This window comes from Kogia breviceps, chromosome 14 (assembly GCF_026419965.1).
Source record: "Kogia breviceps isolate mKogBre1 chromosome 14, mKogBre1 haplotype 1, whole genome shotgun sequence".
In the NCBI taxonomy this organism is placed as follows: Eukaryota; Metazoa; Chordata; class Mammalia; order Artiodactyla; family Physeteridae; genus Kogia; species Kogia breviceps.
The window spans coordinates 87,369,930-87,494,542 of NC_081323.1; the positions used below are offsets into that span (position 1 = coordinate 87,369,930).

A 124,613-nucleotide genomic window follows, 5' to 3' on the forward strand; every position below is an offset into this window, starting at 1 on the left:
CGCCGCCCCGGCCGCCACTGAGACCTGCGTGCCCTGCTCCGCCGCTCGTTCCCCTCGGCTCCGGCTATTTTCGTGGCTTTCTTTCCTTCTCACTCCTCCCTCGCCCCCTCCCCCCCCGCCCCGCAGAGCTCCAGCTTCCAAAAGAGGGCAGCCTAGAAACCAGCGCAGGAGGCTCCAGGAAGGGCAACTTGAAACTGCCCTCAAGAGGCTGAACTTTTTTCCTCAAATTTATACTGGAATTAAATTAGACGCCCCCAGTTCGCTCTCCAAGCCTACCCCCCTTCTTTTTCTAAAAGTGGAGAAAAGAAAATAGAACGAATGGGCGCTAACTAGCTCATTTTTCCCCCCTCCAGAAAAGTTGCCTTAAAAATGGATTGAAAAAAAAAAAAGAACAAACGATGCGAAAACGCTGAGTCCGCAGCGCAGGGCGAAAGAGCGGGCTTCTCTAGTTTTAATTAAAATCTAATCACCGCGGTTGCTCTCTGAGGCAGGATCGGCAAGGATTTCTGCCCCTCCAAACTTCCTTTTGAGGGTACGTAATGCCTAGTCGGGCACGGGTCCCTGCGGGCCCGCGGGCCCCTAGGGCTGCCCCTCCGACCGCGTCCGCACTCCTCGTGCCCGCAGCCAAGTAGGTTGCCGCGGGCAGCTCCTGGCTACTCAACCCAGAAAGGATTTTGCTGAAAGCGCAAAATAAAAGTACAAAGTCTGGGGGATTGGGGCTCCCCTCCCCCTCCGGCTGCCGCGGCCAGCCAAGCACTTTTTGGGCTTGGCTGCTGCTTCCTCTGAGCTCAACAGATTTTTTTTTCCCCCCGGTCTCGCCCTCCCTGGAGGGGGCACGGCGGATGGAAGGCGAGAGAGGCCCCCAGCCAAGAGGTTTTTAATATTACACTTTAATAGGTTTCAGAAGGCCCCGTGGAGAAATGCTAATAGGCTGAAATGTCAGAATTGAGAGGGAGTCAGTTCGCGCTCAGCCGATCTAATCCTTTTTTCTGCTCTGATTTTTTTTTTGGGGGGGGGGAGAAAGGGAGGGGAGCGCCCACGCAAAGAGAGCCTTTGGGGAGGGGCGCGGTGCAAAGCGCCGCAGCCCCAGCCGGGGCCGAGCGGGGGGCGCGCCCTGGCCCGCGTTTCTATAGGAACCCCTTTTAGGAGATTAGAGACTCACCCGCTGCCCGCCGCCGCGGCCTCTCCAAAATATTAATCAGTAACCATCTGACACCGCGTTTCAGGGAGGAACCCGTAGACCAGGGCTAGGAAAACCGCCTTCTCGCCTCCCCATCCCACCCAACCGCGCAGTTCGGGGAGGGAATGAATCGCTGCTTTGTTTTAAAGTGGGGTGGGGGGAGGAGGGAAAAAGCAGCCCTTGTCCGTTTTGGCGTCTCCACCGCGCGTTGTAGAAGGCGCGCCCCAGGGGAGGTGGGGAGCCGGGGGCCCGGACCCGGGGTGCAGCCCTCCGGGCCTCTGGCTCTTCCCGGCTCGCTCGGCTTGTCACCTCCTCCTGCGAGCAGGAAGCTGACAGGCGGCCCATTAAACCGCGCCTTGCAAAGCCCTGGATTGCGGCGACAACCATCTTCCTCTATTTTGATCACTCAGCCCAGACGCTGGGGGAGGGGGGAGGAAAAAGGAGGAGGAGGAAGGGGGGGGTCCGAGCTGGTGGAGGGGGAGGGCTGCCTAGAAACGGCCCGGAAAAATTCTCACCACCAGTTTTGATCATTCAGCCCCACCGAGGGGAGCCTGGAAACTGCTGGAGCCCCTTGGTCCGTAATTGGTTTTATAGGGATGGCTGCGGGCCAAGGTGTTTACATGCGCGTGATTGGCGGCGCGCGCGGCCAATGGGTGGCGGCCGGGGGCAGGCCTGGGGGGGAGGCGGGCACCCGGGAACAATGCGTGTTTCTTCGCCGGAGAGTGTTCCCCTCCCCCAGCCTCCCCTTTCCCGCCCCCCCGCGTTTTTTTTTTTTTTTTTTTTTTTTTTTTTTTTTTTAGATCCAGCGAGAGGAACTTGAAAGGGGGGTTGTGTAATGTACCTTTTCCAATCCCGGGCTGTATATGGAGATTTGGGATTCTTTAAACCGGCGCTACCTGGATTTTATTAAAAAGCGGGGAGCTCGGCGGGAGGAAAGCTGGCTTTTCCGGGGGCTGCGGGAGCCCGGCCGCGGGAGGGCGGAGGAGTTGGCGCGCCGAGCGCTCGGCCCGGGGAGCGGTTTTCTACCAAAAAAAGGAAAGGCGGGCAAAAAGTGTGAGGCGGCTGCGGGTGGCGAAGGGGAGCAGCGGCCGCGGGATGGCGGGCAGCACGGGCGCCTAGCCGCGCCGGGAGCCGGGGCCGCCACCGGAGTCGCCGTCGCCTGGAGCCGGGAGCCCTGCCGCGCCAGGTACGCCGCCGGGCCACCCGCCTGCCCCTGGCCGGGCGCGATGGTCTCCAAACTTCTCCAGATGGCCCCCCACCCCAGCCTCCCCCCTCGGGGTGCGCCGGGGATACCCGCAACTCTCCAGCTCCCGAGGACAGAATCGGGGGACCAGGGCCGGCGTGGTGGGGTGCCCCGGGAGGGGTGGGGGCAAGTCCCTGCGCCCCGGGCGCCCACCTGAGCCCCCAGCCCTGCTCTAGCCCGCCCAACCGGGCTGAGGGGCGTCGGTTCCCTTCTCGGTTCCCGTCAGGCGGTGGGGGAGCCAGGGACGCCTAGACGTTTTCGATTATAGGCTGTTTTTAATTAAAAGCCGGAATTCAGCCATTTTAACTGCATTTAAGAGGGGGAGAAAAGTAGGGAGAACGCAGCAGAGCCCGCAGATGGCCGAGCCAGCTTCTCTACCAGAGCAAGGGTGTTTTGGGGGGCTTCACCCCGACTTCCCCAAAGTGGGGCGCTGGGGCATGACCCGAAGCGCTGGCTTTTAAAAGAAAGCTACACAAAGAATATTTTTTAAAAAAAATCACGGAAAGCTCATCGCCTGATATGTATCTTCGGATGTGGCGATCTTAGATTTTTCTAAAGTAAACGCGGATCTGGTAACCAGAGCCTGATGGGAGGCAGCGAAGGAGGGAGGGGGTGTTTGTAACCAAAACCGGGTTAAAATAAGCATCCTTAGCAAAGTTGGGGAGGGAATCTGGAGGACGCCGGGGGGTTGCGGCTGAGAGGATCTGCAGCTCCGGGGCCTGGCCGCCGGTCGCGGGGCGCAGGGCGGGCACCCGGGAGCCGGTGGCTTTGGCTTGATCGGTGGCTCTAGGAGCGCCCGGGCCTCTTGGAATCAGGAATCCGAGTTGCTGAGGGCAGACGGAGAGCGAGGGCAGGGTTGGCTCCCAGACCGCCTCCCGCCCCCCACGGGAATCGGCAAATCTTTTAAATAAACAGCTTTAAACTGGAACTACAGGGGGATTTGCCCAACGCTGGGGGAGGCGCCCCTCGGTCGGCCCGCGACGCGAAGGTTTTCTTTGTAGGTTATTTTTGGGGTTGGGGGCAAGCTAGGGTAGGAGCGAGACCCTTGAGTCCCTCCCTTCCCCTCTGACGCCCCCCAAATTCCCCGCGCCAGGCCACGTCCTCGGGCCGCAGGATTCCCAGGCCAGGGCGTTGGAAAATGAAACCAAAGCTTGTTTTGAAGGATTCTTTCCAGTCCTCGGGCGAGAATGCCACGTCTCGGCTCTTCGGACTTAGGCTCTGCGACTCACAGTGGCCCGAGGGGGGTGGCAAGAGGGGGCGATGAGTCTCTTTAAAAATAATAAACCCGCTTAGCACCCTCTTTCATGAAAAAACTACTAATTCCGCGGCTCGGGGCGAGCTCACGGGAACCAAACTCAGAAAAGGGAGACAAGGGCTCCCAAAGGTTAAGTATTAAACTTTCCAGATCAGATAGTTACATAGTGTTTAGGGAGACATTTCGAACTGCTCATGGAAAGGTTTCACTGTTTGAAACCCCAGAGCATGTGACGCCCAGGAATCCAACACACTTCGGAGGTTTGTATTGACGCGCTCGGGGCGCGGCCGAGGGGCCTTCCCCAGTTTCGGGAGCACCCGTGAGCTGCCGAGGCAGAGTCTGGGCTGGGGCGTAGCGCGCCACCGGCCACCTTTTGAGCCGTTGCCCGTGAGCCCGATGCCGCCGAAGGAAGGAGCATGGAATTTAACTTTTTATGGGAAAGGGGCTACTCCCGATTTCATTTCTGGCCACCACATCGGCAGCCCCCGACCCCGAACGGCATAGACGACTTTCTGAACTTGTTTCTTTTTTCCCCTCCTTTTTCTTTTTTCCCCTTCTGTTTCTTCCGCGGCCCGTCTCCTCTCCCCGCCAAGACGCCTTGTGCGCCGCCTCGCGCAGCTCCGCCTGGCCACCCGGAGGGTCCCCACCACCGGCCGTCTGTGCACCTCGGGTCGCAGGCCCGCCGCCGAGCGCAAGCCCCGCTGGGCGCCGCCGCCATGCACGCCGCGGAGCCCCCGCCGCCCGAGGACTCTGGGACTACGTCGAGGCCGAACTTTTAGGTCCCACTGAACTAGGCCCGCGGGCCGGGTGGGGGGCTGGCCGCGGCACTCCCGCGGAGGATGGATGGCCGAGACTTCGGGCCCCCGCGGTCTGTGCACGGCCCCCCGCCGCCGCTGCTGTCCGGCCTGGCCATGGACAGTCACCGCGTGGGCGCCGCCACGGCCGGACGCCTGCCCGCTTCAGGCTTGCCCGGCGCGCTGCCGCCCGGGAAGTACATGGCCGGCCTCAACCTCCACCCGCACCCGGGTAAGTGCCTTGCGCGGTGCCCGCCCCCTGTAGTCTCCTCGGGATCCTGGGACGGAGGCCCGGGGAAAGTGGTAGGTCCGTCCCCCCCCGCCCCCCACCCCCCGGCGTTCGCAACGGGGGTTCGGCCCCTCCTTCTCCCTCGGCCGGTCCACTGGGTGCCCACGGGTTGCGGGCAGGCTGTTTCCGGGTCGGGGAGACTCCTGGGCCCGGGGCAGAGGCCAGTCTGGAGGCCCCGGTGGAGAGGGGCGCGCGACTCAGCTGCCTTCCCCGGCGCGTCGGGCCCTCCCAAGGCGCTCGAGCCTGCCGAAACCGGAGCCACCAGGGGCGATTCCAAACCCCGGGCTCCTGCAACTCGAGCCTAGCCTGGAGTTTTCAAAATCTGGGCGAGAAAAGAAGAGACCAGCTCCATACCCTTTGAGATATCTGCTCCCAGAGCCGGAATAGTTTTCGTGGCAAATGTCCTTTCAGGCGCCGTGGGCCCGGGTTCGGTCCTTAGCTTCTCGACTCTCGTGCGAGGTCTCCAGCCAGCCCCGGCGCCTGAGGGTGCGGACGGACGAAGATCCCAGCCCTGGGAACGCGGCCTCCGGCGGGCGGGCGGCGGCCCTTGGGAGATCCCTCATCCCACCCCCCACCCCCCCGGGAAGGAGGGCAGCAACCCCGGCGCCGGGGACCCCTTGTTTCCCTGCGGGAAGGCAAGGATGCAGACCCTGCGCAGTCGCCATCCCGAAGCTAGGAGAAGGAAGTGGCGCAGGAGCGGATCCGCGGGTTACGGTCGGCGGAGGGAAAACGCCGTGGCTCTGACGTGGAAGCGCGGGCGGAGGTGGCCGAGAAGGCCCGGTGGCTTCTGCCATTTCCCGAGAGGGGCTGCCCAGGCTCGGTGGGGGCCACACTGGAGAGGGAGAAGCTTGCCCCACGCGGGCCTCGGCCGCTGCAGTCCGGCGGGGTGGGAAGGGAGACGCGGGGACCTCCAGGCTTGCCTTCGGCCGCCGCGGAAAACCCGGTTCCTCCTCCCCCGGCTGCCTCCAGCTTCGTGCCTGGCGTCCCACGCTTCAACTTTAAAAAAATCCACCTCTGCCACAACAAAGCGTAGTCTAGGATTCCTGTGATTTCTGGGGGAGCTGCCGACGCTCCCTTGGCCTTGGGGTCTTGGAGGGGACGCCTCTGGGCCGCAGCAGCCGCCGCCCTGGCCCTGCCGCACCGACCCAGCCCGCTCCGCAGCAGTCGCCGTTTTTGCCTCTCTCTTTGATTTTTCTCTTCGAACTTTTCAGGAACCAGAGTCCCAGGGCTCGGCGGGACAAAGGGCCTTTGTGAGGCGCCAGGCGGGGGAGGGGCACGCACGGGGGGCGGGGGGGCCGGGAGCGCGAAGATCCCCGCCTGCTGGGGGGGGGGGCCCGAGGACCGGGTCGTGGCCTTGGGGTGCGCGTGTCCCCCAGGAGCTCTGCCCGGCCGGCCACGCTGAGGGCTAGGGTTTTCTCCCAAGTGGTGCGCTTCCGGTGAGGGAGGGGTGCCGGAGACCCTAGAGGAAGGGCTGGGGGGCGGCCCTGGGGTACAAAGGGCCGCTCGGGCTGTTTGTTCCCTTTTGCGCGCGTCCAGAGCCCGCGGTAATTTTTGTGCTTGCGCTCTTAAGGTCGCTTGGCCCGGCCCGGGGAGGTGGCAGGGTTCTGTGGCCTAGACGTGAGCCCCCAGTCATGCTGGCTGGCAGGGCCTTCACTCGCCTTCCGAGAGTCTGGGAGAGGGCGCCGCGGAATCCCGGTCTCCAATCTGGCTGGGGCCTGGCCGCGGCCAAGTGTTCTAATGAGAAGCAGCCGGGAAAACAGCCGCCACTCAAGGGGGCCAGGGCCGCGCCGAGCCCAACCGCAGCAACCAGGCCACCTAATGCCCATTCGGTGGGTGGGGAGGCTGAGGCACGGGGGGAAGGGACTCGGTGGAGGATAAGGCAGGACGAGGAAGTCCAGCGCGAGGTGGCCGCCGAGGCCCGTGCCGGCACTTTGTGAGTTAGGACCCGCCTGGGTTCTGCGTGCTCGGCGGCTGAGGTCATGGAGGAAAGAGCAGCCGGGCGCGGGAAGCGCCGCCACTCGGGCCGGTGCTCGCTCACCCAGCAGGGAAGGGTGGGGGGCTGGCGCTGCCTCTTGCTCCCCGCCGGTCGAGTGGCCGCGCTGAGACCTAGGGACCCCCAGACCCTGGGCCAACGCCCAGACCCAGCCCGGTGCTAATCCCATTAGCCAGGCGGTGGGGAACTGCTCCCCATTCACTGCTTGGGGCGGGGCGGGATTACACATTTCTCAACCCAGCACCCGACCCCGCCTTTCTTGCGGGGTGCAGGTGCTAAATTTTCCGCTTCCAATGCGCATCACCTCCTTGGCTGTCAGCTCCCTAAGTCTCGCCAACGGTATCAGCCGCATCTTTATTTGTTTATGTACGTACTGGGAAGCCTGGAGAAGCTGAGCTATTTGCCTCAGGTCACGCAGGCAGAGACGCCCGAGTTATCTCTGGACTCCAGTGGGGGCGGGAACTCCGGGCGAATCCAGCTTTCCAAGGCAGAGGAAGCTGCCCCGGGAGGGCTCACAGCTGGAAGGGACCCTGGCTGGGGTGGGGGGGTGGCTAGGACCCTATTCAAGCAGGTATTGACAGGGGGGTTGGGAGACAGCTTTCTGCATCGTGGATCTGGGTGGAGAGGGATGGTTCCTTCCTCTGCAGAAGAGGAGGTGAAATCAAGAATAAATGGGGTTTGGGATAGAGGGTCCCGGCTACCTTTCCAGTAATCTTGAGTACTGATAGGTATGTGAGCCCTAAAATGTTCACAGCAGTGTGTGAAATGGGCAAGTAAGTGACAAACACCTGGTCGGTCTGCTCCTTCTCCTCTCGGGTTGGGAGGCCTGGACTCAGTTGTCCCCACCATTGCAATTAAAGAGCTATTAGCAGGATTTTGTGCTTGGATGTTTATTCTCCCTGACCCCACACCCTGGGCTGGCCCCTGGAGGATATGTGAATGGGGGGTGGGAACCCAGGATCAGGATGGGGAGGCCCTGCACTTTGGACCGGCCAGTGGACAATAGCCGGTTGTGGGCCTTCTTCAGGGTCTGATCAGCTCTATCTCTGGAATCCGGTCAGCCTACTGAGATTGATTTAAGAAGATTAATCAGTGGGACTGGCTGGTAGAGTGATGTGATCCCCAAGATAAGGGAGATTTGCTGGGTGCATCCTTGTCTTGGGCAGAGGCATAGGGGAGGCCTGGGGAACGTTCTAGAATCTGGAAGGGCCTCCACAGCCCTCTGGCTCTCTGAGCCTCCTGGTTCTTTAGCTCTCAGCCTCAGCGCTGTCTTCTTTCCTCACTTGTTCATTTACTCAGCAAAGGATTTCCAAGTGCCTCCCGTGTGCCAGGCACTGCTCTGGCCCTGGGAATCGGGCGGCGACCAAACACAGAAATCTTTGCCGTCATTGGAGCTCCCATCTTAGTGTGTGGGGGCCAGGCAGTAAACATAAGTCAGTGAAGGAAGTCATTTTAAAAAGAGAGATAGACTGAAGGAAAGAAAATATCGAGGGACTCTTTTGGCCGGAGTGGTGAGGGGCTGTGAGCCCTGAGAATGGCCAGAGCTGTGGGGAGAGGGGGAGGAGGGGGAGGAGGGAGGAGGGGGAGGGGAAGAGGGGAGGGGGGAGGGGGAGGGGGGAGGGGGAGGGGGGAGGAGGGGAGGGGGGAGGAGGGAGGAGGGAGGTGGGTAGTGTGGGACTCTGCAGGTCCCTGAAGGCCAGTAATGAGGTCTTGGAATTTCAAACTGTGAGGAATGAGAAGGTAGGGTTTTAAATGGAGGGAGTGACTCAAATTGAGGGACATTTTACAGAACTAGTCTGGACTCTTAAAAAATGTCAGTGGCATGCAAGACGAAGGCTGAGAACTGTTCCTGGTTGAAGGAGACGGAAAAAACTGACAGCAAAAGGCCACATATAGCCCTCGATTGGATCTTGGATCAGGGAAGAAATTGCTCTAAAGAACGTCACTGGGGCAATTGACAGAATTGGAATATGGACTGTAGATTCGCAGATAGCATCAAGTGAATATCCGGTTTCACGAAGTTGATCACTGTACTGTGATTACGTAAGAGAACGTCCTTGCTCTTCGGAAGTAAGAACACTGAAGTGTTCCGGGGTAGGGGACTTGATGAATGCAGCTCCTCTCAGGAATGGCTCAGGAGAAGAAAAATTATCTAAAATTTTTAGACGTGGGAGACAACGATAAATCAAATGACTTCAAATAAATCAACTTCTCACCCTTTCACACGTAGGGTGAGAAAACAGTTCACAGTTGCCGAACCCGGGGAAGGTCATATGGCAGTTGGACTATTTGCTAGTTGTACTGTTTCAGACTTTGAGTTTGAAATGATTTCCAAATGGGCATTTAACAAAAGTAATCTGGATTGCTGGAGATCGGTAGGCGGGAGAGAAGCAGGGAACTTGTCCGTGGTGAGGAGGCCGTCGAGGGAGGTGATAGGGACCAGGGAGGGAGGCTGGAGGTGGCCAGGGTTTCGTGTCTTGTGGAGGTGGGGCTGCTGGGATGGATGTGGAGGGGCAGATGAGGAGGACAACAACTGGATCTTTGGTCAGTGCTACTTCTGGAGGAATGGGGAGGAACAGGTTGACCATTCTTCATTTGAATGTGGCCAGGTTGGGGTTGCTCTTGGCTCCTGGCCTGGACCAGTCTGCAGTCTGATCTCACGGGACTGCCACCTGGTCACTTGGAGCCCTGTCTTTGGTCATGTGGGGTCCTGTCTTTCACCCAGAATCTACCCCCATCATGAACCTCACCTGTCCTTTACTTCGCAGCCCAGCTTTTGAGGACACGTATGGGAGCTGCTCAGGACAGGTCTGGGGCCTCCCCCGGGGCAGTGGGGACCCCTGGCCAGTGTCCAGTCTTGGCCCACAGGGCTAGAGTCCTCGCCACACCAGCTGCCCGTAGAGGCCTGGCATCTCACTTTGGAGGAAGTCAAGGCCACTTGGTCGGAATCACAAAAACAAACCATCTTTGCAGGCCGTGAATGCATTCATCATCTGCATCCCAGGTTCTTTTATGAGCTAATGAAAGTGGTGGACCCTCAGCCCAGAATAAAAAACCTGCTTCATACACTCTCAGTAATAATTTTGCATGTTCTGGGCCTTATGCACTAGCTTAGGTTCATCTTGCAATCTCCAGATAACTGCAGAGGGCAGGAGGGCCTTGGGGCTGAGGTCGGATTTCTGCAGTTTAGATCTTGCTCCTCCACTTACTGGGTGAGGACTCCAAGCCTAGCTTTTCTTACCTATGAAATGGCTCCATTAGTGGTACTGAAGTGCCTAGCACACAAATAGCCCTGCGCAAAAGTTACAGTAAAAGTGATTGCTGTAATTAAAATTGTCCTTAACCAGTGACTCACGAATCCCTGGCTCTAGTCTGGTCCTCTCTGAGGACCTGAAATTGTGTATGTACGTAGCCCCTTTGTATGGTCCACAGGCTCTTCGGACTCCAGGGTGCCAACTGGAACCCATTATTTTTATTATTCTTTTTTGGTGTAATGGATGCTCTGTAAAACGCTTCAGTCTCGAGTGGGCAGTACTTGCAGTTTTACAAAATGGACATACCGATGTCACCACCAGCCAGCTCAGGATCACCAGGCGGCTCAAGATCAGGACATTTCCCGCATCCAGAAGGTTCCCTCCTGGTCAGGTCACTATGCACCCCACACCCAACTTCATTCTTACTTCTGTCACCTTAGATTAGTTTTGCCTGTATTGGAACTTTCTGTAAATGGAATCCTGCAGCACGTCCTTTTTGATTTTTAGCTGTTTTCACTCACACCAGTGTGTAAGATTCATCTGTATCTGAGGTGTGAAGCAGTAACTCGTTCCTGGTTGCTGTATAGTGTTCCACCTCGTGAATACAGCGCAGTTCACATCGCTCTTGTCTGTTGATGGACATCTAGGTTGTTTCCAGTGTTTGCTATGAACAGTGTTGGTATGATCGTGCCCTTTTGGTGCACATAGGTACACATCTCTTTGGCTGTGTATATAGCATCCAGGACTGGAATCGGTGGGTCGCAGAGCATGTGTACATTCAGCTTTTGTAGCTGTGAGCCTTCCGGTGGTTGCACTATTGTGCAGTCCGTTCCCTGTCTTCCCAGCGCGTGATCTTGTCAGTTGCTTTAAATTCTATTCATTCTGGTGAGTAAGTAGTAGTACCTAATTGAGCGTGCATCCCCCCCCACCCCCACCCGCTCCGCACCCAGCGGCATACGGGATCTTAGTTCCCCAACCAGGGATGGAACCCGTACCCCCTGCACTGGAAGCTCAGATTCTTAACCACTGGACTGCCAGGGGAGTTCCTGTGTCTGCATCTTAAATACTTTTTTTCCCTCATTTTTTAAGCTTTCTTGAGCAATACTTTGCCTCCTGTAAAATTCACCTAGTGAGAGTATACACTTCTGTTTTATGCGGAGTATAAACTTTAAAGTTAGGTGTCGTTTAAAAAGTCAGATGGTGTGAGAAGGATTATAAAGATAACCAGCAGTCCCTTGCCTCCTGTCTCCCCATTCCTGATGCCCCCCTTTAAATTCTCTTGGCTGTTTTTCTTTATTGGCCTTTTCATCCATATTTTTCTGTAATCCCCTGCTTCTACTGCTAGTTATTTTTTAGATTTTGAGGTTCTTTATTGACTTCTGTAGAAGATGAGGATTTTGCATAGACTGTCCAAGTCTCTATCCTGACTCTCCCATTTATTAGTGTGAGACCGTAGGCAAGTTTCTTTACCTCTCCTACCTTGGTTTTCTCATCTGTAAAATGGGGATAATAATAGTATCTACTTCATGAGATTGTTACGAGGATTAAATCATTAAGACGTGTAAAGCATTTAGTATCTGGACATATAATTTAGTATCTGGAAAATAATAAGCACTTAGTAAATGTTGATTTTCGTTGTCACCTCACGGCCCCCTCCGCCCCCATTCCTCCTTCCTCTCTCCTCTCTATATTTGTGAAATACAGTTTTGTTTCGTTGTTGTTTCGTTTTTTGTTTTGGCTGTGCCACGCAGCCTGTGGGATCCTAGTTCCCCCACCAGGGATTGAACCTGGGCCCTCCTGGACCCTCGGCAGTGAAAGCACAGAGTCCCAGCCACTGGACCGCCAGGGAATGCCCGAAATACAATTTTGTTTAAATCAGTTTTATTATTATGGCTTTGGATTTGTTAAGGTTTGTATTTGAGCCAAGTGATATAATAAAATTCATTTCTTTATTTCCTTGAGTTATTAATTGCCTCTTTTCCCCCCCATATGCAAGGATTTCTTAGAATCTCTGTCTTTTTTTTTTTTTTAACATTTTTATTTGAGTGTAACTGTTTTACAATAGTGTGTTAGTTTCTCCTTTACTCTGTCTTCTTATATCTTGGTATAGTTTTCATTTGGTTAGATCTGTTGGATGAGCTGCCTCTTTCTTTTCTTGGAGATCTCCTTTCTGCAGTTTTTCTTCTTCCTGCTCTAGTCTGGTTTGCCTGGTGCCTGGGCCTGTTCAGACTCTCTGTCCCTCTGTGCTGTGTTGCATCTCCTGTTTCCTGATTCTCATTCCTTCCTCTTTCCTGCTTTCCTTGTTTTGGTGGAGCATATCTTGCAGTAGCATTCTGTGATAGGATACATAGAAGGCAATTTTTTTGGAGGCCTCGTATATCTGAAAATGCCTTTATTCCACCTTCACGCTGACGGGCATCTTGGAAATAATTTGAGGGAACTGCAACATCGCCTTCTAAATTCCAGTGCAGCTTTTCTTTCTTTCTTTTTTTTTTTAAAAAAAATTATTTATTTATTTTTGGCTGTGTTGGGTCTTCATTTCTGTGCGAGGGCTTTCTCCAGTTGTGGCGAGCGGGGGCCACTCTTCATCGCGGCGTGCGGGCCTCTCACTGTCACGGCCTCTCCCGTTGTGGAGCACAGGCTCCAGACGCGCAGGCTCTGTAGTTGTGGCGCACAGGCGTAGTTGCTCCGCGGCATGTGGGATCTTCTCAGACCAGGGCTCAAACCCGTGTCCCCTGCGTTGGCACGCAGATTCTTAACCACTGTGCCACCAGGGAAGCCCTCCGGTGCAGCTTTTGAGGGTGTGATGTTATTTTGATTCTTGATCTTTGTACGTGAACTTTTTTTTTTTTTTTGCGGTACGCGGGCTTCTCACTGTTGTGGCCTCTCCCGTTGCGGAGCACAGGCTCCGGACGCGCAGGCTCAGCGGCCACGGCTCACGGGCCCAGCCACTCTGCGGCACGTGGGATCCTCCCGGACCGGGGCACGAACCCGTGTCCCCTGCATCGGCAGGTGGACTCTCAACCACTGCGCCACCAGGGAAGCCCTGTACGTGAACTTTTTGTCTTCCCTTTTACAAACGCCTAAAATCTTTTAGAACCACGTAATAGTTATAGAGCATTGGCTCTGAAATTCTTACACATGCTCTTCCACTTGCCACATGGCCCTGGACATGTTACCTAACTCTGTAAGCTTCAGTTTTTTCTTTTGTAAAACGAGTAACAGTGCTTACCTTTTACATTTTAAATGAAGACTTTTTGAATTACTATTAATTTTATTGGTATTTTATGATTTGCTTCTCACCATTTTTGCCATTCTTTCTAGTACCTCTATTAGATAGTGGATCTCCTAGAACGATCACCTACTTTTCTTCTATTTTCTTTATTACTCTTCTCCATCTCTTTGTTTCTTCTGCTTTCTAGATGGTCTCAATTGTGTCTTCTAATTGTGCAGTTTGATTTTTTAATTAAGTTGTCATATTTTTAATATCTAGAAGCTCTGTCTTATAATCCGGACGCTCCTCTTTTTAAAAAAATATTTGTTTATTTTTATTTTTGGCTGCGTTGGGTCTTTGTTGCTGCCCGTGGGCTTTTCTCTAGTTGTGGCGAGCGGGGGCTACTCTTTATTGCGGTGTGCGGGCTTCTCATTGCGGTGGCTTCTCTTGTCGCGGAGCATGGGCTCTAGGCGCGCGGGCTTCAGTAGTTGTGGCTCGCGGGCTCTAGAGCGCAGGCTCAGTAATTGTGGCGCGTGGGCTTAGTTGCTCTGCGGCATGTGGGATCTTCCTGGACTAGGACCAGGGATTGAACCCGTGTTCCCTTCATTGGCAGGTGGATTATTAACCACTGCACCACTAGGAAAGTCCTTTGATTTTTTTCAATCGCATCCTGTTCTTGTTTCATGGATACATTAGTTCTCATCACTTATAGGATATTAATTATATTTTTTTCTGGAGTTTTCTTCTCTCAGGCATGGTCTCTGTTCCTCTGGGTCATTTTTGTTCATTTGTCTTTCACATTGGAGACTCTGCAGGTGTCTGGTGGCTGGTTCTCTGATGTCTCTTCATATATAAGAAAGAGGCACTAACAAGCTGATGGGACTGGGATCCAAGGTGGGGACTGTTGACCATTGTGGAAGTTTCTGACAGTGTCTGTAGGTCTTCCTTTCTGTCTCCCTCAGTCTCCCAGGCTGGAGTCCTGTTAACAGCCTCCAGGGAGTTTAAACTTGGCCGCCCCTCTTCCAAGAGCTGAGTGTACCTTTTAAGGATGAGGATTTGTACTCAGATCCCATTTTCACTTTGGTCTCCACACCAGCCCTGAGAATCCAGCCCAGGACCCTCAAGGGTTCCATTCATGTGCAGTAACGTTTCCTTTTAAAACCGTGTTACTGCCATTTTTGTGAGCCTTCTGGCATCTGGGGAAGGATTCTTTTCTTTTCTTTCTTTTTTTGGCACGCGGGATCTCAGTTCCCCAAGCAGGGATTGAACCGGTACCCGCTGCAGTGGATGCGTGGAGTCTAAACCACTGGACCGCCAGGGATGTCCTCTGGGAAATGATTTGTCCTGCTAGATCTCAGTGCCCTGGGATCCGGCCGCCTCTCCTCCGCTGGCCGATGTGCCGGAGAGACCTGGTTCCTCTCTGTCTCCGCCTTCCCCACTAGGACGCTGCCCTGTTTTTGGCCCATATAGTTCCTAGAAGGCCCTCCCTCCATCCCTACCTCTACTTCCTCTAGGCCAGGACCTCCTTCGGGGGAAGAGAAATCAATGGGGAAATCCTCTGTAATTGCTTTAGAATTGAGAAAGTCTGGAGCCCTGGGGCGAGGCCGGGGTGGATGCATTTGCATATCATTGGCAAGGCTGAGGCCTTGACCGCTCTGGGCTGCCTTGGGATCCCCTTTACTTAGATTTGAGCACCTACTTTGTGGGCTGGGTGTCTGGTGGGAGCAAGGCAAAGTCCTAGCCTGCTGGGGGCCCAGATTCTGGGCTGGGAGAGGGGCTGGAGTTAAACCCAGATCGCCCTTCTCTTGCTGTGACCTCTGCTGGGGAGGAGCTGGGAGGTCTGGGCGGCTAAAAGGTGCCTGCTGGGATCCGACCGTCTTGGGGTGAGGGCTGGCTCCAGCGGGAGGGGAGGGAGGCTGGAGGTAACACTTAGCAGGAGCAATAAAGCCCCTCCGGCCAGCCCTCGGGCCCAGCTGGACCCCTCCCCTCCTGAGTGGGCGGGGCAGGTCAATCTGGCCTGGTGGCTTCTGAGCCTCTGCTTAGCTCAGAGGAAGAACCTCTGCAGCTCAAGAGTCTCAGTCACGTGTACCGCACGGATGGGAGCTTGGGGACGTTGGCAGTGGCCACAGGTCCTGTGGCCCAGTCACAGCACCAAGAATGTGCAAGGTAAGCCCCCCACCCTCTAGCTCTGTCCCTCAGCCTTGCTGGTCTGTCTTGTGTCACCTTCCTTGGGGAGAGGGGAGTGCCACGAAGCGGAGGACGCAGGCAGGGCCCCAGTCACAGTTTCTTTCCTTTCTTGTCTGTCCTTCGTTTTACTTTATTTTTTAAAGGTGAGAGCTTTATTTTATTTTATTATTATTTATTTATTATTATATATGTTATATAATATATTTAGATGTATATTATTATTTTATTTATTACTTTTATTTTATTATTTTTTTTGTTGGCCACACCGTGCAGCTTTGCGGGATCTCAATTCCCCCGTCAGGGACTGAACCTGGGTCACGGCAGTGAAAGCCCGGAATCCTACCCACTAGACCACCAGGGAACTCCCGATTTTACTTTAGAGGAAAGTAAGGCTCAGAGAGGTTGTGTCACCTCCCCGAGGTCACACAGCCAGGAAGTGTGGGATCTAGGGGCCAGCCAGACCTGAGCTCTCTGGCGAGAAAGCCAGGGCCTGGGGAGAGATGGGGTATGAATAAGAATTTTTCTTTCTCTTTCCCTTTTCCTTTCTGGGCTCATTTTAATTTATTTACTTGTTTTTTTTGGTTTTGCAAATTTTGTCAATGTGAGAGTTCCATGGAAATTACTCGTGCTTGTGTTCAGATTGGCCTCCCTCTGCGCTCAGTTTTTTAAAGGATATTTTTTATTGGGGCTTAAAGGACACACAGAAATAAGGAGACATCGTAAACGTAGAGTTTGGTTATTTTTTTCACAAACGGAATCAACCAGCTTAAGAAGGAAACCCAGGTGCCCTGTTCTGTCTCCCGGTCCCAAGGTGACCTTCACGTTCGTGGAAGCATATAGTGTGTTCTCTTGGGTGTGAGGTTGTGAGTTTTATCTTGCCCCGGTCGCTGTAGTGCCTTCTTGCTGAAGGGGTTGCCTCCTGTGAGAATGTCGCAATTTGTTTATCCAGCTCTTGTTGGAAATTTGGGTTATTTTCCAGTTTTGGCGATTACTGGTGAGAAGATCTTTGAATTCCAATTTGCGATCTTTCTACACAGACCTGCGAGGGCACTGCTGGATCAGAAAGGTTTCTAGATTCTGCCAAACTCTTTGAGAATGGTTGTACTAATTTATCTTCCCTCTGGTCGTGTATTAATATTGTCCATTTTCCCTTTTTGATACGTTAACCCTTCTGGTGGGTGTGCAGAAGTTTTCATTCACATTTCCTCCATGGTTTATGAGGCTGAGTACCTTGTTATGGATTTACTGGACACTTGGGTGTCCTTATTTGCCACTCTCCTGTCGAATCGTGCCCATTTTTACATTGTGGTGTCTGCCTTTTGCTTGTTGATTCTCAGGCGTTCTTTATATATTTTGGATACAAGCCCTTCAGTGGGGCACAGATCTTTTTCCACGAGGTCGCTCACATTTTCATTCTCCTAATGGTGTCATGTGATGATGAATAGACATTCCTAATTTTCATGTACTTCAGTATGTCAGCCTTATCTTTATGGTCAGTGCTTTTTAATGTGGTCTTTAAGAAAGCTTTGGTTGCCCTTGGGTCACGAAGGAATTTTCCAGTGTTTTCTTCTAGAAGCTTTTGCCTATCTGCAGTGCACCTGGAAGGGATTTTTATGTACGGTGTGAAGTAGGGGGTCAAGATTCTTGGCTTTTCCCATATGGGTGTCCAAGCGGACCAGCAGTGTTTATTGAAAAGACCATCCTTCTTCTACCCTGTGCAGTGGTGGGCCCGTTTCTGAACCGTCCTGTCCCCATAGGCCTTTTCATGTACCCATGTGCCGATATCACACCAGCTGCATTATTGGTATTTGATAGCCTAAGTCTTGCCACGTTATTCTTTATCTTGAAGGTTTCCCTGGCTATTCTTGATTTTCTGTGTTTCTATATAACTTTTTCGTTTAACTAGTACAATACATATAAGTTTGCCATTGTAACCATTTTTACATGTACGGTTCAGTGGCATAAAGTACATTCACATTATCAGTCAAGTCACCACCATTAACAGTCACCACCATCATCTCCAGAACATTTCCATCCTCTGAATTGAAACTCTGTCCCCATGAAGCACTAACCTCCATCCCCCTCCCCCAGCCCCTGGCCCCCACCCTCTACTTCCTGCCTCTATGAACCTGGCTCCTCCAGGGACCTCCTAGAAGTGCCGTCATAACAATATTTGACCTGTGTCTGGCTTATTTTGCTTAGCATCCTGTCTTCAAGGTCCATCCATGTTGGGTCAGGGGTCAGAACGTCCTTTTTTTTTTTTTTGGGGGGGGGGGGCGGGGTACGCAGGCCTCTCCCGTTGGGAAGCACAGGCTCCGGACGCGCAGCCTCAGCGGCCATGGCTCACGGGCCCAGCTGCTCCGCGGCACGTGGGATCCTCCCGGACCGGGGCACGAACCCGCGTCCCCCGCATCGGCAGGCGGACTCTCAACCACTGCGCCACCAGGGAAGCCCAGAACGTCCTTTCTTTTTAAGGGCTGAATGATATTTCATAGTATAGAGATAGACCACGTTTTGTTTATCCAATGGACCCTTGGGTTGCTTCCATCTTTGCGCCGTTGTGAATGGGAATAATGGGAATAACGCTGCTATGAACGCGGGTGTGCAAAAATCTCTTCAGTTTTTCGCCCCACTTTCAACTCCTATGTGACTTTCAGAGACAGTTTGTCAGTTTTCACAGCCCCTCCCCCTCCCCCCACCTTTGCCCCTACTGGGGTTTGGATTGGGATTGCATTAAATCTCTAGATCAGTTTGGCTACCCCCAGAAGTGTGTCTGGGCTTTGCTAGCCTGCTGATTTGCTTTCCAAAAGCTGGGGTTGGGATGGCCCTGTCGTCACCCTGCTCCCCGCCCCCGCCCCCACCCCGGCGCCGCAATCAAACTAAAAATATGCTGATTTGATAGATGAAAATGATGTCATACTAACTTCTTCCTGAATTCGGCCATTATTTACTGTTCTTCATTTGTGAATTGCTTGGGATTCTTATTGAACGATAAGGCTCTTTCTTTATGAGACGGGGTATTAACCGCTGCGCTGGCTTAGATATTACAGAAATCTTGGGATGAATGGGAGTCTGAAGGCCATTTCATCCAGAGGGTCCCCGGACTATTTTCAGCGGCTGTCATAGAAACGGCTAAGTCACATGTCTGTGCTCTGGGCTAGAATGGGCTCTTTTTTTGGGTGATAACCCTGATCTGATCATGCTGATGAGATGCTCTGATAGCTTTTGGTGACATCTTTAGGGATGCAGTTCCTTTGCGAGGCCAAAACGTTTTAAAATAGGAAGGAAAAGCACATTTGTTTCTTGTTTGGTTGTGGAGGGGGGTCTTTGGGAGTGAGGAGATGAAAACAGGGTCTTGAGTCCGGGTGCTGTGGCTGAGTGGAAAAGTGTAGATTTTGGAGTCAGAGCCTCAGTTTCCTCATCTGTAAAAGGGACAAGAATCTCTCCCTCCCAGAGTTGATGGTGGGGCGGGTAGTTTGGGGGGAGGGTGGCATGGGGGTGGTTGGATTAGAGACAGAATGAAGTGAAGCCTTGAAGCCCTTCGCTGGCTGTGAAGTTGGGCCCGGGAAAGGCTCCTCTTCGTCCTTCATCCGGTTCTAACTGGCCGTGACCTTGCCCATCCCTCCTACCCATAAATATTAATCGGGCACCTACTGTGCACAGTGTAGGTACACAGGGGGGCACTGGGGATGGTGTCAGCCTACATGGTAATGCAGGGCTCTGCAAACTGCCTCCGAATCTGGCCCATCTCCTGTGTTTTTGTAAATAAGGTTTCACTGGGACAAAGCCCAGTAGTTTTAAGTATTGTGAGGCAGGCAGAATAGGCCTGCAACGCCTCAAGTATTTATTATCCGGCCCTTTCAAGAAAAAGCTTGCCTACTCCTGTTCCGGTGGGTGGAGAGGGACAAAAAGCAAGGAACTACAATAAAGAAGGAGCTAATGTGTATATGGTCTGATAAGTGGTGATAAGCACGGTGGAAAAAAGTCAGGAAAGGGGGTGGGGGTGGGGCAGGTTGCAGTTTATGGGGCCCTGGTGAAGGCAGGAAGGCCACATTCGTGTCCCCCCCCCCCCCCCCCCCCCCCCCCCGTCACCTGGGCTGCAAGAGAAGGGAGTGAGGTATGATACAGACGGGAGTATACAGATAACTTGCAGTATCTGGAGGGAGGAATGGATTCCAGGCTGAGGTGCAAAGGCCCTGGGGTGCAGCCCGTGGGGCTGTGCTGTCCCATATTCCCGCCCAGCCCCGCCGGAGCCTGTGATAAAGTCCTATGAGTCCTTCATTGTTTACCAGACCTTTGTACCCACCGTGATCTCATCCAAGTCCCCCTCCCCGCTCCCACCAGAGAGGACTTCAGGTACCTATTATATAGTCAGTTTCTAGAAGGAGCCCAGTGACTCCATCCATTACAGAGGCAAGGTTCCACCGACCGGCTAAGGTGGCCTCACCGTTGCCCTCTCTAGGGACCAGCAGGTGAGCGTAGTGCAGCCCCCTGTGGGGTTCCTCCGGATGGGCCTCATTCCCCAGCCCCCAGCACCTGAGAGCCCTGCCTGAGCAGTGAGGGGAGGAAGGAAGGAAGCAAACACCTTCTCAGGATTCGAGTTCTGCCTCCTGGTGACCTTGGCCAGCCTTGGAGTCGGCAAAGCCCTGAAGTCCTTGCTGTGTTCTCAGTGTGGATGGAGGAGGTGGCGATGGCTGAGAACAGGCTGGCCTTCACCCCCAAACTCATGGCTCTCTGCTGTGTTCCCGAGATGCAGTGCGTGGGGTGGGAGGGGCTGGGAGGTTGGCGGGTCCCAGCTTGGGAGGGCCTGTTAGCTCAGTCCTGGAGGGGGCACAGGCGGGGTGGGGGGTGCCAAGGCTGGGTGGAGTGGGGGGGTCCGTGCCCAGCTCCCTGATGCTTATATTCCCAGAGGGACCTGGACCTCTCTCCCGGGCATTGGCAGGGGCACGGGAACGTTGCCCCATAACCAGGCCTCGGGACCTCCTTTCTCACCCCGGGGGCATCCTTCCTTCCTCTCTCACTGGGACGGGAGACGGGGAACACCATTTTCCAAGCACCTCCGAGGGCCAGGCCCTGTGTTGAGGGGGTTCCCTCGCTCAGGGTCCCAGGGACAGTGGCCGCTCTGGAGCCGAGGGCCTGGCGTGGTGGGACTCCTGAGCTGAGGCCTTGCTGCACCGTGTGCTTGTAGCACCAGCTGAGCGACTTGGTTGCCCCGGCCCGGTGATGCCAGGCAGTCTCCCTGAGCCTCAGTTTCTTAGTCTCTAAAATGGGGGTAACAAGATTCCTGCACTCCCAGGGCTGTGGGAGGGTGAGCCGGGACCGGGAAGGTGCCAGCCCAGAAACCTCTGGGCCCTGGGGCGCCCTGGGCAGCGAGGTCAGGGAGATGCAGTGTTGGATTCAGAGGCAGAGAGAGGAGCTTACACGTGTTTTGTATTTTTTTTTTTTTTTTTCAAATCGAGGTGAACTTCACGTAACGCGCAATGACTTATTTGAAAGCGCGCTTTTCCGTGGTAGGTATAGTGCATTCGTCGTGGGCACCCATCAGCTCTCTCTAGTTTCAGAATTAGAAGTTTTATTTTAAGGAAGGACAGATGGAAGTTGGGTAGAGGTGAGAGTCCCACTTGGACCGTGACCTTGAGCCGTTGCTGGGCTTCTTCAAACCCCAGGTTGTGTAGCTATAAGGAACGAGGCCCTGCGTGGAAGCATTTCACAAACGTGAGTTCACTTAATCTGTGCGTCCACCTGGAGGGGAGAGATTCCTGTTATCCCGCTTCCCTCCGCCTGGGGAAGTGAAGTAACTCAGAGTCACAGAGCCGTGGGCGTTGGGGCCAGGGTTTGTTTTCCACTGTCCCCTGCGCCCCCCCCCGCCCCCCCGTCGCGCCTCTGTCCATGGTGGGGGCCTGGCCTGTCAGAGGTCCCATCCCTGCCCTGCTCCGGTTGACAGCAGGGAGGAGCCTTCCATCCAGACTGTGGCTAAATTAAGTCTAAATTAATTAAAATTTAATAGAATTGAAGATGCAGTTCCTCAGTCTCACCAGCCCCACGTTTCAAGCGCCCAGTAGCCACAAGTGGGCAGTGGCTCCTGGAGTGTCCAGCGAAGAATCTAGAACAGGTGTCATTGATTCACCAGGTCTTGGTCTGTCCGGGATGGCAGGCAGGCCGGTGGGAACGCTCTCCCGCGGGGTATCCCGGTGGCCCTCGAGTGGCCACCCTGTAGGAGGGGTGTGGGCTGCACGGCTGGGCTCCGGGTCGGCCCTGGCTCTGCCCCTGGGCCAGGGCTGTGTGGCTTTGGGATTGTCCTCTGTGCCCCATGAAAGGCCTGTGGGAAGGCTCCAGGGGCGTCTCCATGTGAAGCCCGGTGTCTGCTGAAGCTGGGTTAGGTCCCCCTTTCTAATTATGAACAGTGGTACTTTTATTACGGCTTCCCTGTGTGTTCTAAGCTTGGACAGTCGTGGAGTGAGATGCTCGCGTGGGTGGGCAGGTGGCACGGAGGCCTCTGGTCACCAGGGGGCAGCCTGGGACCGGGGAATGGGGGGCCAGGCCTTGACCTCAGCCCGTGATGAGAGGGATGGAGACCCCTCCCACCCCAGGCTGTGCTGGAGGATTTCCAGCCAAGTCTAGGGAAAGGCGGTGGGCTCTGGCTTGACCGTCACTGCTTCCCAGAGCTCGGAGGCCGCCCTCCTCTGGGAACCCAGGAGGCCACCGCTGTGTCCCCGGGGGTGGGTGTGAGGAGTGGAGGATGTTTGCCTAGACTCTGAGGCGAGCTCCAGGTCCTCCGGGGGGTGGCTGTGGGGCTGTGGAGCTCAGAAGGTAGTCCGGAGACGCCGGTGGGGCCGGCTTGTCACCCTAGGGGGACCGGGCAGGACAGCCGGAGTGGTACATGCGGCCTCCGGCGTCAGGAGCTGTGCTTTGCCTTCACTCCTAATCCTAACATGTGTCCATCTGCTTTTGCCCTGAGAGGATCAGACACGGTGCAGTTACTTAGGCCACGAGTTGATGCCTGCTGTGTGCCAGGCCCTGGGCACCGCGGGGGACGCCCGACTCCGCTCCTGGGGGACACAGCTCTCCAGTTCCACGTCGTCCTGGGCCGAGGGCTTCTCGGAGGCCCAGGGACGGCCCCGAGGGGGGAGTGAGTGGAGGGGCAGGTGGAGGGGAGTCCCAGCGACTCCCTGGGGACTTGGGAGATGGATAAACTCGGGGGTTTATCTCATGTATCTGAGCCCTGCCCCCCCGCTGCTTCAGGAGCACCATTAGGGGTGGGGGCGGGGACAGCGAAGTTGTGCAAATAAACGCCACCGTCCCGGGCCTGGCGGTGAGGGGGGCTGGCGTGCCCGTTTAACGGAGCTGCACGCCGCTGCTCTCGGAGGGCCCAGGCCTGCCCGCCGGGCCCGGGGGCGGGGGGGGCGGTGGTTCGGGCACCGTTGAGCCCCGTGGCAGGAGCTGTTGGTGGCATCCGGGCCTGGCGTGCCGCTGGGCGGGTTTCACAAGCCCGGGCAGGGGCAGGCGCAGGGCAGGAAGAGCTGATGTAAGCCCTTGCGCAAGCCCCTTGGCCGCCGCTTCCGGAGCCGGCCCGCCCGCAGAGGAGGAAGCCTGGGGCCTGGCGGCCCGGAGGCCCCGCTGCCCGGGCTGGGGCTGCACGGGCGCACCGACCGGCCACCATGGCCCTGGGTCCCGAGGGTTTGGCGCTGGAGTCCGGTGAGGGGGCTGCTGGGGATGGGGTGGGGCGCCTGGACGCGGGGTGGTGGGGATGCCACGTGGTGCCAGGCGTCCTCCCATCGCTCCGCCTGACTCCGGCCCCCGCTCTGGGCGACGGGGAGGAGGAGGCCCTGCCCCTTGTGAGCGTCCTGAAGGGCCTGGGACGTTTGGGCCTCCTGCGCCCCCGGGGAGGTGGGGAGGGCGGGTCTGTAGGCCCTGCGTGGAGGCCTGTGGGGACTCAGAGGCTGTGGATGGGCGTCTGCGAGCCCCCTGAGGGCCGGGCTGGGGCCCCCTGGGCACCCGAGTCACACATTGTCCGTGACCCCCTGCAGCCGCTTCACTCTGGGCCGCTGCAAACAGTGCCCGCATCACAGGGGCTTGGAGAGGTTACCTGAGGGGCACTCGGGGAGCTCTTAACCTCGGTGGCCAGAGCTGGTTCTCGGTACCTTTCAGTGAACGGGCGCTGCTGCTGTTTATTCGTATCATTATTGTTAAGTGCGGGCTTCTTCCTTCATTACAGTTCTCAAGGGAGGCATTATTATGCCCATTTTGCTGACGAGCAAACAGAGGCCAGGGAAGGGAAGCCCCTGCCCAGGTCTCGTAGGCCTCTCCGGCCGGTGAGCTGGGGCGGCCTGCCAGCGTCCTGCCCTGAAGGGCGTGCACGTGGAGCTTAGGGTCAGCACCCCTGGACGGCAGGAGGCGGGATGCAGCCCTGCGGTGGAGGCCTGGCCAAGTGGGGCGTGGCGGGGGTGGGTGCGGCTTCCACCCAGGCCCTAGCTGGTTGTCCTTAATGGCATCCGTAGGCCCCCACGCCCCCTCGGGAGGGACCCCAGTAGGAGGAGCTCTGCTCTCTGAAGGGACAGGCCTCCCTTCTCCACTGCTCTCATTCATTCCCTGATTCACTTGCTAATTCCCTATAGTTCTGGGACAGGCTGCTGGGCTGCATTCAGAGCCCCTGGTCACAGGTTGTAGGATCAGGCACTTCCCATCTCTGAGCCTCAGCTTCCTCATCTGTTAAATGGGCACACGGTTCCTCCCGCACAGGGTTGGCTGAGGGGTTGGTCCGGGCCTGACCAGGGCTGCCTTGGGGTCCTTGGAGGCCATTCTCCAGCTCTCTGGTGTCCTCCCTGGTCCAGGAGCTCAGGACCTGAGCCCCCTTCCCCCTTGTCACTGTGGCCTCCGGAGGTCCCTGCCCCGCACTGAGCCTCAGCTTTCGGGTGCAGATGGGGAGAACCACGCCCCCTCTGGTCTGGGGATGGTAACGCCCTTCTGCCGAGAGTGTCGGGTGCCCTGGAGGCACCTGGGGGCTCACTGGGCAGTTTTCTCAAGCCCTGAGTCCGGCTGAGTTGACCCAGGGTCGTCCTGAGTCCAAGGGGCTGGGCTGGGGCGGGGCGGAGGAGGTTTGTTTGGTCTCCCTGCCAGTGTCAGCTTCGAGAAGCAGGGAGAGGCGGGGATCTCGGGGCGGTGGGCTGGGCGGCGGTGGCCTGGTGGCTGCCTGACAGCCCCCCTTCTTTCTGCAGGCGAGGCCTTCTTGGGCAGCTTTGTGGCCAGCGGGATGGGGCCCTCGGCCTCATCCCATGGGAGCCCGGTGCCCCTGCCCTCTGACCTCTCCTTCCGCTCCCCCACCCCCAGCAACCTGCCCATGGTGCAGCTGTGGGCCGCCCACGCCCACGAAGGTAAGGAGCCAGCCAGGCGGGCGGGCCGAGGGCGCTGGGCCGCTGTCCCCAGCACTTCTCAAGTCTGCCCCCTCCCCTCTTGTCTCCATGGTCACTCCTCCATGCTGTGGCCTGTGGGGCCCAGCCCTGGTCATCCAGCCTCCCTGCTGTGCTTCAGATGCTCAGTGCTCCCTCTTGGCGCTGTCCCAGGGCCTTTACACGTGCTGTTCCCTCCGCTTGCAGCCCCGCCCCCCGCAGCTCACTGGCTATCTCCTGCTCCTCCTCCAGGGCTTGGCTCAGAACCCCCCGCCCGCCACCCCGCCACCCCGGTTCCACCTCCCAATTTTTTTTTTTTTGCGGTACGCGGGCCTCTCACGGCTGTGGCCTCTCCCGTTGCGGAGCACAGTCTCCGGACGCGCAGGCGCAGCGGCCACAGCTCACGGGCCCAGCCGCTCCGCGGCACGTGGGATCCTCCCGGACCGGGGCACGAACCCGTGTCCCCTGCATCGGCAGGCGGACTCCCAACTACTGTGCCACCAGGGAAGCCCCCACCTCCCACTTGCGATGACGCATTCATCTGTGTGTTTTTTTGTGAGATACCTGTCTCCCCACCAGTGAGCTCTGAGGGCAGGGCCTAGTTTGTTCTGCTGCCCGCCGTCTCCTCAGTGCACAGTCAGCTCGTCAGTATCTCTCATCGCGGCAGCAGTGGGACCAGGTGCCGCTGGGCTCTCTTGTCACTGTTCTGTGGTGATGCCCCTAAATGTGGGGGTGGGGGTGGGTTCTGCCGGCTTGGCTTCCTGCCAGCCCAGAGCAGATCCTGGGCCTCCGTGGAGCCTCAGTTTCCCCTCTGTTAGTGAAGGAATGGGCCTGGGGGACTCTTGAGTTCCTCCTCCACCTTGGGCTCCGGTGGATTTTAGATGCTGGGTGCTAGCTTGCTCCTGCTGCCTCCTGGGTGTCCTGGGGGCTCCCGGGTCGGGCGCCTGTTGCAGGTTCAGGCTTTCCTGGGCCTTTCGCCGCCCACTGTCTCCCCACTTGCTTCTCTGTGCCAGTTGTCACCGAGTGCTTCCGTCCTCGTCCTGACTCGTGTGTGCCCCGCACGGAGGGGGCGATCCTGCCTCTAGGTCTGGGATGGTGGGCAGTCCTTCCGGGCTGGGGTCCCATCTGAGCCTCCCATTTCCAGCAGCCCAGAGCGGGGGGCGGTTGGAGGGGCCTGAAGGGCAGAGGCTGCCTCCGGTGCCCGTGTGCCATCAGCCTGACTCCCTTTTCTCCTTTGCCAGCAAATACTGGTAATAATAGTGATGAGAGCAAACAATGCAGTGTTCTTCATGTGCACAAAGAACTGCATGCTTGAACTCACTGTATCCGCAGAACAAGCCGTGGGTAGGGACGATTATGCCCATTTTACAGATGAGAAAGCAGCGGGAACCAGTGCCTACCTAGGAGTGTTGTTTCAGTGATGAAGTGAGATAACGTGTATCAGGTGTTCCTTATCGTTTTGTGATTGTTGTTAATGTCATTGGAAGGTGGGGCTGTGGGTGAAGATGTGCACCTAGTGTGGCCGGGGACAGGTCCTGCATCTCTGGCCTCAGAGGGAGTGACTGGGGGGCATGGGGGACCCAAGTTCCTCAGGGATCACCAGTGGGTCTGAGGTCCTGTAGGACCCACCGCCCAGGCGGAGAGGCAGGATCCTCCTCCATTGCCCCAGCACCTGCTCACCTGTCTGGCCTTCTGGGCCCTGCTGAACGGCTCTTGGGCCTCCATTCCTTGTGTATTCTTTTAGGCCTCTTGTTTCTTTCTCCATGGCCTCCGTTTCCTGTCTTCTGCACCCTGTAAGGCCCTGGTTCTGGGGCATCACTGGTGGGGTGGAGGGGGTTGTGGGAGGTTAGGAGGACCCCTGGCAGGAGGAATTCTTTCCTAGAAGCACCTGCCTGGGAGACCCAGCAGCTGGAGATGCTGGGTAGGCTGAAGTTCAGAGAAGGCAAGCGACCTGCTTGGCGTCACACAGCAGAGAAGTTAAGCCAGTAAACCACTCAGCTGGGTCCATGTTGGGCTGAGGTTAAGAGTTCTGGTGACCTCAGTTCAAAGCTAGGCTCCTCTGCTGGGGGACCTCGGGCAAGTGGGCCTCCCTGAGCTTCAGTTTTCTCATCTGTAAATGGGGATATTGAGTGTATTTGCCTCACAGGTTTTTTCCCTTTGAAATTTAAATGAGAATAACAAAGGCAAAGCAGTTGAAAGCGTTTGGTCTGTGATTAGAACCGCCATCTATCTTCATCATCCTCGTTGCCCTGCACTGTGTCCAATTTGATTCTCTTCCTGGGGGATTCGAGAGGCCTAGCCCCTGGGGGCTGCCTGGGACTGGAGTGCCAGGATTGGGAGGGGGCAATCCTTGCTGTGGGAGCTGGTGGTAAACCTCAGGGCTCCCAGCACCAGGGGGCTGACAGCCAAGACACGCTATTTCCAAGAAGCAGAGAGGGTGGAAGGAAGCCCCGGTGGGAGGCGTGAGGTGTCCCAGCTGGCTTCTTTTCTCTCTTGCAGGCTTCTCCCACCTGCCCAGCGGGCTGTACCCGTCCTACCTCCACATGAACCACCTGGAGCCCCCCAGCAGCGGGAGCCCCCTCCTCAGCCAGCTGGGCCAGCCCAGCATTTTCGATACCCAGAAAGGTCAGAGGACAGGAGTGGGGAGACTGGGGGGAGCTGCGGAATGAGGTCGGGAGGGACCACTACCCAGTACTCCAGGCAGCAGCATCCCAGCTGTGTTTCCCAAGACCCCAGCCCCCAAGGGCCCCCACCCATAGCCTTCTGGAGCCTCCTAGTTCTCCTGCCCTCATCTAATCCTGTTGGGCCCTCTGGGCAGCTCTTAATTCTGGCCTCTCCCCCTTTCACAGATGAGAAAACTGAGGCTCAGAAAGGTTAGTAGGTGGCCAAGGCGGGGTTTCAGCTTGTTTTTTTCCATTTCCAGAGCCTGCCCTCTCCCGGGCTGCGCTGTGCGTGGCTCTCCTCCTTGCCCTGGGGTCTAGGGCACCCTTTGGGGCCTCCCTTCCCTCTCCCCGGGCAGAGGGGGTACTCGCTCACGGCTGCGCTCTTTCTTCTCCGCAGACGGCTTCTACCTGCCCACCCCTGGAGCTCCGGGTGCCCTGCACTCTCATGCGCCCCCCTCTAGGACCCCGGGCGGCCACTCGTCGGGAGCCTCGACCAAAGGCTCTTCTCGGGAAGGTCCAGCCAAGGAGCGGATGGGCCGCGGCGGGGAGCCGCCCCCACTGTTCGGCAAGAAGGACCCACGGGCCCGCGAAGAGGCAGCGGGGCCCCGCGGCGTGGTGGACCTGACCCAAGAGGCGCGGGCGGAGGGCCGCCAGGACCGCGGGCCCCCGCGCCTCCCGGAGCGCCTGTCGCCCTTCCTGGCCGAGCCCGGGCCCCCGCGGGCACCGGGCACGGCCACCAGCGAGTCCAAGGGCAAGAACCCGCCGCCGCTGCCACCACCGGCGCTGAGCCTCTGCAATGGCGCGGGGGACGCGGGGCTCCCCGCACTGGTGGCCGAGGCGGCCCGCGGCTCCAAGGAGACTGCGCGCCAGGACGAGAGCGCACGGCTGCGGCGTGCAGAGGCCCTGCTGCCGGGGCCTTGCCCCTGCCCCTCGCCGCTCCCGCCGCCGCCCGTGAGCAAGGGCCCGCCTGCGCCCCCCGCCGCCTCCGGGGCCTTCGCCGCGCCGCAGCCTGCCGCCGCCGGCGTCTACACCATCTTCCCCGTGGCGGCCGCGCGCGAGGCGGGCCGCGAGCACCGGGTGGTGGCGCCCACCTTCGTGCCTTCCGTGGAGGCCTTTGACGAGCGCCCGGGGCCCATCCAGATCGCGTCGCAGGCGCGTGACGCCCGGGCCCGGGAGCGCGAGGCGGGCAGGCCCGGCGTCCTGCAGGCCCCGCCCGGGTCTCCGCGGCCGCCCCTGGACCGACCCGAGAGCCTCCGCGAGAAGAGCTCCGTGATCCGCTCGCTCAAGCGGCCGCCGCCCGCCGAGGCCCCACCGGCGCGGGCCGCGCGCTCCTCCCCGGACCCCCGGGCCTACCTCCCCGCCAAGGAGCTGCTCAAGCCCGAGGCCGAGCCCCGGCCGTGCGAGCGCGCCCCGCGCGTTCCCGCTGTCGCCTCCGCCTCCCAGCAGGCCGCCAAGCTTTTCGGCCTAGAGCCAGGGCGGCCGCCCCCGCCCGCCGGCCCTGAGCACAAATGGAAACCCTTCGAGCTGGGCAACTTCGCCACGACGCAGATGGCCGTGCTGGCCGCGCAGCATCACCACGCCAGCCGTGCCGAGGAGGAGGCCGCCGCTGCCGCCGCCTCCAAGAAGGCCTACCTGGACCCCGGGGGCGCGTTGCCCCGCGCCGGGGCCACCTGCGCCAGGCCGGGCGCCGACCTGCACGCCGCGGCCCACGGGCCGGGAGAGGCTTCGGCCATGCAGAGCCTCATCAAATACAGCGGCAGCTTCGCGCGCGAGGCCGTGGCCGTGCGCCCCGGCGGCTGCGGGAAGAAGAGCCCCTTCGGAGGCCTGGGCACCATGAAGCCCGAGCCCGCTCCCACGGCTGCCCCTCGCGCTCAGGCCCGCCTCCCGCACCCCGCGGGCCCTGCAGCCGCTGGGGGCCGGCAGCTGAAGCGGGACCCGGAGAGGCCCGAGAGCGCCAAGGCCTTCGGACGCGAGGGCTCCGGTGCCCAGGGTGAGGCAGAGGTGCGACACCCACCCGTGGGCATTGCGGTGGCCGTGGCCCGGCAGAAGGACAGTGGCAGTGGCCGGCTGGTGCCTGGGCTGGCCGACCAGGAGCGTTCCCTGTCTCTGAGCAACGTCAAAGGTGGGTCCCGGGCCCCACCCCCACCCCCACCCCCACCCCCACCCCCACCCCTACCCTTCACCTCCCCACCTTTGCTCTCTGCTTCCACCTGCCTCCTTTTCTTCTGCCCTCCTCTCCCACTTTCCTGGTACTGTTTGTCCTTCATCCCACTTGTGGGCTGTGGCTGCTATTTAAAGTTTATTGCTTTTTTTGTTACACACATAGAAAAATGTGTAAAATGCAGGAGAGGAGAAAGAAGAAAAGGGACCATTAGATTTTTTCCACCACCCTGGATACTTGGAGCTCTTTCCGCAGATTCATTTTCCTGTTTGATCTGCAGAGCCTCTAGTGCACCGTGATCTTGGGCCTTGTGTTTTGCCCTTGTGTGTGGGCTCTTGCTTTTGCCAACTCTTTATAAGTGTCATTTTTAATGGTCTTTGGTGTGCTGTCCAGAGCATATGCACCAGTTCAGTTAGCCGTTCCCTTGTGGCATTTTACTTTTCCCTTCTCTGATGTTTTTGTGTTTAGGAAGTTACTTTGAATATTTTTGCGCCGTTGCACCTCACTGATACTTTGAGTCATTTTCTAAGAATAGATTCCTACGAATAAATTAGCTTTAAGCTTTCAATTCCAAGTCCTTGAGGGAGGAAACCGTGCCTTACTTAACGTAGTTCAGTGTTCCCAGTACCTAGCGCTGGGTCTGGCACATAGTAGGTGTTTGATGAATGAGTGACTGAGTGTGACAGATGGAAACGAGGGCCCCGGCGTTCCTGTGGTCTCGACATTGAATGCCTTTGTGACTTCTTAGGTAGTTAGACAGTTTATATGCTTGTTTGCAGTTTGTTGTTTTTTTAGACTCCTCAGAATTGTGTCTTAGTGTTACTAAAAAAAAAACCCCAAACAATCGTTGTTAAGTTCAGTAGGGAGGAATGGTGTGTTTCTTTTATCTATTAGTAAAGTTGAATATCTTTCCAGAACTCGGTTGATCGGTTACATTTCCGTTTGTCCCTTACGAATTTTGCCATTGGACTCCTTCCTGAGATTTTGGAGAGTTGCTATTTGCGGCATTTTGGTTGGAACTCTGGACTTGGGCTGCCCAGAGAGAGCCCAGTATTGAGCCAAGGGCCTCACCTGTGGGTCAGGCGCTGAGGCTGCCCTGCTGCTGCAGGCCGTGGTCAGTGTGTTGAGGTGTGGGGTGTTGGCAGGCTGAGGGTAAGGGCCCCGGAAGGAAGGCTGTGTCCCGCTTCCCCTAGCTCATGTGACTTTTTAACAGTCCGCCTGGGTTTCCTCTGAGTCTCTGTCCCCGCCCCCAGTTCGCTCCCAGACTCACCAGCTGCAAGCTCAGGCTTGGCTCACGTCGCGGCCCCTGTGCGACTGGCTTCCCTGCGACTCCTAGATTTTCCAAGATACACAGGCATCTTGGGTGCACGTCCCCTGTGTCCCCGTCCCTCCCTGAGCCTGGCCCTCCTGTGCTCGCCTGCACTGACTCCTGCCTGGGCTTCAGCCTCCGTCCACAGTGAGCGGCCAGTGCTGTGTCCTGTCACAGCTGTTTCCTAGACTCGTAGCCTCAGCCCTGCTCTCCCAGAGGAGCCTGGTAAGGCTCAAGGCTGCCCTGGGTCTCGCCCGGTCACTGACCATCTGAATGTACCACAGCTGCAGAGGGGTTTTATCCAGCCAGAAGGCTCAGAGCAAGTGATGTCTTAGGGAATGTTTGTTGAACTGAGCCCATTGTTCTGTGTGGAGCCCCCCTGGAGCCAGGGAGGCCTGTCCTCTGACCCCAGGGGCTCCCATGAGGCCCTGCCTTAGTCTGAGATTCAAAGTCTGGGCATTGGCCCTTGGCTTGGAGGTGGCCGGCTGGGTGGTGGAGAAGCCCGCTCACTAGGTGGGCAAAAGATCTTTTGGGGTCCTTTTTTTAGAAGAATGCTCGTGTGACATGATATGGCACCCCAGTTAGGACTCGTGGTCCCCAGAGCTCATCGTGGTGCCCAGAGTACCTGGCCGTGCCCAAGGGACCTGTGGCCATGGGGCTGTGAGTGTGTGTGAGCGTGTATGTGTGTGCAAGTGTCTGGGCGGCGGGGGAGGGGAGAGAGAGGGGGGATGGGACAGTTTGGGATGAGACCTTCAGGGATTATTGGGCTGAGACTGCGTTTCTGTTTGCTGGTGACCATCGGAGAGTGAGTGAAGTCTTACTCTCCTTAAAAAAAAAAAAAAATGCCTGTAAGAAGGGGAGATTTTTTCCCAGTCTGGACCACCTTGGGGGAGGGGAGGAGTTGGCGTTTCCCGCTGAATGGCCGTCGTCAGCCCGGGGCTCCTGGGTCTTCTGTGAGTTTATATCCAGGCTCTGCCTTTTGCAGCTGCGTGACCTTGAACCTGAGGCCTAAGTCCTCTGGGCCCTGGTGTCCCATTTACTACGTGGCGCTAGGGAGGGCCTCCTCGTTCCCTGATGCCAGGTGGGCTGACGGCGCTCGAAGTAGGGGCTTCATAGACAGGCCTTCCTTTTCTCTGTTCACATTCAGGGCCTTAAGGGCTCAGAGCTTCTGCCACGAACCCGAGATCCTTTTATGGGAAACGCCCCGAGGGCTCACCCAGGGTCTGGTCTGGCTACAGGGGTCTTGCACCCTGAGATGGAGGACGGGCCTATGTACACCTGTGAACCCCGGACGGCAGTGCCCACGCCCGAGAGGCCAGCAGACCAGCACCTTCCCCGCCGTTTAGCAGGGGGCCGCGTGCAGACAGCCCCACGCAGCCCCGGCCGCCAGCTCCTCCTGGTGGGTCTGTTATTCTCCCAGCTTCACAGATGGGAGAGCAGGGCCTGTGGAGGTGAGGTGACTCGCCCTGGGTCACCCAGCTAGAAGAGGCGGGCTGAACTTGAACCCTTAAGCCCAGACCTGTGCCTCCCATCTCTCTGTCTTGCCCGTTATCACCTCTACGGTGGAGTCGAATTGGGGACCAAATCTGGGGGGCCGTGGTGGTACCCCCACCCCGCCCTGCCGCCCATCCCACGGGGCAGAGCTGGGGTTGCATCGGGTGTAAGCGGTGGTATTGACCCCGGACCCCGGAAGACACAGAATTGGCTGGAGTTGGTAGTTGCCGCCATCTCTGCAGAAATGCTCGGATGGAGTCTGGGAGGGAGTTGCCATGGGAACTGGGCCTTAGCCTGAGCCTCTGCCGTGACGGCCGGATTACAGCATGTGACCCACGGAGGGGCTGTCAGTGCTGGGGCCATGGGCCACAGGGCAGGGGCTGCAGACAGGTGGTGGCAGTAGTGCTGCTTTCACCGGTGCCCACCCTGTGCAGGCTCTGTGTGTGCACCCTAGTGGTCAGGAAGACCCGCTCAGACCGCCATGCTAGCCTGATGCCTCCTTGTCAGTCAGTGGTGTGACCTGGGTAGCTTACCTTCCTGTGCCTCAGTTTCCTCGTCTGGGATGGGATGAGGGCTGGAACCCCCCTCCTGGGTTGATGACCACTGAATGAGTGTGTGCATGGAGAGGGCCCAGGGCCCTGCTGGGCACAGAGTCGGCTTTGAAATGTTGGACGTCTCCAGAGCTCATGCCTCGAGGGCTGGGGTGAAGGGGTCCTGGGTGTGTGGAACCTCGGAGCAGCTGACCCTCTGCCCCACACGCCTCCCTGCTGGAGGAGCTGGTCCCTTGCCATCCTGGAGCTCAGCACAGAGAGGTGATGGGCCCTCTGGTTCGCTTGTCCACAGGTGGCTGGAGGGAGGTTGGTTTTCAAAGCCTTAGTCAGATCATGTCTCATCCCTGCTCAGAGCTTCCTCTGGCTTCTCCTTTTACCTTGAACAGAGTCTCAACCACATTCCCTTCCACAGCCTGTACCCCACTCCTCACCTGCACCCTCTCTTCCTTACTACTCTCTTCAGCCACCATGGCCCCCTTGATGTTCTTCGGCACGTTCCTGCCTCAGGGCCTTTGCACCTGCCGTTTGTTCTCTCTGCATAGCTCACCGTTCCTCTAGCTATCCTGATGAGTTCATTCATTCACTTCCCACGTATTTGCCGAGCAGCTTCCTCTGTGTCAGGCATTGTGCAGGAGAGAGATAGACAGCCAGGAGGATGACTGCTCAAACCAGAGCAGTGCACAGTCTGAGGAGGAGACAGACGGTGAACAACCAACAAGCAAAACGGCTGTGTGTTGTGCTCAGTGCTGTGAGGGAGACAGATAAGGGGGCATGATAGAGGAGAGGTGGTCTGGGAGGGCTTCCTGGAGGAGGTAGCGTATGAGCTGAGCACTTACTGGGGAGGCTGAGTAGTACAGAGGACGGGCACTCTGGGTGGAGGGAACAGCGTGTGTGGCCCTGAGTGTGACTGGAGGGCAGAGAGGCTGGGGGTACACTGGAGGGGACAGCTGGGCAGCATGAGTCAGCCCCAGGGGCTTGGTTCCATGGGGCTGGCCCTCCGTAGGAGGGACAGGTGTGAGCAGGGATTAGAGGGAGCATGTTGGCGCAGGAGGACGAGGGTGGTGCCCCGGGGCGAGGTGGTGGAGGGCATGTCACGTTTCTCTGGAGATCAACTGCATTTGGAGGGAGCGGTCTGGGGCTCTGGCCTGAGTGACCCTGGGGGTGGTGGGTGCCCCCAGGTGGGCGGGCCTGCGTACAGGTTTCTGGTGCAGGTGGCACCTAGGGTGGGAAGCCCCTGAGGGCCTGCGTGGTGACAGCCAGGGCAGTGGAGAGGCATCAGGCCTGAGGACAGAGGTCTTGGGGGCGGGCCACACTGCAGGCATCCGTCCCTTCTGGGGACACCAGGAGCTCTGGGCCAAAGCCTGTCTGCCACCCCAGCGTGGCCAGTGGGCGGGAGGGTCTTTGGGGTTTCTGTGGGCCCGGGAGGCCATCCCCGCGGACGGCCTCAGACACATGCTCTGGTCTCCCAGTCCAGCTGAAGGACTCTGGATGGCCCTGCCTGAAAGCCCGGGGTGGGAGGGGGGCCCCCAAGCAGGGCCTCTTCCAGGCCTTCACGGAGGGGGCGGGCGGGCTCAGGGTCCCCTTGGATTTGGGAGCCACGTTGACACTGGAGGCCGGGACACCCTCACTGGGTCTCACCCCGCGTTGGCGCGGGCTTGATCTGCCACCTCCCGCCTCTCCCGTTTCCGCACCTCCTGCCGTGTGCTGGGGACAGTCGTGGGGACCGGGCGTTGGCTCCAGAAGAGTCAGCTGGGGGCCTGCATGGGGTGACTTAGCGGGTGGCCTGGGACGCATCCGTGTGAGCCGTGGGGGCCAGGTCAGCAAGAAGACTCCTTCGCCCACCCCCACTCCCGCCCTGCTGGTGCCGCAACTCGCTGGCTTTTCTCTGCTTAACCGCACATGCTGCTTCCTCGTTGCTCCAGTGGCTTCTGGAACTTGCAGACCCGCCCCCGGTGGCCCCTGGCCCATCTCCAGCTGCCTCTCGGGATGCGACCCTCCCTGATTCTAGGCTGCCTGCCCCCCCCCTTTTGCGTGGTCCATCGGCCACGTGGGCTTGCGTGGCTGCCTTCCCCGTGGGCTTCTCCTCTTTGTTCCGGGGCGGTGGGTTTCCACCTTCCTGAAGGGGGGGAGGGAAGGAGAAGCCCCTGCATCCCTGAGCCTCTCCTGGGGGCCCTGTTCTTCGGGAGCTCCTGGTATTGGGGTTGCAGGAGGGGAGAGACGATGTGGAGATGCCCGACGGCCGCGTTCCAAGTTGGGTCCCCGCCCACGAAGACCATGAATGTGGGGATGGCTGGGGAGCCCCGGTGAGGTGGCCCCGGACCTTGTCTCCAGCAGGGTAATAACCGAAAAGGTCCGGGGCCCTGGGGGCGGCTTCCTCCCCGGGTGTACCTCCCAACACCTGGGTGGGAGGACACCAGTCTAGCATGACTGACCCTAGAGAAGGAGTTCATCCAGCCTCAGTGGTTTCTCTTTCGAGAAAAGTCTCAGCTGCTGGTGATAGCGCCCGCCTCCTGGGCCCTAGCCGGCCCGGGGCGGCCACACGCGCCCCGACTTCTGTCGTGTGGTGTAGAAGACGTCCAGGAAGAATGTCTGGGGCAGGTGGGGCGAGGAGGGCTGGACCCTGGGTGCCCTCCCCGAGCTCCTGCCCCTGCAGAACTGGCTGGGACTTGAGGACCTGCCTTCTCTGCTCCGGGGAAGGCGGGGAGCTCGTGGAAGGCGCAGCTGGACCAGCCACGGGTCGGGGGACGTCCTGTGGGCACCAGGGCAAGGGTGGGTGAGCCGGATGGCAGCCCCCATATCCTCCACTCGCCCCCACACACGTAGCGTTCTCTGGTTTCACTTTTCCGTCTTGATTTTGAAAAGATCAGCCACAGGTCTACAGCACACAGAACCCCGATGGGGCCTCGGGGGGAGGCTGATTTCCCGTGACCCGGGCCTTGCTGTGCTTCTGAGTAGCGACCGCTTTTTGGGGTTGTGGTTTCCCCTCCATGCTGACCCATCCCCAGAACCTGCCTTTCCGGTGATAAAGTAGTAAAACCGTGTCGGCGAATGCCACTCGGTTCATACTGTGTGGTTACTCGATCCGCGTTACGATGTTTCACTGCAACATCCCGGTTAGCCGCGCGAGTTGCAGGTGGGCTCTTTGAGGGGCGATGGAGGGGCGTTGCTGGGCACGGAGGGCGTCCGGCCAGGGTGAGGGAGGTGCTCAGATGCCGAGGGCTTGTTGGGGCCTCACTTGCTGCCTGTCTCCCCGACCCAGGGCACAGCCGAGCCGACGAGGACTGTGGAGATGAACGGGCCAGGCACCGAGAGGAGCGGCTGCTTGGGTCGCGGCTGGACCGGGACCAGGAGAAGCTGCTCAGGTGAGGGCCTGGGGCAGCCCGGGAGGGCCTGGGAGCCCCAGGGCAAGGCTGGGTGACCCTGCATGGCTGCGGGGTGGTCCCGAGGGTGTGGGACACCCTCCCAAGGAAGGCCCCGGGGGCCCTTTGCCGAGCCCCAGCTGGCTCTTCTGTCCACCGGGGGCAGAGTCGGCTCAGCAGCAGCAGCCTGGTGTCCCCTGGTGACTTGGGGCGGCACCCCTTCTCTCCCACCCGTCCCTGGGGCCGTCCGGCCTGTCCCTGACGCCCCTGTTCGCTTGCAGAGAAAGTAAGGAGCTGGCTGACCTGGCTCGCCTGCACCCCACCAGCTGTGCTGCTAACGGCCTGAACCCCAACCTCATGGTGACCGGGGGCCCGGCACTGGCAGGTTCCGGTCGCTGGTCCGCTGACCCTGCGACCCACCTGGCCACGCACCCCTGGCTGCCCCGCTCGGGCAGCACGTCCATGTGGCTCGCTGGACACGCCTACGGTGAGCGGGAGGGCGGCGGTGGGCCAGGATGGGGAGGCCTGGCGTGTGGCTTCTGGAGCGCGGCGCTGGTGGCTGGTGCGGGACCGGCACCCCTCCTCTCGTCCCTGTAGTTCAGCTCCCTCGCTGCCCAAGCAGGGCCATTTTTAACGGCACCAGCGTTGTGGGGCCCTTGGCCGAGCCTGTTCGTGGGCAGCGCCCAGAGTGGGTGGCTGGGCGCGTGTTCACAGCCCGTACCCGCGGCTTCCTGCTTGGCGGCCCAGCAGGTGGAGGATGGGGGCGTAGGCTGGGCCTGGGTCCCCAGCACTGACTCAGGCGCGGGTCTCTCCTAGGCTTGGGCCCCCCTTCTCTGCACCAGGGCATGGCGCCTGCCTTTCCACCCGGCCTGGGGGGCTCCCTGCCGTCGGCCTACCAGTTCGTCAGGGACCCCCAGTCGGGCCAGCTGGTGGTCATTCCCAGTGATCACTTGCCTCACTTTGGTAAGTGGCGGCCCCGTGGCTGGGGGCAGGGGCTGTGGTGGCTTTCTACAGTGAGACTGTCCCAGACGCTGTGGGAGGAGGACTGTTCTATGGCAGGGGCTGTCCACCCAGCAGAATAGGGTGGGTGTGTCATAAAGCCACAGGGGTCCTTGTTTTGATGAGTTCCTACCCAGAAAGCCCACGTGGAGAACCAAAGCAGGGCTGCCCTGGTGGGAGGCCTGGACCCTCTGCCTCGGTGCCCCCACCCCTCAGGAATCCACTTTGCGGACCACTGGGCATAGTAGGAGAAGGTGTGGAGTCCCCACGTCGGCCCCGGGCCTGGGATGTGGCTGCCCATGGCAGAGGGAGGAGGACAGGCTTCTCCGTCCCCAGGAAGCAGCTGGAGGCCCAGCTGAGCCCAGCTCTGCCTCAGCTTACCCATCTGTAAAATGGGGTGATGGGCACCAGGCGGTAGGTGCAGCCTCACTGTCTTCTTGCCCCCAGCGGAGCTGATGGAGCGGGCCGCGGTGCCCCCCCTTTGGCCGGCCCTGTACCCGCCAGGCCGCAGCTCCCTGCACCACGCCCAGCAGCTGCAGCTCTTCTCCCAGCAGCACTTCCTGCGGCAGCAGGAATTCCTGTACCTGCAGCAGCAGGCGGCCCAGGCCCTGGAACTGCAGAGGAGCGCCCAGCTGGTGGTGAGTTGGGGTGGGCGTGGTCACAGGAGGGCCATGGGGGCTCTGGAGACCCTTGCCGGAGCTTCTCTGTTGTTGGCGAGGCAGGGGGGTCAACCAGCAGAAAGTCCAGTTCTGGACTGTGAGTCAGAAAAAATGAGAGAGGCTGGAGGTCAGGGGGGCCTCCTGGAGGAGGTGGCGTCTGCCCAGAGACCTGAAGGAAGTTAGTTGTGGAGGAGCCCTCTGGGCAGAGGGGATGGTGTGAGCAAGGCTGAGAGGTGGACAGAGCCTGGCAGGCGGCGGGTGCAGGTAGCAATGGGGAAACCAAGGCGGGAGAGGTGGCCCTGTGGACTGGAGATGTTTGCATGGGAACTGAAGGGATTCCCGTGGGCTCCCGCTGTTTCCTGAGCCCTGCCTGGCCTGGCTGGGCGCCTGACGGCCCTGAGCTCCCCTCTCGGGCCGGGGCTGGCCTCCACCCACGTTGCCTGATCCCGTAAGATGGGCGACACTTGGTGTCGCCACCGTGTGTGGGTGGACCTCCTAAAGCCCACAGCCCTCCTGCCTCCTTGAGGGTGTTCCTGGACATTTGTCTTCTTCTTGGCCTTGCCCCTCCTTTCTTGTGCAGCAGCTGCTCTGGAGGAGTCAGTCGAGGTGACACAGGCAGCAAATGGGGCCCTGGGCTTGAACCTTAGTTCTGCCACACCTGGCTGTGTGCCCTCGGGCAAGTGAATTCACCTCTCTGGGTTTCAAGTATCCCCCTGTGGAAATGGAGTTGCTAGTGATTTCTGTGTCATCGGGTGATTCAGTGAGATTTAACCCTCGTGACAGTGGCTGGGGCATATGGAGCCTTTCCTCCCCGTGCGATTGTGCGCTGACCGCCTGGCCCCCGGTGAGCCCGGGCTCTTGGTGAGCCAGCCCCCTGCCGTTGCCTCAAGCCACCAAAGACCGGGAAAGGCTCCCCCGGCCCACCTTTTGAGGTGTTTTGAGACCCAGATGTGATAAGGCAGGAGAGTGCCTGCAGGTAGTGAGTTCTCCGTGCAGGTAGCTATCCGAGTGTCATGAAAGAGCCTCACACCTCCACCGGCCCCCCTCGCCCTGACCGTGAGGGTCCCAGAGGGGCCTGGGTCTAGACCGGAGGGCCACCCTAGCCCCATCTGCTGGAATTCTACAAGGAACGCTGTGCTTGTTATGCATACTGTGGCGGAATGTCAGTCTCCGGCTGGCTGGGGGTATGGGCGGCCTGCAGCCCCAGATCCTGCCTGAGGTTGTCTGTGGGTGGCGGGGACCCCCGGGGACAGGGCAGGTGGTGGGTGATGGGTCCTGCCGCTCTGACCCTGCCTGCCGGCCCCCTCCCCAGCAGGAGCGGCTGAAGGCCCAGGAGCAGCGGGCGGAGATGGAGGAGAAGGTGAGCAAGCGGAGCCTGGACGCCGCGGGCAAGGGTGGCCTGGGCGCCTCGGGCCCCGGGCTGCTGCCTCGGAAGCCCCCTGGCCTGGCCGCTGGCCCTGCGGGCACCTACGGCAAGGCCATGAGTCCACCACCGTCTCCCCGCGCTTCCCCTGTGGCTGCCCTGAAGGCCAAGGTCATCCAGAAGCTGGAGGATGTGTCCAAGCCGTCCACCTACGCCTACCCCGCCACACCCAGCGCCCACCCCACTAGCCCGCCGCCCGCCTCCCCGCCGCCCGCCCCTGGCATCACCCGCAAGGAGGAGGCCCCCGAGAACGTCGTCGAGAAGAAGGACTTAGAATTGGAGAAGGGAGCCCCCAGCCCTTTCCAGGCCTTGTTCCCAGGTAGGAGCTGGTGAAACAGATCCCCGTGCGGTCGTTCACTCTTTCACTCCTTCCACCTGTCAGTCCTTCTCTCTGTGTTGAGTACCTCCCGTGTACCTGGCTCACCGCTGGGCTCTGGAATGAATGCCCGAGGACACAGCTGGCCGCCGTCCCTCTCTAGCTTCCCTCAGTGGTAGGGGCAGGGGAAATGGGTGTAATGTTAGAAGTAGGTTCTAAGTTCAGAAGGACCTGTCTGAGCGTTAAACAAAGTAAGACCTGTAGGATATTTAGCACCATAGCTGGCCCACGGTGGGTGCTACGTTGTTGAGCTGACGATAAAACTGTATTCCGAGTAGTACTTGCGCTGTATGCACGCACGCGCCCTCTTCCCGTGTCCTCTGTTGGTCGGGACATGCAGCAGGTGGCCTTGAAGGGGCCTGAGGCCTGTGTTCCTCTTCCCGTGGGAGGACCTGAGTTCGAATTCCAAAGTTCCGATTTCTGCCACCGGAATGCCGCGTGCGATCTCGGGCGGGTGGCTGCCCCTCTCTGGGGAGATTCGATGTCTTGCTAATCAAGTCAAGTGTGGAGCACACGCCTGGCCCCGGGGCAGGGTGAGGGTGCTGCATGTGTCTGTCTCCCCCGGTTTGGTTCATACTGAGCCCCTGCTGCCTGCCCCGCTCTGGGCCGGGCCTGGGACACGACAGACAGTCAGCTGCCCACCAAGCTGCTCTCGGGGAGATTACACTCAAGGGTGGGAGTTCAGAGTAAAACAGCGAGGGAGGGGAGCCAGCACTGTATTACTATTAGTTTTTTTTTTTTTTTTTTTTTTTTTTTTTTTGCGGTACGCGGGCCTCTCACTGTTGCGGCCCCTCCCGCTGCGGAGCACAGGCTCCGGACGCGCAGGCTCAGCGGCCACGGCTCACGGGCCCAGCCGCTCCGCGGCATGTGGGATCCCCCCGGACCGGGGCACGAACCCGCGTCCCCTGCGTCGGCAGGCGGACTCTCAACCACTGCGCCACCGCGGAAGCCCTTACTATTAGTTTTTGAGCAACTTGGACGCCCCAACTCTGCTTTAATGGCGTGGGGCGGGTGGGTTCTCGTGGGACGGAGGGCAAAGTCGGCACCGGCTGGCTGGGGACCATTTGGGGTCTTACTGAACACGTGCTGCTTCTGGCCCAGCCCTGTGCTGGGTGCTGAGGCCGGAGGGACCAGAGAAAGAGCCTCTGAGACCCTGAAGGCCCTCGGGGACAGTATGGTGGCCGGTTTTTCTCTCTGTGGCCCCGACATGCAGAAAGGCCCCGGGGTTCCTCACATGCCGTCTGGAAGGGATCCCAGCCCCGCAGGCCGGCCCAGCGGAGAGGGTGGCTGGTGGGTGGGTGTTGATGGGGACACATGGGGGTGTCGGACATGGCAGGAGAAGGGGCCCCCTGCTGACCCTTGGTGTCCTCGGCAGATATCCCACCCAGGTACCCGTTTCAAGCCCTGCCACCACACTATGGGAGGCCCTACCCGTTCCTGCTGCAGCCCACGGCGGCTGCCGACGCCGACGGCCTGGCCCCCGACGTGCCGCTCCCGGCCGATGGGCCCGAGCGCCTGGCGCTCTCGCCTGAGGACAAGCCCATCCGCCTGTCCCCGTCGAAGATCCCAGAGCCGCTGCGGGAGGTCGCGGACGAAGAACCGCTGGCGGAGCGGGAGGTGAAGGCGGAGGTGGAGGACGTGGACGAAGGCCCCGCAGAGCTGCCCTCCCTCGAGTCGCCGCTGACGCCGCCCCCCGAGGAAGCCCTGGCGGCCCCGAGCCCGGCGGGCGTCTGCGCAAGTGGCCTGCTGGAGGCCCAGGCCCAGGCGCTGAGTGCCGGCGGACAGGGGCCCGCGGAGCCCTCCGGGTGCCCGGACTTCGCCGAGGGGGCCGAGGCGCGGGTTGATTCACCGGGCCGGACAGAGTCCTGCGCGGCCGCCCCGGACCTGGGGGCGCGACCGACGCCTGAGCCGCTGGTCAAGGCTAAGGAGGAGCCAGTGGAGGTGCCCGTGGACGTGCCCATGGCAGAGGCGGTTCCCGAGGAAGATCTGGCCCAGGCGGCCCCGAGCGAGCCCCGGCCCAGCCTGGAACTGCCGGACTGTGACGTGCCCCCCGCGGAGGGACAGTGCCTGAGTCTGGAGGCCCCGGAGGCCGCCCCTGTGCCCGGCAGCGCCTGCTTCCTGGAGGAAGCGGGCTCCGATCCGTTCCCGCCCAGCCTGGAGGACCCACTGGCTGGCATGAACGCCCTAGCGGCCGCAGCAGAGCTGCCCCAGGCCAGGCCTCTGCCCTCCCCGGGCACTGGAGCCCCAGCCCTGGAGAGGCTGGAGGCCGTGCAGAGCCTTGTCCTGGAGCCGAGCTTCCTGCACGGCATCACCTTGCTGAGCGAGATCGCCGAGCTGGAGCTCGAGAAGAGGAGCCAGGAGGTGGCAGGTGAGTCATGTCGGGTGGTGGGCCTCGGTGGCTTGCTTTTTCCCTTTTTATTTATCTATCTTTAGGCCGCGTGGCTTGCGGGATCTCGGTTCCCCAACCAGGGATTGAACCTGTGCCCCGGCAGTGAAAGCCTGGAATCCTAACCGCTAGGCCGCCAGGGAACTCCTGCCTTTCCCCCTTTTAAGGAAAATTTTTTTAAATGGGATTTTAAAAATTTCAAAATCTCCAGGATGTGGTTTATTCCTGTGCACTTTTAAAAAACTGTGGTGAAATATACATGTTGTAAACTTTTATCATCTTAACTGTTTTTAAGCGTGCAGGGCGGAGGTGTTACCTACACTCCCATTGTTGTGCAGCCAGTCTTTGCGTTTCTTAGTGGTGAAATTTCTGCTTGTTCTCTCAGTGGCGAGTTTTCTAGTAGCAGGATGCTTTGGGTTGTGAGGGACCAAGACTTTTGTTTTAACTGGTTAGAAAAAGTCAGGGGAAATTTATTGGCTTGTGGAACCGAAGTATGTCAGTAATTAGGTGATGTTTCAGGTATGGCTGGATCCAGGTGCTCAGACCAAGGAGTTTCTTTTCCCTCTTCCCTGTCTCCCTCCACCCCCCTTGTTTCACTTCTTTCTGTTGGCTTCATTCAAGGTGGGCCCACTGTCCTTATGGTGGGCACTGATACTTTCTCCCAAGCCCACGGGCCTGCTCAGCCCAGCAGAAACACAAAAGAGGCCACCTCTTTCCATGTAGCTCTGGCAAAGATGCTGTGATGCACTCTCAATGAGTGGCTGACTGGGGTTCATGCTTTTTGCAGAAGCGCAGACCCTGTGGCCCAGGAGGTGGGATGGACCGGGCTGATCATGTCCAGCCCTCGATGGGGGGGCAGCCACTTCCAGGGTGTAGGGAGGGGCGGTCCTCAGAGGGAACGGAGTGCTTTCAGCAGAAGGGGCCGTGAATTCTGTGCTGGCACAAAACCACTGACGTTCGACACAGAAATTGAGGTGCTCCGAGACGTGTGTGAAGAGGCTGCAGGTCAGGCACAGCCTTGCAAGCCCACGCTCGGGCTCGAAGCGGCACGGAGGAGGGGCCCAGGCCCGGCTGTGGAGGAAATAATAGTGCCAGACGTTTCCGTGTATTTCCTCTAGAGTTTCTTCTACACAGACACACAGTTCCAAAATCAAGGTCATTTTGTAAACAGTGCTCTGTAACTGCCTTTTTCACTTAGTATATGCTTTATTAATCATTTCTCAAAGCTGTGTGTTCTTAAAAAATTTTTTTTAGGGATTACACAGTTTTCTGCCTGGTGGAGGCCCCAGCCTTCAGTGACCCAATCCTCGATTGTCAGGCATTTTCATTTGCCTTCTTTTTTATTCCTGCCCTCCCTCCCCCTCCCTCCCTCTCTCTCTCTCTTCCTTCCTTCCTACCTTCTTCCCTCCCTCCCTCCCTTCCCCTCCCTCCTTCCCTTCCTTCCCCTCCCCCTCCTTCCCTCCCTCCCTCCTTTCCTTCTGTCTTAGCTGCTGTAAATGATGTGATGACTACTCTTGAAGAAAAATCCTTGTCCACACCTCTGTTTTCCCAGGGATTTGTTCCCATGGGTGGAATTGCTGGGTCAGAACCAGGCCCTATTTTCAAGGCTCTTTCATTGTCATGGTCAAATGCCCCATTCCAGGAAGCTTGGACGAGTGACACCCACCCCGCCTCAGGCGTCTGTTGTTTTGTTGTTGTTGTTCTAAAGTTCATTGTTTCTTTTCTCTCATTTAAATAGTTTGGTACAAAAAAATTTTTTTTTCCCCAGAAGAAAATGAAAACCCTCTTGATCCTACCAACTGGTGGGTTTTCAGTGGGGACCACAGAGGGCCAGGGGCATCTGGAAAGGAGGGGGCTAAGGATGGGTCACCCGGTTTGGGGGTCTCTGCACACTCTTGCCCCCTTTCACACTCCTCCCTCGTCCACCTACTCATTCAGCTCCTACTGTGTACCCGGCACCGTCTTGGTGCCGGGGGCCAGCGGTGAACCAGGCCATCTGTGTGCAGCCTTCAGCACTGTCAGGTGGTAAAAGGCCGGGAAGGGGACAGGGCAGGGGTGGGACGGGTGGTCTCCTACAGCGCATGGCCAGGGAAGCCCCTGTTGACGGGTGGGGGAAGGAAGATTCTTCTAGGGAAAACCATGCCAGGCCTAAGGAACAGCAAGTGCAAAGGCCCTGAGGTGACTGTGTGTGTCACGTTAGAACAAAGGCAAGGAGGCCAGGGGCGGGAGCGGAGCCGGAAGGGGAGAGTGGTGGCGAGGAGGTCCGTGGGATAACTTGGGTGAGGGGTGGCCCCAGGGAGGTCTTTCACTCAGCGTGAAATGAGAGGCCATGAGAGGCCGTAGGAAGGTGGTTTTGAGTTGAGCTGATAAGATCAGAGTTACATGCGGTTCCTTTGTGGGCTGTGTGGAGGGCTGAGGTAGGGGTGAGGGCGGAGGCGGGGAGACCCAGGCGGAGGCTCCCGTCTCCATCCAGGCCCAGGGTGGCGAGGGGCGCACAGGAGGAGCAGGTGGCTTCTGGGTGGAAGCTAAGGTGCGGCCAGCAGGCTTTGCCGGTGGACTGAGCGTGGGTGTGAAAGGACGACGCCAAGGGTTGTGGCCTGAGCCACTGGAAGACGAGAATTCCAGTTTCTGAGCTGGGCAGGTGGGGCGGGGGGAGCCTGTGTGGGGGTAGCCCAGCAGCTGGTGTGGACACGGACGTTTGAGGGGGATACGTCTGGGCTGCCCTCAGCGCTCTGCAGTGGAGTCTGCGGCCCCAGGGCTGGGGGCAGCGTCAGGGCGGGAACGTGCCCTTGGAGGCAACGGTGTGCAGGGGTGTGTGCACCACAGGGGCGAGGGGGGCCCCGGTGGCCTTCTCCCCTCGACGGTCGCCGACGGGCGCTGAGCATCAGTCCCCTGCACGTCCTGTACAGAGCTGGGCCGTGAGTGGTCCTGGTTCGTACAGCAGGCCCAAGGCTCCCGGGCCCGTTAGCGTTTTTCCCACAGCCCGTGTTGCTTCCTGGAGCCACCGGCCCTCCCGCCCGGCCCCTCCTGCTGCCCACAGCTGCCCCGGTGAGCGAACCTGGGCGTCCCCGGGCCTGCTGGCCGTCCTTCCCGCCCTGCGGCGCCGTAGCCTCTGTGACTGACGCCTGGTCCCATGGGGGTTCCAGTGCGCGTCGGGCCCCTGTTCCGGGTCACCTCCACAATTGGTAAAGCCACAAGGTCGGTGTATTAGTCAGCTCGGGCTGCTGTACCAAATACTACAGATGGGGTGGGGTGGATTAGGGCGGGGGTCGGGGGGGCGGGTTTCATGGTTCTGGAGGCTGGAAGTTCTAGATCAAGGTGTCAGCAGGGCTGGGTTGGTTCCTTCTGAGGCCTCTCTCCTTGTTGGCTTGTGGATGGCCGTCCTCTCCCTGTGTCCTCCCATGGTCTTCCTCTGTGTGTCTCTGTATCCAAATGTCCCCTTTTTATAAGGACACAGTCACGTTGGGTTAGGGCCCACCCTAAAAGACCTCACTTTAACTTGATTCCGTCTTTAAAGACGTTACGTTCTGGGGTATCGGGGTTAGGATTTAAACACGTGGATCTGGGGGCACACAGTTCAACCCACAGCTGCTGCCCTGGGCCGTCAGTCCTGGGGGGCCCCTGCAAAGCTGGTGTGTCGGAGGGTGAAGGAGGTGACGGAGTCGCTCTTTGGTCCCCCCCCCAGCAACTACGAGATCCTACAGCTCGGAGGACCTTGAAGGGGTTCTCTGCTTTGTGGCCTCAATGTCCGTAAAAACAGAAAAGCAAAACCAGTGACTCTGAACTGGCCACCGGTGACACTTGGTTGTGACAGCTTGAGGGGAGTACTACTGACATCTAGTGGGTAAAGGTGAGGGACGCTGCTAACGGCTGCCGCCGCCGCCCAGGACAGCCGCCCACAGCAGAGAACAGTCATGGACTTGTGAACGGCCCCAGCGTTCAGAAGCCCTGATCCGGGCAGTGCAGTTGTTAATTGCATTGTCAGTTTTAGGGAACCATGCAAGCTGGTAGTAAGGAATACAGTGTTTCCTTCCAGCACACGTAGGACATTCACAAAAATGGATCATGTGTTAGATCACAAAGAAAACGTCAACTGGAAAATGAAAACTCATGTTACTTTAGTAGAAACATTGTGGAGAAATAGGCTCTCAGGTACCATTGTTGAGATCCTGATCTGGTTCAGTCTCTTTGAAGGGCATTTGGAATATTTGTCAGAGATCAACACATATACCTTGATCACGTTCATTGCACAGGCAGCACATTTCCTAACATGGTGCCTGCCCGTTCACTACAAAAAAAATCAGGAGTCACCTAAATGCCATCAGTGGGGGATCATTTCGATAAATTAAAACTCATCAATACAAGAGAATTCTAGCCTGCTGTTGCTACCTTTGGCCATATGAAATTGCTGATATTCTAGTGTTTTCGACAGAAATGGCACTTTCTGTAAGGCTCAAGCTATAATGCGAACACGTTTGTATTTTTGTGCTAATGTGAAAAGACTTTAAGTAGAAAAAAGAGTGTGATGGTATTTATTGATTGATGCCCTTTTTATATTTATAAAGGATGCCTGTGTGTTACGTATGTTTGAACATGTATAAAAGTTTCTGGAACCACCTGCCCAGACACTGTCAGCAGAGGCACCTGCAGGGAGGGACCTGTGTTTTGGGGAGGAGAAAGGCTTTTGCTTCGTCACACCCCCTGCTTGGTTTGTGTTTTTTATCATGTGCACATGTTACTTTTACAGTTTACAAAACTTATTGTGGGGCTCTCTTGTTCTTTATTCCTTTTTTTTTTTTTTTCCCTTGCTGCGTTGGGTCTTCGTGTTGCGCGCGGGCTTTCTCTGGTCGCGGCGAGCGGGGGCTGGTCTTCATTGTGGTGCGCCGGCTTCTCATTGCGGTGGCTTCTCTCGTTGTGGAGCACAGGCTCTAGCACACAAGCTTCAGTAGTTGTGGCACACAGGCTTCAGTAGTTGCGGCTCGCAGGCTCTAGAGCGCAGGCTCAGTAGCTGTGGCGCACGGGCTTAGTTGCTCTGCGGCACGTGGGGTCTTCCCGGACCAGGGCTCGAACCCTTGTGCCCTGCATTGGCAGACGGATTCTTAACCACTGCGCCACCAGGGAAGTCCCGGGGCTCTTTTTTTCTGATCATGCAAACCATGCATATTCCTCGCGGAAGATTTTAAGGGCAGATAAGCAAAAAGAGAAGCGCAGCTGTAGAGAACAGCTCTGCCGGCCTTTGTTGACTCTCTGTGAGTCTGTGTACAGGTGTGTTGTGAAGAACAGGACGGCACTGTGTGTCCCACACTCTTCCCTGTTCTCACTCAGCGCCCACTTCCGGTGTCTGGGAAAGGCTGCGGGCCGTTGGCATCCTGGCCTCAGGCCATCCATGAGCCTGCTCTGGGCCTCGTCCTCTTCCCGCTGGGGGCCCGAGGGGTGGGCTGTGGCGCCTGTGAGTCCGGCCCCCGGGGGCTCAGGCTCACGTCTCTCCTCCCGCAGGTGTAGAGCGGGGCCCAGCGGCGCGGCCCTCGCTGGAGAGCCTGCTGGCAGCCAGCAGCCACATGCTGAAGGAGGTGTTGGACGGCCCCTTCGTGGACCCGCTGAAGAACCTGCGGCTTCCACGGGAGCTGAACCCCAACAAGAAGTACAGCTGGATGCAGAAGAAGGATGAGCGGGTGAGGTGTCCCGGGCCAGACCTGGGGGGCTGGGGGGCCGGCGCGGGGTGCCCCCAGAGAGGCCACCTCGCCTGGGCCTTGGCCGGCTTTGCGTTCGGAAGGGCCTGTTCCGCACCCAGCTTCCGCCACCAGTTTGCTGGGTGGTCCTGGGCAAGTTGTCTCCTCTTCCTGGGTCTCGGTTTATCACGTAATCACGTGTCAAGAGTGCATCCCGTGGGTGACAGCCTGAGGGCTCAGGGAGAGCAGCCGTGGCTGCGCCTCTGCTGCGCGTGGGCCTTGGGCAGGCGGCTCCGTCTCCCTGTGCCCGCGACAGATGCTCCAACAGCCAGCCCGGCCTGAGCGGTCCTTATGGGCCAATTCGGCCTGGACACAGCCCCGCGAACTTGGCTTTTCGGTCCTTGGCGTGCAGACGGGCAGTCCGTTTTGCTCAAGGCCACAGCTCGTGAGGGGGAGAAACTGGGTGTGACCCGGGCCCCTGGTCTCCGCTGTGAGGTCCCGCACCCCGGCCGAGGGCGGCGTCCTCACCCACCCCCTCCCCGCAGATGTACGCCATGAAGTCCTCCCTGGAGAGCATGGACGCCATGGAGCTGGACTTCCGGATGCGGCTGGCGGAGGTGCAGCGCCAGTACAAGGAGAAGCAGCGCGAGCTGGTGAAGCTGCAGAGGCGCCGCGATTCCGAGTGAGTGTGCCCCGCCGGCCCGCGGCCTGGGCTCTGTAGGCGCCGCGCTCAGGAGGACGGCCGAGGCAGGCCGCCAGGTGTGCGTGGCCCCGAGTGACGTGTGCGCGCCGTGCGTCCCTTCTCCGCGCCCCGCCACCCCCCGGGTGCACAGCCAAGCGTGTGATTCTCTTTAAGGGACAGGCGCGAGGAACCCCATAGAAGCTTGGCACGCAGAGGCCCTGGCAGGCCGCGGAAACGGACCCACGCCCTGAGCGCCCTGTCGCCCCCCCGCAAGAGAGGGAAGAGCCGCATCCGTAGCGGAAAGTAAGGCTGGCCCCTCGGTGGGTCGGGGACTGGCACAGAGCTCGGAGGGGAGGATCCCGGGCCTGCGCGGGGCCTGTGTGGGCGCCGGGGACCTCGCGTCCCTCAGGCTCTGGCCCGCCCGGATCGGCGGCTCGTGGGCAGCATGGCACGCTGCCCCGGGCAGGCCAGGAGGGCGAGCGTGGAATGGACAGGCAGACCCACCCCAGCCAGCGTGTCGAGTGTCACCCAAGCGTTGGGCCCGTCTTCCCGCCGCCCCTGCTGCCTCCGTGGCCAGGGGCTGACCCCCGAGCTGCTCTTTGCGGAGGGCCGCGCTGTGCTCCTGCTTGGTTCCCTCTGTGGCGGCCAGCCTCACTCCCGTTCTCCTGGCTCGTCGGGCCCGAGCCTGCTCCCCGGGACCGGGGCCGCCACCTCCGTGCACTCTGGGGACAGGCTCCTTGGGGGCAGCAGGAGACACGTGCGGCTGGAACGAGAGCTCTCCCTCCAGGCCGGGTGTGGATGGGAATGGTGCTGCGGTCCTCCCAGGGCGTCTGGGGGTAGCACAAGCTGGACGGGAAGGCGCTGGAGGGCACCTCTGCCTGGGACAGCAGGGCAGGCGGACACCAGGGCTTGGTTGAGGAAGCAGAGGGGGGCCACGGGGTACCTTCAAAGGCATTAGGAGAGGCAGTGGGGCGGCCACAGCTCTTCTCAGGAGAAGACAGCCCCAGGGGCCCCCTCGTCTTGCATTTAACCTTCTTGGGTGTTCCTGACTGATGAGAGGATGGAGAGAGGGAGAAATACCCTGTCACCAGCCACACAGGGAGAGCAGGCGGGGAGAGCAGCTCCTAGGGAAGAGAGCAGAGGCGGGGGCTGCTAGCACGCAGAGCCGCTGGTTACGAGCGTGGACCCCGGGAGTGGATGCACCTCCTGCTCAAGTCCCAGGTCTGCCTCTTATTGTGACCTTGGGCCAGGTGTTAGCTTTTCTAGATGAGTTCCTTCATCTATAAAAAGCGGTATATAGAACAAAGCATTGTTTTGTGGTTAAAGTATAAAGCACAGACATGGAACAAGACACGTAGTACCAAGTAAAAATTATTATTATTACCTGTGAGGGTTTAGCTTAAAGCAGGCAAAAGAGGCTTTCGAACCAGGACCGTGGCCCAACTGCTTATGCTCCTAGGGGTACAGGAGACCAGCCAGCGGCTCTTCCTTCATAGAAGCTCTTGACTTTCATCCCCCTCCCATCCTGGTGGATTTCCGTGGCATTCCCGATCCTTGTTCTTGGCATGTTTTGGTGCCGAGGTATCTGACGGTATAAAGATGTGTGTATGAGTGTGTATGTGAAAGGAGCACGAGAAGGAGGCCAGCAGAGGAGGACACACTGCTTTCAAGAAGTTCTTCTTTTCTCCCCACTAAACTCTCCTTCTGCCTCCTCCACAAGTATCCCAGAATCCCGGCACCGTAGCGCTAGATGCTCCGTCTCCCCAGACGCGTCACTCTGTCATCACGGTCTGTGCGTTGACATCCAGAGCCCAGCCTTCAGGGCCTCGGGGGCGCACCCCCAGCCCGTGGGTGCTGCCTGGCCAGGGCGCTGACCGGTGGTGCATCTGGGTTTCAGGCTGAGCGGCAAGCCCCTGCTGGCCTCGGGCGACTATGAGCTGGGAGCAGGGACGAGGAAGAGGCCCAAGGGGCCTGAGGAGGAGCACGATGCCCTTGGCGGGACCGCGAAAGCCAGGGGGAGGAGCCAGCCTTGGGACGAGCACGAAGCCTCTTCAGACTTCATGAGTCAGGTCAGTGGCCCCGCCCCGTCTTCCAGGTGTGCTGCTGGCTGGGGGCGGAAGGTCTGGAGGGGGTGCCGGAGTTCACGCTCCCTTTGCAGGCCTGCTGCAGGCCCTGCTGCTGCACGGAAACTGTGGAGGTGGCTGCCTTGGCGCCAGAGTGACTCTCCTCCAATGTTCCTCATTGTGCAGAAGGGGGAAAGTGAGGCTCAGGGGAGGTCAGAGACCACCAGAGTAACGCAGCCTCAGGGGGAGCTCTGTGTGTGCCACGTCCTGTGTGTGTGCTCCGTGACCCGGTGCTGAAGCCGAGAAGAGAGACTGTAAGCTCTTAACCAAGTAATGCAATTACTCTGTTGTTTCACAGTGTAAGAGTTTAATGAGCAGCTTCACCACTCTGTAGTTCGAGGAAACAAGGGCTTGATACCATTGTAATTTCCTCTGTGAACTGTCCTGAGGTCAGGGGGTGAGAGCCAACACCTTGATTTTTCTTCTTTCTGCAGAGCATTGAAATCATCCACTTAAGGCCCTCATTGCTAAATGCTTATGTACCTTTTCATCCCTCCCAGTAAAAGCCCTGTGGGAGGGGCTGTTTTGGTAGACTCGGCAGTCAGAGGGAAGGACTCAACATGGGGGAGATTGGGTCCAGGCGGAGGGGAGAGAGCCAGTTTGTACGTCAGGATCCTCTATACTCTCGAATTGTGAAGGACACTTTCGAGGTTTAATTGACACTATCCCAACTTTTCTCTCCTTATGAATTGTTACCTGATTAAAGAAAATAGCGATAAAGTGTTCAAACGAGGGCCATTGAAACGGCAGGTTTAAACAACAAAGGACGACAGCAAGCAGGAATTAATCTGTGAAATCTCTAATCGTTCTTTCTGCTTCCGGCGTCCAGGGCACACTCAAGGCGTTTTCTCGGCAGCTTTAGCCCATTTAGCTGGATGGGCTGATTCAGGCTGTGCTGTGTGGCCGCCTTCATCACCTGCTTTAGGCGATTGAGATAAGCAGATCAGCTGTGCTGTGATCTGGGTTTTCCATCTTGGGTTCATCCCTCCTCCCTTAATCCAGCCGCCTTCTCCCACACTGTGGCAGCAGTGCTTGCTTCGAGCGCTTCCCCTAGGAGGCACCAGGTAGCGCCGTGGAGAGCCAGTGGCAATGCCAGTGTCACTGATCACTGTAACCACAGTGACGGCTATTTAATAAGTGCTTCATGTGCCTTTTCTCAGTTCGTCTTCAGAACAACCCACTGATGCCTGTGCGTAATTACCCCCATTTTACAGAGTAGAGGAACTGAGGCTAAGAGGAGTTAAGCGACTTGCCAGAAGCCACAGAGGCAGGGAGAAGGAGCTGGGGTTCGTCAGAGCTCGTGCATGGAGACCCAGTGTTTGGTCAAACGTCTTAACCTGTGACTTCGCAACTTCCCTTTCCAGCTAAAGATTAAGAAGAAGAAGATGGCCAGCGACCAGGAGCAGTTGGCAAGCAAGCTGGACAAAGCCCTCTCCCTCACAAAGCAGGACAAGTTGAAGTCGCCCTTCAAGTTCTCGGACACTTCTGGGGGGAAATCAAAGACGAGTGGGGTCTGCGGCAGGTACTTGACGCCCTACGACAGCCTGCTGGGCAAGGACAGAAAGGCGCTGGCCAAAGGCCTCAGTCTGTCTCTGAAAGCCTCCCGAGAAGGTAAACACAAAAGGGTCGCCAAAGCCAGGAAGATGGAGGTGGGGTTCAAGGCCAGAGGCCAGCCCAAGTCGGCCCACTCCCCGTTCGCCTCGGAAGTGAGCAGCTACTCCTACAGTAAGTAGCGGGCCGCGCTGCCTCAGGGCCGCTTTTTCTCTCCTTCCTCCTCTTTCCTCCTCCTCTTTCAGCCTCGAAAGGTCTCTCTTCCGCCTCTCTCGGCCTCGAAAGCGTGAAGGTCTCTTTTCCGCCTCTGTGTGGGCCCCGCCCAGGCCAGAAGCGGAAGTGCCTGTGATTGGCGGGCGCCTCGCTAAGCGGCCACCTATGATTGGTGGGTGCTCGTGATTGGCGGGTGGGTGGGAGCGGAAAGCCCTCCCCCCAACCTTTTCGGTGCCCGGAAGCCGACGGTGTGGAGGCCGTGCACCACAGCGTTGGCGGCTTCTCGGCCTAAAGCGGCCGGTCGTGAGAACCGTAGAGATGACCTGGACTCCGCGGCTTGCAGTCGGCTGTACTCGGCCCCGGTATTAGAACAGCGTCTATGGAGCCGGTATTAGAACAGCGTCTATGGAGCGCACGCTAGGGCTGTCTGGGGGGCGGTATTTCCCTTTGTCTTTGCGACAGTCCTCCAAGTGGTTAACCCGTGGTGTTCCCGAGGATAGATCCTGAGGTCGGGCCGGGGTCAGGCCCAGCCTCTCCGCCGCAACTGCGCAAGTCGTCGTGCCATGATGGGCGCGGCCTGTGCGCTGCCCGCAGAGCAGCCGCCGGCTCCAGGCGGCTTTTGGGCCCTTGAAACGTCACAGCTGGTGGGACTGAGAGACTTGAGCTTTAACCGGAGCCTGTGGCGTTGGAGCTGCTTCTCTGGCAACTCCGGGAGCGTGGTTTTCCGGAGCCGGGCAGCCTTGCCCCGCACGCGAACCCTGACGCCCCGCCGGCTCTCTGTGGCCTCGTGGCCAGAGCCCGCCGTCTAGCATGTAATAGGTGCTCAGTAAGTATTTGTGGGCGGAATGCCACCCAGGATGGGTGGGTGTCGGTACCGTGCCCACTGCAGCAAGGCCGGGGAGGGGCTTCTTGCCTCCTGGCCCCTGTCAGCGGGTTTGGTTCTGAGGCGAGCCCAGGCCGTGAGCCGGGTGGCAGGCTTTTTCATTGTTGACTGCGTGCACCTGGGCCTTTGGCTGGCTCTGCCGAGTTCACGGGGTCGGGGGTGTTGAACATGAAGTGTAAAAAATGGACCCCTTTAAGGTTACAATGAAGGAAGTCTTTTTGGATTTGGAGTTCAGATATAGAGGGCTGTCGGCAGCCCTAGGTGAGCCCACATGGGAGAGAAGGGCTGGACCTGGCACCTGGCATGAGGTGAAGCTGCTGCTGGGGGACTCTTTGGTTTATTTTTAAGGCTCGTGGATTTGATGGCCCCGGGTCTCCGGGGTTGATGCTCAGATAGGCGTTGGGGCAAGCAGCTCCTTTTGTGCCTTAGGTACTGAGGGCGTGTTCGATTGCCGAAGCTTCCCGGCCCTCGGGTTTGGATGGGTGTGAGCCAAGCAGCATGGCCCAGGCCCCTGGCCACTGTGGACCAGTTTTAGGGACTTGCAGCCCTGAGGAGGAGGGAAGGGCTTTCCTCTGTTCTTTTGGAATACTGAAGAGAATGGGGGAGGACTGCTGCTCCTTTGATCTTTCAGGGGACAGCGGGTCTCTGGAAGAATCCGCCACTCCTCCCCACTCATAGGTGGATGTGGCGGGGTACAGGCTAGAGGCCAGAGAGAAGCGGAGGGCTCTGAGCTGCTGAGTGTCCTGCGGCCGATGTGCGCATGCGTGCACGGCAGCGTTCCAAGTGCTCGTCCACCTGTTAGGCCTTTGTCTAAAACTGCACTGTCCCCGTGAGAGAAATGGGTTATCGTTCCCACAGGGAGGTCGGAAGACCTGTTTCCAGTTAGCTGACGGCTATGATATGCAGCTGGCTGTGGAGAGAGCGTGTGTCTCTTTTTTACGTTGGTTTTTCTGCTGTTCGCGGTGGCTGTGAGAGTGCACGCACGGTCGTGAAGAGGTCGGGGTGTTTCCAGCAGAGAGGTGCTGCGCCTGCAGGAGGTGGGAAGAGAGCACGTTCCTCTCTTGCTTTTCCACGTTGGGTTGTAGGGGTTGGGTGGCATGCTTGGTGGGTTCTGGGGAGAAGCCAAGCTGGTCGTCCTCACGCTCGGTCGTATCCAGCCTGGGTTGTGACCTCAGGAAGGACGGGATGGAGTACACGGGCAGGAGAGCTGCGGGCAGGGGACAGGGCGGAGGCTCGTCTGTGTCCTCCCTCCTTCTAGAGTGGAAAGCACAGACATGGAGGAGACAGCCAGAGGAGCCCTGTCCTCGAACACGCACACACCCACCCACCCACACCACACCCACACTCACACACCACCCACACCACAGACACACACACCGCACACAGCACGCACACATGCCTAGCGCGCGCGCACGCACACACACCCCACGCAATTTTTCTTGGACTGGGCGAGAGCTGGTGTGCCAGAGCTGTAGCTGCGTCCATTAACGTTGCCCATGTTTGGGGTGGATTTTACCAGATCCAGGGACCACAGTCTTTGACTGCAGAGCCTTTCCATCTGACGAAATCTTGCTTAACAGCTTCACATGTAAAACGGATCAAAGTGGTATATGTCCGGGGTGGGATCGGTAGGGGCCAGAGCTGTGCCCATTTGACAGCCCCCCTCCCCACAGCTGGGTGATCTCTCAGGAAAGCCTCACCCGTATAGTAAGGTTGGAGACTTGTGGGAAGCGGCAGCACTGTACTGGCTCTGTGATAGGGAAAGGGTGGGGGGGCAGCAGCCCGGATGTCATTGCAATATCATTTGCCTGTTTCTTCGGCGTAACTGTGAAAGCCGCCGTCCTGACATTGCTGAGCAGGGGGCTGGGAACGGGTGTGCGCGATCGCCGTCGTGAGCCTGCGCCCGCTGGCCTGCACATCACTGGGAGCTGGTGTTTGGGGAAAGAATGGCTCTAACTGAGCCCTTCCCCGCCGAGGCCTCGTCCCTCCCCACAAGGGGCCTCTGGGCTGGCTGCAGTCCCATGGGGTAGACAGGACTTGGCGGTGATCTCTGTGCCCGGGGCAGAGACCTTCCTGAGAGTGGCCGTGTGTGTGGTGGGGGGTGCTGGCCACAGCCGGCCTAGAAGGAGCCTGGGTCCAAACCCACGGAAGACGCCTGCAGCTCAGAGGCCTCGCGGGTGAGAGGTGAGGCCCAGGTCGGGAGGAGAGCTCCAGGCTGCGGGACTCGGCTGGTTCCACGGCCGGTAGGCATCTGGACCTCTCTGTCTGGCGAGTAGGAGAGATTGTTCTCAAAAGCGCTGAGAATAACGGAAGAAAGACACCAGTCCCCTCCCTCCCCCCGGCGCTCTGTGACTTATCTTTATTAAAAACTACTTTGACTGCAGATACGGACTCAGAGGAAGAGGAGGGATTCCTGAAGGACGAGTGGGCTGCCCAGGGCCCCTCCAGCTCCAAACTGGCATCTTCCATCCTGTGCGGCGCGGTGGCGAAGAGCGGCAAGCCGGCCGGCGGCCCCGAGCTGACCAGGAGGGGCCTGGCGGCCGCCCGGACTCTCAAGCCCAAGCCGGCCGCCGGCAGGAAGCAGCCGTTTTGTTTGCTGCTTCAAGAGGTCGAGGCCCGTTCCTCCTTCAGCGATTCCTCGGAGGACTCGTTTGACCAAGGTTACTAGCTCCAAACACACAATACCTCCCGTGTTTCCTAGCGAGAGAGTGAGTGCGAGAGCGAGCGCGAGCGAGGCGGGGAGGGCGGCCGCGGCGCCGCCGGGATGGCCGGCCAGGGCGGCCGTCTGGTTCTTGGCAGCGTAGCCTGCCGTATCAGCCCGAGTCCTTTTATTTTTGTTTTTCTTTGTACCTGTATCATTGTGATAAGACCATTGGCTGGCTCTTTTTGAGCTTTTATATGGACTGTTTTTAGTCTTCCTCTCTGGTCCCCTCCCCTCGCCTCCCCTGCCCCCTGGACCGCAGGCCTGGGTGGGTCCTCCCGGAGGGGCCCATGGAGGCCTCCCTCCCCGGGGACATTTTGTAAATGGAATTCTGTCGTGTGGGCGTGTGACTTGATGTTTGTACCGCGATTTTGGTAATACCGAGCTTTATTAAACATATCGAGTTCATTTTTAACTAAACCCGTGTGCCTTGTCTCTCTTGCTGTGTCCTGACTAGACCGTTAGGTTGCCGCTTCCCTCATTTTGTTCCTCCTGCCCCCTCACCCCTCCCCACCCCTGCCCCAGAAGGGGTAGATGGGGTAATGCAGTCTGTGCTCTCTCTATTATTCAAATATCCCTGGTAGCTATTGGCATGCCTTTCATTTTTCAGGTTTAAAGTCAACTGCTTTCACCTCCAGCTTCATCCTTTTTTTTTTTAAGCTGCTTGTTTGTCTTTTGTTTTCTTAAAGCTCTATTCTTACGCAACAGTGGTTAAAAAATATTTGCCAAACACTCGTTTTCTAACGCATGTTTCTGTTTCGAAGGGCATGTAGGCAGTGCAGGGTCAAGACCACTTGCTGTCCCTGAGTTTTGTTGTGAAATTCAAAAGGCTTCATTGCCGTGTTGGGGGGCAAAGGCTCATCTGCTGTCAAACTCACGAAGAGAGGGGGTTGGCCTCAGGGACCTCTGTGAGCGCCCTGGCTCTGATTTCCCTAAGGTCAGAATTCAACTTCTGGGGTTAGAAGTGTCTCAGTCTTCCAGGACCTCCAGTCACAGATGTCCTGGGGCGGGGGGCGGTGATGCTTAAGCACTTCTCGCCCTGCTTTTGGATTTGCTTCAGGGTGGACGGACCCCCTTTAGGGATCCCAGAGCCTGGGTAGCAGCACCTGGGGGTCAGAGCCTAGACCCTGACGCTCTGGCTGGGATACATTTTGGGTGGCCTGGAGGCGACGTGGACGGCGGCCGGGCGCTCCCGGGGCTCTCGTTCTCCGGCGCTGCTGCCGTGGTGCCTGAGCACGTACAACCCGGGCCACTAGCGCTCCAGCCAGCCTCGTCTTCCGAGGCCTCCCCCAACCTGGGCCTCTGTGGACCAGACTAGCTAGTTCGCCATTCCCCTCTCCCTGTCTTCTGGGCTGGCCCCTATGCCTCCTCCCCCCTGTTAAAGCCAGAGTTCCAGCTTCCAAGTTTTGGAGCTCTCGTGCTCCAGCCCAGACCCCATAGAGAAGCAGGCAGCCCCGCAGATCTCGTAGTGTGGGGCCCTTTGCCCAGAATCGACAGAGGCAGCCAGGGTCCCGCAAACCAGGGCCAGACACAGCAGCGGACGGAGCCCAGATAAGGGGAAGTGCAGGGGGCAAGGGGAGGGGGTCCCCACTGCACCCAGACCGCTGGTCAGGTCTTGAAAGGGATATTTGGGTAATAGGGCCTTACTGACATCTGGTACTAAAACACCTAATTGGCTTGGCTTTTCTAGTGTGTCTGCTTTCTCCCCCAGCAGCTTGACCATACCTTCACCCTTGACCCCTACCCATGATGCTTTGAATGTCTGTTTTGGTCTCTTGCATTTGCTCTCACGCTGCACTCTGGACGCAAAGCGAAGGCTGGGAGTAGGGCAGACGGCGCAGCGGGTCACTGAGCTTGGGTCCGAGCCTGGCTCGTTGCTCCGTAGGTAGGCAAAACCCTTTTCTTTGTGTCCCCTCTGCTCCCCCCCTCCTCGGGGTTTGCCCCCATCGGCTATGGCAGCAGCGGATCGCTTTGGCATTTATGGATCGGGTTTTGGAAAACCAAACCGAGTGACAACAGCCAACCCCACATACTGAGCCAAGAGTTTTTTCTATGAAAAAGAGTTTTTCTGCATTTCCGCGGGTTTCTTTGTTGGGACTTTTTCTCTCCCTGCCCTTGGCAAACTCTGTCGCCTCAGGTGTGGACACCTCCAGAAAGGCTTTCCTGGTCCTGAGACCCCCTCCGCTGCCCCTACCCCTCGGACCCTGGCCTGAGCAGACCAGCCACCGTCGGAGGCGGCCCTGGCGGGCTGTCAGGCTCTCGGGAGCAGGGGGCGGGGAGGGCCTCAGGAGACCACAATTATCCACATCAGCATTTTGTGGAAAGCACACCTGTTTTCGGCCCTCTGTTTTCCAACCATTCTTCCATCTCAGGGTGCTGGGTTGGGGGCTGCTGCTGGCTTTCTGGGGTCCGATGTGGACATTCCAGACCTCCAGAAACCCAGAGCCAGCCCAACCTCGCCGGCAGAGAAAGCTGGGCAGGAGAGAGTTCTGGAGTCTCCACACCTGAGCAGCCCCGGGAAGGCCACCTCTAGAAGGGAAAGCTGGCCCCGTGTCCAACCCCATGCCCCACCCCAGCCAGCCCCCCACCCACCCCCCCGCTCAGCTCAGCCAGCCCCGGGGGGGGCCTGCCTGAGGTGGGGGACCCGGGCGCCGCCTGCAGTCTGCCTACACTTAGCCTGCTTTGCCGCTGTGGCCCACTGGGCGGAGACAGAGCCATGTGACGTCCGCAATGTGAATGGATCGCAAGTGTGCACTGCCTGCCTGCCGCCTGCCCGCCCCGCTGGCCTCCATCCTGCTGCATCCATCGCTCTGGGAGCCGGGTCTCCGTCTTCTCACTCCTCTTAACAAACCTCCTCTCTCTCTGCCTCCTTCCTCTCTCGACTCCCTTTGGGCATTCCTTGAGCTCTTGTCTGCTTCCCTCACTGAGGCCTCCCTCGGATGAATGGGCAGACCGAACCCTGTCCTCCCGGGCACCCCTGGGGCCGCTGCTCTCGGCCGCTAGCTGCCCTCCAGCAGCCAGGCGTCTTGGGGCGTTGTTGGCAGGAGAACGTGGAGTTGGCCATCGTCCAGGGCCTGTCCACCTCTGGGCCCGGACTCCCTGCCCCCGTACTATATGGAGAGATGACGGCTCATTTCCCTCCAGCCTCTTCTTGCTGGAGGGTTGTTTCCAGCCTGGCCTGGCCCAGCTCTGGGCCAGCAGCCCCAGAGCCACTTTCACACTCCCAGCGCCCTGGGCAGACAGGCACCCTGCCGCCCTTGTGGGGTTAGCTGGGCTGTGTCCCTGGAAAAAGGCAGGAAGCAAGCCTGTACCTCCAGGAGGTCTCTCTTTTTGGTGAGGGCTGAGTTCACAGGCAGGGAGCGTCATCCTCCTTGCTGTGGCCACCGGGCCCACGGCTTGCCCCTCCTTTGTCCCGATGGCCCGAGCTGGGCTCAGGACTGCAGGTCCTTGGGCGGTAGGACCAGTTTCTGGGGAGAAGCGTGTCTCTCCTCAACCAGGGAGACAGCCTGGGGCTTCCTTAGTTTCTTTCCACTAGACTGTGGGCGATGAGCCCGCCCGCCCTGGGTTCGAATCCTGCTCTGCTGCCCGAGCCCCTGACCGTCCCGAGCCTCGGCCTCCTGGAGCCAAGTGGACCCGCCCCCTGCCCCCTTCGTTCTCCTGTGGGTCAACGCCTGTGGCTCCCTGGCTTGCGATGGGATGAGATTGTCACAGATAAGAAACTAGCTCAGAGAGGGCCGGGGATTTGCCACAGGCTTCCCGGTGTGGGCGTGTTGCTGGGAGTCAACTTCGGACCCCAGGGCCTGCTCAGGGTTTCCGCCACGGGAGCCCCCCAACCCCAAGAAGAGACCAAACTCCACCTTCTCCTGTTGCCAGCCGCCAGGCCTTCCGCCGGTGAAACTGCCCCCAGGTGCCTGTGTCCAGAGCCTCAGCCTGAGCCCCCAGGGCCCACCCTCCCCTCTCGGCCCTGCCTTCGCCTCTTTCCTCCTCTCCCCTCCTGCCCCCTTCCCCAGCCTTCATGTTGTGCGTCGGGGCGTGTGTGTGCGCGTGCGTGCGCGTGAGACCGTGGAGAGCGCTGTCTCCAGTCCTTGTCCGTGTGTCCGTCCCCCTCCCTGCAGCACGGGTGCATGTTGGTGCTCCCCTTGCAGAAACACACTCGACTCCCAAAGCCGATGCCCACCTCTGGGCTGTCCAGGATGCCCAGGTCTTGGGCTCGCTTTGATGGGGGCACCGGGCCATCGGGGGGACTTGTGGGCTGGCGAGGAGCGAGGAGCTGGGCTGGAGCCGAGGCCCGCCTTGCTGGCGCTCCAGCCGCGGGGGGGGGGCAGTGGGGGGTGGTGCAGGCTCAGACCAGGGCTCTGACTCGCTCCCTGTTTTCTGCACGCCAGATGAGAGCTCCGAGGAGGAGGAGGACGAGGAGGACGAGGAGGACGAGCTGGACGAGGAGGAGGAGGAGGCCGCCGGAGGCTATAGGCTGGGGGCCCGGGAGCGGGCCCTGTCGCCAGGCCTGGAGGAGAGCGGGCTGGGCCTGCTGGCCCGCTTTGCAGCCAGCGCCCTCCCCAGCCCCACCGTGGGCCCGTCCCTGTCCGTGGTGCAGCTGGAGGCCAAGCAGAAGGCCCGCAAGAAGGAGGAGAGGCAGAGCCTGATGGGTAAGTCCCAGCGGACGGGCTGCAGGGAGTTGGGTACCGCCGCCCCGTCCTACAGATGAGGCATCCGAGGCTCAGAGAAGCTGGGAGCCCTGCCTCCTGGGCCAGCCGTGTCCTTAGCAGAGGGCGCTGGTTATGGCGGCTGCGGCCTGCCACTCCCTGTGAGGGGTCTCCCAAACTGTGCAGTGGCCTTCACCGCTGATGCTGCCGGCGCACAGCACTTGATGCCCTCACTCCCGGTGCCTGATGTCAGGCAGCTCAGGGAAGCAGAGGCCTCGGATCTGCAGCCCGCGGGGCTATGGGATCCCACAGGAGGCCCCTGATCCGGCCTGGCGGGTCAGGGAGGCCCCTTCAGGTCGGCGACACTCTGGTTGAGCCATGACAGAGAAGGGAGGTGGGAGGTGGCTAAGCATACGTAGAAGAAATCAACGTGCAGGTGGAAGGAACAGGCCGTGCAGCCTTTTGGAAGAAGGGGAAGCTCTTTACACTTGGGGCAGTAGAGGGGTTGCACTCAGTGAGATGCACTGGCCCAGACGGGGCAGGCCTCCTGGGGCCTGGGGTCGCAGCCTGGAGGAGGTCATCAGTGCCGGGCGGCGGGGGGCAGGTGCTGGGTCGCGGTGAGCCAGGCTTACCTTCCCACTGCCTGGATGGGCAGACAGCGGCAGCCGGCACTAACGCTCGGGCAGGGGGCTCAGCCTTGTCCTGGCCCCACCTCCTCTTTCTGCATCTCCAGTCATACCCTTGCCTTCTCGGGACAGACAGACGTCTTGGGACTCTCTCCTGGGCCCCCTCCCATTCTCACGGGGCCAACTCTCCCAACTCGGACCCAACCCACCTTCACCTGGGGTTGGTGTTTGCGACTGAGACGGTCCTGCGTGTGTTCAGGCGGAGAGCTCGCCTGGCCTCAGTGGGGTCAGGTCCTGGGCCTGGCTGCTCCGGCCTCCTTGCCCTTTTCTGAGCCTCAGCGGTATACGTGAGGCCCTCCTGGCAGGGGCTGGGGCCAGGAAAATGGGCACTGGGCGCTACCCTGCTGCCCCCCAGGCCTCCCCCAGCAGCCCTGGCTTCATGCACAACACAGGCTCCAGGACCAAAGCCCATTCCCAGTGGCCTGCACCGCCTCCCGAGACCCCATCTCTGGGGTGATCTCACTGTCTCCCCGACGTCCACACCAGGCTCCAGACCCTGCCCTGCCTCCTTCCTCTCTCTTCTCTCTCTCTTATCTCCATGTTCTGCCATTGTCCCCTGGGGGCTTCGGGCCTGGCTCCATCCCGGCCTACCCCTCCTGGGTGTTCTCTACACAGAAGCAGCTGCAGGGCTTTTCCTCAGAGCTCACACTTGAGCAGGCCGCTTCTCTGGGTCGCATCTCTGACTGGCTCCCATTGCCCTCTGGACAGATTGCACCTGTCTGACCCTCCACCCTCAGACTGGCTGCTCAGACAGCATCATCCTGTCCACAGCCTCCACCCCGCCCGTTTGCACCAGCCGGCCCAGAGCCTTCAGGCCTCTGCACTTGCCCCAAACATCCGTTTCATCCAAATTGTCAAACGTATTGGTAGAGAGTTCAGAATTTCCCCTTTTAATACTTTCAGTGTTCTAAGGGTCTGTGGTGATGTTTCCTTTTTCATTGCTGATACAGATAATTTGTTTCTCCTCTCTTTATTTCTTGATCAGTGTGGCTAGAAGTTATTGATTTCAGCTCTTCGTTATTTCCTTCTTTCCTTCCTTTTTCTTTGGGTATAATTTACAACCGCTTCCCATTTCTTCTATTTATTTATTTTTAAAATTTAAAATTTATTTTTGGCTGTGTTGGGTCTTCATTGCTGCGCTCGGGCTTTCTCTGTTCGCGGCGAGCAGGGGCTACCTTTGTTGCGGTGCACGGGCTTCTCATTGTGGTGGCTTCTTATTGCGGAGCTCGGGCTCTAGGCGTGTGGGCTTCAGTAGTTACATCATGCAGGCTCAGTACTTGCGGCACACAGGCCCTAGAGCGTGCGGGCTTCAGTAGTTGCAGCATGCGGGCTCAGTAGTTGGCTCAGGCTCTAGGTGTGTGGGCTTCAGTAGTTGCATCATGCGGGCTCAGTACTTGTGGCACACAGGCCCTAGAGTTTGCAGGCTTCAGTAGTTGCAGCATGCGGGCTCAGTAGTTGCTGCACACAGGCTCTAGGGCACGTGGGCTTCAGTAGTTGTGGTGCACGGGCTTAGTTGCTCCGTGGCATGTGGGATCTTCCCGGCCCAGGGATCAAACCCGTGTCCCCTGCATTGTCAGGTGAATTCTTAACCACCGTGCCACCAGGGAAGTCCCTGTTTCACTTTCTTGATAATGTTGTTTAAAACAAAAAATCTTAATTTCAATGAAATCCAATTCATCTATTTCTTCTGATGTCACTTGTACTTCTGGTGTTATATGTCAGAAAGTATTGCCTGATTCAAGGTCACAAAGATTTAGTCCTGTCTTCCCCTAAGAGTTTTATAGTTTGAGAGTTACATTTAGGTCTGTGGTCCATTTTGAGTTATTTTTGTGTGCGAGTGATATAGGGGTTTTTTTGCATGTGGAGATCCATTTGCCTCAGTATCATGTGTTGAAAAGTCTGTTCTTTCCTCATCAGATGCTCCTGGCGCCCCTGTCAAAAATCAGTTGAACAGTTGAAAATAAATATGAAGGATTATTTCTGGACATTCAGTTCTATTCCACTGATCTATGTGTCCTTATGCCAGTACCACATTATCTTGATTACTGTGGGAATTATTGTAGGAAGCTTTGATACTGGGAAGTATGAGTCCTCCATTTTTGTTGTTCTAGTTCAGGATTGGTGCTTCAGAGTCCCTTGCATTTCCATATGGATTTTAGGATCAGTTTATCTATTTCTGCAAAAAAGCCATCTGGGATTCTGATAAGAATTGTGCTGAATTAGTAGATAATACTAGGGAGTATTGACTTCTCAACGATATAAGTTTTTCAGTCCATGAACATGGAATGTCTTTCCATTTATTTGGGTCTTTAATTTCTTTCAGCAATGTTTTGTAGTTTTCATTGTATGGGTCTTGCATTTGTCTTGTTAAATTTATTTTTCAGTGATTATTCTTTTTGATGCTTTTATAAATGAAATTTTTTTCATTTTTGGAGTATTCGTTGCTAATGTATAGAAATATAATTGATTTTTGTAAATTAATCTTGTGTCTTGCAACTTTGCTAACCTCATTTATTCTAAAAGCTTATTAGTAGATTCCTTAGGATTTTCTGTATACAGCAGGGGTCCCCAACCCTCAGGCCGTGGACCGATACTGGTCTGCAACCTGTTAGGAACTGGGCCGCACAGCAGGAGGTGAGTGGTGGGCGAGTGAGTGAACGAAGCTTCATCTGCCGCTCCCCATCTCTCCCCATGGCTCGCATTACCGGCTGAATCATCCCTCCCTCCGATCCGTGGAAAAATTGTCTTCCATGAAACCAGTCCCTGGTGCCAAAAAGGTTGGGGACCGCTGATATACAAGATCATGTCATCTACAAATACAGATAGTTTTATGTCTTCCTTTCCAGTGTGTATTCCTTTTATTTTTCTTGCCTAATTGCTCTGGCTAGAATCTCCCATGCAGTATTGAATAGAAGTGGTGAGAATAGTATCTTTGTCTTGTTTGGTTCTTTTTCCTGCCCTCTAGATATCTTAGGGAGAAAGCACTCATTCTTTTACCATTAAGTATGATGTTGTGGGTTTTTTCATAGATGTCCTTTGTCAGGTTGAGGAAGTTTCTTTCTATTTCTTATTTGTTGAGTGATTTTATCATGAAAGGGTGTTAGATTTTTCAGTCACTTTTTTTGTGTCTGTTGTTGTGTTCATGTGATTTTTATCCTTTATCCTATTAATATGGTGTATTACATTGATTTTTTTAAAAAAAAGAACATCAAACCAACCTTACATTCCTGGGATATATCCCACTTGATCATTGTGTATAATCTTTTTTATGTTTCTGGATTATGTTCACATTTGTTTATGTCCTCTTGATGGATTGACTATTTCATCATTTTAAAATGTCCTTCTTTGTCTCTAGATTTTTATCTTAAAATTTGTTTTCTCCGATAAAAGTACAGACATACCTCAGATAATTGTGGGTTTAGACCAACATAATAAAGCCAACATCACAATAAAGCACAAGTCACACAAATGTTTTAGTTTCCCAGTACGTATCAAAGTTACATTTACACTATACTGTAGTCTTAAGGGTGCAGTAGCATTATGTTTTAAAAAAAAAGGTACATGCCTTAATTAAAAAATACTTTATTGCTAAAAATTGCTAACCATCATCTGAGCCTTCAGTGAGTCTTAGTAGTGACACCAAAGGTAACTGATGACAGATATAACATAACAAATATAATAATAATGAAAAAGTTTGAAATATTGTGAGAATTACCAAAATGTGACACGGAGATATGAAGTGAACAAACACTGTCGGAAAAATGGCGCCGATAGACTTGCCCGATGGCAGAGTTGCCACAAATCTTGAATTTGTAAAAAGATGCAGTATCTGCAAAGCGCAGTAAAGTGAGGTATGTCTGTATAGCCACTACAGCTCTTCCTTGGTTTCTATTCATATCGTATGTCTTTTTTTAATCCCTTGACTTTGCATCTGTTTGTGTCTTTACTCTTTTCTTTTTTTTCTTTTTCTTTTTTTTTTTTTTTTTTTTTGTGGTACGTGGGCCTCTCACTGTTGTGGCCTCTCCCGTTGTGGAGCACAGGCTCCGGATGCGCAGGCTCAGCGGCCATGGCTCAGGGGCCCAGCCGCTCCGCGGCATGTGGGATCCTCCCGGACCGGGGCACGAACCCGCGTCCCCTGCATCAGCAGGCGGACTCCCAACCACTGCGCCACCAGGGAAGCCCCATTATTTTTTGTCTATTTTTTTGGGTCTGTTTTTTGGTTCCTTTTTTCTCTTTTACTGCCTGTTTTTTTTGGGAGGAGGCATTTGCACAGGACGCTGGCTGGGAGTCAAGGACGCAGGTTCTACTCCCTGCTCCGTCCTGTCCCGCAGCGAGGCCACGGCAGATCCTTCCCTCTCTCCGGGCCTCATGCTTGCCGCCACTGCAGGACCCTGACAGAGCCCGCTTCCTCTGTGCCAGGCACCGTTCGTGGTGCCCCGTGGGTCTCATAAATATTTATCTTCTGACGCGATCTTACCCTTGAGGCTCCACCCTCCCCTCTTCCAAGCGAGTGTCCACTCTTGGCCACTCCTGGTCACTGCTCTGTGCACACTGTCCTGTACTGGCTCCCTCTGCAGGTACCTGCAGTGTTCCGTGTGCACCTAGGTTTTCTGCAGGGGCCTGTCATCAGCTGGGGTCTCATTCTGTCATACCCACAAGCAGGACTGGCAAAGCCGGTGGTGTTTTGTGACCTGCACCCTAATTAGCCACGAAAGCCCCCATCTGCCTCCCCCCGCAGCTCTGTCAACAAAAGATTAATTAACAGCATCATTAAGCTTTGCAAATGCGCCCTCCTCCTGGCTCCACCCGTGACACTGCGGCTGCATCTGTTGGGGTGATGGGGCTGGGCGTCCCACAGGAGCCTTTGTGGCCAGGCTGCTGGCTGCTCAAGGCTCCAGAGGCCTGGGGTCCAGCCCTGGCTTCCCAGCTCACGGCTCTGGGACCCACGGCAAGTCCGTTGCTGGGGTGGCCAGGCCAGGGCTGTCATGGACATCTCATCCCCGGGGTCTGCCTGGAGGAGGCAGGCCCTCCTCATTCTCCCCACAGGGAGAAGCACCATTAACCCCCCGTTCAGACTCTTTCCCTGGCCACCAGCTCTGGGCCAGGCTCTGAGCTGTACAATGTTGTGGGCTCCAGGAGAACTCGGGGATCTATTGCTGGGGGCAGAGCAGGACGAGATAGACAAACACAGACGGGACCTCTGCAGTGTGCTGTGTGCGTGTGGTGATGGAGGGATGGCCAGAGGACTCCCCAGGACGCAGAGTGGGTCTTCTCAGAGAGGAGGCTGCAGCTGTCCAGGTAGAGGTCAGGGGAGAGATGGTGCTCTGGGCAGAGGGCCAGCAGGAGGAAAGACCTGGGGGTTTAAAAGGACAGAGGACAGCGGATCCTGGTGAGAGGCTGTGTGCATTCGGGGAGCCCAGGAGCTGGGCCCGAGGCTCAGGGCTGCCCTGCAGCAGAGGAGAGTGGGCCCCCTGGCTGTGGGAAGGGGCAGCTCCGGGGATGAGGGCAGGGGCTGGGCCCCAGGGCTGTGTGGGTTCTGGGGAAGCCTGTCCTCTAGAAAGGGGACTGTGTGCCAGGGACCTGCCAGCTCTGAGAAGCGGCACCAGGAGGCAGAGCGGAGGCCCCTCTGGGCTCGGGGATTTTGTGCGGGCTTTCCCACCTTCCTCCCTTAGAGCTACTGCCCCTGCAGGTGTGGGCCCTCCCTGGCTCACCTGCCCTGGCTTCTGGTGCCTCCTGTGGAGGCACAGGAGGAGCGGGGAAGCTCACACATGCCCGGGCAGGAATCTCCACGTTCCCAGACGGTGCTCGTGGGGTGAGGGGTCCGGAGCAGAGTCTGGGCAGCCGGGGGCGGTTTGGGACGGCAGGGGCCAGCAGGGCCTGCCGCTCACAAGCGTGCAGCTGGAAGCCCTCCTCCTCTGGGCCTCAGGTTCCTTCCCCGAGACGAGTTGAAGCCTCCCACGGTGACGCGGTCCCCTGCAGGAGGGCTGGGCTATGGCCTTTCTCCTGGTGGCCACGGCGGCTGGGTGGGTGGGTGGGAAGTGGGGGCCCGGGAGTCCCCGTCCACAGCCCCTCCCTCGCCCACATGCAGGCACTGAGTTCGAGTACACCGACTCGGAGAGCGAGGTCAAGGTGCGGAAGCGGTCGCCTGCCGGGCTGCTGCGGCCCAAGAAGGGGCTGGGGGAGCCAAGTCCTGCCCTGGCTGCGCCTGGCATCCGGGGCCCCGGCAGCCCCGACAAGGCCAAGCTGGCGGCCGAGAAGGGGCGCAAAGCCCGCAAGCCGCGGGGCCCCAAGGAGCCTGGCCTGGAGGCGGGGCCCGAGGCCAGCGACGACGACCTGTGGACGCGGCGGCGCAGCGAGCGCATCTTCTTGCACGACGCCTCGGCCGCGCCTGCGCCCAGCAGCGTTGCGCCCGCTGCCGCCAAGCCTGGCCGCTGCGGCAAGGCCGGCCCGCCCAGCCCGCGCAAGGACGCCGGCCGCGCGAAGGACAGGAAGGACCCCAGGAAGGTAGGGCCCGGCGCGGGGCAGGGGCCCTTGGACCCCCTGTCTCGGAGTAGAGTTCTCAGACCTGGGCGAGGCGCAGAGACCCCAAAGGGCAGTGGTGACCCTGAAACGCAGTCACCCACCTACCGACGACCTCTGGGATGGGCACTCCTCCCGGTGCCCCTTGATGAGCGTCTTTGATAAGGATGCCCGGCAGCCGGGCTGGCAAGTGCTGTCGTGGGAGCTGATGAGCTCAGGTGATAGTTCAAGGTCTCTGCTCTAACTGTCATGTGCTACATGACAGCGATTGCTGTTGGTGACAAAGTCTTGGCTCTCACAGCCACAGGAAAACCTCATTTCTTGAGAGGTTAGGGAAAATAGAGATGGGATTTCTTTTTCCCCATCCAAGGTTCAGAGGTCCCTGAATTCTCTCCACAGACACCGCAGGTTGAGAACACCTGCTTTTCAAGAACTCAGTGATGATTAGACCTGTTACCCTTCTTCTTCTTCTTTTTTTTTTTAAAGACCTGTTACCCTTCTTGCACTGGCTGCTAGGAAGCTCACGGCCAGTAGTTTGCTCTTAGGTGGTCGCATTCAGACCTAATGGCCAGCTTGCGACAGTGGCCTCTGACTCAGGCCTCTCTACTCCACGTCCCTGATGGAAGGCAAACCCTCAAATAGCAGTGTCATTCTAGACAAAGCCACGAAAAGGGACCAGGCTCCGCATCCGTTTCCTGATAATGGGTGGCAGTGAGGAAGGGGCTGCATTTCAGTGTCATCCAGGGGGATCTCTTGTTTTGTTTTCTCACGGCTGAAGCCATCTCAGGTTTTTCTGATCCTTGGAGAGAAGGCGCTCCAATAATACATAATGATGCTGAGTACACGGGGTGACCCATGGTAGGGCCAGGCGTGTTCTAGCCACTTCGCCACGTATACTTTACGTGTCGGTAAAGGGAAATGTGTTGCCTCTGCTCACAGCACATCTGACACTAACTCCCCGGGGTTGGTGCAGACCCCACGGTGAGGGGCTCAGTCCCACAGGACTGCCCCCACCCCCTCCCCACTCCAGATGGCAGTCGCAAGTCCCAGGCTGTCACCTGTGCTTTTTGAGCAACCAGCTATAAATCATGGATTTTCACGACCCCTCTCCTCTGGTCGGTAATTCACCAGAGTGACAGACCTCGGGAAAACACTTTACTTACTGTTACGGTTTACTGTAAAGGATGCAACTCAGGAAGAGCCAGGTGGAGGAGATGCACAGAGCAAGGTGGGTGGGGAGGGGTGCAGCGCTCCCGTGCCCTCGCCGGGCACAGCGCCCTCCTCAGCGCGTTCACGTTCACCAGCGCTTGAGCGCTCTGAGCCCCGTTGTTGAGGGGTTTTTATGGAGGCTTCATCACGGAGGCGTGAGTGATTAGTAACTCAGCCTCCAGCCCCACTCCCCTCCCTGGAGGGTGCGGGCGGGGCTGAAAGTTTCCAGCTTTTAGTTGTGGCTCGTCTTTCTGGTGACCAGGCCCCATCCTGAAGCCATATCGGGGCTCACCAAGAGTCACCTTATTAGAACAAAAGGCGCTCGCTCCTATGACCCAGGAAATTCAAAGCGTTTTAGGAGCTCTGTGTCAGGAACAGGGGCAGGGGCCGAATATATATTTCTTTTGATGTCACAGATGACCGCTTACAAAGCCACATGAGGTGGGTTACTTACTCATATTAACTGCACCTTACAGCTGGTCCTGGAACCTGCCCAGTTAGCCCAGCAGCTAATGATCATCAGAGCTGAGCTTTCAACACTGGGGCTCTAGCGCCAGAGCCTGGGCCTTAATCACAGGGCAAACCTGCCTCTTTGGGCCTTTCCTAAGATGGCACCTTCTGTTGGGGAGAGGGACCAGGGGCTCGGGACCTGATCCCAGCCTTCTGATGACACAGAGACTGGAACAGAACAGATTAATTGTCAGCCAAAGGAGAAGTCAGACACCAAGGAAATCACTCCAGGAACAACCAGTGTTCATAGTTTTGTGAGATACACTTTTGGATCCTGCTTTTTACACTTGGCGTTAGATCTTGTGCATTCCCATGTGGCATGAGCTTTTAGTTTACTTTTTTTAAAAATCACTGTCTCTAAATGGCTGAATAACATTCCACCATCTCGCTGTCCTGTGGTTTTCAACGTCTCCCGCCATCAACCGTGCTAGTAGCCATTGGTGATTTGGTTGATGATGATATTTTGCCATCGTAATTACCACAGCAATGAACATCTCTGTTCTGTGTACAGACCTTGTCAGTTTTGGAGGGTTTTTTTTATTTAAAAAAAAAAAAAAAAAAAAGCTTCCCAGAAATGGGCTTTCTGGTCAATGGGAAGGAAAAAGTTATCAGTTTTATCTGATTGTAACAGTAATTTGCATGATAAAAGGAAGAAAATGAAATTCCATACAGAGATAACTTTTTTTTTTTTGCTGTTAATTTCCCTTGCCCCCACTATGTGTACAGCTGCAAAGATGTGCCCCATAAGACAAGCTGTCTATTTAATAACAGAAGTCAGGGGAAGAGGAGACATAACCACATGACAAACAGTCCTTCAACCCCCAAGATGCATTCTGATTTCAGAAATGTGCACAGGATTAAAACATGCACCAGAAACGAGAAAATATAATGTGTGTGTGTATATAAAAAATACATATTTCTCCCCCCACATAGAGGTTAAAATGAATACCTTTTATCGCTCTGACATTTCCCACTTTTCTCCTTTGAATGCTGTTGGGTTTGGATTTCACTCGTCCGATGTGGAAGCTGTGACTTCTGCTGTTGTCTTGGTAACATTCGCCCAGCCTTTCCTTTTTCCTGTGTCTTAATTTTCCATCCCCCCCGTGGCCCCACGACTTGGTCGTTGGTGGTTCAGCACGCCGCTTTTAAAAAGGCATAAAGTGACCCCTGCCCCCACCGCCCGTCACCTTTGTAGGCTGAACCTGCTGCTTATACAAAGTATCATCACTTCCATTTCCTGGGCTGTCACCTCTTCCTCAGAACAGGACCCTCAGCCGCTGTGATAGAAGCGTGTAACTGTATCTACAGACGCACCAGGTTGCTGGATATCTAGGTTGTTTCCACTCTTTGGCTCCGAGAAGTGGAGCCACGCACAGTCCCCGTATGCTGGCCCAGTTTCCGCTCTCCCAGCGTGGGGAGCGTCCCTGAGCCACCCTGGGGGCTTTGGGCTGGTGGGGATGTGGCACCCCGCACTTCCGGAGCAAGAGGAGAGTTAACACAGGCCTCCGGAAGCAGTCGGGCAGTTGGGGGTACGGTTCTAAATGTTCCTTCCGGGAATACACCTGTAGAACTAATTGGTAGTGTCGTTTTTCGCGGCACCATCCAGCAGAGGAAGAAACAGAGGTGGGTGGTCGGATGAATCTCGGGCTCCCCCATCAAGGTACCTCGGGCAGCTGTTCAGAATAAAAAGTGAGGCCACCACCTCTGTGTCTACCAGACATACTTGGGGGAAAAAGTTGCAAAGCAGAATTTTTGGTAAATTCCCATCTCTGTTTTAAAAAAAAGTACTGTGTACGCACAGATGTGTCTGCATAGCCCGCATGTTTACATGGTTATGTGTGCTTGCAGAAAGTTCTGGAAGGACACACCATGCTGTTATCAGTCCCTCTAGTTACCTCTGTGGTTGGTGGGATCGTTGGAGAGGAACTCATGTATATATACTTCGGTGCTGTCTTTTTTTTTTTTTTTTTTTTTACAGCAAGTAATATATAGTAGTAATAAAACAGATTGAAACCAGAAATACTTGCCAGTAGAGGGAGGGTGTTTTGTCCACTCTCTGGACGGTGAGTGGCGGGGCCCGGGCCCTCTCTGCCCTCTGACGGCCACTCTGTCGCTTCATCCTCAGAAGAAGAAGGGGAAGGAGGCCGGATCAGGAGCCTCGCTGCCCCCTCCCCGTGTTCCTGCCCTGCCCCCCGAGGCCCGGGCCCCTCACACCAGCTCTCCAGCCGCCGCCAAGAGGAACAAGGCCAAAGCCAAAGGGAAGGAGGTGAAGAAGGAGGTGAGGTTTCCCACAGGGCCCCAGGCTTGGGTGAATTGCGTTGCTTGGTTGACAGACGGCGGCGGCCCTGGGTGTGCCCCACCCCCGTGCCCCCAGATCCCTCGTGTGGCTGGAGGCGCTGCCTCAGCCCATTTCATCCTCCCTCTGGCCTGGGGGGTGAGCCCAGCTGGGACCCCAGTCCCGCATGTGGCAGACTCCACCGTGGCCTGACCGTGACCCCGAGATTCCAGGGAGGGTCCTAGCCGGGCAGGACTGGGATACCGTGTCCTAAGCCGTTGGTCTTTCTTGCTCTGTCCCCAGAACCGGGGGAAGGGGGGAGCCGTGAGCAAGCTGATGGAGAGCATGGCTGCCGAGGAGGACTTTGAGCCCAACCAGGACTCGAGCTTCTCTGAGGATGAGCACCTCCCACGAGGCGGGGCTGTGGAGAGGCCACTAACCCCCGGTGAGCGCCCGCGGTGCTGCGTTGGCCTGGGCCTGGAGTGTGGGGGTGCAGGAGGTTCTCCTGGGGTGGTTACTAGGGTCTGAGCTAGCATGGGGAGGGGCAGGGAATGGGCAGCTGGGAGGGAGATGGGGTGGGTTTGAGTGCGTTATGGGCCGTGTGAGCAGACGAGGGGAAGGGAAGGGGTGTGGATGGGCATTGGCAGGTGGTGGGGGAGAAGCTGTCATCGAGACGGGTCTCAGAGGGGAGCAACTGGGCTTTGCTGGCTGGAGTCTGGGATGCTCGGAGGACATCCCAGGAAGGTGACACCCAGTGGGCACTTGGACCTGGGGGTCTGGAGCTTGAGGTTGAGGACATGAATTAGGTGGGGGTGGGGATGGATCGAGAGGAGGAGCAGGGCCAGCCCTGAGGAGCTTTGTCACCTGCTTGGGAGTGTATCTGTCAGCTATTGCTGTGTAACAACCAAGCGCTCTGACTGAACGGAGGGTGGCAATAAGTTGTCAGCAGGACAGTAGGGTGACCTTAGCTGGGCTTGCTCCCATGATAACGGGATGGCTAGGGGTCCACTGATGCAGAGACAGCTCTGCCCCACCTGGAACGCTGGGCTGGTCAGGGTGTGTTCTTCTCATGGCCGTGCTGCCAGAGGCTCGAGAGGGAGAGTGGGAACCAGTGAGGCCTCCCGAGACCTTGCTTGGTTCAGATTCAAGCACTTCTACCCTCGTCCATTGGCCAGAACAGGTCACGTGGCCACGCCCAAGGTCAAGAGGTGGGAAGTCCACTCCACCCATGGTGAAGCCGTGGCAGGGGGGGTGCAGGTGGGGACCAAGAAGTGGGCCCGTCATTCCGTCCACCCCAGCGAGCCATCTGGGTTTCTCTGTGTGAGGTGATGGCAGGGAGGGCCCAGGTTCAAGGTCCTGTAGAGAAGAAGAGCAGGCCCAGGAGGCTGAAGCAGCGTGGTCGGGCCGGAGGGGGAGAACTGACGAGAGTGTGGGGTGGGGGTCCCAGGAGGGGACGTGGCCGGGGCGGTGATGGGGAGTGGCAGCCTCGGGCGGAGGCCTGGTCGGGGCCGACAGCCCAGCTGTGGGGAATTGTGTCCCCCGGAACAGATAGCATTCCAGGTGGAGGAGGAGCTGATGGAAGAGTCCCAGGGCTGTGGAGGAGGGGGCAGCGATGGGGTCTGATGACAGCGCCTCATGCTGGGGCTCAGAGAGGGCTGGTCTTCAGATGAGGGTGGGGCAGCACCTGCGGGGCGTCACCCCGGTTCCTACCTGCCTGGGATCTTTGCAGACGCGCCGGGAGGGGAGGGGCCGTGCACACCCGGCGCGCGCGCACCGCCCCGCACGAGGCGCATCTGCAGACACACAGCTGCGCACGCAGATGCACGTGTGCCCGCGGGCACCCCGGGCCTTCCGCTCTGAGAGGGGTGACGGGGCGGCAGGTGGGCCGGGGGGGGGCGCAGGGCACAGGGGACAGGACGGAGGGTCTCGCGGTGGGCCGCCAAGCCTGCCCCATGCCCGCCTCACCCGAGCCCGCCCCCGCAGCCCCTCGCTCCTGCGTCATCGACAAGGACGAGCTGAAGGACGGCCTGCGCGTGCTCATCCCCATGGACGACAAGCTGCTGTACGCGGGGCACGTGCAGACGGTGCACTCGCCGGACATGTGAGTGGGGGGGGCGCCAGGCGGGGCCGCTCCGCTCGGAGCCGGAGAGCCCCGCGCGGCCCTGCATCCAGAGCCTTGCTGGGCCTCTGTGGGCGCGTTGCTTCGCCTCTCTGAGCTGTGGCTTCCCCGCATAGGACCTGGGGGGCGTGGGCGGGCCCCAGGTGGGGCTCAGCGGGAAGGAGCAGGAGAGGGCGTGCTAGGCCCTCCTGGATCTGTGACCCCTGGTTGTGCAGACGAGCAAACAAGGGCCCGGAGGGGACAGACCTGCCGCGAGTTGGTGCGGGAGGCGGAGCTGCCGCGGGTGGGGCTGGGAGTCGGGGGCGTGGCGGCTCACTGGGGACCTCACACCTCTCCCGCCCTGGCCTCGCAGATACCGTGTGGTGGTGGAGGGCGAACGCGGGAACCGGCCCCACATCTACTGTCTGGAGCAGCTGCTGCAGGAGGCGGTGAGGCGGGGAAGCGGGTCGCGGGGGGCGGGCGCGGGGCTGCTCCTGCTCTCCGCCCGCACTCAGCCCTTTGCCTTCCCAGATCATCGACGTGAGGCCGGCCTCCACTCGCTTCTTGCCGCAAGGGACCAGGATCGCAGCCTACTGGAGCCAGCAGTACCGCTGCCTCTACCCGGGCACCGTGGTCCGAGGTGAGACCCTCCCCGGCACCCGTTTCCCACCATGTCGGCATGGATCCATTTGGTTCCTGAAACCCAAGTCAGACGGGCTTAAGCACAGAGTTTTATCGGCTCATCTGAGTGAAGACTTAACGGGGCTTTCGGGGTGGTTGGACCCAGTCGCTGTTGCGCGGCGTCGTTGGGACTCAGGCTCCCAGTGTCCGTCAGCCATGCTCTCAGCTGTGCTGTCATCACACCCCGCTCCTGGGGACTCTCTCTCACCTTCTGAACAAATCCTGTCGTCAGAGAACCTCCCACTTTTCCCATCTGGGTCCTACGATGGAGTCCCACTGAACTGGCTTGGGTCACGTGGATTTCACGTGGGTCACGGGTCTTGGGCTTGTCCTTGCTAACGAATGAGGCAGCTTCCTGACTTTTGCCTGTGGGCTGAGAAGGGAAGGCCGCTTCCCCAGGAAAGTTGATGTTGTTAGCAGAATAAGAGATTGGAAGCTGGGCAGACAAAATAACAGGTAGCCCAGAAGATGTGGGTGTGGATGCCAGACAGCCAAAGCCGGCAGGTAGTGAGACAGTGCACACTTAGCTGCTGCAGACCCAGCACATCGGGAGCCGGGGATCTGGGTGTGTGTTACGGCCCAAAGCCAAAACCAGATGCCAAAGGCGGTCCACCTCTTGGCCACCTAACATCATCCGTACATGCCCGGCAGATGGGAATGGGGATGCTGGGCAGGAAGTTCTCTTACAAGGGGAAAAGTTCATCTCCGTTTAGCTCTCCTGGGGCTCTCTGGCCCCCTTAGCCTTGTGGGCTGACGGCTTTCTAGGCCTGCCTCACGGGTGTCACTGCTGGGATTTCCCCTTGCCATCATTCTGAGAATGCCATTTCTCTCTCTCCTGTGCTGCATCCCATGTCTTTCTCTTCCTTGTCTCTTTCCCTCCTTGTGGCAGAGGACCGTTCCGTAGCTTTCTGAGAAAAAGGGTCCATGGGAGGTAAATTCCTCAAGTACACGTGTGCCCAAGATCTCCTTATCCTATCCTGTTCTTTAGAGATAGTTGAGCTGGGTATAAATTCTACATTGGAAATAATCTTCCTTCACCTTTTTGAAGTCACTATTCCATCCAGATTCTGATGTCAGAGGCATTCAACACCAGGGTTATTCCCAAATCTTCATAGGAGACCCACTTTTCTCTCTCTGGAAACTCAGAATCTTCTCATTATTCCTAGATCTGGAATTTCATGTGGTCTCTCTCTCTCTCTCTCTCTCTCTCTCTCTCTCTGTGTGTGTGTGTGTGTGTGTGTGTGTGTTGCTGGGTATTTGGGGGAAGGAGGCTTTGATTCGGAAGCAGATTTCCTTTGTTCCTAGAAATTTTTCTCATATTACTTCTTGGAGAGTTTCCTTCCCTCATTTACTCTCTTTTTCCTGGAACTCACACTCACCTGGTGACCCTCAAGACTAGGATCTTTTTTCCCATTTTTGTCCATTTTTAAAATCTTTTTGTTCTACTTTCTGGAAGATTTCCTCACCTCTGCCTTCTGGGCCTTCTATTCTATTGAATTTTTGATATTTCTGCTGTTGTTTTATAGTATTCCTAAGAGTTTTTTCTTATTGTCTAAATATATATTTTTTTAAATTAAATAACGTCTTTTTGTTTTCATGGATTCCTTTTTTTTCCGGGGACATATTGTTTCCATTTTAGGTTTCTTCAGCTCCTTTCCTTCTGCCTTTCCCTTCCTCTCCCTGTGGGCTCTGTGTCTGTACCTCTCTGTTCTGTGCTGTCCTCTGTTGGAGGCTGTTCTTTCATCACTGGTGATCCTCAGCAAGCGGATTGGAAGCTGTGTGTGGGCAGGGCCTCCTGATGGTTGGGGGAGGGATGTTTTGTTTAGGGACACCGAGTACCAGCACCTGTGGCTCTTCGCCCATCAGATAGCCCAGGGCTCTGGGCTCAGCATCCAGCACTTGCCCCAGCCCCATCCTTCATTGATCTGGGGAGGGTCTCGGGATGAGTGGACACGGCCGCGCGCTCGGCTGCACTGGGAGCCGGTGCTCCTGGGACCGCTCAAGTCCACCCAGTGTTCGGACTTCCCCGTCACCCTGGTTGGTGTGGCACCTACCACCCTCCTTTGCTGTGCCCGGTGTCCAGGCGTAAAGCTCGCAGCCCCTGCTGCCGCGGCACCCCCGAGTCTGTCCAGTGGTGGGGCCCCTGCATCCCTGCCTGCAGAGGCGCTTGGTACTCAGGAGAGGGGGTCCTGGGGCTCCCCTGTGAAAGCCGGGTTCCTTCTCGTTGGTGCCGCCTCCTTCCGGGCCCCTGACCGAGCAGAGCCCAGAGTGAAGGCAGTTCCGCTTGGCCACATGGGTGTTGTCTCCGGAAACCCTGGCTCTCTCACCGCCACTGTCCCCTCGCCCGCTCCCTGTCCTTCACAGTCCCGTCCTTGCTGTCCCTTCGTTGATCTGGGGAGGGTCTCGGGATGAGTGGACACGGCCGCGGGCTCGGCCCGACCGGGAGCCTGTGCTCCCGGGACCGCCTGGCCCTGAAGCCCACGTCCTGCCCACTGCGTACCCGCCCTCGTGCATCCTGCTGCCGGGGCTGCTTCCTGGCTGGTCTCTGCTCCCCTCCGGCCCCCTGACCCCGCCCCTCCTCCCACAGGCTTGCTGGGCCTCGAGGACGACGGGGATCTGATCACCGTGGAGTTCGACGACGGAGACACGGGCAGGATCCCCCTCTCACACATCCGCCTCCTGCCCCCCGACTACAAGATCCAGTGTGAGTGGTGGTCCTGCCGCCCGGCGGGGGCCCACCCCCTCCAGGCTGGCTCTGGGCTCTGTGTGCTGTTGGGCCCATTTGCACCCACAGGGGGTGGAAACGGCAGAAAGTGTGGGTGGTGGGGGCTCCCAGAATGGTCTCGGGAGGGGGAATCCCAGGCCTCCCGAGATCTGCACCCGGAGACTCGTGAGACCAGCCCCAGGCCGGGCGGTCAGGCCAGGGAGGGATCGGTAACTGTCGTGGACGGTTCCACGCTCTGTGTCCGCGTTAGCGTTCAGTTCTCGTCCAGTCCTGTGTGTCTGGAAATACCATCCCCTTTGGCCAATACGAACCTCGGGTTTAAGAGGTGAAATGACTTATCCAGAGTCCCTCGACTGGTCAGAGGCAGAGCTGGGACTCAGACCCAGGACTGCCTGACCTCCAGGGGTCCAGTGCTTTCGTGAACCCTCCAAATGGATCATTAAAGCCACAGGGTCAGCCCCACGCTGGTCATTTATTCGAGGAGCCCCCGTCGCACGCATGTGCGAACACCCAAGCTGTGTCCCTGCAGACGGGCCTCCCACCCGGCCGCGCGGCCTGGGGGGGCCGGCGGAGTGGGGTCGGCCACGCGGTGTCGTCTGGCCCCTCCCCACGACACGTGACACACTCCCGTGGCCCGGAGAGCGGAGACCCGGGCCTGAGCCACTGTCTGTCCTGCCCCACAGGTGCTGAGCCATCCCCTGCCCTCCTGGTGCCGAGCGCCAAGCGCCGCAGCCGGAAGACCAGCAAAGACACCGGGGAGAGCAAAGACGGGGCGGCGCAAGGGTCCGAGGAGCCCGGCGCCAAGGCCCGGGGGCGCGGGCGGAAGCCCAGCACCAAAGCCCGGAGCGGTACGTTGGCCGCGCCCGGGCCGCCGAGACCTGGCGTCTGCTGCTCACGCAGGGTCTCTGCACGGACACCACCCCCCACCTGTGCGGGCGCTGGGCGCTGCGGGGCTGTTTGGACCCTGTGACAGATTAGGAAACTGAGGCTCAGGGAGGCGTGTTGACCTGTCAGAGGCAGAGCTGAGATCCAGCCAGCTGTGTTCCCTCCAGAGTCCAGAGCAAAGCGCTTTGAGCTAAGAGCCCGGGCTCCCGAGCGCCACTCTGGGGCCACCACAGGTGGACAACTAAGGCGCGAGAGCCGCTTGTCCCGAGGCCCCGAGAGGCTGCTGCCCCAGCCCCGCTCAGGACCCAGCAGAGCCGGGACGGGGACGGGCTCGCTGGCTCATGACGTCCTGGCCTCACTGGGCTTTTTCCTTCTCTCTTCTAGACAGAGCTGCTGTCCTGGAGGAGGGGGGCTCGACAGATGAGGTCCCCAGTACCCCGCTGGCCCTGGAGCCCATCAGCACCCCGGGTTCCAAGAAGAGCCCCCCGGAATCCGTGGACAAGCGGGCCAAGGCCCCCAAGGCTCGCCCAGCTCCCCAACAGCCCAGCCCGGCGCCGTCCGCCTTCACCAGCTGCCCGGCCGCCGAGCCCTTCGGGGAGCTGCCGGCGCCCCCCGCCACGGCCCTGGCCGCCATGCCCATCACCATGCCCGCCACCCGGCCGAAGCCCAAGAAGGCCCGGGCTGCCGAGGAGCCAGCCACCAAGGGCGCCCGGAGGCCCGGGGAGGAGGCCGAGCTGCTCGTCAAGCTGGACCGTGAGGGCGTGACGTCGCCCAAAAGCAAGAAGGCCAAAGAGGCCCTGCTTCTGCGGGAGGACCCTGGGGCGGGGGGCTGGCAGGAGCCCAAGGGCCTGCTGGGCCTGGGCAGCTACCCCCCGGGGGCCGGCGGCAGCGAGCCCAAGGCGGCCCGGCCCAAGGCCGGGGATGGCGACCTGGCCCAGGAGCCTGGGGCCGCGCTCACGTTCGAGGACTCGGGGAGCCCCAAGAGCCCGGACAAGGGCCAGGCCGAGCAGGACGGGGCCGAGGAGTCGGAGAGCGGCGGCGGCAGCAGCGGCGGCAGCAGCAGCGACAGCGGCAGCAGCAGTTCTGAGACGGAGGGAGAGGAGGACGGCCAGGGCGGCGGCGGCCGGAACTGCAGCGCCTCCAGCTCGAGGGCGTCCTCGTCGTCCTCATCCTCGTCCTCGTCGTCCTCGTCGTCCTCGTCATCCTCGTCGTCCTCGTCCTCGTCGTCCTCGTCATCCTCCTCGTCCTCCTCGTCGTCCTCATCCTCGTCCTCGTCGTCCTCGTCCTCATCCTCGTCCTCGTCCTCCTCGTCCTCCTCGTCCTCCTCCTCCACCACGGACGATTCTTCCTGCAGCTCAGACGACGAGGCCGCCCCTGCCCCGGCAGCCGGGCCCTCTGCCCCGCCGGCCCTCGCCAGCAAGGCGCCCAAGCAGGCGGGCAAGGCCCGCTCCTCGGCCCACTCTCCAGGCAAGAAGGCGCCGGCGCCCGCGCCCCAGGCCCCCCCGCCGCAGCCCCCGCAGCCCGCGCAGCCCAAGGCCCAGGCCGGGGCCAAGAGCCGGCCCAAGAAGAGGGAGGGCGTCCACCTCCCCACCACCAAGGAGCTGGCCAAGCGGCAGCGCCTGCCGTCTGTGGAGAACCGGCCCAAGATCGCCGCCTTCCTGCCCGCCCGGCAGCTCTGGAAGTGGTTCGGGAAGCCCACCCAGGTACCTGGAGGCGGGGTCGTCCCCACGTGTCTTTCCCTGGCCTCCCGGCGGCCCCACGGTGAAGGGTCAGGGTGATGGGTGTGGAGTCCTGCCCCTCACACAGCAGCACTGCCCTCTGGTCCCCGGGACCCAGACCCAGCTTCTGCAGGACCCTCTGACCGTGCAGGCCTTTAGCTGCCCTGCCACAGGGTCTCTCAGAACCGCGCCGCCACACAGCCTGATTTTCTTTGCCTTTGCTTCATTTTCCGCTGAAAACGAATGGCTCAAGGCTTCTGGTTGGCTAATTAGCAGTCGCAGCCAAAGGCACTTCTTTCCCTCTCTTGGCCGGGCTGGGTCACTGCCTGCCCCTGAGCTAATAATCAGTGTGGCCCGCACGGCAGAACGTTCTGGTTGACTGGGTCTGAGTCACGTGGCCACCCCAGTAGTAGGTGGGTGTTTGTTCTCCAGAAGGAGCCCTCCCGGCACCCCTGTGCCTTGGGCACACGCAGATGCACGTGTGCACACACACACATGCATGCACGTACACGTGCACGTATCTGCATGCATACACGCCCATACGAGAAGCTTCTGTGTGCAGAAGGGGAACAGCCTGGAGGCCACCAGTCCATCCCATGCCCGTGGGCAGGAAGAGCCAGGCTCCTTGTCCACGGGTGCAGCCCGTCGGGTTTCCCCACGGCGTCTGCCGCCCTGGTCCAGGGTCCTCCGAGGCCACCCAGAGCCGGGCCCGGAGGAGGCGCGCGGCTGGGTCTGGACCTTTTTAATGCTGGTACCGCCAGGCAGGTTTTAGGGGTTAGGGGCTGACAGCAATGAGCTCGCGGGGCCTCTGGCAGTGTACCGCTTAAGAAGCTTCTGGCTTGTTTGCATTGTATCAGTTCCCTGGCTGCGTCAGCAAGGCCGGAGAAGTTGGAGGACGTCCTGAATCAAGACTAGCTTTGGGGGTTTCTGCCTTAGCAGCCTTTTAGGGCTCCTCACTGTGCCACCCGGGGTCGGTTGGATCCCCGGGGGTGGGTGGGTGGACAACTCCGCCTGCCCCAGGCTGCACCCTCAAAGGCTCCTTAGAGTACGGTAGGGAACTCCCCCCTTGGTCAGGCAAGGGCTGCAGAGTGGGAAGTTGGGGAAGGTCCTCCCCCAACCCCCGCAGCTCCTGCCCTCCTTCTGGTTTCCCTGCCTTTGCGGCACCACCTTGAGTCTGGGGCAGATGATCTGCTGCTCTGACCCTGCAAGGCGTGAGTTGTCAGACTTTACTCGTGTCGTCCCCCCCCCCCCCCCCGATTGCTGGTTCCAGGCTGAAAGAGCCTCTCTCAGCAAGGCCACCACTTGAGACAGCAAACTTGAGTGTGTAGATTCTTGTAGAATCTTTCCTGACGAGCCACACTCAGACATTCCAGACCAGCCCCTCTGGAGCTCTGATCCCGGCAGGCACTTTATCCAGGGCCATACGAGGACAGGTATGTCCTCGCTGTCCTGCCCCGATGGTGATTGGCCAGTTCCTTATCTTAGCATCTTCCATTTGCACGTTCCAGCGTCAGTGTTACTGGGGGCACTAGCTGCTGCAGAGGTCAGAGCACAGGGCCAAACTCATTTAATAGAAAAGTCTAGGGCGTCCGGCTTCAGGTACAGCTGGATCCAGGGGCCTGAGGGCTGTCTTCAGACCCACTCTCGGGCCCGTGCTCCAGGCTTGAGTTTCTCCTTCCCTCCTCTGTACTGGTCTCCTTCTCCAGCAGCCTCTCTCCTGTTGGCAACAGGCAGCCCCAGCAGCTTTCAGCTGACCTTCTACCAGCTCAGAAGTGACAGTAGGAAGGAGGTGTCTTTTTTAGGGTTCAAGCTAAAGTTGGTGGCGCGTCTTTGGCTTAGGTCCCGAGTGCACCCTTGAGCCAATCACAATGGCCAGGAGAAGGATGGGATGTTTAGATTGGCCAGACCAAGTCCTGTGCTGGCCACAGGGGCGGGATCAGCCCCACTGGAGACTCCGTGGACCAAGGGGGATCTGTGAGGAGAGTAGCCGTGGATGCCTAAGAACATACCTGCTGTCAAAGATGCATTGGTTTAGAGATCTTAGCCGCCGTTCCTGTCACTTTGAATCAGTTAGTACCATGCCTTGAGCTGAAAATAATTTGAGCAGTTTACAGAACACGTAAGAAACGTGGACATTAAAAAGTCTGCCACAGAATTCCCTGGCCGTCCAGTGGTTAGGACTCCATGCTTCCACTGCAGGGGGCACGGGTTCGATCCCTGCTGGGGGAACTAAGATCCCACTTGCTGCGATGCGGCCAAAAAAGAAGTCTCACCAGGGATCCAGTGAATTAAAAGTAGCAAAGGGAGAGCTGGATAAGGTAGGAAATTAGCATGTGGGTTTTTCTTGTTTAGACAAAAGAACGCTTTGGCGCCGCCTAGTGGCCAGTCCGAGAAGGGAAACGAGTTTTACAGGTTAGTCGAGGAGAAGGCGCGCTGGCTCCACTGGAGGGCAGAGCAGAGCTTTGCGTAGGCCTGGCTTCTCGGTGTTTGCCTGGGGACAGTGACTGGTCCCAGAGCTGCCTGGCGGTGGGTTTTGGATTCTGATGGCTGGTCTCTTCCCTCCTTGGAGGCTGCCCATCTGTGTGTCCCAGCGCCAGCCCAGGCGGGGGCACTGAGGCGGCTTCAGGAAATGTTTGTTGAGTGAATTAAAAAAAAATCCAGCCACACTGTGGGTCTGGCAGACGTGGGCCCAGACTGGATCCCTCTGGGCTGGGCTCTGATCTCAGTTAGTGGCTTTCCTGGGGAAATGGGCGGGGGGATGGGGGGGTGGGGCGGGGCAATCGGCCGTGCCTGGGGGTTGACGCTGCCCACACCCCACTCCCTCAACCCTGCTCCGCCGTTGCGCGGGCTGACTGGTACTGAGCCCCCGCGCTGCTCGGGGTGGTGTAGACTGAGGCTGTGCCGTGAGCAAGTGGCTCTGTGACCCCGGGGTGTGTTGAGTGAACCTGCTTCGTTGTAGCCCCGACGTGCGGGGCAGCGTGTGGGGGAGCGATGTGCTCTGTCCGGAGACGCAGCCGTGTCCCCTCCCGGGACCTCCCGGTCCCTGTCTGGAAATTGGGGGCCAGCAGGGGCCGTGGTGCCTCGAGGGCTGGTGTCAGGACCCAGTGGGAGGAGCGGGGATCCTGCTGGGCCCCAGCAGTGGCTGTGGCGTCTGCCGCAGGAACGCTCGCGTGTGGGGCGTCCCTGGGGCCCCGCCGGCACCCTTGGCCGACACGGCTCGGCAACGGGGAGTTGGAAGGCGCTCCCAGCTGCAGGATCCTTAGTTCACGTGGAGTCCCTCTTGGAAACCCGGTCGGCCTAGGGGATGAGCGAGGGCTCCTCGATCAGAGCAAGCAGGGGGCTTCTTCCCTGGCACCGCTGCTGCGGAACCCCGGGGGCGGGGCGGGGCGGGGCGGGGCGGGGCGGGGCGACGGGGCGGGGGGCGTGCCCTGACCCGACTCGCCCGCCCACAGCGCCGCGGCATGAAGGGCAAGGCCCGCAAGCTCTTCTACAAGGCCATCGTGCGCGGCAAGGAGATGATCCGCATCGGCGACTGCGCCGTCTTCCTGTCGGCCGGCCGCCCCAACCTGCCCTACATCGGCCGCATCCAGAGCATGTGGGAGTCGTGGGGCCGCAACATGGTGGTGCGCGTCAAGTGGTTCTACCACCCCGAGGAGACGAGCCCGGGCAAGCGCCTCCACGAGGGCCAGGTGGGCCGGGGGGCGATGGCCGGGGCAGTCCCTACCCGGGGGTCGGGGGTCAGGCGAGGCGGGCCCCGGGCTCACCGCGGCCCCTGGTCTGCGCTCACAGCACTGGGACCAGAAGTCCGGCCGCAGCCTCCCCGCAGCCCTGAGGGCCTCCAGCCAGAGGAAGGACTTCATGGAGGTAGGAGAGCGCGCGGCGCTGGCGGGGCCTCCGCTAGCCCTCCGCACGCGGCCTCCCCGCCCCGTCCCTCTGACCCTGAGCTGCTGTTTCCTGGTCTGTCTCTCCCAGCCTCTGCCTCTACGTCTGTCACCCCTGGTCTCTTACTCCGCAGGTCTCTGTGTCTCGGTCTGTGTCTGTTCCTCTCCGTTTCGTGGTCTCCTAGTCTCTGGGTCTCTCCCTTGGTCTCTGCCCGTCCTCGTCCGCAGCCCCACCATGTTTCTCGAGTTCTCTCTGGGGATCTCTCTCTGGCCCCTCGGGCCTGGGAGGGGTCTTCCCCCTGACGCCCGCCCGTGTGCCCGCAGCGCGCCCTGTACCAGTCCTCCCACGTGGACGAGAACGACGTGCAGACGGTGTCGCACAAGTGCCTGGTGGTGGGCCTGGAGCAGTACGAGCAGATGCTCAAGACCAAGAAGTACCAGGACAGCGAGGGCCTGTACTACCTGGCGGGCACCTACGAGCCCACCACGGGCATGATCTTCTCCACCGACGGCGTGCCTGTGCTCTGCTGAGCGCCCGGCCCGCGGGGCCCGCGCCGCCACCGCCGCGGCGGCCTCCCGCGCCCACTGTGTGCACGCTGGTGTGCCCGAGGACAGCCTGGCACGTAAGTGTACATGTGTGTGCCCGTATGCATGCACGTGTGTGCGCACGTGTGCACACGTCCAGACCCCCTTCCCGACCCCTCGGTGCCCCCACGAGAGGGCTCCTCGTGATCAGGGTAGGGCTCTGCCGGCCCCTCGGGGTCCTGGGCCTCAGCCCCCCCCCGTAAGCGCTCGGCCAGGTCCAGGTGCCCTCAGGCCGGTGCCAGCTGGGGATTCGGTGGGAGGGGGTTTCCGAGCAACCCCACTGATGCTCGCTTGGGGGTTCCCGCTGCTTGGGGGTCCTCCCAGTGCCTGGCCCCCTCGGCACAGAGCCCACCCTGAGCCTCCCACCGTGGGACAGGGGCACTCCCACACGCCTCAGCGACCAGGCCGGGCCTGTTCTGGGGGGCCTGGCCTCCACCCTCTCAGGACGGCCTGGGCTTGGGCAACAGAGCCAGGAGCACCGGCCAGGCGCCAGGGGGAGGGGGCTGCGTGCCCTGAGGCCCCGGGGAGGGCCCACCCCGCTGGTCCAGACCCTCACACTACAGACAACCCCCATGGTGCTGAAATCCTCGTCCCGGGCACACCCGGAGGGAGGCGGCAGTTCTTAACCTGTACAGTTTTATTGTACCAAGAGACTCTCCCCTGTATCATACGCCTTCAAATGGAGTCAACTTTTTAATTATATATATAAAGATAAATATATATAAATATATATAAATATAAACTTTTTAAAACTGTGAAAAAATAGCTATGAAATTATAAAAAAAAGCGAACACATTCTGACGTGCAGAATATTATTTTTTATTTCCTGTTAGATGAGCGTGTCTAGCACCCAGCTTCACGGGCCCCGTGTCCCAACCTCACCCCACGCGCCCCCCGGCCCAGGTGTACTGTACTCGCCCCCAGGATGGAGAAGGACGTAGGGCGAGCAGAGGCGGGGGGAGGGGAGAGGGAGCCGGCGAGCTTGCAGCCCTGCTCAGCCCATGAAAGCACTTAGCAGCCCCCGCGCCTTCCGGGGGCCCGGAGGCCTCGTCCAGACAATCTTAAGGGAAGGAAAAGCCAGACTTCGGTTTTGTCTTTTGGGGGAATTATTGTTTTCCTTTTTTTTTTTTTTTTTTTAAGTTTCTTTTGGAATTTTGTTTGTTGGCGAATTCTGTGTGATCTTTTTCATAAAAAAAAAAGAAAAGAAAAAAAGCTATAATTGGAAAAGTACCGTTGTCTGGAGTGGTTCATTTCAGGGGCTGGGGTGGGCCTGGTGTCGGATGCAGATCCTGGAGGGAGGAGCCACGTGTGGCTGTTTAAACACGAGCCAATTTGAATGAAAAGTTTCTTGGCCGCACTGACGCTGTCTTTGGTGGTCAACAGTCAGACAAGGTCAGTGGGCTCCTGTATTCGGCCTGCGTCCAGTGTAGAAAGGTCTCTCGGCCAGAATGGAGCTGGAGATCAGCCAAGGTGGCAGAGCAGAAAGACGCTGAGCTCACCTCCTCTCGCGAGCGCACCTCCTCTCGCGAGCGCACCAACACCACAGCTCGACAGAGCAGTCGTCAGTGAAAGAAACCGAACCCACCGAAAAGACCTACTACTACTAAAGACGTGAAGAAGGAACCACGACGAGACAGTTAAGAGGGGTGGACTTGCCGTACAGTCGGGCCCACATCCCCAGGTGGGTGAGCCACAAACTGGAGAAAAGCTAACACGGCAGAGGTTCTCCCACAGGAGGGAGAATTCTGAGCCCCACATCAGGCCCCCCCTGCTCAGGGGTCCTACCCTGGGAAAATGTGCCCCCAGAGCATTTGGCTTTGAAGGCCAGTGAGGCTAAATTTCAGGAGTTGCACAGGACTGAGGGAAAGACAGACTTCCCCCTTCAAGGGCGCGCACACAGTCTCCCACGCTCCGGGACGCGGGGCAAAAGCTGTAATTTCCTGGGATCTTGGGCCAGACCTACCTGCTGGTCTTCGAAAGTCTCCTGGAGAGGCAGGAAGCAGCTACAGCTCTCCCTGGGGACACAGACGCTGGCAGCTGCCATTCCTGGGCCTCCTGCGGGTGCATGCTGGCGCTGGCGGGTGCAGTTGTGGGGTCGTCCCTCTAGCTCCTCGGCGCCCAGACCGGGCCCCACCCAGCGGCCTGTAGGCACCGGTGCTGGGACCTCTCGGCCGAACAACTGGCTTGGGACACAGCCCCACCCAGCAGCAGACAGGCTGCCTGGAGACCGCCTGAGGCCACAGCCACCTCGAGACACAACCCTACCCACCAGACGGCCCAGCACTCAGCTCCACCCCCCAGCGAGCGGGCACCAGCCCCAGGCCCTGCCACCCCCACCGGGGGGCACACGCCAGATGCGCGAGAACCACAATCCCTCAGCCTGCCCACGGCACACCAGACCTTGCCCTGGGACGAGCTGGGCCCGGGCCCTGGCCGCTAACAGGCCAGCACACGCTCCAGGACACCCCGGACCCAACTGCGTTAGGAACAACCTGACCGCCCCCAGCCCCGTGACCTTACACCAGCTCTGGGACCTCTGGGTCCTGCAACCAGGCTTAGGACCTGGCTCTGCCTGCCAGTAGTCTGGCACTAACCCCAGGACCCACCAGTGGGCAAGCAACCGCCCTGGAGTCTCCTGGACCCTGACTCCACCACCACCAGGGAGCCAGCACTAGCCCTGGGGCCCCCTGGGGCTCTGCAGTCAGCCACCTTGTGACCTGGCCCTGCCGAGCAGCAGCCGGCAGCCTCCACGCGGGGCAGAGCCTGGCAACCAACCGGGCGAGGGCCAAGCGAGCCTGCCCAGGTAGCCTGCCGCAACAGAAAGACCACGCAGCCTTCACGGGGAAACCCTAGAGCACATAGCTTGGGTGGCGAGGGGAGCGCACTGCTGGGATGTATGGGACATCTCCTACGAAAGGCCACTTCCCCAAGGTCGGGAAACATAAGCAACCTACCAGATACATAAAAATACAAACAGCAGCTTAGGCAAAATGAGGCGACAGAGGCACATGTTCCAGATGAAGGAACGAGATAAAAGCCCAGAAGAAGAACTAAGTGAAGTGGAGACAGGCAACCTACCCGAGAAGGAGTTCAGGGTAGTGACTGTAACGATGATCAAAAAACTCAGGAGAAGAAAGTGCAAGAAATTAGAAGTTTCTAACAGAAAATACAAAGAACAACCAGAGATGAAGAATAAATGAAAAATATACTAGAAGGGGGCTTCCCTGGTGGTGCAGTGGTTGGGAATCTGCCTGCCGATGCAGGGGACACGGGTTTGAGCCCTGGTCCGGGAAGATCCCACATGCTGCGGAGCAACTAAGCCCGTGAGCCACAACTACTGAGCCTGCACGTCTGGAGCCTGTGCTCCGCAACGGGAGAGGCTGCGACAAATGAGAGGCCTGCGCACCGCAAAGAAGAGCGGCCCCCGCTCGCCGCAACTGGAGAAAGCCCTCGCACAGAAACGAAGACCCAACACAGCCCCAAATAAATAAATACATTTATTTTAAAAAAATACTAGAAGGAATCAACAGTAGACTAAATGATACAGAGGAACAGATCAATGATCTGGAAGACCAGAGTAGTGGAAACCGCTGATGCTGAGAGAAAAAACAATGAAAAGAAATGACAGTTTAAGAGACCTCTGGGACAACATCAAGCATGTTAATATTCCCATTACAGGGGTCCCAGGAGGAAAGGGGTTGAGAACACATCTGAATACAGAAGAGCTGAAAACTTCCCTAACCTGGAAAAGGAAACAGTCATCCAAGTCCAGAAAGCACAGAGTCCAACACAGGATTAACCCAAAGAGGAACACACCAAGACACACTGTAATTAAAACAGCAAAAATTAAAGATAGATTATTAAAAGCAGCAAGGGAAAAACAACAACATACAAGGGAACTCCCATAAGGCTATCAGCTGACTTTTCAGCCAAACCCCTACAGGCCAGAAGGGAGTGGCATGATATATTTACAGTGAACGAGAAAAACCTACAGCCAAGAAGACTCTACCTAGCAAGGCCCTTGTTCAGACTGGATGGAGAAACAAAGCTTTACAGACAAGCAAAAGCTAAGAGTTCAGCACCACCAAACAAGCTTTATAACAAATGTTAGAGAAACCTCTTAAGTGAACAAGAAAAGGCCACAACTAGAAATGTGAAAATTATGGAAGGAAAAAACTCATCAGTAAAGACAAACGTACAGTAAAGGTAGGAAATCATTCACGCACCACACTAGTAGGAAGATTAAAAGACAGAAGTAGTAAGGCCACCTAAACCCACAATAAGCAGTTAAGGGATATACAAAATAATTAGCTGTAAAATATGATGTCAAAAACAGTAATCGGGGACTTTCCTGGTGGTGCAGTGGTTAAGAATCTGCCTGCCAATGCATGGGACATGGGTTCGAGCCCTGGTCCGGGAAGATCCCACATGCCGCGGAGCAACTAAGCCCGTGCGCAACAACTACTGAGCCAGCGCACCAGAGCCCGTGAGCCACAACTACTGAGCAAGCGTGCCTAGAGCCCATGCTCTGCAAGAAGAGAAGCGACTGCAATGAGAAGCCCGTGCACTGCAATGAAGAGTAGCCCCTGCTCACTTCAACTAGAGAAAGCCTGTGCGCAGCAATGTAGACCTAATGCAGCCAAAACAAAATAGATGATATAAATAACTTTATAAAAAAAAAATCAGTAATCGTGAGGGGAGGAGGGTACAAATGTAGGGTATTTAAAATGCATTTGAAGTTAAGAGGTTGGCAACTTAAAACAATTACGTATATATATAGACTGTTACATAAAAACCTCATGCTAATCACAAACCAAAAATCTCAGAGGCATAACCCTCTCAGACTTCAGAAAATACTACAAAGCTACAGTAATCAAACCAGCATGGTACTGGCACAAAACCAGACATATGCATCAATGGAACAGAATAGAGAGCCCAGAAATAAACCCACATGTTTATGGTCAATTAATCTTTGACAAAGGAGCCAAGAATATACAATGGAAAAAGTCTCTTCAGCAAGTGGTGAAAAGACTGTCACCATACACAAAAATAAACTCACCATACACAAAAATAAGTTCAAAATGGCTTAAAGACTTAAACATAAGACATGACACCATAAAACTCTTAGAAGAAATCATATGCAAAACATTCTCTGACATAAATTGTACCAATGTTTCCTTAAGTCAGTCTCCCAAGGCAATAGAAATAAAACCAAAAATAAACAAATGGGCCCTTATCAAACTTACAAGCTTTTGCACAGCAAAGGAAACCACTAAAAAAAAAAAAAAAAAAAAGACAACCTACAGAACGGGAGTAAATACTTGCAAACTATGTAACCAACAAGGGCTTAATTTCCAAAATATACACACAGCTCATACAACTCAACAACAAAAAAATAATCCAATCGAAAAATGGGCAGAAGACCTAAACAGACATTTCTCCAAAGAAGACATTCAGATAGCCAACAGGCACATGAAAAGGTGCTCTATATTGATAATTATTAGAGAAATGCAAATCAAAACTACAATGAGGTACCACCTCAAACTGGTCAGAATGGCCATCATTAAAGTCTACAAGTAACAAACGCTGGAGAGGATGTGGAGAAAAGGGAATCCTCCTAACACTGTTGGTGGGAATGTAATTTGGTGCAGCCATTGTGGAAAACAGTATGGAGGTTTCTCAAAAAACTAAGAATTACCATATGATCCAGCAATTCCACTCCTGGGCATATATCCAGACAAAACTATAATTCAAAAAGATACATGCACCCCTATGTTCGTAGCAGCATTATTCACAATAGCCAAGACGTGGAAATAACCTAAATGTCCATCAACAGATAAATGGATAAAGAAAATGTGGTATATGTATACAACGGAATACTACTCAGCTACGAAAAAGAATGAAATAATGCCATTTGCAGCAACATGGATGCAACTAGAGATTATCATACTAAGTGAAGTCAGACAAAGACAAATACCATAATGATAGCACTTATATGTGAAATCTAAAATATGACACAAATGAACCTATGTATGAGACAGAATCACAGACATAGAGAACTGACTGGTGGTTGCCAAGGGGGAGGTGGTTGGGGGAGGGATGGAGTGGGAGGCTGGGGTTAGCAGATGTAAGCTTTTATATATATAGAATGGATAAACAACAAGGTCTTACTGTATACAACAGAAAACTACATTCAATATCCTATGATAAACTATAATGGAAAAGAATATTTTAAAAATGTATATATATGTGTAAAACCGAGTCACTTTGCTGTACAGCAGAAATTAACACTGCAAATGAACTGTATTTCAGTAAAAATATTAAAACAAAAAAACACATAAAAATCTATAATAGATACACATACAAAAAGAAAAAAGAATACAATCAACACTAAAGACAGTCATCAAATCACAAGGGAACAAAAGAAGGGAAAAAAGGACCTACAAACACAATCCCCAAACAATTAGCAAAATGGCAATAAAAACATACATATCAATAATTACCTTAAATGTAAATAAATGGACTGAATGCTCGGATCAAAAGACACAGAGTGGCTGAATTGATTAAAACAAAGACCTGCATACATGTTGCCTGTGAGGGACTCACTTCAGATTTAGAGACACATAACAGACTGAAAGTGAGGGGATGGAAAAAGATATTCCATGCAAATGGAAATCAAAACTAAGCTGGAGTAGCAATACTTTTCAGACAAAACAGACTTCAGGATTATTATTATTATTATTATTATTGGCCACACCGTGCAGCTTGTGGGATCTTAGTTCCTTCCCTGACCAGGGATCAAACCTGAGCCTCCTGCAGTGAAAGCGTGGAGTCCTAACCACTGGACCGCCAGGGAATTCCCCAAAATAGAGTTTAAATAAAGACTGTTGTAAAGAGACAAAGAAGGACACTACAAAGAAGGATCAAGGGATCAATCCAAGAAGGAAATATAACAATTGTAAATATATATGCAAACAACACCGGAGTACCTAAAGTACATAAGGAAAACATTAACAGACGTAAAGAAATTGACAGTAACATAATAATAGTAAGGGACTTTAACACCCCACTTACATCAATGGACAGATCATCCACTGAGAGAAAATCAGTAAGGAAGCAATGGCCTTAAATGACACATTAGACCAGATGAACTTAATTGATGTACATAGAACATTCCATCTGAAAGCAGCAAAATATAAATTCAAGTGCACATAGAACATTCTCCAGGATAAATCACATGCTGGGCCACAAAACAAGCTTCAGTACACTTAAGAAAATTAAAATTATATCAAGCATCTTTTCCGACCACAATGCTATGAAACTAGAAATCAACTATAAAGAAAAAACTGCAAAAAGCACAAACGTGGAGGCTAAACAATATGCTACTGAACAACCAATGGATCACTGAAGAAATCAAAGAGGGAATAAAGAAATATGTAGAGACAAGTGGAAACGAAAAAAATGATGATCCAAAATCTATGGGACACAGCAAAGGCAGTTCTAAGAGGGAAGTTTATAGTGATACAAGCTTACCTCAGGAAACAAGAAAAGTCTCAATCTAACCTTACACCTGAAGGAACTACAAAAAGAACAAACAAAACCCAAAGTTAGTAGAAGGAAAGACATCATAAAGATCAGAACAGAAATAAATGAAAATAGAGACCAAAAAAAAAAAAAGAAAGAAAAAGATCTAAAAGCTGAAACTAAAAGTTGGTTCTCAGAAAAGATAAACAAATTTGATAAACCTTTAGCCAGACTTACCAAGAAAAAAAAAGGGGGGGAGCAGGCCCAAATCAATAAAATCAGAAATGAAAAAGAAGTACAACTGACACCACAGAAATACAAAAGATCTTAAGAGACTACTACAAGCAACTATATGCCAATAAAATGGACAACCTAGAAGAAATGGACAAATTCTTAGAAATATACAATCCCCCAAGACTGAACCAGGAAGAAATAGAAAATATGAACAGACCAATTTACCAGTAATGAAACTGAATCAGTAATTTAGAAACTCCCAACAAACAAAAGTCCAGGACCAGATGGTTTCACTGGTGAAAACTATCAAACATTTAGAAAAGAGTTAACACCTATCCTCCTCCAACTATTCCAAAAAACTGCAGAGGAAGGAACACTTCCAAGTACATTCTATGAGGCAAGCATCACCCTGATACCAAAACCAGACAAAGATATCACAAAAAAACAAAATTACAGGCCAATATCACTGATGACACAGACACAAAAATCCTCAAAAATATTAGCAAACCAAATCCAACAGTACATTAAAAGGATCAGACACCATGATCAAGTGAGACATCCCAGGAATGTAAGGATTTTTAAAAAAATCTGCAAATCAATCAATGTGATACACCAAATTACAAACTGAAGAAAAAAAACCAAATGATCATTTCAATAAATGCAGAAAAAGCTTTTGACAAAATTCCACATCCACTATGATTAAAAAAAACTCTCCATAAAGTGGGCATAGAAGGAACATACCTCAACATAATAAAGGCCATATATGACAAACCCACAGCTAAAATCATTCTCAATGGTGAAAAACTGAAAGCATTCCCTCTAAGACTAGGGACAAGAATGCCCACTCTTGCCACTTTTATTCAACATAGTATTGGAAGTCCTAGCCACAGCGATTAGGCAAGAAAAAGAAGAAAGGAATCCAAACTGGAAAGGAAGAAGTAAAACTATCACTGTTTGCAAATAACATGATACTATGCATAGAAAACCCTAAAGATACCACCAGAAAACTACTAGACCTCATCAGTGAATTTGGTAAAACTGGAGGATACAAAATTAATATACAAAAATTGGCTGCATGTCTAATCACTAACAATGAACTATCAGAAAGAGAAATCAAGGAACAATCCTATTTACCATCACATCAAAAATAATAAAATACCTAGGGGAAAAATCCCGTACTCTGAAAACTGTAAGACATTAATGAAAGAAATTGAAGACGACACAAACCGATGGAAATAATACACTGTCTTCCTGGACTGGAAGAACTGATATTTTTTAAATGCCCATACTACCCAAGGTAATCTACATTCAGTGCAATCCCAATCAAAATACCAATGGCATTTTTCACAGAAATAGAACAAATAATTTTAAAATTTGTATGGAAACACAAAATAGAGAAAACAGTCTCAAAAAAGAACAGAGCTGAAGGAATCATGCTGACTTCAGACTATACTACAAAGCTACAATAATCAAAACACTAAGGTACTGACACAAAAACATACAAATAGATCAACAGAACAGAATAGAGAGCCCACAAATAACTTGTGCACTTATGGCCAATTAATCTACAACAAAGTAGGCAAGAATTTACAGTGGAGAAGACAGTCTCTTCAACAAGTGGTGCTAGGAAAACTGGACAGCTACATATAAAGAATGAATTGGAACACTCTCTAACACCATATACAAAAATAAACTCAAAATGGATTAAAGACCTAAATGTTAAGACTGGAAACCATAAAGATCCTAGAAGAAAACATAGGCAGAACACTCTTTGACATAAATCGTAGCAGTATTTTTTTGGATCTGTTTCCTAAAGCAAAGAAAATAAAAGCAAAAACAAACAAATGGGACCTAATTAAACTTAAAAGCTTTTTGCACAGCAAAGGAAATCATCAACAAAACGAAAAGACAACCTACTGAATGGGAGAAAATATTTGCTAACGATATGACCAATGAGGGGTTAATATCCAGAATATCAATATATAGTTCATACAACTCAACATTTTTTTAAAAGCCTGATTTTAAAATGGGCAGAAAGCCTGAATAGACATTTTTCCAAAGAAGACACACAGATAGCCAACAGGCACATGAAAAGACACTCAACATCACCAATCATCAGGGAAATGCACATTGAAACCACAATGAGATATCACCTCATACCTGTCATAATGGCTATCATCAAAAAGAACATAAATAATAAATACTGGCAAGGATGTAGAGAAAAGGGAACCCTTGTACACTGTTGGAATGTAAACTGATGCAGCCACTGTGGAAAACAGTATGGAGGTTTCTCAAAAAACTAAAAATTGAACTACCATATGACCCAGCAATTCCACTCCTGGGTATATATACAAAAAAACCCCCAAAACACTAATTCAAAAAGATACACGCAACCCACTGTTCACTGCAGCGTTACTGCCAAGATGTGGAAGCAATCTAAGTGTCCAACAACAGATGAATGGATAAAGAAGGCATGAAACATATATACAATGGATACTACTCAGCCATAAAAAAGAACGAAATGTTGCCATATGCAACAACATGGATGGACTTGGAGGGCATTATGCTACGTAAAATAAGTCAGACAGAGAAAGACAAATACTGTGATATCACCTATACGTGGAATCTAAAAAATACAACAAACTTGTGAATATAACGTAAGAAAAACAGACTCACAGATAGAACAAACTAGTGGTGACCAGTGGGGGAGAGGAAACGGAGGAAGGGAAAGATAGGGGTAGGGGAGTAAGAGGTACAAGCTATTAGGTGTAAAATTAGCTACAAGGATATACTGTACAACATGGGGAATATAGCCAATGTTTTTATAATAACTATAAATGAAGTTCAATCCTTAAAAACTGTAAACCACTACACTGTACACCTGTAACTCATATGATACTGTACATCAGTCACACTTCAAAAAAAAAAGGAGAGCGGAGGAGGCTACAACGGGGATTGCTGTTAAGAAAAGCAAGGCAGTAACAGAACAAAAACACATGGAGCGGAGCCCTCCCAGCTGCACCCACACTGGAAGAAATGACAGCAGTGCTGCCGGTCTGAGTGGCCCGGAGCCAGTGTGCAATGGAGGGGCGGCAGCCCTGCCGGGACTAGGGAGGCTGGGCCCAGGTCCTGGCGTTGCCACCCGCGCCCTACCCAGGGCAGCTCAGGCCAGACCCCACGGGCACCTGCCCAGCAACCCGGCGCACTGGGCGTGGATGGGACACGGATGGCCATCTGGCTTTGCTATTTGGGGGTGGTGTGCGGAGGGAACAGTGAGGCCACGACGAAGGCAGTCAGCTCAGCACGTGCCTGGGGAAGGGCTCGGACGGTCCTCCCGTTTCACAGAAACTGAGTCACGAGGTAGTGTGTGCCCCGCCCCCCCCATACCCGGAGTCTCAGAAGGAGCAGCGCGCTGGTGCCAAGTGACCCCTGTGGCGGCGCCCCGCGTGGTCTTGACCCACGTGGCTGCAGGGGGTGGTGCCTGTCCAGAGGTGGGTGGGCCCCCAAGGTCGCGGGCCCGCCTGGAGCACAGGCCACCCTCAGGCAGCCGGCCCCCTCCTCCCCAACCCTCCTCCAAGGAACCCACGTCGAAGACCGGAGCAAGCCCTGTCTTGGGGAAACTGAAACCCAGGATAGTGGAGGAATTTGTCCAAACCACACACATCAGCAACAGAGCCGGGACGGGGCCCCAGAACGCTCAGCCTCCGGTCCTGGCTCTGATCCCTCAGGGCAGGGGGCAAGCTATCTCCCCTCCTTTTCTCCCCCTTCAAGTGGGCGCGATGTAGCCACCGTCTCTGACTGTTCTGAGGGCCAAAGGGGCACCAAGGTGCCCTTTAAACCCCAAATGCTTCCTCTCCCCACCCCGACTGTCCGCCCCTCCACACAAGTCTCTCCTGGGCCTACCAGGTGTGTGGAGGGAAGACTGGGGTCCCAGTCGTGGGCCGTGTCCCGCCAGGACCCCTCCTCCCACCTCAGGGGCTGCGATGGCGGCAGACGCTACTTGGAGGCGGTGGTGGGGCAGTTGCCCTGCCTTCATCTTTAATGGCCAGTGCGGTACACTTAGTGGACAGACGGGTGGACACCGGACATAGAGGGGCAGGGTGGTCACAGCAGTGCCGTGGGTACCTGTCCTCCCCGTGGAGAAGCCCATCTTTGGCAGGATGATCTGGGAACGCCCCCAGCTCAGGGCACCGAGCCAGCCTGGACCTCTGGGGGGACCCCATCCCTTCCTACTTGCCAGGGACTCCGGCATGTCTGTCCCTCCTTGGGCCTCCCTGGACAGAGCTCAAGGCCTAGGTCACAGGTTGACTTTAGCCAGGGCGTGGGCCCTGCTTTGCGGCCCCCAAACTGTCCGCCTCCTGGGAGGATCTGGAGGAGTCATCGGGGGTCCCCAGGCAGGCACAGACGCCCGGGCCTGTGGCATCACGTGGGTACCAGGGTGCACGGGGCGTGCTGGCATGGGGTGGGTGCACCCAGGCCAGCACCAAAGCTGGGGTTGCAGAACGGCCAGCGCAGACCGTGGTCTGAAACCATTCAGACCCAGAGCTTACAGCTCCTTCACAGCAAACGCATTTCGCTGGGGAGACCCAGCGTTTAAGAACGGGGATGGGGGAGGCCTGGGGGCGAGGGGTCCCCAGTGAAGGAGGTGCTGAGGACGGTATGGCTGGAGCCATGGGGCCCTCAAAGCAGAGCCAGGTGCGGGTCACCAGAAGGGGACACCAGCCGGTGGTGTGTCAGTGTCCTGGCCGGCGCTGGGACCACCAGACACACGCAGCGGCAAAGGGCGGCGTGAGACGGGGCGCGGAGCACAGCGCTGGCGGGGCCCTGGGGCAGCCACGCGTCCGGGCCTCCGAGAACCCGGCAGAACCTTGGGGCCGGAGTGAGGGCAGGTGGGCCCAGAGCGGGTGGCGGTCCTGGCACAGGGAGGAGGCCGGGGCCCCGCAGGCACTGCAGGCGAGGGTGGGGAGGGGACCCGGCAGCCCTCCGTGGGCGGGGCTGGGGGCCCAGGCCTGGCTCAGAGGCCGGCGGGGAAGGAGGCGTTGGCGGCGGCGCGGTCGGGGCAGCTGCCGTGGGCGTCCCGCGTGAGGCTGTAGGTACAGTAGGCCACGGCCGAGCCCAGCGTCAGCCCCGTCATGTAGGACACGGTCATGGTGTTCCCTGCGGACGGGACCGGACCTCAGCTGGCGGGAGGGGCCCTGCGGGGAGGGCTGGAGCCAAAGCCCTAGCTCCTCAGGTGCGAAGCAGTGACCACGGCCAGCTCCCGCCTGGGAGGCGGCCGCCCCAGGACCGTTCCACCCTGCCTGCAAGTGCCGGGCACTCCAGGCCTCACCTGCTTCTCTTCCTCTCCAGCCCCCTACCTCCAACTGCTTCCTCATCATGGATCACTTAGAATGTCTACTGGGCTTCCTGAACCTACTGTGTCCAGAACCCCACTCCAGTGCCCCTTCCCACACGGCTCCCTCCCCATCTCACTTGACGGCGATCCAACCTTCTTGCCGAGCAGCAGGACCCGCTTGGGAGTCCTTCTTGACCTGCCCCCCTCGCCCCACCCCCTGTCCTTTTCTCACACTCCATCTCCCAGTCCATCAGCTGGCCCCGTGGGCCCTGCAGTCAAAACGGATCCAGAATCCAGCACTTTCTTCCAAGCCCCTCCCACCTGTTTACTATTCCACTGCTGCCCCCTGCCCCGGGGCCTTTGCACACGCCATCCCCACCACTCTGAACACTCTTCCCTTGCATTGTCACATGGCCCCTCACTACTTCCTCCAGGTCTCAGCTCAAGTCAGCTCCTCAGTGAAGCCTTCCCAGACTGCTCTGCTTCCACAGTGAACCTCCTACCACGACTCTCTCGTCCCATTCCTCAATCACACTCATCACCGTCCAACACATTACATCTTTTTGTTGTCTCTTTGTCACCTCTGGACTGTCAACCCCACAAACACAGGGATCACTGTTTTGTCACCACCATGTCCTCAGAACCTACAACAGTGCCTGGTGCACGGTAGGGGCTCACCAAGTAGCTGTGAGATGGGTGAGGGGGTAAGCGGTTGGTGAACGCCCCCAAGCTACGAGCTCCGAGGCTGACTTGACCCTGGGACCCAAAGGTAGCTTCTTGCTGTGCGCTCTTGACTTCTACGGGCCTGGGTTTCCCTGGCTGGCAGTGGCCAGTCCCGCCGGCAAGCCGGGCGCGGGCCGAGCAGCGCCTTACCTGCTAGCTCCCGCTGCTTGGGGCTCACTTTGCCCGCCGCCAGGATCATGGGTACGCTGCCGAAGTAGCCGTTGCTGATGCCCATGAGGAGGGAGAGGACGCAGGGCCAGGCCGGGTGGCGGAGGGCAGGCGTGCCGCTGGGGGAGACGCACAGGATGAAGAGGGGAATGAAGACCGCACGCAGGCAGGAGCAGGCCAGCAGGTGGGGGCCCCGCCAGTCCACGGGCAGCGCCGCCAGGATCTGCGGGGAGACCGACGTGTGGGCCCCTGCCCCTCCCCTCCCCCTCACGGCTTCCGGGCAGCCTCCAGACACACCCCTATCCCCGGACACTCCCGGCTCAGGCTGTGTCCCCGTCCTTTCCCACCTTTGTCCACGAAACCCCACCAAAGCCCTCATATGGCGACACTGAGTCCTTGCTATGTGCCCAGCACCCAGCTAAATACGACACACGCGCCCCTGTTCAGCCTGCACGGCACCCTCGCCGGGTGGGGCCCTTGACATTATTTGAGAAACGAGGATACAGAGGCCCAGAGGGTCAGGCCCACCTGCATCAAGTCGTATGAAGTAGCAGCAACTGAACCCACTAACTAAGCTTTGCTCCCTCGGGAAGCACAGACTTGAGCTTCTCAGACCTCCCAGCTGTGTGACCCCAAGCAGATGGCTTTCCCTCTCTGAGCCTTGCGTTCTTCTACAGAAAACCAACGACAGGCCAGCCACTTCTGGGTGCTCTCCTTCGTGTGCCCACACACCTGCGCTCAACCAGTGAGTGTGGGGCAAGCGCCGCCTCCCCCACCCCTCCCAGCTGCGGTCTGGACCACGGCTCGGCTCCTGCCCTCCCCCCACCAGGAGCCACGTGCATCCTCCGCTTGGGGCTTGCGCCTCCCCGGGGACCCTCCCCGCGGCTCCCGCAAGGACCCTGGCGTCTGCTGCCCCCACCCACAGCGTCCTCCCCCAGGGCCGGGAGGGTTGGCGGGGGCGCCTACCTTGCCCACGAAATCAGAGAGGTTGAACACGGCCATGATGAGAATAGGCAGCCACTCGCCCAGGATGCAGTGGCGGATCTCGGACTCGAGACCCGGAAACAGGCACAGGGTGATAAAGTAGGTCACGGCAATGGAGAGCATGTCCGCCCAGATGACGCGGGCCACCACGTAGCGGTGCAGCAGCAGGGCTGTGGGAGGCCGGCGGGGTCAGGGGGCCGCACACCTAAGGGGCCCCAGCCCGCCGGAACACCCCCTGCCCTCCGCGCGCAGACGAGACGGGACGCCGGGGCCCAGCCCGCCCCACCTCGGAAGGAGGGCCAGCTGCGCCTGATTCTCGGCCGAGGCACATCAAAGCGCGTGTAGGCTCCCCCGCCGCCGGTCACCTCGTGGGCTGGGCTGTCCTTCGGGGACCCGCCGTTGGCCAGGCCTGGGCTCTGGTGCTCCTGGAGGGGGTACAGGGTGGGACGCGTTTGGGCGAGGGCCCCCCTGCAGGCTCCTGCCGGCCGCTTCCTCACCGTCCTGCAAAGACGCCAAGCCCCTCCCACGCCTCGGAGCCTCTGCGCGTGCGCTTCCCTCTGCCCCGCCCCCCCCACCCCCAACCCATGCGTTTCGTGTGGGTCCTTACAGCCCTCCATACGGCTCAGGTCTCAGCCCAGAGGCACTCGCGGACCCTCCGTGCCCATTAAGGGGGCCCCGGTTTCTGACGTGGGCTTTGTCACAGCCGGCCTCCCTTTGCCCGGTCTCTGGCTCCGCGCAGTGTCCCCAGGCGAGGGCCCAGCGAGGGTGACTCGCTGGAACAACGTCTTGGAGAACATTCTGGCTCCCCCTGCCCTGCCCTCCTCGTGGCCGGGGCTCCCCGGCGTCTCAGCCTCCACACCTGCGCTAAGTGGTCCCGCCGCCACCAGAAGGCGCCCCAGCTCCCCAGGATGGCTCCGGGCGGGCCTGCGGGGGAGGCCACAGGTGTGGGCCATCACACCGGGGGCTGGGGAGATTAAGGCCTCAGGTGTGGGCTGTCACAGCCAGGGGGCCTCAGGTGGGTGGTGCAACCAAGGGATGAAACCTTGGTCCACAGAACAAAGGAGGGCCCGTGGGTAGGAGCCTTGGGCCACAGGAGGAGCTGGTGCCTGAGACGACAGCGCGGCGCGGCTGGAGGAGCTCGGCTGCGACGGGGCGGCGGCCGTGCCGGGCCTCCCGGCTCTCTCCGCCGACCTCGCGACTTACAAAGTGCACGTCCTCGGCGGCCACGTCGTGGTGCACGCGGTAGCCGGCCCTGCGGCCGGGGCGGGGCCGCGCCGTGTGGTAGAGCACGAAGCGGCTGCCCCGCACCAGCAGGTGCAGCAGGAAGCAGAGCAGCTCCAGGCCCGCGGAGACCAGGAAGAAGATGAGTGTGCCGGCCCGCTCGTCGGGCAGCAGCAGCTTCGTGAGGATGCGGCTCAGGGAGACCATCACGCCCGCCGTGCCTGCGGAGGGAGGGGCCGTGACGCGGGAGACCCCGCCCACTCGACCCCCGCCCCGCCCCCCAGCAGCCCTGGGACAAGGCACAGCTGTGGCTGCCCACAGGATGCGCCCGCGCAGACCGCCCCTCTCTGGCCCCTGCGCCGGCTCACACCCCCCCACACACACACCAGGCGCACTGATCACGTGCTTGCTGTGTGCCCTGCACCATCCGCCCTGAGGACACAGTGGGGACGATGCATGCGGGCCATTCCTTCTGGGGCTCGTTGGGGAGAGGCCCCAAACAGGTCGCAGAAAAACACCAAGCATTGTGCAGGATTTGGGGAGACAGGCAAAGACGAAGGGGCGAGCATCCATTGGCAGGGAGCGAGCGTGAGCTCTACGTGTTTGTGTTTGCGGAGCTGAACGGAAGTCGTGGGCTTGGAACCAGGTGGGCGGGGTCCTAAGGTCACAGGGGAAGGTGGTGGGGGTCACGGCAAGAGGGGTTCCTTCCTGGAACCAAAGTCCACAGACGCGAGGCTTGGAGCCCTGGGGGCACCTGGTGGGCCTCACCGTATGTAGAGGGTACAGAGTACCCCAAAGGGTAGAAATGAGCGTGGGTCGTTTCAGCCCAGAGCCCTCGTGAGTCCCGCCCCACAGCACGGCTGAGCCTGGCCCATCCTGAGGACATCTGGACGAGGTGCTCCGAAGTGCTTGCGGCTGGGCTGAGGGCGGGGCGGCCCCCGTGCTGGAGGGCAGCAAGACAAGAGGGGGAGTCGGCTGCTCGGACCGGGGCTGGGGCGCAGGGCTCACCCCGGAGGGCAGGTCCACACGACTTGCAGGGGCGCGGAGCACTGGGTGTCGGGTAGATCCCGGGGGTGAGCAACGGGGTGCCCTTCACTGAGCGGGGGCCGGTGGGATGACGTGTTGGGCTTGGGAAAGGGAGTCCGAGTTGCCCAGTGGGGGCGGGGCTCTGAGGAGAGCTTGATGCTGAGGGCCCGCACCTGACGTCACGGGTGTAGATGAGCCGCCCCTGCACACACACACGCACACACGAAACGCATGCCTCGCAGACGCTGCGAGACACTCGAGACCCACGCTCAGAGTGTGGCACGTGCTCCTCACATCACAAAGGACTCTGCACCCCAAGAGGCCACGCCCGTCACAGCCTCATCTCTCCTGTCTGGGAGTCCGGCCCCCCACCAGCCGGGCGATCCCCAGCCCCGCACACCCAGGGCTCCCGAGCCCCGCCTCGGTCCCAGGAAGAGGGTCCCAGAGCCTAGGCAGCCCAGCGCCCAGCTCCTGGGGTCTGCAGATACTCACTCTCCCCCGTCATCACCCCTTGCGTGTACCTCTTGGGCAGCATCCCCGTGTACCCGTAGAAGCTGGATTGCTGCACTTGAGAGAGAGAGAGAGAGAGAGAAGGAACCATGAGACACCACTTAACCACCTGTTTGCTTAGAACAGAATTCAGAAGTTTGAGAACACTGTTGGCAAGGGTTGCTGGGAAAAGACAGTAAGGGCACTGGGAGCAGAGGGACCTTGTCCAATCCCCTCGCGGGATGTGGTAGAAAGAGCACCGCCCCCTGCATAGCACAGTCCTGCCTTCGACGTCCCCGCCCCGGGGCTGGCCAGGCCCCCCAGCCTCCCGTGGTCATCGACACCCAAGCAGAAATGACACACATCACTCCTGGGCCAGGTAGGAAAAGCCCACATGGTCTTCTGGTCTGTCTTTCCCCAGGGGCGGCCACAGAAGAGGCCACGTGTTACAGACGGGGAGCCACCGTCAGTCCGAGTGAGTGTGGAAATAACCCCACCGACACGCTGGACGTGCAGCCAGAGCCAGAAATAAGGCTGGTTCTGAGAAGCCACTGGGATCTCTGGGCTCGTTTGTTACCGCAGCACAACGTCTCATCCTGACCGACAAGACAGAAGTGCAGCGGTATCTGGGGAAAATGAAAACGTACTGGCTCAAGCCCTACGGTCCAGTGACTCCACGCCTAGAAGTAAACCCTGGAGCAGGGCTGACAAACTAGGATCTCCTGGTGGCTACCAGCATTTTTTCTTTATTTTTTTTAACGAAATAGAACAGAGTAGACCTGAGTACAAAGCCTGGATTGAGAACATTATTTCACAAAGCCTTGATTTCATTTATAAACACACACACACACACGCACACACGTGTGTGCTGGGTCATAACGTGAAATGTATCTCTTTCTGGAAGTCACGATCAACAGAACAATTAATTGGCCTGGACCTTCGCAAACATCATAGCCACAAAAGACAAAGAAAGGCTGAGGACCGTTCAGATTAAAGGAGACTAAAGATGTGACCAGTGATGCAACGTGTGATCCTGGGCTGGGTCCCGGGTCAGAAAAACCAAACGCTGTACAGGACGTTACCGCGACAAACAGTGAAATGATTATGGATTGTAGATCCGATGATAGTATTGTATCAATGTTAAATGTCCCGATTTTGGCAGTTGTAAATGTAGTTCTAGAAGAGATGTCTTAGGTTGAGCTGTTAAACACCCTGAACTGTTACCATTTAGGCAAAGAAGCATGATGATGTCTGCAAGTAATTCCCAAACGGTTTAAGGACAAAACATACATTTTCTACTTATATATATGTAGGGGAAATTTCATATATATACATATACTTTAGAAGGTGGAGGAGGGGGACTTCCCTGGCGGTCCAGTGGTTAAGACTCCGCGCTCCCAGTGCAGGGGGGCCGGCTTCGACCCCTGTTCAGGGAACTAGATCCCACATCCCGCAACTAAAGATCCCACACTCGGCAACGAAGATCCTGCATGCCGCAACTAAGACCCAGCGCAGCCAAATAAATAAATACATATTTTTTAAAAAGATTCTTACTTAAGATAAAACAAAAGATGGGGGCAGGGAGGGGGAACAGAGAAAGCCAGCGAAGGAAAGGAAGCACGTGTGGCAAAATGTTAACAGTTGGTGAATCTAGGTGAAAGGTATATGGGAATTCATTATATTATTCTTAACCTTCCAGGGGTTTGAAACAGTTTCAAAATAGAAAGTTAACAAAAAAAAATTTTGAAAGCTACCGCCCAAGAGAAACACAGTGACGCGGTGACATGGGCAGGAGAGGTTGTGAAGCCATTTATACCTGAGAAAACCAGGGAACTGCCTCGGTGTCCCCATGGCATGTGGGCATGTGGACACGTGTGTGCAGAATGTGTGTGCTCTGACACTGGGTGTGACCAGCGCACGCAGCCCTTTGGGTGTGAAAAGTAGACTCGCCCATGTGCACACGGACACGTACCGGCACTGGGCCTGGCCCACCCTGTATTCACGTGCCCCCAGCACACGAACCGCGCCGGTGGAACGGCCCACAGCGGGCACCCAGGGGCTCCGCCCACCCCGGCCCCTGGCCCTACCTGTGCAGCCGAAGGCCACGGTGCCCACCGCAGCCAGGTTGATGGCATAAGCCTGGTCACGAGAGAAGAGCTGCAGCCACACGTCACAGATGCTGATGAAGAGGAGGGGGCCCAAGGCTAAGAGGTAGCCTGTGTGGGGAGAGGTCAGAGAGGTGGCAATCGATAGTGGGCTGGGGGAGGCCCCTCATCCCCCAACACAGAGCCAGGTCTGAGATGCCCTCTCTCGGCCCTTCCCCTTAATACTGGGAGGGCGGGGACATCTTCGAGTTCTAGGAGGGGCACCCAGAAGGCTTCCTGGAGGAGGCGCCTCTTGAGCTGGGTTTTGAAGCTGAATGTTACCATGGAGACAAATGGGCGAGGAAGAGCAGGAAAGAGCAGGGGCCCCGGGACACACGTGGGGTGCACAGCGGCCTCGCCAGGCGCAGGCATCACGCCAGCAAGCGTTACACGCACATGGGCCTGACACTGTCTTCGTAGCTGAACCCCGTGACATTCCCAGGAGGTGCGCCCATCTCACAGACAAGGAGAGTGAGGCACACGCAGGGAGTGGAGGGGCGTGTGACGGGCGGGTGTGAGGGCTGGGAGCCCGGCGGGCGGCGGGCGGCGCACCCGCGGTGATCCTCGCGTGCAGGCTCAGTCTCTCCACCAGCGCGTTGTTCAGGAGCACAGCCACCAGCGCCACCAGGATGTAGGTGAGGCTCATGTCAAACACAATCGAGGTCCCTGGCGGGGGAGGGTAGCAGGGGTTCAGGGGAGCCCCAGCCTCTGCACTGCCCCCGCCAGGCACTCCTTCCTCCCTCAGCCCCAAAGGGGCTGACAGCCCAGAGAGGGTGAGTGGCTGCCCTTGGGGTCACACAGCAATTCACAGCCGAGCTCGTGTCTGAATAAAATGGGCTCCGCCAGTGGGGTCCTGCCCAAGGGGTTTCTGGAGGGCGGCAGGCCTGAGCCAAGTGTGCGGGGCGGCGTGCGACGGCAGGACGCGACTGTGGGGGACCCACCTGGGTACTTGTGGTGCAGGTAATCCACGTCGGTGATGAAGCTATTGTAGGGCAGCAGGAAGCCCACGCCGGCCAGGAGCATCGCAAAGTAGATGGCGTGGTAGCGGTCGTCCGGCACCGGCTCCTCTGCCAGTAAACCCAGACACCAGGTGAGACGCGGAGAAGCCCATCCACGACCGCCACATCAGGGCCGCGGTCCACCACCATGGCCGCAGTCCACCGCGGCACCCCCATCACGACCACCACAGCCACGGCCACTCCGGCTGCCACCCGAACCACAGACGCGGCAGCCCACCATTCGTCTGTCACTGCCACCAGAAGCACTGCCACCTTAGCCACCACCACCACGGCCACTCCCACCGTATCCAAGCCACCAAAGCCATCATGACCACGGCTACTCTCCACCACTATGGCCACAGCTGCCCACGCCACCACCATCATGGCCATTATCAAAAGTCACCAAACACCATGGCCACTGTCGCCGTCGTACCCACCACCATGGCCACCGTCACCACACCCACGGTCCCTCATCACTGCGGCCGCCGCCCCTGTATCCACCAGCATTGCGGCCGCCGTCACCCCGGCCGCCATCCATCCCCAGAGCCACGGCTGCCAAAGCCGCTGCATCACAGCTGTTCCCATCACCTCACAGCCACTGTAACCACGGTCACTGTCCCTGTGGCCGCTCTCCACCTTCATGGCCCCAGCTGCCCCAGTCACCACAGTCGTGGCTGCTAGACATACGACCCACCAACACCACGGCCCGTGCGGCCATCACCGCAGCCGGCGTCCGTTACCAAGAGGCTGCTGCCTCCGTGACTCTCACCATCGTGGCCACTGAAGCAGCTGGCTGGAGAGAACGGTGAAATGGCCTTTTGGAGGCTCAGCTCTGGGACCAGCTGGGTGGCCAGACCTGGCGGGGCTGAGGCAGTGTCCTCTGGGAGGCTACCTGCGCTCTAAACCAGCGTCCAATATACAGGGCTGATTCTCCTATAGTTAGCGCTCACATATCCAGGAACCACGGGCAAGAGTGGGAGAGGGATCACTCACTACGACCCTTAGAGATCCACCGGCAAAACGTCTGCTTCCCACCCCCATGACCTGAGGCTCCGCTGGTCAGAGGGCTTCGCTCCAAAGGGAGGAACGGTTCCACCCCAAGACACAGTGATCCTGCAGAGAACAGGGTTGCTGCCCTGGCTGCGGGACTGGTCCTGACCATCACTGGGAAATCGGCTTGCTCCCGTGTGTGGGCACGAGAGAGCAGGTCTGCAAGACAGGAGATTCCTCGTGGCCTCTCTCAGGATGTCCAATCCCTGTGATACAGTCAATGGAAAATGATACCAACCCAAATCCAGCAGGACGGCTAGTGATCCAGAGCGTCCAAGAATGAAGGTCGGGGGAATTCCCTGGTGGTCCAGGGGTTAGGAGTTGGGGCACTCTCACTGCTGGGGTCCCAGGTTTGATCCCTGGTCGGGGAACTAAAATCCCATAAGCCGCATGGCGCGGCCAAGAAAAAAAAAAAAAAAAGAACGAAGCTTGGGTCACCCACCCCAGGCAAAGAACCATGACCAGTTAAGATGCTTGTGGTGGAAAAGTGGAATATGGGATGGGTGGTGGGGGAGAAGGTAGTTATAAGTACCAGCTACAATCATATGACTAGTCAGACATGAGGACTGATATTGTCACGAGTATTGCTTCCTTTTTTGGATATGAATATGTGTGTGTACGTATTAATCAGATGCTTTTATTTTACTCACTTTCTCACCCCTGTATCATCTAACGTAAGACGTGTTCGTAACAGTCAACCCTGTATCTCGGGGGTGAAGTTCGGGGGATCAAAGGAGAGGTGTGAACATCAGCGCCCAGGACTTTGCCTCCTTTGGGGAAAGGGTTAGTGCGCTTTTGTGCGTATGGGGTCAGTTACGTCCTGGTAGGCGGGGGGTTGACTGTTAGCGTCTGTATCTGGAGACTAAGTATGGCTTAGGGAGCTGCGGAGAGGAGGCAAGCTGGCAAGGGCTGGACTGTAACATGGTCAGTTTGTAGGTCAACTTGGAGGCTCAACCACAGTCCTCAGTTGTTCAAACACTGACCAAGGTGCTGCTATGAAGATTTTTCTTTCGCAGAAAAAAATCACACAAAGCCCCTCCTTAGTTACTTGAAGTTTGATCAGAAGGGAATTTACCCTGGCTGGGCCTGACCTAATCAGGTAAGACCTTGAGGCCTTCCCAGAACTCAGGGACCCCGACCGGCCCGTGGCCCTGGGGTTCCAGCCTCTGCCTGGGATCTGCCGTCCTGCCCAGCTGCCTGATGGGACTTCAGAGCGGCTTAGCCAGCCTCCTCTTTAGTCAGCCAACGTCCTGTAATAAATGCGTTCGGATGTATCTATACGTCTATATCTGTACTGCATCTTTAACTCTCTTTCTAGCTCTGTCTGTCTCCTACTGGCTCTGGTGGAACCTGGACTGATGCAGCCACCGTCACCATAGCTATTACAGCTAAAAGCACCACTGCCCTGGCCACCGTGGCCACCGCCCACTTCTATGGCCACGGCAACGTGCCATCCACCACCTGGCCAGAAGCTGACTCTGTGCACACCCACAGGTGCAGGGGGATTATCCCAAGCCAACATTTGCTCTCAGCCAGCAGAATCTCCACTCCCCAGCTGCAGAGAGAGGGGATGGAAGCTGAGAGTAAGTCTCCATGTCGGAGCCTCAAGTGGTCCTAGTATAACCTGTAGCCAGCCAGCCCCCAAACGAGCTATCGCTTACAGCGGGCCTCCTGAGTGCCGGGAAACGTCTAAAGCCACGTTTTGCGGATCCAGTTGCAAAAGCACATGAGGGTGGCCCCAGGATCACCCCCCTTTTCCAGATGAAGAAACTGAGGCCCAGAGAACAGTGACTTACCCAAGGCCCCTGAGTGGACAGAGGCAGGAGCTGGGGTCGAACCCAAATCTGCTCGACTCCAGACCCGCCCACCGCCCACTCTGCAAGTCTGATCTCACAGGCAACTGGCCTATTTCCTCCATGTAGGGGGTCTGAGGCTCCGAGAGGTTGAGGCGCTTGCCCTAGGACACACAGCCAGGTGGAAAACCAGGTATTTGTTTCTTGGGGATTTTTTTGGGGGGGCCGTGCTGTTCAGTTTGTGGGATCTTAGTTCCCTGACCAGGGATTGAACCTGGACCCTCGGCAGTGAAAGTGCGGAGTCCTAACCACTGGACCGCCAGGGAAGTCCTCAAAACTGGGGTGTTTGAACCTCCCATCAATCCTCTTTTCGGACACTTTCCCATCTCCACTGAAGTGAGGCAGGGCTTGCTCTGACCCAAGAATGCAGCCAACACAATATGCGTCAGTCGTAGACAGAAGCTTACATACAGGTCAGTGCATGATTCACCGTGTGCCCTCCCACCTCCTCAGTGGTCGTGGAAACCCACGTTAAGATGGAACCTTCCCTGGGCACGTGGCATTAGTGAAGGCACTGGGCCGGTGGGCTCGTTTGTTACCGCAGCAGATCTAATCCATCCTGACCGACGCTGCCTCCCGGGTTCGGTGACCACCCCCAAGGTTCCCCATCCCGGGAAGGCTCCTGAGGGCTCCCACAGCCGTCCCTGCTTTGGGGCAGACGCACCGTCACTCACCAGAGTCCGTGAAAATCGCGATGCCCCTGGCCCTACTGCCCTGGGCCCGGGCTACCCCGGCCACCGCCTCCTCCAGCTGGCCGCTGCTGCAGCTGGAGCTCCGCACCACGCTCCTGTGCGGCGTGCTCGCGGCGCTGGGCTCCTGGAGCTGCTGGCTGCCCGCCGAGCCCATGGCAGCCCTGCTGCGGGGAAAGCAGATGACGCAGGCCGGGGAGGCCAGGAGGGGGTCCCGCCCCACTGTCACGCGGCCAAGCCTGCACCCCCGGGGGACCACCCTCTCTCTCCATCCCACCCACTTTGACACGGCGCGCAGGAGCACACACACCTAAGCGGACGAGTGATGGCACGTCACTTGCGTCTTACGATGTTCCCTGGCTGCAGTGGAGAGCAAGGCTGGAGGCCTGCGCGAGGGCGGCGGCAGGGGGCACAGCGGAGGGAAAGAGACGGGGGGGGGGGGCGGGAAATATTGTGAACGCTCTGTGTGCCAGCACCGTGCTCGAGGGTCCCACGAACCGTTTCCCTCCGGGAGGGGGTTCCGACATTCACTCATTTGACAGCGGATGTTAGAGCGTGAACGTCCCCCCGCCCACCACCCCGATCTCGCGGTAAGCGGTGGCCGGAACCCGGACCCAGGCCTGTGGGACCGCGAGCCGTTCCGGGGCCGACCGCGTGGGGCAGCAGGACGCCCCCCCTGTGGTCTTCCTCCGCTTCTCTTGCGTCAGCTCAAAGCTGGAGCCCTTACCTTTGGAGGAAAGGAAGGAGCTGATTGATCCTTGAGGGAGTAACAGCCCCACTGTGTAGGTGACCCTGTGCGTGTTGGGGGCGTCTAGTTTTTTCCCTGAAACATTGATCAGTTCGTTTTTCTCACAACTCTTATTAATTTATCTGATTGCCAAAAGGATACAAATTCGCTGTAGAGAATTTGAGACAAAGATGGGACACGGAAGCACCGGGTACTGAGCGTAGCACTTCCGCTTCCTGGGCCGCCCCGAGCACGTATGGGGGAACCCACGGAAGAAGCCGGGAGACAGAGCGCTTCCCGGGGGATCCCGCGTGCCCGGCGCTTCTCCGAGTCTCTCTAAGGATGGCGCCGGGCACGCCCAGCTCGCCCACCTCTGCTTCTCCCACATCTAACGTCCTTCCTGCCTCAGTTTACCTGCTTCCCAGCCTCCAGACAAGTGTGCTGACCAGCTACGGAGTGCCTCCCCCCTTCCTCGCTCCCCAGCGAGTTTTAGTGGGGGTCTGAGAGCCTGGAACCGTCCCTGCTTCCAGGGGGGCCCTGGGGACTGGGTAACTTCTGGTCTTGCCATCTGGCGGGCGCCCAGGAGCAGCGGAGAAGAGGGTTGCAGGCTTCTCCTTCCGGGGCCTGGGAAGCCGGGCGTGAACCCCTCTGGTCTCGGTGCTCTTTCTGTCGGCCCCAGCCCCGGGCCTCCTGCCACATCTGGCGCTGGGGGGCCCGAACAAGACACAGGACAGAGCTTGGCCTGGGTTTGAATGGCTGCGGCCTTAGGCAGGATCCTGCACTGGAGGCTTGGACACCCTCGGTCCCCAGGCACCCAGCGCCCTGGGTGGGGCCGGGGAAGGGGCCAGCGGCAGAGCGGCGGTCTACATCTACAACAACGGACACTCCTCCCTCCAGCCCTGGAGGATGTGTTCCCCACAGAGGCTCGGCGCCCCAAACCTGCCCGGCCTCCCCGCTGAGGTCTCCGCCCCGCCCAGTGGCCACGCCCCCCGGGAAGGCGGACGTGTTCGCATCAAGCCAGGAGGCCACCCAACGGCTCCCTCCCGCTCAGCGGGCAGCTGCCACCCACAAGGCCCCCCTCAGCCACTGTCCCCACGTGCTCCTCCAGTCCGCCTCCCGGGAGGTGCTCTGGCTCCCCCTGCGGCGGCCCCATGAGCCCTGATACGACCTTCCATGGTGGCAGGGCAGGGGGTGCCCCGAGGCTGCCCCCACCTCTCCCGGGCTGCAGGCCTCAACCCGCCCCTCCAGAATGCCCCCTCCGACTCCACACCCGCAGCCCAGAGCCCCAGCTCTTCCCCCAATCCGCTCCTCGTCCTCCCGGGCTCCCCTTTAGTGAAAATTTAAGGACAGACAGATCAGGGATCTTCTCCTGACCCCAGCAGTCCTGAAGGCCCGGCTCATGCCCCCCACTTTGCAGAAAGAGAAACTGAGGCACAGAGAGCCAGGTCCAGGGGTCCAGCTTCTTTTGGGAGCCCCGCCAGGCCGACCACCTTTGGCTCCCCCCATTTCAGAGGCAGCTGAGTGGGCAAGGGTTCTAACTGTGCCCCCGGGGCATTGTGAAGACGCTGGGTGTTGAACCCCAAGGCCAGGATGATCCCTCTCAGGGGCTGCGCTCCAGCCGGAGGGCACCAGGGAGCCTGAATTCTATCTGGAAAGCCAGCCTGTCAGCGCTCCTCGAACCTCAGGCTCCTCAGGAGCCCCAAGCCCTGGCCGGCTGGGCGCCCTTGGAGGGCCGTGGCCCGCTGGGCCTGGGCCAGCTCATGAGCTCTGCTGCTTTTTCCCCAGCCAAGCTTTCTGGACTGGCCCAACTCCTCCCTGCTGGTTCTGCCCACAGGAAAGTGGGTTTCAAGACCCTTGGGCCACCCGCTTCCTAGAGCCCGGGGAGCATGCATGAATGCACTGGCCACAGGAGCTGGCTGGCTCCTAGGGTGCCCAGTCCCAGGCCCTGGCCCCTGGCCTTGGTGCTGCAGTTCCCCCACCCTCAGGCTCTTTCTGCGAGACCAGCCCCATCGGCTACAAAGTTGGTTCCCAGGCCTGCGCTCCCAGGCGAAGGGCAGACTCCCGGACCACCCGGAGGCGACTGCCGGCCGCAGGCCACACCTCTTCCCGTCCTTTCCCAAGAGCTGGGAGGGGACCGGCTGGGGGAAGGGGTGAGGGGGGCGGCGGAGGTTCCAGGAGGGAAGTCCCGATGAAAGGGCGCTTAGGGTGTGCCCGGGGAGGGGGAGGCGCCGGGCCCTGAGCAGGGCCTGGAGCCGCCGGCCACTCTCCCCCTTCCCGGGTCTGGGTCCTGCGCTCGCACATGGGCTGGTGGGGGGCTGGTCCGGTCTAGATGCTGGATAGGGTGGGGGTGGGAGCCCGCTCATTCCGGGATGGGGGTGGGAGGGTGGGGGACTCGGGGTGCCCGGGGTCACGTGCCCCCATCCCTGGACTCGGCGGCCGGAGCCGGCGCGGAGCCGGAGGAGGCGCGGAGCCGGGCCGCGCGCGCCTCAGACAAAGGCTCCGACAGGTCCCCGCGTCCCAGCCGGTCCCCCGCCCCGCCCGCCTCCCCCGCGGTGACCGCTTACCTCGGCCCGGTCGGGTCCTGGGGTCCTCCACGCTCCCAGCCCCGGCCGCGCCCAACGCCCCCGCGCCGGGACCCCCGGGCGCCCGCGCCCCGCCCCGCTGCGCCCCGCTCCCCGCTCCCCTCCTCGGGCCGAGCGCGGCCGGCGTCCTCCGCGGGTCCCGGGTCGGCGACCGCGTCCGGGGGACGCAGCGGCGGCGGCAGCGGCAGCGGCAGCGGCGGGCACAGCGGGGGCTCCCGCGCTCCGCCCCGGCCCGCCACCCCCGCGGAGCCCCGCCCCTTTCTCCCCTCCCCCTTGCCCGCCCTCCTCCTCCGTCTCCCGCCCGCTGCGCCCGCAGAGGCGGGGGAGGGGCGGAGGCTGAGGTCGGGGGCCCCAGACGCCCCGGGGGCCGTGGTGGCCCCGGCGACCCTGGGGTGACCTGTGGCTGATCTACCGCCATCCCCCATGCCCACCTCCCCGCCTGAGTGTCCAGGCCTACTGCCCCCCTCCCCGCACCCCGTCCCCCGCTACCGACCCTTGTCCCCTCGCGGGGGAGGCCTGCGGTGCTCGAAGGGTGGGTGGGACAGGTTACCCGCTGAGCTGATCCAAGTTTTGAAGGGTGAGTAGGATTCCGCGGGCCGGAGAAACGTGTGGATTCCAAACAGGTCTAGGGGCTGCCGCAGGCCCCCGTGCCGCTCCTTCGCCTGCTCCCCACCCCTGCCCGCGGTGCCCTGCTCGCCGCTTGGGATCGGACCCTGACGCGGTCGCTTCCCATCACTGAGCCTCAGTTTTCTCCCAGGAAGGTGGAGCTGTAACCCTCTCCAGGGCTGTTAGACCCAGCCTCCAGATGGCTCATGTGTAACCTGGCCCTGAGAGAAGAGCCCTGTGCTGAGGCTCAAAAAACATGCCCTGGGAGGAGTCCACGATGGGGGGAGGGGGGATTCCTTGCCCGGAAAGGGGTCCAGACTCCAGGGGAGAACAAGAACCAGGTGGGAGGTAGATGAGCCTGCCCATGGGAAGCCCCCAACCAGGGCTGAGCCCTCCATGTGGGATCCACAGAGGGGCCTGCCAGGTCACGTGCCAAGCCCCTACCCGGATGCCCTCCCCTCACTTTCCACCAGACTAGCCCCTCTTCCTGCCTGTGAGTGAGAGTGGGCCAGGGGGACGTGGCCAGTTGTTCAAAGTCATTAATCTCAAAATTAATGAGCCTGATGCTTCCCACGGCCCTAGCTAGAGCTTTGAAAGGGCCAGTGCAGGAAACCATGCAGAGCTGCCCCGCGTGTAAATAAACATGATTCGGTGCCTGTGAGACATTGTTCTGGATTCAGGGGACACCTCAGGGTCCCTGCCCCCATGGGGTTTTGTAGGCAATAAACAGGTACAATCATTTGCAGAAGCATCAGATGACAGACAGTGGTGGGACCGACAATGGCATGTGTCTAAGGGAATGGGTGGGCAGTATTGTCTAGTGGTCAGGGAAGGCCACTCTGAGAAGGTGACGCTGGACCTGAGAGACTAGCCCCTGGTGGGGAGGTTTGTGGGAAGGGGCTTTTAGGCAGAGGGACAGCCAGGGCAAAGTCCTGAGGCCAGAGAAAGGGAGAAGCCATTCCGGGAAGAAGAAGCGGGTAGAGGGCAGGAGCCAGCCTGGGGGAGGGGGTCTTGTTGGAGCCCCTGGAGTGTTTTAGTCGGAGTAGGTTTTTAAACCTAGATTCCAGGTGGGAGTGCAAATTGGAACAACCCTTCTGGAAAGTAAGTTAGCCTTAAAAAAAAAAAAAAAAAAAGCCTTTCATCCAGAAAATCTAGCCTAAGGAAATAATTCTAAATACAGAAAGGGCCTTATATACAAAAATGTTCATCATATTGTAATAGCGAAACATTGCAAATAGCCTGATTACCCAAGAAGAGATGATAAGTAATATTCATCATGGTGGGAGACAGATGACATGATTGTGATATTTGAAAAAAAAAACCAAGAAATCGAATGGAATAACATGTCACCACTAGGATGTACAGTTATGAAGGATTGATAATAATAATGTGGAACACTGACAGTGTGAAAGCAAGTGACACAAACAGGAAGAAATGGGAAGAAATACAAAAGATACTTTGCACTTTGTGCCCCCAAATTGGAAAAACCAGGCAAAGGGGTTTTCTGGGAAAATAAAAATGAGCAGACAAGCTGCCATCAGACGAGAAATAAACTCTAAGTAGAATACATACTGGGGAGGAAATAGAGAATTTTGTTAAAGAACTACTTCGCCTCTGCTCCCAAACCCCAGGCGCGAGCAGTTTCACAGAATGATGGAATTCTACCCAACTTTTAAAGAACAGAGAGCCATGATGCAACTTAATTCATTCCAGAGCACAGGAAAAAAGAAAGAATATCCTAAACCTGATAAAGTTTTCTCTAAGAAAACAATGGCCTGGCCTGACCCGTGAATATCAGTATAAAACCCTAAATACAATATTAGCAACTAGTGATTGCTTCAGAGAAAGGAGGTGGGGGGTGGGGGCGGGGGTCAGAGAAAGGACACATTTTTTACTGTAGCCTTTTGTACACTTTGAATTTTTTAGTATTAAGTGAAACAAGTCTGATACACAATTATGCATAGAAGGAAATGTAGCAAAATGTTGAACTGTGGTCATCACTGAATGTGGGGACAGGAGAGGCATCATTATCTTCTCTATTTTTCTGCCTTTTCAAGACAAAGCCCATCAGTTTGCTAAGTCGGCTGAGAAACTTTGGGGTTTAGATTAGGGTCAAGGTCTGGGAGGGTGATGGATTTCTCCCAGTGTCCAAAGGACCTTGTAGCAAGGGCTGGTGATGTGATGGGGAGTTCAGGGCTGTGTCCTGGGGGCTTGGAGGGGCCCAGTGGCGGCAGGTGCATTTGAGGTGGGCTCAGAACTGAGAGGGCCAGGCCACCCCCACAGCCAGCTGTGTCAGGACCCTTCCTCAGGACCAGTCCAGCCGTGAGCTCCACAGGGCCACCTGAGCTGTGAAAACCACACACGCTTACTGTCTGTGCCACTGACCTTTGGTGCGTGTTTGTTACGCAGCATAGTCGTGGCTGTGATAACAGATACACTGGTTGATTGACTTGTCCTGTGCCCTGGTGTTGAATGTCGACTCCTTGCCCTGCACCATGCCGTGGGTCTCGTGCACGAGGACCTTGCTTCACCCTCTAAGGGAGATAGCATGCCTTCATTTCCCCACGGGGACCCTCAGCCCCACGGCAGCTCAGCAGCTGGTAAGAGCTCAGCCTTCCTGCTATGTGACCCTGGGCCACTCACCACCCCTCTCTGTGTCTCACATGGAAAACGGGCACTGAAAGGACCACAGTGAGGAGTAAAAGCCATAACACACTTCACAGGGGGCAACACTTGCTAAGTCCTCAGGAAACACTTTACAGACCTCCCCCAGCTGACCTCTCCCTGTTTCCTCCTGCACACTCACTTCTGAGGAATGGGCGGGAAGCGGGGGTGGCCTAGTGAGCCCTTATGCCTCAGGTCCCACCAGCAGGGAGGTAGCTCAGCTCCTCAGTCCAAGCTGATATAATTGCTTTAAAAACTTCGTGGGGACTTCCCTGGTGGCACAGTGGATGACTCCACGCTCCCAATGCAGGGGGCCCAGGTTGGATCCCTGGTCAGGAACTAGATCCCACACACATGCCACAACAAAGAGTTCGCCTGCCACAACTAGGGAGCTGGTGAGCTGCAACTAAGGAGCCCGCCTGCCGCAACTGAGACCCAGCGCAACCAAATAAATAAATGAATAAATAGTTAAAAAATAATAACAATAAAATAAATAAAAACTTTGTGGGCTTCCTGTGTATCAGACTATATAATACAATCCACTAGGTAAAAGCCGCACCCACACATCTCTCTGTGCTGGGTTGTGGAACAAGGCCCTTATGATTTTTACTTTCATTTATTTATTTGTTTGCGGTACGCGGGCCTTCACTGCTGTGGCCTCTCCCATTTTGGAGCACAGGCTCCGGACGCGCAGGCTCAGCGGCCATGGCTCACGGGCCCAGCCGCTCCGCGGCATGTGGGATCTTCCCGGACTGGGGCTCGAACCCGCGTCCCCTGCATCGGCAGGCGGACTCTCAACCACGGTGCCACCAGGGAAGCCCCCTTATGATTTTTAGAGGCCCTCTCGTCTAATAGAGAAAGTCTAAGATGCACGCTTTTAAGATTCTTAGAAGCCTTTTCATCTAGCTGGGGGCGTCTCAAGACACTACCTCAAATATTTCTTAACCATGCCCTTTACTCTTGACAGTGATATCTTGAGAGTTTGCTTGACCTGAGACCATGTTTTATCGACAATACTGTACATTTGATCTTTGTCTTAGGGTGACTTCTTTCCTGGGGGCTCTTGGGTTTGTTACTCCTGGTGGCCCCTCTAAGCGACCCTCCAGGTGGGTGCCCTTGTGCACAAATCTCAGAGGAGGCACTTTGGGCCCAAGGTAGACTCTTGAGAATAATTCCCACTGTCGCGTGACAACAGCTTCCAGCCTGCCCACCCACTGTCCATCCCTTCTCAGGGAGTAGGCGCCACCCCAGACCACCATGGCCCACCAAGGTGACTCTTTGGGGCGACCTGCCCACCCAAAGACCAGCGGGTGCGCTGAGGTATTTTCCTGTCCCCTCCAGCTACAGAGTGGGCTTGGCTTGTTTGAGGGGGAGGGAGGGACTGAAGATAATCTTGAAAATAAACTAAGTGTCCACAAAAAGACATACACAGATTTTATGCATAATAGTAGAAACCTGGAAACGGCCCAGGGCCCTTCAAGGGGAGATGGTTAAACAGACTGTGGTCCAGCCCTACCACGGAATGCTAGTTGGCAATGAAAAGGAACACGCTGCTGGTACCCCCAAAACTGGATGAACGTCAAGTGCATGATGCTGAGTGGAAAAGACAGACACAGAACACGTGTCGTATGGTTCCATTCACGTGAAATTCTAGAATAGGCGAGATGAATCCCAGGTGATCAAGATGGTGGTTACCTTTGGGGTGGGGGCAGGGGTGGAGTGCAAGGAGTGAGCAATGCTCTATATTTTGATAGATTTGGCTAATCCAATGTGTCCATCTGTCAAAACTCAGCAAACGCTCACTTCAGATTTGTGCCTTTCACTGTTGGTAAATTGTGTCTAAAAAAATCCCTCGGGGCTTCCCCGGTGGCGCAGTGGTTGCGAGTCCGCCTGCCGACGCAGGGGACGCGGGTTCGTGCCCCGGTCCGGGAGGATCCCACGTGCCACGGAGCGGCTGGGCCCGTGAGCCACAACTACTGAGCCTGCGCGTCCGGAGCCTGTGCTCCGCAACAAGAGAGGCCGCGATAGTGAGAGGCCCGCGCACCGCGATGAAGCGTGGCCCCCGCTCGCCACAACTAGAGAAAAGCCCTCGCACAGAAACGAAGACCCAACACAGCCAAAAAAAAAAAAAAAAAAAAAAAAAAAATCCCTCAACCCAAACCAAATAATGACCTCTAGGTAACACCGTGCAGGTTTAGGGGTGAAGCGTCCTGATGTCTGCAACTGACTTTGAACTGCAGTTAAAAAAGGAAGGCGGGCCGGTGGATGGATAGGGTGTCGGAGAGACGGACCCGCTCTCTCAGAGTAAAATGTAGGCGGGGAGCCTCTGGGGGCTCCCTGCATAACTCTTCTGACTCTTCTTTATGTTGAAAGTGTCGGGGGTAGGGGGAGAAGGAAGAGAGCCACGTGGCCCTCCCCTCCCCCACCCCACCTCCAGCCCGGCTCTGACCGGGCGGTCCCAGGCCACCGCGGCTCTGCCATCTGCTTCCTGAAGAGCTCCAACCTAATTTACTCCCCACTTATTAACTTAAAGCCCGTTAGACTCTTCCCATCAACCTGTACACGCAACCAAGAGCCAGACAGAGACATGAGTGAGGACCCTGCCTAGGACACAGCTGGGCAGAGGTGGGGCGCCGGGCCGGGCCAGGCCTCAGCAGGTGGTGGAGGGGTGAGGGTCTCCCCCAGCGCAGGGAGCAGCCTTCCCCTGCATCGCCTCCTCTAATTCTTATAGAGACCGGGGTAGCCTGGGAGCCCCCTTTTAGAGCCGAGGAAGCCGGCGCGGGAGCTGTGATGCTGGGATGAGGGGGATGGTGGGTCTCGTAGCCGCGGCCCTGGTCACAATCATAGCCATATGTGAACCGGATTTCGCGCTTGCAGTGACCCCGGGACACGGGTGTAGTCGGTCACCTTAGGGCAGGTGCAGGGACCAGGCTTCTGAGCTGGACAGAGAGGTCCCCTGGGACTGCTTGGACCACCCCCCCGCCCCCCCCCCCCCCCCCCCCCGCTCAAGGGGAGCAGGCCCTCGGGCAGCATCACAGGCCAGGATGCCGTCAGCCCCATCCCTGCGTGTGCCCCTGCATCCGAGCACCGCGGCATCCAACTCGAGAGAAAGTGAGACCCAGCCGTCTGGGCAGAAAAGGCAAATTGCATAAATGAAAGCCCAGGAGTCTGTCCAAGAGGACAGGGGTGCTGGTGAGGTGCTGAGTGGACCGCGGTAGGGGGAGGGGTCGGCGCTGCCGGGCACCCGCTGGGAGCCAGGCCCGGCCCAGGTCAGCATCGTCCGCTCAGAGCCTCCCGGTGACTCCGGGAGGGGAGGGCCCGCGGCTCAGAGAGGTGACTGGCCTCCCCAGCCCCCCTGTCTGTCCTGGGGGCCAAGCTGCCCCCCAGAAGCCCAGCCCCAGCCCCGGAAGCCTGGAGATCAGAGGGAGTCACGCCCCGAGCCCGGTTTCCGGGCCCCGGGGCCCCCGCCCCTCAGGACAGCCCAGGCCAGCCAGCGAACGGGCGGGCGTGGCGTGAAGGCTCCCAGGAGCCGCTGCTGGGGGCCGGCCAGGCCAGCGGCAGCTGCGGGCCTGGCTCCAGGAGCGCCTAGCTAGCTGCAAGAGCTCTTCATGACCGCCTTGGAGGATGCGGTGGGGGGATGGGAGCCCCGGGGGGGGGGGGGGGACCCTGGGCTGCCCCACCCGGAGCCGGTCTCCCTCCCGGCTCCAGGCTCCCTCGCGCTCCAGCCCACCCCCCAGCCCCTCCCTTGAGGCACCAGCCGCACCCAGGTTCCTTCGCTTCCCCTCCCCCAACAACGAGGCGACTCCTCCCACGCTTCGACCCACGTAGTTCCCTGCACCTGGAGGGCCTGCCCACCAGCACACACTCCCCAGCACCCACCAACGCGGTCTCATCCGCAAAGGCTCAGCACCACCGTCCCCTCCTCCAGGGAGTTCCCCCTGATGCTGGCATGCTAGGGCGGGCCCTGGTGCCCAGAGTCGCACAGCTAAGAAGCCTCGAGGAGTCAGCTCCTCTCTGGGCCTCGGGGCCGGGCCAGGTCTGGAGGAAGTCTCGGTCAGTGAAAGGGGCTGGGTGAACCAGCTACCGTCGGGGTCGGGGGCACAGTGGCACAGGGACCTGGGGCCACCTTGCTGATCTCAGAGGATGGCATTATGGCACGGTGACCAGGCTCTTACCAATACTCCGATTCCTAGAGCACCAAACGATAGCTCACGTCTGGCTCCTTTGCAATTAGCGTGCCCATTTCAGAGATGAGAAAACAGAGGCCAGAGGCTGGCCCAAGTTTTCCCAGCCAGGCTCCTGGGAGTGACAGAACCAGGACTGGAACCCAGACTGGCCACGCTCCTGGCCACACCTGGGCCACACCTGGCCACACCTGGGCCTTACCTGAGGCTTACCTGGGACTTTCCTGTGCTCCCTCCGAGGCCTCTCCCCGTGGAGTCAGAATTTGCTGTCAGACACGCGGCGCGAAGGAGCCTTCGTACTCTCTATTTACAAGAGGAGGCTTGTGAGCAAATTAGCAGGGTAACCAGGGAAAATGTTTGGCTTCCGTGGGTGGCAGCTGAAGCCATCTGTTCCCAAGTGCTGAGAGAACGCCGTGCCCGGCAGGGGGCTACCGGACCCCGCAGGCTGTGTGCCGCAGGGCAGGGCCCTCACCCTCTCTGGGCCTCAGGGTCTGCCCCTGTAAAGCTGAGGGGGCCTGGCCGGCCTTGGGGCTCCAGAACGCTCCCTGCCTGCCTGCCTGCCTCCCTCCCTCGTCTTCACTGCCCGCCCCCTACTGTGTAGACGCGCCCCTCCCCGGCAGGGGGAGGCCGCCAACCGCCAGGAGGACAGCGCCGGCCTCCCCAGCACCGGTCTTTGGGGTTCTATGTACCATTGGACTCATATGTTCTCCAGCTGAAAATAGCTTTATTGTCTCCTCTGATTATAAAGATGATAATTCGCCAACCCAGAAATTTCTGCCATAGAAAAGTCAACCGAGAGATACACCTTTCCTTGTGGGTGGAGAGCATCTGTCCAGAGACCTGTCTCTAAGCAGAGGGGGTGGTCCATGTAGGGGGTGAGATTGACTGGGATATTCCAGAGATGGAGATGGAGAGAGAGGTTTACCACCCTCACCTGAGGACTCTTTCGCTCCTTGTCAAGGTCCCCAGAGACTGTTGCTCTTGTGCCCTCTCGGGAGAGCAGAAAGGTGCAGTCTGAGCCTTGCCATCGGACAGATCCTGTGACGTTCCTTAGCCTCGCTGAGCTGAGCTCTGTTGCCTCGTCTGTAAAACGGGGTAACAACGGTAGCTGTGTCATTACGGCTGATATCATTAATAACGTGTGACAGTCATCGCTCCCGGACTGGTACTCTGGCTGTTGGCCTGTGACTAGCAGGAACAATCAATGCCCAGGGCTCCTTGCCAGTCAGTAATGGCTCACTGGGGGGCTGGCACCAGGTGGGCAGCACTTCTTGGAGAGTCTGGACCGTCCCACCTGAGGGCGGACTTGGACGTCCAGGTCGGTTCCCCCGGGCCGCTTTGTTGAAGGCAAAAGCTTCGGCTGCAGGGGCTTCTGTGACAGCTGACCAGTGAGTGACCCGCGTGGTCTGGTGGTGGCGGGCGCCCCTCCCCCTGAGCAGCTCCAGATCATCCAGCCTGCAGGGTAGGGGGACCGGCGGCCAGGGCAGACCCCGGCTGGGGTCCCCCTCCTCTTGCGGTGGGGCAGGTGGGGAGAGGGGCCGGGGCCCCGCAGAGCGCTTAGGGCGCACGGGCTGGGATGCGAGGCGGACACGGGACGTCTCCGCCAGGGATGCGTTTCGGGATCAGCGGGTGCGGTTGGCAGGCTGCCCACCTCAGGCTGAGAACGAGGCTGGCCGTGGCCCTTGGGGGCAGTGGGCACAGTTCCCCCGTATCCCCCCAGCCCACGGTGCACTTAATGAGGGAACATTCTAGATGCCACACTCCGCCTTCCCACTGCCGTGCGCCCTGAGAGCCCATGATTACATTCTTAGGAAATACTGCTAGACGGTTGTTAAACTCAGCCATTGTTAAAAAGCAAATAAACTTACCAAGGTAATACGTACTCAGAACTCAGGGCGTCCTAATTATTTCACTACTATCTGTGCTTTCGAGGTCACGTCCACCGTGTCACCACGTGTAGGTGAGCTGCCTCATTTCTCTTCCCAACTCTGCGCCATGACTTCATGCTGGCGTCTGGAAATCAGCCAGGCTTGGGAGTATTTACACCAGGGAAATCGGCCGAGGCTACAGATCAGGGCTTTTCCCACCAGAGGGCCAGTTGTTAAGGGCTATCCAGCACGCAACTGTTTCTCCCCAACGCCCACTCCACATCTAGGGTCCCGCAGTCCTCTCCTCCGAGGGTCCCTCAAGAACATCCCAGACTCCCGTGCCCTGGACTCCAGCCTGGGGTCACCTCTCCATCCCGTCTCCCTGGCACTGCTCTGCCCCCTCCAACCTCCTCCACCCATGGCGTCCGGAGGCATCTCTCCCAGCACGAAGCCGACTGTGCCTCCCGTGGCTCCCAATCCTCCCATGGCTCCCACCTGGCCTCAGGATAAACCCAGGCTCCTGAGCCAGGCTCTTGAGGTCCTGCAGGGGTGGCTGCCACCAGCTTTGTCTGCCTCACCGTTCACTCCCAGATTCTGCCAGATGGACACTGCCGAGGGGAACCACTCTTAAGCCCTGGTCAGGGGCCCCTTCCTGAGGCCCCACTGCGGTCCTCCTCAGCATCCTGGGCTTCCCGAGGGCCGGCCACACGGCAGGCGTGTGCAGCCCGAGACCGAGGGTGACCAAGGGACGTGCGTGTACACGCAGGATGCGACGTTCGTGCTCACGCACGTGTGATGTCTCCCCCGCCAGAGTTGGCCAGGATCTGGGACCAGAGGTCAGAGGTCGGCAGAGTGCCACCTGCCACCCCTGCATCCTGACAGGGAGTTCAGCTCATCCCTGGCCTTCCAGGTTCTTAGACAGGTGAAGACAGGACACGTTTGCTTAATATTGGCTCCATTTCTAACTCTTAAACATCTAGACCTACAGCGAGTGGGCTTTTCCCCATTTGACCCTTGCCCCAGGCCCTGCCAATTTAGGAGCAGATCTGATTCCAAGTTCCAGACTCCATACCTCTGTTCGTGCAGTTTTCCCAGCCCAGAATCCCTGCCCCCTGGGAAGCCTTCCTGGGCTGTCAGAACACCACTGATGTAATCACGGGCTGTAGCATCATTAGGTGGAGACGTCCGAGGCCCAGGGGTGTTTGCTGTAGGGCCCACTCTACCCTCCAGGGGCTGGTCCCAGTTCCGGAGAAGCGCAGTGCTGGGGGAAGGTGGCTGGCTCTTTCATCCCTGGAAGGAGCTTATCTTGGCTGAATTCTCCTAATCCTCTCGGAGGATTAAGGAAACAATGCACGTACGTCCTCTGATAATGCGTTTAAGGATTTAATAGGCGTCAGGCTTTCTCAGAGAAAGCCCAGACGACTTTGTTCTCCACTCTCTGGGTGACCTTGATCTGTGGCTCCAGTCCTCCACCTGTACAGGGAAGGAGTTGACGGTGGTCTGTGGTCCCTGGAAACCTTGGGGGTGAGCTGGGGCTGCCATAGCGAGTGTTGGTTTGGAAATCCTCTTCACCCCATTGCCCCAAGGGGGAGGTAGGGCTGTCGGTGTCAAAGCAGGAGGCCAGTCACGGGACAGCACCACTGGAACACCGTGGCTGGTTGGGGACGGGCATACGGCTTGAGGCTGGCCTACCAGAGTCTTCCTCGGAACAGACAATAAACATCTGTCGAGTATTAGTTTGCTCGGGCTGCGGTAACAAAGTACCACAGTCAGGGTGGCTTAAATAACAGAAATCTGTGATCTCCCAGTTCTGGAGGTTGGAAGTCCAAGATCAAGGTGTTTGCAGGGTCGGTGGCTTCTGAGGCCTCTCTCCTTGGCTTGCAGACGGCCGCCTTCTCCCTCTGTCCTCCCACCATCCTCCCTCAGGGTCTGTGTCCTAGTCTCCTCGGGCTGGAAGGAGCCTCTCCCACCTGCATGACCTCATTTTTCCTTAATTACCCCTCTAAAGGCCCCACCTCCCGATACAGTCACATTCTGAAGGGCTGGGGGTTCGGACTTCAACGTATGAACTTGGGGGGGACACAATTCAGCCCGTGTGACGTTTTCCTCAGTCGCCCAGCTTGTGGAACTTTGTTCTAGACGCCACAGGAAACTCATACGTGATAGCTCAGGGCCCACCGGCCGGGTTTCTCAAGAGACCCTGCGTGGCCTTTTCTGACACGGCCTCCGTCCGTTGTCACCGCTTCTGCCTTGTTCTGTTCTTTCTTATTTTTTATTTTTGGCCGCACAGCGTGTAGGATCTTAGTTCCCCAGCCGGGATCGAACCCGTGCCCCCTGCAGTGGAAGCTCTCCTAACTACTGGACAGCCAGGGAAGTCCCAGGGATGCCCCCTCTTGATGGGCGAATGGCAAAGAATTTGCAGAGGCCCTTGGACTCCCACTGCGGGGTGGATGGGTTAGGAGAAAAAGTTGGTGGTAAGAAAGGAAAGAGGGAGAAGGAAGGTAATTAAAAAGAAAGATGGAGGACTTCCCTGGCGGTCCAGGGGTTAAGACTCTGCACTTCCACTGCAGAGGGCGGCGGGTTCGCTCCCTGGTCAGGGAACTAAGATCCCACGTGCTGCGTGGCACAGCCAAAAAAATTAAATTAAAAAAATTTAAAAACTAAAAAATAACAGAAAAAGGAAGATGGTAGTGAAATGAAATAATATACACAATAGAACATCCAGGGGAAACGCAGAAAGTGCATCGCCTTATGACATACGTGTAAGCCAAGTTTTACAGGGCTTCATAAATAAATCTGCAGGGGAAAAGAAAGAGCCGTGCCTGTGGCCAAACGTTCGCCTCTGGGTTCTTGAGCATCTGTCGGTGGAGCCCAGGAGGGTGGAGGATTCGAACAATATGCCTCGTCCACCCCTCCGTGTTGTTGACACAGAGTCACATGTCACAGTGTCCCGTCCCCAAGGTGTCCCAGGGACGCAGCCTAGTTGAAGACCCTCCCGTGGTTTGCAAAATCTCGCTCTCAGCGGGGGTTTGTCCTTCTCCCAGGGAGCCTCCAACTTGGGAGCCCTAAGCTCCTGAGATTGTGGGTTCACACCGCACTCCCATCCCGACCTAATTCTCCCTTTTTAGCCAA

At 57.8% G+C, this 124,613-nt stretch overlaps 3 protein-coding genes across 13 annotated transcripts; 2 read left to right on the forward strand and 1 right to left on the reverse strand.

The window, feature by feature from the left end:
* Positions 1 to 1,995: 1,995 nt before the first annotated feature.
* TNRC18 (trinucleotide repeat containing 18) lies at positions 1,996 to 84,805 on the forward strand. Of its 2 annotated transcripts, XM_059037315.2 has the most exons (30): positions 1,996 to 2,366; positions 4,272 to 4,704; positions 24,625 to 24,780; positions 27,295 to 27,420; positions 27,856 to 29,580; positions 36,233 to 36,335; positions 36,614 to 36,819; positions 37,149 to 37,295; positions 37,779 to 37,969; positions 39,303 to 39,732; positions 41,165 to 42,157; positions 47,672 to 47,847; positions 48,390 to 48,526; positions 48,701 to 48,829; positions 50,424 to 50,595; positions 52,014 to 52,374; positions 55,681 to 55,956; positions 60,383 to 60,643; positions 67,415 to 67,830; positions 71,690 to 71,842; positions 72,143 to 72,284; positions 73,823 to 73,940; positions 74,311 to 74,386; positions 74,469 to 74,577; positions 77,206 to 77,322; positions 78,027 to 78,191; positions 78,613 to 79,931; positions 83,399 to 83,635; positions 83,736 to 83,810; positions 84,152 to 84,805. In XM_059037315.2, the coding sequence occupies exons 2-30, from the start codon at positions 4,518 to 4,520 to the stop codon at positions 84,356 to 84,358; spliced, it is 8,910 nt and encodes a 2,969-aa protein (XP_058893298.1). In that variant the 5' UTR covers positions 1,996 to 2,366; positions 4,272 to 4,517; the 3' UTR covers positions 84,359 to 84,805. The 2 variants fall into 2 exon arrangements, with proteins under 2 accessions (XP_058893298.1, XP_058893297.1); XM_059037314.2 differs by lacking the exon at positions 1,996 to 2,366 and having other exon boundaries at positions 3,059 to 4,704.
* On the forward strand, positions 4,734 to 7,123 carry LOC136792555 (collagen, type I, alpha 1a-like; the record flags this gene model as incomplete). Its single annotated transcript, XM_067012917.1, is given in 1 exon segment — positions 4,734 to 7,123. A coding segment is annotated over 1 exon segment (1,077 nt), but the record flags the coding sequence as incomplete, so codon positions are not given.
* Positions 84,806 to 96,183: 11,378 nt separating the features above from the next.
* Positions 96,184 to 121,626, reverse strand: SLC29A4 (solute carrier family 29 member 4). 10 transcript variants are annotated; one of them, XM_067012668.1, is made up of 14 exons: positions 121,482 to 121,626; positions 120,548 to 120,696; positions 119,827 to 119,916; positions 109,161 to 109,236; positions 108,836 to 109,014; positions 105,202 to 105,327; positions 104,813 to 104,926; positions 104,204 to 104,332; positions 102,120 to 102,194; positions 100,584 to 100,822; positions 99,667 to 99,805; positions 99,363 to 99,550; positions 98,379 to 98,619; positions 96,184 to 97,327 (listed from the first exon to the last, which is right to left on the reverse strand). In XM_067012668.1, exons 5-14 carry the CDS (start codon positions 109,005 to 109,007, stop codon positions 97,185 to 97,187), a joined length of 1,566 nt encoding a protein of 521 aa, XP_066868769.1. In that variant the 5' UTR covers positions 109,008 to 109,014; positions 109,161 to 109,236; positions 119,827 to 119,916; positions 120,548 to 120,696; positions 121,482 to 121,626; the 3' UTR covers positions 96,184 to 97,184. The 10 variants fall into 10 exon arrangements, with proteins under 10 accessions (XP_066868769.1, XP_066868763.1, XP_066868762.1 ...); XM_067012662.1 differs by lacking the exon at positions 121,482 to 121,626 and having other exon boundaries at positions 98,379 to 98,515; positions 120,548 to 120,580; XM_067012661.1 differs by lacking the exons at positions 120,548 to 120,696; positions 121,482 to 121,626 and having other exon boundaries at positions 98,379 to 98,515; positions 119,827 to 120,163.
* Between the last annotated feature and the right edge of the window lie 2,987 nt (positions 121,627 to 124,613).

What these genes read in the sequence shown, in the direction of transcription:
- TNRC18 (XM_059037315.2), top strand. Translation starts at nt 4,518, where the DNA reads ATGGATGGCCGAGACTTCGGGCCCCCGCGGTCTGTGCACGGCCCCCCG. An exon ending in TGCAGAAGAAGGATGAGCGG is followed by an intron (nt 47,848 to 48,389) that starts GTGAGGTGTCCC and finishes CCCTCCCCGCAG; the next exon opens with ATGTACGCCATGAAGTCCTC. An exon ending in CAGAGGCGCCGCGATTCCGA is followed by an intron (nt 48,527 to 48,700) that starts GTGAGTGTGCCC and finishes ATTCTCTTTAAG; the next exon opens with GGACAGGCGCGAGGAACCCC.
- SLC29A4 (XM_067012662.1), bottom strand. Translation starts at nt 109,007, where the DNA reads ATGGGCTCGGCGGGCAGCCAGCAGCTCCAGGAGCCCAGCGCCGCGAGC. An exon ending in CGTGGCCTTCGGCTGCACAG is followed by an intron (nt 102,195 to 104,203) that starts GTAGGGCCAGGG and finishes CTCTCTCTCAAG; the next exon opens with TGCAGCAATCCAGCTTCTAC. An exon ending in TCTCTGATTTCGTGGGCAAG is followed by an intron (nt 98,516 to 99,362) that starts GTAGGCGCCCCC and finishes CGTCTCCCCCAG; the next exon opens with CGGCACGCCTGCCCTCCGCC.